Here is a 144179-nt window from a genome sequence, read left to right on the forward strand (position 1 = left end):
GACAAACAAATTGCACAAAATAAGCTGTGTGGTACAAGGGTGAATGGTGAGACTTGGGGCGGATGCACTCCATGGAAACATAGGCTCCCCTCACTGGTGTGCTCTTCCTCTTCCTCGTCCTCCTCCTCTCCCTCACCATGGCCCTCTTCCTCTCCATAATCCTCTCCCGCCACGCTCCACTCTCTCCTCTTCACTCTCTTCTTCTCTCTCCACTCTCCTCTCGCTCCACTCCTCCCTCCTCTTCCTCCTCGCTCCACATCTCTATCCCTCCAATCATCTCTAACTCCTCTTCCTCCCTGCCTTCTGCTGCTGAGCCCTGTCACTCCAGAGATGTTAGATCAGGTTCGTCCGGGCTCTGGCCGGGCCACTCAACAACATTCAGGGATTTGTCCCGAAGCACCTGCACTGTCTTGGCTGTGTGCTTAGGGTCGCTGTCCTGTTGGAAGGTGAACCTTCGCCCCAGCCCCACCTCCCTGACCAAGGCCCTTCTCCCCCGATTGCTGGAGTGATGAAGGCTGGAATGATGGAGGCTACTGTGTTATTGGGGACCTTCAGTGCTGCAGACATTTGTTGGTACCCTTCCCCAAACCTGTGCCTTGACACAATCCTGTCTCGGAGCTCTACGGACAATTCCTTCGACCTCATGGTTTGGTTTTTGGTCTGACATGCACTGTCAACTGTGGGACCTTATATAGACAGGTGTGTGCCTTTCCAAATCATGTCCAATCAGTTGTAATTTACCACAGGTGGATTCCAATCAAGTTGTAGAAACATCTCGAGGATGATCAATGGAAACAGGACACACCTGAGCCTCAATTTCGAGTCTCATAGCAAAGGGTCTGAATACTTATGTAAATAAGGTATTGCTGTTTTTAACCGTGTCAAAACCCACATTTATTTTCCCTGCCAAGATGTTTCCTTTCAGTTGAACGTTTATTTCTTAGGTCCTTTGTTGTTGTTGTAAGGAATTTGTTACAGTCATTTTGTCTTCATAGTTGAAACAACTCGCATGAAATACACTTTAGGACACTGTCATGAAGAATTATGACCATCCTGTGTCACTTCACTTGGACTAAGAAAATACACTTTGTGATGCTGTCAAAAAGCCTCATGACGGATAGGCCTATTACCGTACAGGCCTTTATGTCAGTCATCACTCATTTACATTACATTTAAGTCATTTAGCAGACGCTCTTATCCAGAGCGACTTACAAATTGGTGCATACACCTTATGACAACCAGTGGAACAGCCACTTGCATCTAAATCTTGTTGGGGGAGAAGGATTATGTTACTTAACCCTATGAGGTATTCCTTGAAGAGGTGGGGTTTCAGGTGTCTCCGGAAGGTGGTGATTGACTCCGCTGTCCTGGCGTTTTGAGGGAGTTTGTTCCACCATTGGGGGCCAGAGCAGCGAACAGTTTTGACTGGGCTGAGCGGGAACTGTACTTCCTCAGTGGTAGGGAGGCGAGCAGGCCAGAGGTGGATGAACGCAGTGCCCTTGTTTGGGTGTAGGGCCTGATCAAAGCCTGGAGGTACTGAGGTGCCGTTCCCCTCACAGCTCCGTAGGCGAGCACCATGGTCTTGAAGCGGATGCGAGCTTCAACTGGAAGCCAGTGGAGAGAGCGGAGGAGCGGGGTGACGTGAGAGAACTTGGGAAGGTTGAACACCAGACGGGCTGCGGCGTTCTGGATGAGTTGTAGGGGTTTAATGGCACAGGCAGGGAGCCCAGCCAACAGCGAGTTGCAGTAATCAAGACGGGAGATGACAAGTGCCTGGATTAGGACCTGCGCCGCTTCCTGTGTGAGGCAGGGTCGTACTCTGCGGATGTTGTAGAGCATGAACCTACAGGAACGGGACACCGCCTTGATGTTAGTTGAGAACGTCAGGGTGTTGTCCAGGATCACGCCAAGGTTCTCACTCAAAAAGAGGGTGTCTTGTCCTGCTCCGGAATTCTGCTCCTGCATTCATCCCAGTCCTCAGAAACAGAGCATTGGTGTAGGTGCATGTCTGACATCAATTTGTGCGCAATTACAACGGTAATTTAAAGGTCAATTTCAGAAAATGTTATATAACATGAACATACTGTTGACAAGTAGGCTATGTTGTAATGGAATGTGTTGCCTTTGTGTGGTAGGTTTTGTGGGTTTTGACACTCTGATGTAGGTGTCATAACCAGCCATAAATAACGTAATATATGTCACAGCAGGTGTAAATATATGTGTCATGACAGCATTATGACTGTATCATGACAGGTTATGACAAGTTATGTCAGCTGTTATGACACGTTATGAAATGGTTATGACCATGCCATAACGTTTTATGACACGGTGTGTCAAGTAAAGCTTTGCCCAAACATATATAGAATATATTGTCTATAACCACCCATACCAGGCATCACCGCCTGGTATGGCAACTGCTCCGGCATCTGACCGTAAGGCGCTACAGAGGGTAGAGCGAACGGCCAGTACTTCACTGGGGCCAAGCTTCCTGCCATCCAGGACATATATAATAGGCGGTGTCAGAGGAAAGCCCATAAAATTGTCAGAGACTCCAGTCACCCAAGTTCTAGACTGTTTTCTCTGCTACCACACGGCGGTACCAGAGCGCCAAGTCTAGGACCAAAAGGCTCCTCAACAGCTTCTATCCCCAAGCCATTAGACCGCTGAACAATTCATAAAAACCACCACCGTACAATTTCCATTGACCCCCCTGTGCACTGCTGCTACTCGCTGTTTGTTTGTTACCTATGCATAGTCTCTTCGCCCCCACCTACGTGTACAGACTACCTCAGCTAGCCTGTACCCCCGCACACTGACTTGGTACCGGTGCCTCCTGTATATAGTCTCAATTTTGTTATTCTTATTGTGCAACTTATAATATTACTTTTTATTGTGGCCTACTTGGTAAATATGTTCTTCTTCTTGAACTGCACTGTTGGTTAAGGGCTTGTAAGCAAGCATTTCACAGTAAGGTCTACACTTGTTGTATTCGGCGCGTGTGGCAAATAAAGTTTGATTTGATCACAAACATCCAGAGGGTCACATCACAGGAAAGCTATCACTGAGAGGACTCCGTCTCTCATACTTCAAACAAGCATGAACACTCCCTGTCTCTCTCTCTCTTTCAATTCAATTCAAAGGACTTTATTGGCATGGGAAACATATGTTTACATTGCCCAAAGCAAGTGAAATTGGTAATAAACAAACGGGAAATAAACAATCAAATAAACAATCAAAAATGAACAGTTAACTTTACACTCACAAAAGTTTCAAAGATAATAGTTTCTCTCTCCCGCTCCCGTCTGTGTAGCTACTTGTGTTTCCTTTTCTGTTTCCCCGGTGTGAAGGTACAAGACCCTTTTCTACACAACATGATGTTTACTCAGGTGTCAAGATGTAAGTTCTTAGTTGCAATTCCCCAGACATAGATCTCTGTCCCTATCTAATTTCCCCCTTTTTGCCCCACTCCCTAGTGCTCTCTCTCTCTCTCTCTCTCTCTCTTTCTCTCTCTCTCTCTCTCTCTCTCTCTCTCTCTCTCTCTCTCTCTCTCTCTCTCTCTCTCTCTCTCTCTCTCTCTCTCTCTCTCTCTCTCTCTCTCTCTCTCTCTCTCTCTCTCTCTGAGGATGCAGTATGCTCTGAGTTACTCAACAGCTCTCCACCTGCATTCCTCCATCCCTTCATCCATCTATCCTACCATATATCTCTCCATCCCCACATCCCTCTCTCTGGGACGTGTCCTCATCAGTACCTCTCTGGAGGGTAACGAGCCTTGACATTTCCCATGAGCGTCTGGGGCTGCCATGGGGCTCAGCTTGACGGAGCTGCACGCGTCACAGGAGGAGGCCCCAGGAGAGACCAATCTTCTATGGAACAATTCACCTCTGCCATCATGAGGACTGTTTGCCTGTGTGCGCATGCATGACACAGAGACAGAGCCTGTTTTAAAAGACAGGTATATTTCACACATTATTAGGGACATTGCATCTTGGCTGCCCACAACATGACCATGGCAGCTGAACATTTTCACACGCAAGTGTAACGGACGTCACGCTGCCTGCTTAGCGAGTACCACTTCCTCCCGATTCGGCTCACACTGCAGGTCGAATTTTGGACCTCTGCCTTGCTAGCACGTGACCGCCCTCCCATAGCGTCTTACCAGTCTCGCCACGCGGAAACCAAGCTGTTTGTTCAGCGGCGCAAGTGGGGACAATTCAGGCTGACGAGTGAGTTTCACTCATCCCCATCTGCTACACACACACACACAATCCATGCAAAAGAGACACACACGAGCCCCCCTCTGTGTCCCTCTGGGCCATGTGGTGCACCTGTGTCTGTGTCTGTGAAGAACCGAGCTGTGCTGTCCCTTCCAGGAACACTGTGCTACAGCCAGAACCTAGGGCCCTCCAGGAGAATAGTAGGTCAAGGGGGAACAGTGTGGGCACATTCTCAGTCAATAAGCACTGCTCCACTCATGGAGGCTCTCGCCCGGCCCAGACCATTGACATTGGAAGACAGGAGCCATGGAGGGGGGATGACTGATAATAACCTGTTGTGTTGGTACCTACTACTAAGTACCTGTATTCAGAGCAGACCTACAGCAGAACAGAGCCTCTCCCAGTATGAGCCCTCAGACTGTGACAGTATGACTTCCCCCGATACGATCATCACACACCAAGAGCTGTTATATAAACCTTTCATGTCAACTCCCTTGCCTTATTAAAGAAAAGGTCTTCTATGTCCTACTAGTTTACTGTCTCAGTCATTACTACGGAGAGCAATTACTTTAAGTGTTACTTGATGCAGTAGTGTGTGGAGGGCCATTTCATGGCAAAAGCATGGTTCCTGTCTGGATTGATTTTTTATTTTAATCATTGTGGAACTATGAAATGGAAATGCCATGGTAATTAAATAACCATACTGTCTCTGAACGCTCTCTGCCCAGGGCCCCTAGATAGACTGCACACAGTGAGTGTGTAGTGGGAGTGTATGGGGGATTGTTTGAGCACTGGAACCTCATTTAAACCTCCACGCTCCAGGCAACAGCACATCCCGTATGTGTTTGTTTGTTTGTTTGTTTGTTTGTTTGTTTGTTTGTTCAGGGGGAAGTGAGTAAGAAGAGGTTTATCACTCCAGTTCCTACGGTGTTGTGTGTCAGAGCAGGACGTATGTGAATGTGTATGTGTGTGTATGTGTACGTGTGAGTGTATGTGTGTGTGTCTGTTTCTCTCTCACTCTGCGCATGCAGACCTAGATGTAAATCACAGGCGACATGTGCGGAGGGCAGCGCGTGTTGTATAATTGACATAGGAGAGCGCACATCACATCGGAAGGGTTGAAACGGCGTGGAGGTAAACGTCTGGATTAACACTCCTCTCCGCTCTCAGGAACCACAGCACTAAGGCCGTACCCCGCAGCGTGGCCTGCCCAGAATGTCACGAGCGGTAACCCTCATTCACTCTCTCTCTAGCTCTGTCTGTACTGATCTCTCTCTCTCTAGCTCTGTCTGTACTGATCTCTCTCTCTCTAGCTCTTTCTGTACTGATCTCTCTCTCTCTCTCTCTAGCTATGTCTGTACTGATCTCTCTAGCTCTGTCTGTACTGATCTCTCTAGCTCTGTCTGTACTGATCTCTCTAACTCTGTCTGTACCTCTACCTCTCTCTGTACCTCTACCTCTCTCTGTACCACTCTCTCTCTCTCTGTACCTCTCTCTCTCTCTCTCTCTGTACCGCTCTCTCTCTCTCTCTGTACCTCTCTCTCTCTCTGTACCTCTCTCTCTCTCTCTGTACTTCTCTCTCTCTCTGTACCTCTCTCTCTGTACCTCTCTCTCTCTCTGTACCTCTCTCTCTCTCTCTGTACCTCTCTCTCTCTCTCTGTACTCTCTCTCTCTCTGTACCTCTCTCTCTCTCTGTACCTCTCTCTCTCTCTGTACCTCTCTCTCTCTGTACCTATCTCTCTCTGTACCTCTCTCTCTCTGTACCTTTCTCTCTGTACCACTCTCTCTCTCTCTTGTGGTCCTTCTGTAGCTCAGTTGGTAGAGCATGGCGCTTGTAACGCCACGGTAGTGGGTTCGACTCCCGGGACCACCCATACGTAGAATGTATGCACACATGACTGTAAGTCGCTTTGGATAAAAGCGTCTGCTAAATGGCATATATGTACCTCTCTGTACCTCTCTCTCTCTCTGTACCTCTCTCTCTCTCTGTACCTCTCTCTCTCAAAAACTAAGGGCTAGATTCAAACACACTGACATCGACATAGCGTGGCGCCGGAGGTGGAACTACGTTTGAGCTGTCAAATCCACAAGCAGCGTTACATAATCGCGGACACCACCATTGGATGCAATGAAACTACACCAAACTATAATCCGACAAATCCCATGCAGCCGCATTAGAAGTTCAAACACTCGAATTAGACTGATAGACATAAATCCCCCTTCCAAATGAAAACATACATTAACCCTACATCAACAGCGGTAATAACGAAGGGAGTGGTTTGTGACACACAAGAGTAACCGCTATGCGGATTTCGGCCAAGGCTGGTTAACGCTGGTTAAACGCTCAGTCATTGAATCCATGCCGAACTCTCCACCTTACTTTTCTTGCTCTCCTCTAAAGAACACAAGAACTGACAAGCAATAAGCCCAATATGGACTATTTATTTTGCTTTTGATGTTTAACTAACGTCGACCTCACAGACTGTCCTTCGAGTGAATTCTTACTCGCAGTAAGCAAAAAAAGCCCAACGCCGGCACTCAGAGTTCTGCAGCCAATAAGACCAGGGGCAAGAAAACAGACCAAATCACGAGTCAGAGCACTCAGAGAAAGCCTGTGAACGACAGGCCATCCAGACAGAGCTGGGACACAGGAGCAAAATACATCAAATGTCAAACATGTTTCTAATAAAATGTCATAAACTTGATATAAATTGCAGTTACACTGTGTATCCAAACAAAACGCTGGCCTCTTGTTAGAATGCACCAGTGAAGAACAGAGCTGTGCTGTGTCTTCCAGGAGAATGGTGCTACAGTCAGAAGTGGGTATAATCTGTCACTCTTATGGAACTCCGGATGGGAACACAGAGATACTGACACGGAAGACTGGTTGTTTTGGGAGGATGACTGATAACCTGTTGTGTTGGTACCTACTACTAAGTATCTGCATTCAGAGCAGACCTACAGCAGAACAAGTCTCTCCCTGTATGAGACCTCAGACCGTGACAGTATGACTTCCCCCGATACGATCATTACACACCAAGAGCTGTTCTGTTAACTTTTCATGTCAACTTCCTTCCTTTGAAGAAAACATTTCCTGACAAAATCCTCACAGAATGGCATTAAAATGTAAAGCCTGTAATAATACACTATATATACACAAGTATGTGGTCACCCCTTCAAATGAGTTAATCTGGCTATTTCAGTCATTCCGACGTTGACAGGTGTATAAAATCGAGCACACAGCCATGTATTCTCCATAGACAAACATTGGCAGTAGAATGGCCCTACTGATTGGCTCAGTGACTATCAATGTGACACCGTCATAGGATGCCACCTTTCCAACAAGTCAGTTCGTCAAATTTCTCCCCTGCTAGAGCTGCCCTGGTCAACTGTAAGTGCTGTTATTGTGAAGTGGAAACGTCTAGGAGAAACAACGGCTCAGCAGTGAAGTGGTCACAAGCTCACAGAACGGGACCTCCGAGTACTGAAGCGCGTACCGCGTAAATATAGTCTGTCCTCGGTTGCAACACCCACTACCGAGTTCCAAACTGCCTCTGGAAGCAACGTCAGCACAAGAACTGTTCGTCGGGAGCGTCATGAAATGGGTTTCCATGGCTGAGCAGCCGCACACAGCTGGAGTGGTATTAAGCTTGTCTTCATTGGACTCTGTAGCAGCAGAGTGTGTTCTCTGGACTAAGTGAATCTTTATATCACAATCAATACATTGTCTCTGGTTAATAATTAATATTCATTCAACCTCTGAGATTTCAGGAGATTTATCATTTTGTTCACAATGTCATCATAATCATTTCAAAATGCTTCAACCTATTAACGACACTTGCTAATTGAAAAGATAACTTGGCAGAAAGATTGAAATGCCTTGATTGAAAAAAGATCGAGTAGGCTAGGGTCGGAATTGCGCAACTAACTAACTAACTAATGAATCATGCTTCACCATCTGGCAGTCCGACAGACGAATTTGAGTTTGGCGGATGCCAGAAGAACACTACCTGCCCGAATGAATAGTGCCAACTTTTTGGTGGAGGAGGATTATGGTCTGGGGCTGTTTTACTTTGTTTGGGCTTGGCCCCTTTAGTTCCAGTGAAGGGAAATCTTAACGCTACAGCATACAATGACATTCTCGACGATTCTGTGCTTTCAACTTTGTGGCAACAGTTTGGGGAAGTTCCTTTCCTGTTTCAGCATGACAATGCCCCCGTTCACAAAGCGAAGTCCATACAGAAATGGTTTGTCGAGATCGGTGTAGTAGAACTTGACTGGCCTGCACAGAGCCCTGACCTCAACCCCATCGAACAGCTTTGGTATGAATTGGAACACCGACTCCGAACCAATCCTGATCACCCAACATCATCAGTGCCCGACCTCACTAACGCTTTTGTGGCTGAATGGAAGCAAGTCCTCGCAGCAATGTTCCAACATCTAGTGGAAAGCCTTCCCAGAAGAGTGGATAGCGGCAAAGGGGGAAGCACCTCGATATTGACCCCCATGATTTAGTAACGAGATGTTCGACGAGCCGATGTCCACATACTTTTGGTCATGTAGTGTATGTTATCACTATTCTTTCGACTCGTTATTGTTATTCTATTGTGTTACTATTTCCTAACAAAAACAAAGTATAACTTTTTGGGGAAAGGGCTCGCAAGCATTTCACGGTAAATTCAAAATCTGTTGCAATAGGCGCAGGTGACAAATAAAATGTTATTTGATGTGATATGTAATACGCCAGAGGAAGCCTGGGAGGTAATACAGTACAGGCTCTTTTATATCCTATTAGTTTACTGTCTTGGTCATTACTATGGAGAACATGAGTCATCTTGAATTACTTTAAGTGTTACTTGATGCATTAGTGTATGGAGGGCCATTTTACGGCAAGAGCATGGTTTCAGTCTGTATCGATTAAAAAAAATGAAATAATTGTGGAGCTATGAAATGGATCATCATAATGAAATAACCATACCGTCTCTGAAAGCTCTCCGCCCAGAACCCCTTGATTGAGTGAGTGTGTATTGGGAGTGTATGCACTGTATGCACTGAAGCCCCATTTACACCTATTAAAACCCCCTCGAAACCCACACTGCAGGAAACAGCACATCTCGTTTGTTTATTATGTTGAGTTAATTATTTCCTTGTTTAGGGGGAAGTGAGTAAGAAGAGAGGTCTCACTGGGCACAAGACGTCAGTTTCAACGTCGACTTTTGATTTACATTTGGTTGTGTTGTCAACTAACGTGAATTTAAAGAAAAAAAGAAGAAAAAAGGTTGAAAGATAGGTTCAAAAAAAAGTTCAATTCCCTTATGTTGCTGACTTTTCAAATCGAATCGTTTTTTTTCACACGTTGATTCAAGGACATCGCATTTAATGTTTTAGTTGAAATTAAATTGAAACGACATTGATTCAAACAAATTTGACCCAGTAGGGTCTTTGTCTTGGCATGACTCCAGTTCCTACGGTGTGGTGTTGTAAGTGGGCATGTGCGCAGGGCCGAGGGAGGCGGCGTGGCCTGCGTGTGTGTTTTGTGCAATTGATATGGACGAGCAATGTACATGCAGGTCACATCCGAAGGGTTGAAACGGAGTGGAGGTAAATGTCTGGATTAACACTCTGCTATGATCTGCTCTCAGGACAGTACCCCCGTGATTGTACCACGCCGCGTAGCCTGCCCCGTCTGCCACTAGCAGTTACCCTCACTCTCTCTCTCTTTCGGAAAAACAAACTCTCTAAATAAAAAAACTCCACATCTGACCAACAAGCGGAGTATGAACAATCTATTTTGCTTTGGACAATGAATTAACGTCGACCTTCCATGCTCTGTCCTTCGAAGGATGAGGAGTGAATTCTTACTTACAATAACAAAAAAGCCCAACGCCGGCACTCAGAGTTCTGCAGCCAATAAGACCAGGGGCAAGAAAACAGACCAAATCATGAGTCAGAGCACTCAGAGAAAGCCTGTGAACGACAGGCCATCCAGACAGAGCTGAGACACAGGAGCAAAATACATCAAATGTCAAACATGTTTCTAATAAAATGTCATAAACTCTATATAAATTGCAGTTACACTGTGTATCCAAACAGGAACACTGGCATTTGTTAGAATCCGAATCACCTTTATTCACAAAACACATGTGGATGTACAGGAATTTGACTCTGTGAAATGTGAAATGGTTCTGCGGCAATAAACAGAATCTACAGAGAGACAGTAACTGGGTATGTGGACCGAATTTACACAATCCACGGACAGTGTACCCTATGAACACTGAGGCTAAAAACAACAGACTACACCATAAACACCATACGATACATTATAACGTAAGCATGTAAAGATATTTGAATAGAAAACTGTTTTACAGAATGATGGTCAATGGGGGAAATATATATGTCAGTTTGTGGCAGAGCACAGTGCAAATAGCAATGTGCAGTTCTAGGATACAAGTGCAGGGTGCAGTCTGTGGATGAATAATGTTGTGCAACACAGAACGGTAAGTCTATAATGTGTGACAACAATGCATGTGCAACCCAAACATCAAAACGTTCTAGAACACAAGAGTGCTATAGCTCCCCCCATCTGCTCTGTGTCTGTCTGTCTGTAGTGCTGCCACTGCAGAGGAGATGTGATGCGCGAGAGAGGCGTTTAATTAGCATGGTTGAGCAGGCAGCGCGCACACACACACACACACACACACACACACACACACACACACACACACACACACACACACACACACACACACACACACACACACACACACACACACACACACACACACACACACACACACACACACACACACACACACACACACACACACACACACTAGGCAACAGAGACAACAAACAGCTGGATGGATGTCTGGCTACAATACACTCCATCTCAGATCTGCACTACACACACACACCTCCCATGTTTATACCTTTGTTATTGTGACTCAAACCGCAAGCTTAGCCTCTCCTGTTTGTGCACAGATATACACATAAACATAAACAGATATATGCCAACATGTGCAAACCAGGCCAGCTCAGTCACAAACTGATTAGAAATCTCACTCAAGCTAACTTTGAAAAGTTCACTTACTTATTCTCTTCCTCACTCTCTCCGTCACTCCATTTCCTCACTCCACTATCTTTCTAAAATATAATTTGTTAATGATCTTTTTTGGCGAGGAGTCTTTGCTCATTAATTAGTGTGACACTGCAGGAGAGGAATCCTGCTAATTTAGCTGTTCTGGCCCAGGGACCCCTGTCCTTCTGTGTGGTAATTAAGCTGGTATTTTTTTGTGTGACTATGGCCTCCGGCATCACCACCTAAAGTCACCTCCAGAAACAACTTGACAGCCCCCCCCCACCCCTCACCCACAAGCCCAGGGACAGGACTGCTCAGTGGAGAACACACCAAGGCTCTGCTCTGGACAACCGAAGGCTAGCATCATTAAATGTTTGCTGTGGATCAATAGAGCAAAGTGATCGGAAAGCTCACTCCAAACTGAGTCTGTGATGAAGCCGCAATCGTCTATCTCTCTTTTCCCGGTTTGGTTTAGGGCTAAAACTAGAGCTATTGTTTTAGATGATTTGGTAAACAATGAGTGTAGCACCCTCTATCATAATATAGAGTTTTATGATCTCAAAGTTGTCACCTAACAGAGTATACACACTGAAGAAGGCACAGTGATGCTGAAACGTTGGGAGTTAATTTGTATAGTTTACAAAACAACGAAAACACATACAGCACAGTGCAGTCTGAAAGTATTCAGTTCCCTTGAATTTTTCCACATTTTGTTATGTTACAGTCTTATTCTCAAACGGATTAAATAAATTGTTTTCCTCATCAATCTACACACAATACCCAATAATGAAAAAGTGAAAACAAGTTTACTTTTTATTTATTTTTTAAACCGAAATGCGTTATTCACTAATTATTCAGACCTTTTGCTATGAGGCTTGAAATTGAGGCTCAGGTGCATCCTGATTCCATTGATTATCCTTGAGATGTTTCTACAACTTGATTGGAGTCCACCTGTGGTAAATGCAATGGATTGGACATGATTTGGAAAGGCACACACCTGTCTATATAATGTCCCACAGTTGACAGTGCATGTCAGAGCAAAAACCAAGCCATGAGGTCGAAGGAATTGTCCGTAGAGCTCCGAGACAGGATTGTTATTTGGAGATACTCCCCAAATGCAGATGTGCCACGCTTGTAGCGTCATACCCAAGAAGACTCGAGGCTGTAATCGCTGCCAAAGGTGCTTCAACAAGGTACTGAGTAAAGGGTCTGAATACTTATGTAAATGTGATATTTGCATAGCTACGGAAAAAAAACATTTGCAAACGTTAGGGTATTGTGGTAAGAAGAGTGGCGGGGGCGTATGCCTTATGGCTAACGAGACATGGTGTGATGAAGGAAACATACAGGAACTCAAATCCTTCTGTTCACCTGATTTAGAATTCCTCACAATCAAATGTAGACCGCATTATCTTCCAAGAGAATTCTCTTCGATTATAATCACAGCCGTATATATCCCCCCCAAAGCAGACACATCGATGGCTCTGAACAAACTTTATTTAACTCTTTGCAAACTGGAAACCATTTATCCGGAGGCTGCATTCATTGTAGCTGGGGATTTTAACAAAGCTAATCTGAAAACAAGACTCCCTAAATTTTATCAGCATATCGATTGCGCAACCAGGGGTGGTAAAACCTTGGATCATTGTTACTCTAACTTCCGCGACGCATATAAGGCCCTGCCCCGCCCCTCTTTCGGAAAAGCTGACCACGACTCCATTTTGCTGATCCCTGCCTACAGGCAGAAACTCAAACAAGAGGCTCCCACGCTGAGGTCTGTCCAACGCTGGTCAGACCAAGCTGACTCCACACTCCAAGACTGCTTCCATCACGTGGACTGGGACATGTTTCGTATTGCGTCAGATAAAATTATTGACGAATACGCTGATTCGGTGTGCGAGTTCATTAGAACGTGCGTCGAAGATGTCGTTCCCATAGCAACGATAAAAACATTCCCTAACCAGAAACCGTGGATTGATGGCAGCATTCGCGTGAAACTGAAAGCGCGAACCACTGCTTTTAATCAGGGCAAGGTGTCTGGCAACATGACCGAATACAAACAGTGCAGCTATTCCCTCCGCAAGGCTATTAAACAAGCTAAGCGTCAGTACAGAGACAAAGTGGAATCTCAATTCAATGGCTCAGACACAAGAGGCATGTGGCAGGGTCTACAGTCAATCACGGACTACAAGAAGAAACCCAGCCCAGTCACGGACCAGGATGTCTTGCTCCCAGGCAGACTAAATAACTTTTTGCCCGCTTTGAGGACAATACAGTGCCACTGACACGGCCTGCAACGAAAACATGCGGTCTCTCCTTCACTGCAGCCGAGGTGAGTAAGACATTTAAACGTGTTAACCCTCGCAAGGCTGCAGGCCCAGACGGCATCCCCAGCCGCGCCCTCAGAGCATGCGCAGACCAGCTGGCCGGTGTGTTTACGGACATATTCAATCAATCCCTATACCAGTCTGCTGTTCCCACATGCTTCAAGAGGGCCACCATTGTTCCTGTTCCCAAGAAAGCTAAGGTAACTGAGCTAAACGACTACCGCCCCGTAGCACTCACTTCCGTCATCATGAAGTGCTTTGAGAGACTAGTCAAGGACCATATCACCTCCACCCTACCTGACACCCTAGACCCACTCCAATTTGCTTACCGCCCAAATAGGTCCACAGACAATGCAATCTCAACCACACTGCACACTGCCCTAACCCACCTGGAGAAGAGGAATAACTATGTGAGAATGCTGTTCATCGACTACAGCTCGGCATTCAACACCATAGTACCCTCCAAGCTCGTCATCAAGCTCGAGACCCTGGGTCTCGACCCCGCCCTGTGCAACTGGGTACTGGACTTCCTGACGGGCCGCCCCCAGGTGGTGAGGGTAGGCAACAACATCTCCTCCCCGCTGATCCTCAACACGGGGGCCCCACAAGGGTGCGTTCTGAGCCCTCTCCTGTACTCCCTGTTCACCCACGACTGCGTGGCCACGCACGCCTCCAACTCAATCATCAAGTTTGCGGACGACACAACAGTGGTAGGCTTGATTACCAACAACGACGAGACGGCCTACAGGGAGGAGGTGAGGGCCCTCGGAGTGTGGTGTCAGGAAAATAACCTCACACTCAACGTCAACAAAACTAAGGAGATGATTGTGGACTTCAGGAAACAGCAGAGGGAACACCCCCCTATCCACATCGATGGAACAGTAGTGGAGAGGGTAGTAAGTTTTAAGTTCCTCGGCATACACATCACAGACAAACTGAATTGGTCCACTCACACTGACAGCGTCGTGAAGAAGGCGCAGCAGCGCCTCTTCAACCTCAGGAGGCTGAAGAAATTTGGCTTGTCACCAAAAGCACTCACAAACTTCTACAGATGCACAATCGAGAGCATCCTGGCGGGCTGTATCACCGCCTGGTACGGCAACTGCTCCGCCCTCAACTGTAAGGCTCTCCAGAGGGTAGTGAGGTCTGCACAACGCATCACCGGGGGCAAACTACCTGCCCTCCGGGACACCTACACCACCCGATGTTACAGGAAGGCCATAAAGATCATCAAGGACATCAACCACCCGAACCACTGCCTGTTCACCCCGCTATCATCCAGAAGGCGAGGTCAGTACAGGTGCATCAAAGCTGGGACCGAGAGACTGAAAAACAGCTTCTATCTCAAGGCCATCAGACTGTTAAACAGCCACCACTAACATTGAGTGGCTGCTGCCAACACACTGTCATTGACACTGACCCAACTCCAGCCACTTTAATAATGGGAATTGATGGGAAATTATGTAAATATATCACTAGCCACTTTAAACAATGCTACCTTATATAATGTTACTTACCCTACATTATTCATCTCATATGCATACGTATATACTGTACTCTACATCATCGACTGCATCCTTATGTAATACATGTATCACTAGCCACTTTAACTATGCCACTTTGTTTACTTTGTCTACATACTCATCTCATACTGTACTCGATACCATCTACTGTATGCTGCTCTGTACCATCACTCATTCATATATCCTTATGTACATATTCTTTATCCCCTTACACTGTGTATAAGACAGTAGTTTTGGAATTGTTAGTTAGATTACTTGTTGGTTATCACTGCATTGTCGGAACTAGAAGCACAAGCATTTCGCTACACTCGCATTAACATCTGCTAACCATGTGTATGTGACAAATAACATTTGATTTGATTTGATTTGTGGGTATTGTGTATAGATTGATGAGGGGAAAAATATATTTCATACATTTGAGAATAAGGCTGTAATGTAACAAAATGTTGAAAAAATCAAGGGGTCTGAATACTTTCCGAATGCTTGGTATGTTAATTCACCACAGGTACAGCTACAGCGTTTGTTGTCAGCGGGACTCAAACTTGAGCGTGAAGACACCAATGGATTTATATGCCATTTAGTCAGAGCAACATACAATCATGCGGGCATACTTATGGGTTGTTCCGGGAATCAAACCCGGACCTTACAAGCGCCATGCTCTAACCACTGAGCTGCAAAGGTATTTTAATCCATTGTTCTGTTTAATGAATCACCTTAATCCACTCAGTCACGACAACCAGATGACGTCATTTAACAAACAGTGCACTGACGCCCACTGAAGGGAAGCAATACCCAAAGGAAGGTGGTCGGTGCTCTGGCCTAGTAAGTGGTGATCTCAAAGGCTTGGCCTAAAACCAACAACACAATGATAACACCTCTGTTTGCTATGAGTTTAATAGGGGGTATAGCTCAGTGGAAGAGCAATTGACTGCAGGTCATTCCGAAGGATGAGTGATGTGTTTATAATATAGTGTTCTATCAGGCCCTGCAGTGTGATATGACAGCAGTAAAGACAGGAAAATCACAGGGTTACACATATTGGGACAATTGCTACTGTCGATGGCCACCAGATTGCCAGTTGATATCTAGTTAAACCGTCAATATGCGCTGAATTCAACCGCACAGTTGATCTCAATAGCATTGTTGTAGTACTCGAGACAGTTCCCAGTCTTGAGTCTGGTCTCGAGTCCACATATTGAGTGTCTTGGTGTCAGACACATTTCTATTTGGTCTTGACTAGGTCTTGGACTGTGGGGACTCTGTAAAGTATATCCACAAACCTTGTCAGAATTTACTTGACTTGCTGGTAGGGAAGAGCGGGAGAAATTGTTGGAAAGTTGCCACTCACTATTAGTAAGTGGAGACAGGGGGACTTTTAAGTATTTAGGTCTATTATAGACATGTTTGCACAGTGGCGAACCTATTGGACCGAGGCCTTCAGTGTGTGACAGGCTCGCGGTGCTGAAAGGACAGCAACCAGTGGTTTAGTGGAGGCTACACTTTGTATATGGATATGGGCATGTGAACGCACACACACAACTCTTAGCATGGTTACTTGCCTACTGCACAGGCCCTATACCCGCTTTGTTTTTCAGTGGGCATTGTCTATACACACTTAATCCCTTCTGTTGCGTATCAAAGTGGAGGTGTATGACTCACTAATTAAGTATAGAGAAATCCCGCACAAAGCAACTGAAACAATCGCAAGGCGTATGAAATAGATTCACACACGAGCAGCACACAAAGCCTAGTTTCAGAGGAGTATCATCTGCAGGCAGCGTGCACTGCTCAACTGGTTGTTCCATGGAGCAGCTCACAGAAGAATGACATCGGTAGCGAGCAGGTAGAAAAGACGTTTGAACTTTTGATATCGGCCAGAAAACTGGCATGAAAACCAGGTATGACAAAAGTTTGACCCTCAGTCTTTGTTAGTAGACGATTTGAAACGTGCAAATCAGTCACCAAAAAACCTTCCCAATTAAATGTTGACTGCAATGAAGGCCAACCTGACAGAATGGTATAATGCTGATTTGCTTCGATAGAGAGGGCATTTGTTTTTTTTTATGTAACTGTGTTACTTATAGGTCATGCAGTAAGTGCTTTTTATTTGGGTAGAGCTGTTAATGGCCATTCTACAACAAGCATTCTGTGGAGCTGTTCTAAACATGGTTTATCTCCTTGCTTCACATTAAAGTTACCTTAAATGGAAGCATATATTTTATGCTGGAAGAATAAGTGCTTCTCTTTAAGGTTAACCTAACTGTGTTTTACCACTAGACTCTGCTCTCGAGATCAAGAAAGCAAACATAAACTGCTTTCATGTGTTGTGTTCTTTGTTTCTATGTAATCACACACAACTTTTTCTCATCAACGATCAGCTGACAATGTGGAAGACGCCTCATCAAGCTCAAGCACCTCAGTCATAAGCTGCCTACTCACATTAGCATGAAGACAAATAGTTATTTCACAATAGGTGTGGAAGGGGCTTGGCCGTGAACTGCACAGCTATCAGTTTGTGTCCCCGAATATTTAAAATGAGCACGTCCCAGGGTAGAAACTCACTTTAATGAGACTCCTTGGAGGACTACCACCTACACGAATGGGCTCCAGACAAGATGGAAGTCATGGAGTTAGCAGGAAGTCGTCTTTACCAGAGCTCTACGACTGTGGCCTTTTCTCTACCAAAACAGTAAGTAGTCCTTACCAGAGATGTCCAACGCTGGCCTTTTCCCTACCGAACCTGTCACAATTGGTACCCTAACAATAGCATTGTTGTCTATATAATGCAGTAAGTGCTACTTGTTGGTGTAGTTTGACGTGACTTATGCAACAAAAAATCACCGGATAGTCAGTGTTATCCTCTTTTGCCAATAGAAAGATTAATTCAAAGAAAAGTATTATTTGAGGCCATAGCTCATAAGTGCTTCTCTTTGGGGTAGTCTTAACTCTGTTACTTATAGGTAATTTCCATAGCTCTCAACTTTCCAGAACATGCTGAATTCTACTTCAACTTGAGCACCTTTCTTTTATCAAGCCACAGAAAGTGCTATTAAGTTGAGGTCTGATTTTGCATTGAATTACAGCAACCACTTTTTAACGAGTCTCTACATCTACCTACATATCACAACAGAAACCCCAACAAAAGCATTGACTGGTTTGGTCTGCAGTAAGTGCTTTTATTGGGGTATCTGTTCATGGCCATTTGAAAACAAGCATTCTGTGGTGCTTTTCGGAACATGGTTTTTCTCCCAGTTTCACATTAAAGTTACCTTAAATGGAAGCATACATTTTTTGCTGGAAGAATAAGTGCTTCTCTTTGGGGTAGCCATAACTGTGTTTTGCCACTAGGCTCTGCTCTTGAGTACCAAGAAAGACCACAAACTTATTTTATGTGTTATGTGCTGTTTCTAGCTAATCATGCACCCTTTTTTCATACAGAATGAATAGATTCTCTTTTGAATTACAGAAACAACTTTTTATTGAGTCTCTTCATGTCACAACAGCAACCCTAACAAAAGCATTGACTGGTTTCGCCTGCAGTAAGTGCTTTTTATTTGGGTAGATGTTAATGGCCATTCTACAACAAGCATTCTGTGGAGCTGTTCTAAACATGGTTTATCTCCTTGCTTCACATTAAAGTTACCTTAAATGGAAGCATATATTTTATGCTGGAAGAATAAGTGCTTCGCTTTAAGGTTAACCTAACTGTGTTTTACCACTAGACTCTGCTCTCGAGTATCAAGAAAGCAAACATAAACTGCTTTCATGTGTTGTGTTCTTTGTTTCTATGTAATCACACACAACTTTTTCTCATCAACGATCAGCTGACAATGTGGAAGACGCCTCATCAAGCTCAAGCACCTCAGTCATAAGCTGCCTACTCACATTAGCATGAAGACAAATAGTTATTTCACAATAGGTGTGGAAGGGGCTTGGCCGTGAACTGCACAGCTATCAGTTTGTGTCCCCGAATATTTAAAATGAGCACGTCCCAGGGTAGAAACTCACTTTAATGAGACTCCTTGGAGGACTACCACCTACACGAATGGGCTCCAGACAAGATGGAAGTCATGGAGTTAGCAGGAAGTCGTCTTTACCAGAGCTCTACGACTGTGGCCTTTTCTCTACCAAAACAGTAAGTAGTCCTTACCAGAGATGTCCAACGCTGGCCTTTTCCCTACCGAACCTGTCACAATTGGTACCCTAACAATAGCATTGACTTGTCTATATAATGCAGTAAGTGCTACTTGTTGGTGTAGTTTGACGTGACTTCAACAAAAAATCACCGGATAGTCAGTGTTATCCTCTTTTGCCAATAGAAAGATTAATTCAAAGAAAAGTATTATTTGAGGCCATAGCTCATAAGTGCTTCTCTTTGGGGTAGTCTTAACTCTGTTACTTATAGGTAATTTCCATAGCTCTCAACTTTCCAGAACATGCTGAATTCTACTTCAACTTGAGCACCTTTCTTTTATCAAGCCACAGAAAGTGCTACTAAGTTGAGGTCTGATTTTGCATTGAATTACAGCAACCACTTTTTAACGAGTCTCTACATCTACCTACATATCACAACAGAAACCCCAACAAAAGCATTGACTGGTTTGGTCTGCAGTAAGTGCTTTTTATTGGGGTATCTGTTCATGGCCATTTGAAAACAAGCATTCTGTGGTGCTTTTCGGAACATGGTTTTTCTCCCAGTTTCACATTAAAGTTACCTTAAATGGAAGCATACATTTTTTGCTGGAAGAATAAGTGCTTCTCTTTGGGGTAGCCATAACTGTGTTTTGCCACTAGGCTCTGCTCTTGAGTACCAAGAAAGACCACAAACTTATTTTATGTGTTATGTGCTGTTTCTAGCTAATCATGCACCCTTTTTTCATACAGAATGAATAGATTCTCTTTTGAATTACAGCAACAACTTTTTATTGAGTCTCTTCATGTCACAACAGCAACCCTAACAAAAGCATTGACTGGTTTCGCCTGCAGTAAGTGCTTTTTATTTGGGTAGATGTTAATGGCCATTCTACAACAAGCATTCTGTGGAGCTGTTCTAAACATGGTTTATCTCCTTGCTTCACATTAAAGTTACCTTAAATGGAAGCATATATTTTATGCTGGAAGAATAAGTGCTTCTCTTTAAGGTTAACCTAACTGTGTTTTACCACTAGACTCTGCTCTCGAGTATCAAGAAAGCAAACATAAACTGCTTTCATGTGTTGTGTTCTTTGTTTCTATGTAATCACACACAACTTTTTCTCATCAACGATCAGCTGACAATGTGGAAGACGCCTCATCAAGCTCAAGCACCTCAGTCATAAGCTGCCTACTCACATTAGCATGAAGACAAATAGTTATTTCACAATAGGTGTGGAAGGGGCTTGGCCGTGAACTGCACAGCTATCAGTTTGTGTCCCCGAATATTTAAAATGAGCACGTCCCAGGGTAGAAACTCACTTTAATGAGACTCCTTGGAGGACTACCACCTACACGAATGGGCTCCAGACAAGATGGAAGTCATGGAGTTAGCAGGAAGTCGTCTTTACCAGAGCTCTACGACTGTGGCCTTTTCTCTACCAAAACAGTAAGTAGTCCTTACCAGAGATGTCCAACGCTGGCCTTTTCCCTACCGAACCTGTCACAATTGGTACCCTAACAATAGCATTGACTTGTCTATATAATGCAGTAAGTGCTACTTGTTGGTGTAGTTTGACGTGACTTATGCAACAAAAAATCACCGGATAGTCAGTGTTATCCTCTTTTGCCAATAGAAAGATTAATTCAAAGAAAAGTATTATTTGAGGCCATAGCTCATAAGTGCTTCTCTTTGGGGTAGTCTTAACTCTGTTACTTATAGGTAATTTCCATAGCTCTCAACTTTCCAGAACATGCTGAATTCTACTTCAACTTGAGCACCTTTCTTTTATCAAGCCACAGAAAGTGCTATTAAGTTGAGGTCTGATTTTGCATTGAATTACAGCAACCACTTTTTAACGAGTCTCTACATCTACCTACATATCACAACAGAAACCCCAACAAAAGCATTGACTGGTTTGGTCTGCAGTAAGTGCTTTTATTGGGGTATCTGTTCATGGCCATTTGAAAACAAGCATTCTGTGGTGCTTTTCGGAACATGGTTTTTCTCCCAGTTTCACATTAAAGTTACCTTAAATGGAAGCATACATTTTTTGCTGGAAGAATAAGTGCTTCTCTTTGGGGTAGCCATAACTGTGTTTTGCCACTAGGCTCTGCTCTTGAGTACCAAGAAAGACCACAAACTTATTTTATGTGTTATGTGCTGTTTCTAGCTAATCATGCACCCTTTTTTCATACAGAATGAATAGATTCTCTTTTGAATTACAGCAACAACTTTTTATTGAGTCTTTACATGTCACAACAGCAACCCTAACAAAAGCATTGACTGGTTTTGCCTGCAGTAAGTGCTTTTTATTTGGGTAGATGTTAATGGCCATTCTACAACAAGCATTCTGTGGAGCTGTTCTAAACATGGTTTATCTCCTTGCTTCACATTAAAGTTACCTTAAATGGAAGCATATATTTTATGCTGGAAGAATAAGTGCTTCTCTTTAAGGTTAACCTAACTGTGTTTTACCACTAGACTCTGCTCTCGAGTATCAAGAAAGCAAACATAAACTGCTTTCATGTGTTGTGTTCTTTGTTTCTATGTAATCACACACAACTTTTTCTCATCAACGATCAGCTGACAATGTGGAAGACGCCTCATCAAGCTCAAGCACCTCAGTCATAAGCTGCCTACTCACATTAGCATGAAGACAAATAGTTATTTCACAATAGGTGTGGAAGGGGCTTGGCCGTGAACTGCACAGCTATCAGTTTGTGTCCCCGAATATTTAAAATGAGCACGTCCCAGGGTAGAAACTCACTTTAATGAGACTCCTTGGAGGACTACCACCTACACGAATGGGCTCCAGACAAGATGGAAGTCATGGAGTTAGCAGGAAGTCGTCTTTACCAGAGCTCTACGACTGTGGCCTTTTCTCTACCAAAACAGTAAGTAGTCCTTACCAGAGATGTCCAACGCTGGCCTTTTCCCTACCGAACCTGTCACAATTGGTACCCTAACAATAGCATTGACTTGTCTATATAATGCAGTAAGTGCTACTTGTTGGTGTAGTTTGACGTGACTTATGCAACAAAAAATCACCGGATAGTCAGTGTTATCCTCTTTTGCCAATAGAAAGATTAATTCAAAGAAAAGTATTATTTGAGGCCATAGCTAGTGTTTCTCTTTGTTTCACATTAAAGTTACCTTTACATTTTTGCTGGAAGAATAAGTGCTTCTCTAGCCATAACTGTGTTTTTAAATACCAAGCATAGCTCTCAACTTTCCAGAACATGCTGAATTCTACTTCAACTTGAGCACTTTCTTTAAATTTTCAAGTCTCTACAGAAAAATTACAATTCATGCACCCTTTTTCAATTGAACCTAACAAAAGTACAATTTGAGGCTACAACAAGCATAGCATTGACTTGTTACCTTAAATCATATATTTTATGCTATAAGTGCTTGCAGTAAGTCTAGACTTGTTGGCAAACATAAACTGTAGTCATCAGTCTATGCACCTCACAAAAATCACACGGATAGTCAGTGTTATCCTCTTTTGCCAATTCAAAGCTCCAAAAGATGGAATTATTTGAGAACAGTAAGTGCCAGAGATGTCCAACTGGCCTTTTTTGTCACAATTGGTACCCTAACAATAGCATTGACTTGTCTATATAATCTACTTGTTGGTGTAGTTTTGACTTATGCAACAAAAAATCACCGGATAGTCAGTGTTATCCTCTTTTGCCAATAGAAAGATTAATTCAAAGAAAAGTATTATTTGAGGCCATAGCTCATAAGTGCTTCTCTTTGGGGTAGTCTTAACTCTGTTACTTATAGGTAATTTCTCAACTTTCCAGAACATGCTGAATTCTACTTCAACTTGAGCACCTTTCTTTTATCAAGCCACAGAAAGTGCTACTAAGTTGAGGTCTGATTTTGCATTGAATTACAGCAACCACTTTTTAACGAGTCTCTACATCTACCTACATATCACAACAGAAACCCCAACAAAAGCATTGACTGGTTTGGTCTGCAGTAAGTGCTTTTTATTGGGGTATCTGTTCATGGCCATTTGAAAACAAGCATTCTGTGGTGCTTTTCGGAACATGGTTTTTCTCCCAGTTTCACATTAAAGTTACCTTAAATGGAAGCATACATTTTTTGCTGGAAGAATAAGTGCTTCTCTTTGGGGTAGCCATAACTGTGTTTTGCCACTAGGCTCTGCTCTTGAGTACCAAGAAAGACCACAAACTTATTTTATGTGTTATGTGCTGTTTCTAGCTAATCATGCACCCTTTTTTCATACAGAATGAATAGATTCTCTTTTGAATTACAGCAACAACTTTTTATTGAGTCTCTTCATGTCACAACAGCAACCCTAACAAAAGCATTGACTGGTTTCGCCTGCAGTAAGTGCTTTTTATTTGGGTAGCTGTTTATGGCCATTCTACAACAAGCATTCTGTGGAGCTGTTCTAAACATGGTTTATCTCCTTGCTTCACATTAAAGTTACCTTAAATGGAAGCATATATTTTATGCTGGAAGAATAAGTGCTTCTCTTTAAGGTTAACCTAACTGTGTTTTACCACTAGACTCTGCTCTCGAGTATCAAGAAAGCAAACATAAACTGCTTTCATGTGTTGTGTTCTTTGTTTCTATGTAATCACACACAACTTTTTCTCATCAACGATCAGCTGACAATGTGGAAGACGCCTCATCAAGCTCAAGCACCTCAGTCATAAGCTGCCTACTCACATTAGCATGAAGACAAATAGTTATTTCACAATAGGTGTGGAAGGGGCTTGGCCGTGAACTGCACAGCTATCAGTTTGTGTCCCCGAATATTTAAAATGAGCACGTCCCAGGGTAGAAACTCACTTTAATGAGACTCCTTGGAGGACTACCACCTACACGAATGGGCTCCAGACAAGATGGAAGTCATGGAGTTAGCAGGAAGTCGTCTTTACCAGAGCTCTACGACTGTGGCCTTTTCTCTACCAAAACAGTAAGTAGTCCTTACCAGAGATGTCCAACGCTGGCCTTTTCCCTACCGAACCTGTCACAATTGGTACCCTAACAATAGCATTGACTTGTCTATATAATGCAGTAAGTGCTACTTGTTGGTGTAGTTTGACGTGACTTATGCAACAAAAAATCACCGGATAGTCAGTGTTATCCTCTTTTGCCAATAGAAAGATTAATTCAAAGAAAAGTATTATTTGAGGCCATAGCTCATAAGTGCTTCTCTTTGGGGTAGTCTTAACTCTGTTACTTATAGGTAATTTCCATAGCTCTCAACTTTCCAGAACATGCTGAATTCTACTTCAACTTGAGCACCTTTCTTTTATCAAGCCACAGAAAGTGCTATTAAGTTGAGGTCTGATTTTGCATTGAATTACAGCAACCACTTTTTAACGAGTCTCTACATCTACCTACATATCACAACAGAAACCCCAACAAAAGCATTGACTGGTTTGGTCTGCAGTAAGTGCTTTATATTGGGGTATCTGTTCATGGCCATTTGAAAACAAGCATTCTGTGGTGCTTTTCGGAACATGGTTTTTCTCCCAGTTTCACATTAAAGCTACCTTAAATGGAAGCATACATTTTTTTGCTGGAAGAATAAGTGCTTCTCTTTGGGGTAGCCATAACTGTGTTTTGCCACTAGGCTCTGCTCTTGAGTACCAAGAAAGACCACAAACTTATTTTATGTGTTATGTGCTGTTTCTAGCTAATCATGCACCCTTTTTCATACAGAATGAATAGATTCTCTTTTGAATTACAGCAACAACTTTTTATTGAGTCTCTTCATGTCACAACAGCAACCCTAACAAAAGCATTGACTGGTTTCGCCTGCAGTAAGTGCTTTTTATTTGGGTAGCTGTTTATGGCCATTCTACAACAAGCATTCTGTGGAGCTGTTCTAAACATGGTTTATCTCCTTGCTTCACATTAAAGTTACCTTAAATGGAAGCATGTATTTTATGCTGGAAGAATAAGTGCTTCGCTTTAAGGTTAACCTAACTGTGTTTTACCACTAGACTCTGCTCTCGAGTATCAAGAAAGCAAACATAAACTGCTTTCATGTGTTGTGTTCTTTGTTTCTATGTAATCACACACAACTTTTTCTCATCAACGATCAGCTGACAATGTGGAAGACGCCTCATCAAGCTCAAGCACCTCAGTCATAAGCTGCCTACTCACATTAGCATGAAGACAAATAGTTATTTCACAATAGGTGTGGAAGGGGCTTGGCCGTGAACTGCACAGCTATCAGTTTGTGTCCCCGAATATTTAAAATGAGCACGTCCCAGGGTAGAAACTCACTTTAATGAGACTCCTTGGAGGACTACCACCTACACGAATGGGCTCCAGACAAGATGGAAGTCATGGAGTTAGCAGGAAGTCGTCTTTACCAGAGCTCTACGACTGTGGCCTTTTCTCTACCAAAACAGTAAGTAGTCCTTACCAGAGATGTCCAACGCTGGCCTTTTCCCTACCGAACCTGTCACAATTGGTACCCTAACAATAGCATTGACTTGTCTATATAATGCAGTAAGTGCTACTTGTTGGTGTAGTTTGACGTGACTTATGCAACAAAAAATCACCGGATAGTCAGTGTTATCCTCTTTTGCCAATAGAAAGATTAATTCAAAGAAAAGTATTATTTGAGGCCATAGCTCATAAGTGCTTCTCTTTGGGGTAGTCTTAACTCTGTTACTTATAGGTAATTTCCATAGCTCTCAACTTTCCAGAACATGCTGAATTTTCAACTTGAGCACTTTTATCAAGCCACAGAAAGTTCAGTTGAGGTCTGATTTTGAGCACCTTTTTTCTTTTATCAAGCCACAGAAAGTGCTATTAAGTTGAGGTCTGATTTTCCCACTAGGCTCTGCTCTTGAGTACCAATGATTGAATTACAGCAACCACTTTTTAACGAGTCTCTACATCTACCTACATATCACAACAGAAACCCCAACAAAAGCATTGACTGGTTTGGTCTGCAGTAAGTGCTTTTATTGGGGTATCTGTTCATGGCCATTTGAAAACAAGCATTCTGTGGTGCTTTTCGGAACATGGTTTTTCTCCCAGTTTCACATTAAAGTTACCTTAAATGGAAGCATACATTTTTTGCTGGAAGAATAAGTGCTTCTCTTTTGGGTAGCCATAACTGTGTTTTGCCACTAGGCTCTGCTCTTGAGTACCAAGAAAGACCACAAACTTATTTTATGTGTTATGTGCTGTTTCTAGCTAATCATGCACCCTTTTTCATACAGAATGAATAGATTCTCTTTTGAATTACAGCAACAACTTTTATTGAGTCTTTACATGTCACAACAGCAACCCTAACAAAAGCATTGACTGGTTTTGCCTGCAGTAAGTGCTTTTTATTTGGGTAGATGTTAATGGCCATTCTACAACAAGCATTCTGTGGAGCTGTTCTAAACATGGTTTATCTCCTTGCTTCACATTAACGTTACCTTAAATGGAAGCATATATTTTATGCTGGAAGAATAAGTGCTTCTCTTTAAGGTTAACCTAACTGTGTTTTACCACTAGACTCTGCTCTCGAGTATCAAGAAAGCAAACATAAACTGCTTTCATGTGTTGTGTTCTTTGTTTCTATGTAATCACACACAACTTTTTCTCATCAACGATCAGCTGACAATGTGGAAGACGCCTCATCAAGCTCAAGCACCTCAGTCATAAGCTGCCTACTCACATTAGCATGAAGACAAATAGTTATTTCACAATAGGTGTGGAAGGGGCTTGGCCGTGAACTGCACAGCTATCAGTTTGTGTCCCCGAATATTTAAAATGAGCACGTCCCAGGGTAGAAACTCACTTTAATGAGACTCCTTGGAGGACTACCACCTACACGAATGGGCTCCAGACAAGATGGAAGTCATGGAGTTAGCAGGAAGTCGTCTTTACCAGAGCTCTACGACTGTGGCCTTTTCTCTACCAAAACAGTAAGTAGTCCTTACCAGAGATGTCCAACGCTGGCCTTTTCCCTACCGAACCTGTCACAATTGGTACCCTAACAATAGCATTGACTTGTCTATATAATGCAGTAAGTGCTACTTGTTGGTGTAGTTTGACGTGACTTATGCAAAAAAATCACCGGATAGTCAGTGTTATCCTTTTGCCAATAGAAAGATTAATTCAAAGAAAAGTATTATTTGAGGCCATAGCTCAGTGTTTCTCTTTGGGGTAGTCTTAACTCTGTTACTTATAGGTAATTTTAGCTCTCAACTTTCCAGAACATGCTGTTTGAGCACCTTTCTTTTATCAAGCCACAGAAAGTGCTATTAAGTTGAGGTCTGATTTTGCATTGAATTACAGCAACCACTTTTTAACAGTCTCTACATCTTTGAAACCCCAAGAAAAAGCATTGACTGGTTTGGTCTGCAGTAAGTGCTTTTATTGGGGTATCTGTTCATGGCCATTTGAAAACAAGCATTCTGTGGTGCTTTTGAACATGGTTTTTCTCCCAGTTTCACATTAAAGTTACCTTAAATGGAAGCATACATTTTTTTGCTGGAAGAATAAGTGCTTCTCTTTGGGGTAGCCATAACTGTGTTTTGCCACTAGGCTCTGCTCTTGAGTACCAAGAAGACCACAAACTTATTTTATGTGTTATGTGCTGTTTCTAGCTAATCATGCACCCTTTTTTCATACAGAATGAATAGATTCTCTTTTGAATTACAGCAACAACTTTTTATTGAGTCTCTTCATGTCACAACAGCAACCCTAACAAAAGCATTGACTGGTTTCGCCTGCAGTAAGTGCTTTTTATTTGGGTAGCTGTTTATGGCCATTCTACAACAAGCATTCTGTGGAGCTGTTCTAAACATGGTTTATCTCCTTGCTTCACATTAAAGTTACCTTAAATGGAAGCATATATTTTATGCTGGAAGAATAAGTGCTTCTCTTTAAGGTTAACCTAACTGTGTTTTACCACTAGACTCTGCTCTCGAGTATCAAGAAAGCAAACATAAACTGCTTTCATGTGTTGTGTTCTTTGTTTCTATGTAATCACACACAACTTTTTCTCATCAACGATCAGCTGACAATGTGGAAGACGCCTCATCAAGCTCAAGCACCTCAGTCATAAGCTGCCTACTCACATTAGCATGAAGACAAATAGTTATTTCACAATAGGTGTGGAAGGGGCTTGGCCGTGAACTGCACAGCTATCAGTTTGTGTCCCCGAATATTTAAAATGAGCACGTCCCAGGGTAGAAACTCACTTTAATGAGACTCCTTGGAGGACTACCACCTACACGAATGGGCTCCAGACAAGATGGAAGTCATGGAGTTAGCAGGAAGTCGTCTTTACCAGAGCTCTACGACTGTGGCCTTTTCTCTACCAAAACAGTAAGTAGTCCTTACCAGAGATGTCCAACGCTGGCCTTTTCCCTACCGAACCTGTCACAATTGGTACCCTAACAATAGCATTGACTTGTCTATATAATGCAGTAAGTGCTACTTGTTGGTGTAGTTTGACGTGACTTATGCAACAAAAAATCACCGGATAGTCAGTGTTATCCTCTTTTGCCAATAGAAAGATTAATTCAAAGAAAAGTATTATTTGAGGCCATAGCTCATAAGTGCTTCTCTTTGGGGTAGTCTTAACTCTGTTACTTATAGGTAATTTCCATAGCTCTCAACTTTCCAGAACATGCTGAATTCTACTTCAACTTGAGCACCTTTCTTTTATCAAGCCACAGAAAGTGCTATTAAGTTGAGGTCTGATTTTGCATTGAATTACAGCAACCACTTTTTAACGAGTCTCTACATCTACCTACATATCACAACAGAAACCCCAACAAAAGCATTGACTGGTTTGGTCTGCAGTAAGTGCTTTTTATTGGGGTATCTGTTCATGGCCATTTGAAAACAAGCATTCTGTGGTGCTTTTCGGAACATGGTTTTTCTCCCAGTTTCACATTAAAGTTACCTTAAATGGAAGCATACATTTTTTGCTGGAAGAATAAGTGCTTCTCTTTGGGGTAGCCATAACTGTGTTTTGCCACTAGGCTCTGATCTTGAGTACCAAGAAAGACCACAAACTTATTTTATGTGTTATGTGCTGTTTCTAGCTAATCATGCACCCTTTTTTCATACAGAATAAATAGATTCTCTTTTGAATTACAGCAACAACTTTTTATTGAGTCTTTACATGTCACAACAGCAACCCTAACAAAAGCATTGACTGGTTTTGCCTGCAGTAAGTGCTTTTTATTTGGGTAGATGTTAATGGCCATTCTACAACAAGCATTCTGTGGAGCTGTTCTAAACATGGTTTATCTCCTTGCTTCACATTAAAGTTACCTTAAATGGAAGCATATATTTTATGCTGGAAGAATAAGTGCTTCTCTTTAAGGTTAACCTAACTGTGTTTTACCACTAGACTCTGCTCTCGAGTATCAAGAAAGCAAACATAAACTGCTTTCATGTGTTGTGTTCTTTGTTTCTATGTAATCACACACAACTTTTTCTCATCAACGATCAGCTGACAATGTGGAAGACGCCTCATCAAGCTCAAGCACCTCAGTCATAAGCTGCCTACTCACATTAGCATGAAGACAAATAGTTATTTCACAATAGGTGTGGAAGGGGCTTGGCCGTGAACTGCACAGCTATCAGTTTGTGTCCCCGAATATTTAAAATGAGCACGTCCCAGGGTAGAAACTCACTTTAATGAGACTCCTTGGAGGACTACCACCTACACGAATGGGCTCCAGACAAGATGGAAGTCATGGAGTTAGCAGGAAGTCGTCTTTACCAGAGCTCTACGACTGTGGCCTTTTCTCTACCAAAACAGTAAGTAGTCCTTACCAGAGATGTCCAACGCTGGCCTTTTCCCTACCGAACCTGTCACAATTGGTACCCTAACAATAGCATTGACTTGTCTATATAATGCAGTAAGTGCTACTTGTTGGTGTAGTTTGACGTGACTTATGCAACAAAAAATCACCGGATAGTCAGTGTTATCCTCTTTTGCCAATAGAAAGATTAATTCAAAGAAAAGTATTATTTGAGGCCATAGCTCATAAGTGCTTCTCTTTGGGGTAGTCTTAACTCTGTTACTTATAGGTAATTTCCATAGCTCTCAACTTTCCAGAACATGCTGAATTCTACTTCAACTTGAGCACCTTTCTTTTATCAAGCCACAGAAAGTGCTATTAAGTTGAGGTCTGATTTTGCATTGAATTACAGCAACCACTTTTTAACGAGTCTCTACATCTACCTACATATCACAACAGAAACCCCAACAAAAGCATTGACTGGTTTGGTCTGCAGTAAGTGCTTTTTATTGGGGCATCTGTTCATGGCCATTTGAAAACAAGCATTCTGTGGTGCTTTTCGGAACATGGTTTTTCTCCCAGTTTCACATTAAAGTTACCTTAAATGGAAGCATACATTTTTTTGCTGGAAGAATAAGTGCTTCTCTTTGGGGTAGCCATAACTGTGTTTTGCCACTAGGCTCTGCTCTTGAGTACCAAGAAAGACCACAAACTTATTTTATGTGTTATGTGCTGTTTCTAGCTAATCATGCACCCTTTTTTATACAGAATGAATAGATTCTCTTTTGAATTACAGCAACAACTTTTATTGAGTCTTTACATGTCACAACAGCAACCCTAACAAAAGCATTGACTGGTTTTGCCTGCAGTAAGTGCTTTTTATTTCGGTAGATGTTAATGGCCATTCTACAACAAGCATTCTGTGGAGCTGTTCTAAACATGGTTTATCTCCTTGCTTCACATTAAAGTTACCTTAAATGGAAGCATATATTTTATGCTGGAAGAATAAGTGCTTCTCTTTAAGGTTAACCTAACTGTGTTTTACCACTAGACTCTGCTCTCGAGTATCAAGAAAGCAAACATAAACTGCTTTCATGTGTTGTGTTCTTTGTTTCTATGTAATCACACACAACTTTTTCTCATCAACGATCAGCTGACAATGTGGAAGACGCCTCATCAAGCTCAAGCACCTCAGTCATAAGCTGCCTACTCACATTAGCATGAAGACAAATAGTTATTTCACAATAGGTGTGGAAGGGGCTTGGCCGTGAACTGCACAGCTATCAGTTTGTGTCCCCGAATATTTAAAATGAGCACGTCCCAGGGTAGAAACTCACTTTAATGAGACTCCTTGGAGGACTACCACCTACACGAATGGGCTCCAGACAAGATGGAAGTCATGGAGTTAGCAGGAAGTCGTCTTTACCAGAGCTCTACGACTGTGGCCTTTTCTCTACCAAAACAGTAAGTAGTCCTTACCAGAGATGTCCAACGCTGGCCTTTTCCCTACCGAACCTGTCACAATTGGTACCCTAACAATAGCATTGACTTGTCTATATAATGCAGTAAGTGCTACTTGTTGGTGTAGTTTGACGTGACTTATGCAACAAAAATCACCGGATAGTCAGTGTTATCCTCTTTTGCCAATAGAAAGATTAATTCAAAGAAAAGTATTATTTGAGGCCATAGCTCATAAGTGCTTCTCTTTGGGGTAGTCTTAACTCTGTTACTTATAGGTAATTTCCATAGCTCTCAACTTTCCAGAACATGCTGAATTTACTTCAACTTGAGCACCTTTCTTTTATCAAGCCACAGAAAGTGCTATTAAGTTGAGGTCTGATTTTGCATTGAATTACAGCAACCACTTTTTAACGAGTCTCTACATCTACCTACATATCACAACAGAAACCCCAACAAAAGCATTGACTGGTTTGGTCTGCAGTAAGTGCTTTTATTGGGGTATCTGTTCATGGCCATTTGAAAACAAGCATTCTGTGGTGCTTTTCGGAACATGGTTTTTCTCCCAGTTTCACATTAAAGTTACCTTAAATGGAAGCATACATTTTTTTGCTGGAAGAATAAGTGCTTCTCTTTGGGGTAGCCATAACTGTGTTTTGCCACTAGGCTCTGCTCTTGAGTACCAAGAAAGACCACAAACTTATTTTATGTGTTATGTGCGTTTCTAGCTAATCATGCACCTTTTTTCATACAGAATGAATAGATTCTCTTTTGAATTACAGCAACAACTTTTTATTGAGTCTTTCATGTCACAACAGCAACCCTAACAAAAGCATTGACTGGTTTTGCCTGCAGTAAGTGCTTTTTATTTGGGTTGTTAATGGCCATTCTACAACAAGCATTCTGTGGAGCTGTTCTAAACATGGTTTATCTCCTTGCTTCACATTAAAGTTACCTTAAATGGAAGCATATATTTTATGCTGGAAGAATAAGTGCTTCGCTTTAAGGTTAACCTAACTGTGTTTTACCACTAGACTCTGCTCTCGAGTATCAAGAAAGCAAACATAAACTGCTTTCATGTGTTGTGTTCTTTGTTTCTATGTAATCACACACAACTTTTTCTCATCAACGATCAGCTGACAATGTGGAAGACGCCTCATCAAGCTCAAGCACCTCAGTCATAAGCTGCCTACTCACATTAGCATGAAGACAAATAGTTATTTCACAATAGGTGTGGAAGGGGCTTGGCCGTGAACTGCACAGCTATCAGTTTGTGTCCCCGAATATTTAAAATGAGCACGTCCCAGGGTAGAAACTCACTTTAATGAGACTCCTTGGAGGACTACCACCTACACGAATGGGCTCCAGACAAGATGGAAGTCATGGAGTTAGCAGGAAGTCGTCTTTACCAGAGCTCTACGACTGTGGCCTTTTCTCTACCAAAACAGTAAGTAGTCCTTACCAGAGATGTCCAACGCTGGCCTTTTCCCTACCGAACCTGTCACAATTGGTACCCTAACAATAGCATTGACTTGTCTATATAATGCAGTAAGTGCTACTTGTTGGTGTAGTTTGACGTGACTTATGCAACAAAAAATCACCGGATAGTCAGTGTTATCCTCTTTTGCCAATAGAAAGATTAATTCAAAGAAAAGTATTATTTGAGGCCATAGCTCATAAGTGCTTCTCTTTGGGGTAGTCTTAACTCTGTTACTTATAGGTAATTTCCATAGCTCTCAACTTTCCAGAACATGCTGAATTCTACTTCAACTTGAGCACCTTTCTTTTATCAAGCCACAGAAAGTGCTATTAAGTTGAGGTCTGATTTTGCATTGAATTACAGCAACCACTTTTTAACGAGTCTCTACATCTACCTACATATCACAACAGAAACCCCAACAAAAGCATTGACTGGTTTGGTCTGCAGTAAGTGCTTTTTATTGGGGTATCTGTTCATGGCCATTTGAAAACAAGCATTCTGTGGTGCTTTTCGGAACATGGTTTTTCTCCCAGTTTCACATTAAAGTTACCTTAAATGGAAGCATACATTTTTTGCTGGAAGAATAAGTGCTTCTCTTTGGGGTAGCCATAACTGTGTTTTGCCACTAGGCTCTGCTCTTGAGTACCAAGAAAGACCACAAACTTATTTTATGTGTTATGTGCTGTTTCTAGCTAATCATGCACCCTTTTTTCATACAGAATGAATAGATTCTCTTTTGAATTACAGCAACAACTTTTTATTGAGTCTCTTCATGTCACAACAGCAACCCTAACAAAAGCATTGACTGGTTTCGCCTGCAGTAAGTGCTTTTTATTTGGGTAGATGTTAATGGCCATTCTACAACAAGCATTCTGTGGAGCTGTTCTAAACATGGTTTATCTCCTTGCTTCACATTAAAGTTACCTTAAATGGAAGCATATATTTTATGCTGGAAGAATAAGTGCTTCTCTTTAAGGTTAACCTAACTGTGTTTTACCACTAGACTCTGCTCTCGAGTATCAAGAAAGCAAACATAAACTGCTTTCATGTGTTGTGTTCTTTGTTTCTATGTAATCACACACAACTTTTTCTCATCAACGATCAGCTGACAATGTGGAAGACGCCTCATCAAGCTCAAGCACCTCAGTCATAAGCTGCCTACTCACATTAGCATGAAGACAAATAGTTATTTCACAATAGGTGTGGAAGGGGCTTGGCCGTGAACTGCACAGCTATCAGTTTGTGTCCCCGAATATTTAAAATGAGCACGTCCCAGGGTAGAAACTCACTTTAATGAGACTCCTTGGAGGACTACCACCTACACGAATGGGCTCCAGACAAGATGGAAGTCATGGAGTTAGCAGGAAGTCGTCTTTACCAGAGCTCTACGACTGTGGCCTTTTCTCTACCAAAACAGTAAGTAGTCCTTACCAGAGATGTCCAACGCTGGCCTTTTCCCTACCGAACCTGTCACAATTGGTACCCTAACAATAGCATTGACTTGTCTATATAATGCAGTAAGTGCTACTTGTTGGTGTAGTTTGACGTGACTTATGCAACAAAAAATCACCGGATAGTCAGTGTTATCCTCTTTTGCCAATAGAAAGATTAATTCAAAGAAAAGTATTATTTGAGGCCATAGCTCATAAGTGCTTCTCTTTGGGGTAGTCTTAACTCTGTTACTTATAGGTAATTTCCATAGCTCTCAACTTTCCAGAACATGCTGAATTCTACTTCAACTTGAGCACCTTTCTTTTATCAAGCCACAGAAAGTGCTATTAAGTTGAGGTCTGATTTTGCATTGAATTACAGCAACCACTTTTTAACGAGTCTCTACATCTACCTACATATCACAACAGAAACCCCAACAAAAGCATTGACTGGTTTGGTCTGCAGTAAGTGCTTTTATTGGGGTATCTGTTCATGGCCATTTGAAAACAAGCATTCTGTGGTGCTTTTCGGAACATGGTTTTTCTCCCAGTTTCACATTAAAGTTACCTTAAATGGAAGCATACATTTTTTGCTGGAAGAATAAGTGCTTCTCTTTGGGGTAGCCATAACTGTGTTTTGCCACTAGGCTCTGCTCTTGAGTACCAAGAAAGACCACAAACTTATTTTATGTGTTATGTGCTGTTTCTAGCTAATCATGCACCCTTTTTTCATACAGAATGAATAGATTCTCTTTTGAATTACAGCAACCACTTTTTATTGAGTCTCTACATATCACAACAGAAACCCCAACAAAAGCATTGACTGGTTTGGTCTGCAGTAAGTGCTTTTTATTTGGGTAGATGTTAATGGCCATTCTACAACAAGCATTCTGTGGAGCTGTTCTAAACATGGTTTATCTCCTTGCTTCACATTAAAGTTACCTTAAATGGAAGCATATATTTAATGCTGGAAGAATAAGTGCTTCTCTTTAAGGTTAACCTAACTGTGTTTTACCACTAGACTCTGCTCTCGAGTATCAAGAAAGCAAACATAAACTGCTTTCATGTGTTGTGTTCTTTGTTTCTATGTAATCACACACAACTTTTTCTCATCAACGATCAGCTGACAATGTGGAAGACGCCTCATCAAGCTCAAGCACCTCAGTCATAAGCTGCCTACTCACATTAGCATGAAGACAAATAGTTATTTCACAATAGGTGTGGAAGGGGCTTGGCCGTGAACTGCACAGCTATCAGTTTGTGTCCCCGAATATTTAAAATGAGCACGTCCCAGGGTAGAAACTCACTTTAATGAGACTCCTTGGAGGACTACCACCTACACGAATGGGCTCCAGACAAGATGGAAGTCATGGAGTTAGCAGGAAGTCGTCTTTACCAGAGCTCTACGACTGTGGCCTTTTCTCTACCAAAACAGTAAGTAGTCCTTACCAGAGATGTCCAACGCTGGCCTTTTCCCTACCGAACCTGTCACAATTGGTACCCTAACAATAGCATTGACTTGTCTATATAATGCAGTAAGTGCTACTTGTTGGTGTAGTTTGACGTGACTTATGCAACAAAAAATCACCGGATAGTCAGTGTTATCCTCTTTTGCCAATAGAAAGATTAATTCAAAGAAAAGTATTATTTGAGGCCATAGCTCATAAGTGCTTCTCTTTGGGGTAGTCTTAACTCTGTTACTTATAGGTAATTTCCATAGCTCTCAACTTTCCAGAACATGCTGAATTCTACTTCAACTTGAGCACCTTTCTTTTATCAAGCCACAGAAAGTGCTATTAAGTTGAGGTCTGATTTTGCATTGAATTACAGCAACCACTTTTTAACGAGTCTCTACATCTACCTACATATCACAACAGAAACCCCAACAAAAGCATTGACTGGTTTGGTCTGCAGTAAGTGCTTTTTATTGGGGTATCTGTTCATGGCCATTTGAAAACAAGCATTCTGTGGTGCTTTTCGGAACATGGTTTTTCTCCCAGTTTCACATTAAAGTTACCTTAAATGGAAGCATACATTTTTTGCTGGAAGAATAAGTGCTTCTCTTTGGGGTAGCCATAACTGTGTTTTGCCACTAGGCTCTGCTCTTGAGTACCAAGAAAGACCACAAACTTATTTTATGTGTTATGTGCTGTTTCTAGCTAATCATGCACCCTTTTTTCATACAGAATGAATAGATTCTCTTTTGAATTACAGCAACAACTTTTTATTGAGTCTTTCATGTCACAACAGCAACCCTAACAAAAGCATTGACTGGTTTTGCCTGCAGTAAGTGCTTTTTATTTGGGTAGATGTTAATGGCCATTCTACAACAAGCATTCTGTGGAGCTGTTCTAAACATGGTTTATCTCCTTGCTTCACATTAAAGTTACCTTAAATGGAAGCATATATTTTATGCTGGAAGAATAAGTGCTTCTCTTTAAGGTTAACCTAACTGTGTTTTACCACTAGACTCTGCTCTCGAGTATCAAGAAAGCAAACATAAACTGCTTTCATGTGTTGTGTTCTTTGTTTCTATGTAATCACACACAACTTTTTCTCATCAACGATCAGCTGACAATGTGGAAGACGCCTCATCAAGCTCAAGCACCTCAGTCATAAGCTGCCTACTCACATTAGCATGAAGACAAATAGTTATTTCACAATAGGTGTGGAAGGGGCTTGGCCGTGAACTGCACAGCTATCAGTTTGTGTCCCCGAATATTTAAAATGAGCACGTCCCAGGGTAGAAACTCACTTTAATGAGACTCCTTGGAGGACTACCACCTACACGAATGGGCTCCAGACAAGATGGAAGTCATGGAGTTAGCAGGAAGTCGTCTTTACCAGAGCTCTACGACTGTGGCCTTTTCTCTACCAAAACAGTAAGTAGTCCTTACCAGAGATGTCCAACGCTGGCCTTTTCCCTACCGAACCTGTCACAATTGGTACCCTAACAATAGCATTGACTTGTCTATATAATGCAGTAAGTGCTACTTGTTGGTGTAGTTTGACGTGACTTATGCAACAAAAAATCACCGGATAGTCAGTGTTATCCTCTTTTGCCAATAGAAAGATTAATTCAAAGAAAAGTATTATTTGAGGCCATAGCTCATAAGTGCTTCTCTTTGGGGTAGTCTTAACTCTGTTACTTATAGGTAATTTCCATAGCTCTCAACTTTCCAGAACATGCTGAATTCTACTTCAACTTGAGCACCTTTCTTTTATCAAGCCACAGAAAGTGCTATTAAGTTGAGGTCTGATTTTGCATTGAATTACAGCAACCACTTTTTAACGAGTCTCTACATCTACCTACATATCACAACAGAAACCCCAACAAAAGCATTGACTGGTTTGGTCTGCAGTAAGTGCTTTTTATTGGGGTATCTGTTCATGGCCATTTGAAAACAAGCATTCTGTGGTGCTTTTCGGAACATGGTTTTTCTCCCAGTTTCACATTAAAGTTACCTTAAATGGAAGCATACATTTTTTGCTGGAAGAATAAGTGCTTCTCTTTGGGGTAGCCATAACTGTGTTTTGCCACTAGGCTCTGCTCTTGAGTACCAAGAAAGACCACAAACTTATTTTATGTGTTATGTGCTGTTTCTAGCTAATCATGCACCCTTTTTTCATACAGAATGAATAGATTCTCTTTTGAATTACAGCAACAACTTTTTATTGAGTCTTTCATGTCACAACAGCAACCCTAACAAAAGCATTGACTGGTTTTGCCTGCAGTAAGTGCTTTTTATTTGGGTAGATGTTAATGGCCATTCTACAACAAGCATTCTGTGGAGCTGTTCTAAACATGGTTTATCTCCTTGCTTCACATTAAAGTTACCTTAAATGGAAGCATATATTTTATGCTGGAAGAATAAGTGCTTCTCTTTAAGGTTAACCTAACTGTGTTTTACCACTAGACTCTGCTCTCGAGTATCAAGAAAGCAAACATAAACTGCTTTCATGTGTTGTGTTCTTTGTTTCTATGTAATCACACACAACTTTTTCTCATCAACGATCAGCTGACAATGTGGAAGACGCCTCATCAAGCTCAAGCACCTCAGTCATAAGCTGCCTACTCACATTAGCATGAAGACAAATAGTTATTTCACAATAGGTGTGGAAGGGGCTTGGCCGTGAACTGCACAGCTATCAGTTTGTGTCCCCGAATATTTAAAATGAGCACGTCCCAGGGTAGAAACTCACTTTAATGAGACTCCTTGGAGGACTACCACCTACACGAATGGGCTCCAGACAAGATGGAAGTCATGGAGTTAGCAGGAAGTCGTCTTTACCAGAGCTCTACGACTGTGGCCTTTTCTCTACCAAAACAGTAAGTAGTCCTTACCAGAGATGTCCAACGCTGGCCTTTTCCCTACCGAACCTGTCACAATTGGTACCCTAACAATAGCATTGACTTGTCTATATAATGCAGTAAGTGCTACTTGTTGGTGTAGTTTGACGTGACTTATGCAACAAAAAATCACCGGATAGTCAGTGTTATCCTCTTTTGCCAATAGAAAGATTAATTCAAAGAAAAGTATTATTTGAGGCCATAGCTCATAAGTGCTTCTCTTTGGGGTAGTCTTAACTCTGTTACTTATAGGTAATTTCCATAGCTCTCAACTTTCCAGAACATGCTGAATTCTACTTCAACTTGAGCACCTTTCTTTTATCAAGCCACAGAAAGTGCTATTAAGTTGAGGTCTGATTTTGCATTGAATTACAGCAACCACTTTTTAACGAGTCTCTACATCTACCTACATATCACAACAGAAACCCCAACAAAAGCATTGACTGGTTTGGTCTGCAGTAAGTGCTTTTTATTGGGGTATCTGTTCATGGCCATTTGAAAACAAGCATTCTGTGGTGCTTTTCGGAACATGGTTTTTCTCCCAGTTTCACATTAAAGTTACCTTAAATGGAAGCATACATTTTTTGCTGGAAGAATAAGTGCTTCTCTTTGGGGTAGCCATAACTGTGTTTTGCCACTAGGCTCTGCTCTTGAGTACCAAGAAAGACCACAAACTTATTTTATGTGTTATGTGCTGTTTCTAGCTAATCATGCACCCTTTTTTCATACAGAATGAATAGATTCTCTTTTGAATTACAGCAACAACTTTTATTGAGTCTTTACATGTCACAACAGCAACCCTAACAAAAGCATTGACTGGTTTTGCCTGCAGTAAGTGCTTTTTATTTGGGTAGATGTTAATGGCCATTCTACAACAAGCATTCTGTGGAGCTGTTCTAAACATGGTTTATCTCCTTGCTTCACATTAAAGTTACCTTAAATGGAAGCATATATTTTATGCTGGAAGAATAAGTGCTTCTCTTTAAGGTTAACCTAACTGTGTTTTACCACTAGACTCTGCTCTCGAGTATCAAGAAAGCAAACATAAACTGCTTTCATGTGTTGTGTTCTTTGTTTCTATGTAATCACACACAACTTTTTCTCATCAACGATCAGCTGACAATGTGGAAGACGCCTCATCAAGCTCAAGCACCTCAGTCATAAGCTGCCTACTCACATTAGCATGAAGACAAATAGTTATTTCACAATAGGTGTGGAAGGGGCTTGGCCGTGAACTGCACAGCTATCAGTTTGTGTCCCCGAATATTTAAAATGAGCACGTCCCAGGGTAGAAACTCACTTTAATGAGACTCCTTGGAGGACTACCACCTACACGAATGGGCTCCAGACAAGATGGAAGTCATGGAGTTAGCAGGAAGTCGTCTTTACCAGAGCTCTACGACTGTGGCCTTTTCTCTACCAAAACAGTAAGTAGTCCTTACCAGAGATGTCCAACGCTGGCCTTTTCCCTACCGAACCTGTCACAATTGGTACCCTAACAATAGCATTGACTTGTCTATATAATGCAGTAAGTGCTACTTGTTGGTGTAGTTTGACGTGACTTATGCAACAAAAAATCACCGGATAGTCAGTGTTATCCTCTTTTGCCAATAGAAAGATTAATTCAAAGAAAAGTATTATTTGAGGCCATAGCTCATAAGTGCTTCTCTTTGGGGTAGTCTTAACTCTGTTACTTATAGGTAATTTCCATAGCTCTCAACTTTCCAGAACATGCTGAATTCTACTTCAACTTGAGCACCTTTCTTTTATCAAGCCACAGAAAGTGCTATTAAGTTGAGGTCTGATTTTGCATTGAATTACAGCAACCACTTTTTAACGAGTCTCTACATCTACCTACATATCACAACAGAAACCCCAACAAAAGCATTGACTGGTTTGGTCTGCAGTAAGTGCTTTTTATTGGGGTATCTGTTCATGGCCATTTGAAAACAAGCATTCTGTGGTGCTTTTCGGAACATGGTTTTTCTCCCAGTTTCACATTAAAGTTACCTTAAATGGAAGCATACATTTTTTTGCTGGAAGAATAAGTGCTTCTCTTTGGGGTAGCCATAACTGTGTTTTGCCACTAGGCTCTGCTCTTGAGTACCAAGAAAGACCACAAACTTATTTTATGTGTTATGTGCTGTTTCTAGCTAATCATGCACCCTTTTTTCATACAGAATGAATAGATTCTCTTTTGAATTACAGCAACAACTTTTTATTGAGTCTCTTCATGTCACAACAGCAACCCTAACAAAAGCATTGACTGGTTTCGCCTGCAGTAAGTGCTTTTTATTTGGGTAGCTGTTTATGGCCATTCTACAACAAGCATTCTGTGGAGCTGTTCTAAACATGGTTTATCTCCTTGCTTCACATTAAAGTTACCTTAAATGGAAGCATATATTTTATGCTGGAAGAATAAGTGCTTAGCTTTAAGGTTAACCTAACTGTGTTTTACCACTAGACTCTGCTCTCGAGTATCAAGAAAGCAAACATAAACTGCTTTCATGTGTTGTGTTCTTTGTTTCTATGTAATCACACACAACTTTTTCTCATCAACGATCAGCTGACAATGTGGAAGACGCCTCATCAAGCTCAAGCACCTCAGTCATAAGCTGCCTACTCACATTAGCATGAAGACAAATAGTTATTTCACAATAGGTGTGGAAGGGGCTTGGCCGTGAACTGCACAGCTATCAGTTTGTGTCCCCGAATATTTAAAATGAGCACGTCCCAGGGTAGAAACTCACTTTAATGAGACTCCTTGGAGGACTACCACCTACACGAATGGGCTCCAGACAAGATGGAAGTCATGGAGTTAGCAGGAAGTCGTCTTTACCAGAGCTCTACGACTGTGGCCTTTTCTCTACCAAAACAGTAAGTAGTCCTTACCAGAGATGTCCAACGCTGGCCTTTTCCCTACCGACCTGTCACAATTGGTACCCTAACAATAGCATTGACTTGTCTATATAATGCAGTAAGTGCTACTTGTTGGTGTAGTTTGACGTGACTTATGCAACAAAAAATCACCGGATAGTCAGTGTTATCCTCTTTTGCCAATAGAAAGATTAATTCAAAGAAAAGTATTATTTGAGGCCATAGCTCATAAGTGCTTCTCTTTGGGGTAGTCTTAACTCTGTTACTTATAGGTAATTTCCATAGCTCTCAACTTTCCAGAACATGCTGAATTCTACTTCAACTTGAGCACCTTTCTTTTATCAAGCCACAGAAAGTGCTATTAAGTTGAGGTCTGATTTTGCATTGAATTACAGCAACCACTTTTTAACGAGTCTCTACATCTACCTACATATCACAACAGAAACCCCAACAAAAGCATTGACTGGTTTGGTCTGCAGTAAGTGCTTTTTATTGGGGTATCTGTTCATGGCCATTTGAAAACAAGCATTCTGTGGTGCTTTTCGGAACATGGTTTTTCTCCCAGTTTCACATTAAAGCTACCTTAAATGGAAGCATACATTTTTTGCTGGAAGAATAAGTGCTTCTCTTTGGGGTAGCCATAACTGTGTTTTGCCACTAGGCTCTGCTCTTGAGTACCAAGAAAGACCACAAACTTATTTTATGTGTTATGTGCTGTTTCTAGCTAATCATGCACCCTTTTTCATACAGAATGAATAGATTCTCTTTTGAATTACAGCAACAACTTTTATTGAGTCTTTACATGTCACAACAGCAACCCTAACAAAAGCATTGACTGGTTTTGCCTGCAGTAAGTGCTTTTTATTTGGGTAGATGTTAATGGCCATTCTACAACAAGCATTCTGTGGAGCTGTTCTAAACATGGTTTATCTCCTTGCTTCACATTAAAGTTACCTTAAATGGAAGCATATATTTTATGCTGGAAGAATAAGTGCTTCGCTTTAAGGTTAACCTAACTGTGTTTTACCACTAGACTCTGCTCTCGAGTATCAAGAAAGCAAACATAAACTGCTTTCATGTGTTGTGTTCTTTGTTTCTATGTAATCACACACAACTTTTTCTCATCAACGATCAGCTGACAATGTGGAAGACGCCTCATCAAGCTCAAGCACCTCAGTCATAAGCTGCCTACTCACATTAGCATGAAGACAAATAGTTATTTCACAATAGGTGTGGAAGGGGCTTGGCCGTGAACTGCACAGCTATCAGTTTGTGTCCCCGAATATTTAAAATGAGCACGTCCCAGGGTAGAAACTCACTTTAATGAGACTCCTTGGAGGACTACCACCTACACGAATGGGCTCCAGACAAGATGGAAGTCATGGAGTTAGCAGGAAGTCGTCTTTACCAGAGCTCTACGACTGTGGCCTTTTCTCTACCAAAACAGTAAGTAGTCCTTACCAGAGATGTCCAACGCTGGCCTTTTCCCTACCGAACCTGTCACAATTGGTACCCTAACAATAGCATTGACTTGTCTATATAATGCAGTAAGTGCTACTTGTTGGTGTAGTTTGACGTGACTTATGCAACAAAAAATCACCGGATAGTCAGTGTTATCCTCTTTTGCCAATAGAAAGATTAATTCAAAGAAAAGTATTATTTGAGGCCATAGCTCATAAGTGCTTCTCTTTGGGGTAGTCTTAACTCTGTTACTTATAGGTAATTTCCATAGCTCTCAACTTTCCAGAACATGCTGAATTCTACTTCAACTTGAGCACCTTTCTTTTATCAAGCCACAGAAAGTGCTACTAAGTTGAGGTCTGATTTTGCATTGAATTACAGCAACCACTTTTTAACGAGTCTCTACATCTACCTACATATCACAACAGAAACCCCAACAAAAGCATTGACTGGTTTGGTCTGCAGTAAGTGCTTTTTATTGGGGTATCTGTTCATGGCCATTTGAAAACAAGCATTCTGTGGTGCTTTTCGGAACATGGTTTTTCTCCCAGTTTCACATTAAAGTTACCTTAAATGGAAGCATACATTTTGCTGGAAGAATAAGTGCTTCTCTTTGGGGTAGCCATAACTGTGTTTTGCCACTAGGCTCTGCTCTTGAGTACCAAGAAAGACCACAAACTTATTTTATGTGTTATGTGCTGTTTCTAGCTAATCATGCACCCTTTTTTCATACAGAATGAATAGATTCTCTTTTGAATTACAGCAACAACTTTTTATTGAGTCTCTTCATGTCACAACAGCAACCCTAACAAAAGCATTGACTGGTTTCGCCTGCAGTAAGTGCTTTTTATTTGGGTAGCTGTTTATGGCCATTCTACAACAAGCATTCTGTGGAGCTGTTCTAAACATGGTTTATCTCCTTGCTTCACATTAAAGTTACCTTAAATGGAAGCATATATTTTATGCTGGAAGAATAAGTGCTTCTCTTTAAGGTTAACCTAACTGTGTTTTACCACTAGACTCTGCTCTCGAGTATCAAGAAAGCAAACATAAACTGCTTTCATGTGTTGTGTTCTTTGTTTCTATGTAATCACACACAACTTTTTCTCATCAACGATCAGCTGACAATGTGGAAGACGCCTCATCAAGCTCAAGCACCTCAGTCATAAGCTGCCTACTCACATTAGCATGAAGACAAATAGTTATTTCACAATAGGTGTGGAAGGGGCTTGGCCGTGAACTGCACAGCTATCAGTTTGTGTCCCCGAATATTTAAAATGAGCACGTCCCAGGGTAGAAACTCACTTTAATGAGACTCCTTGGAGGACTACCACCTACACGAATGGGCTCCAGACAAGATGGAAGTCATGGAGTTAGCAGGAAGTCGTCTTTACCAGAGCTCTACGACTGTGGCCTTTTCTCTACCAAAACAGTAAGTAGTCCTTACCAGAGATGTCCAACGCTGGCCTTTTCCCTACCGAACCTGTCACAATTGGTACCCTAACAATAGCATTGACTTGTCTATATAATGCAGTAAGTGCTACTTGTTGGTGTAGTTTGACGTGACTTATGCAACAAAAAATCACCGGATAGTCAGTGTTATCCTCTTTTGCCAATAGAAAGATTAATTCAAAGAAAAGTATTATTTGAGGCCATAGCTCATAAGTGCTTCTCTTTGGGGTAGTCTTAACTCTGTTACTTATAGGTAATTTCCATAGCTCTCAACTTTCCAGAACATGCTGAATTCTACTTCAACTTGAGCACCTTTCTTTTATCAAGCCACAGAAAGTGCTATTAAGTTGAGGTCTGATTTTGCATTGAATTACAGCAACCACTTTTTAACGAGTCTCTACATCTACCTACATATCACAACAGAAACCCCAACAAAAGCATTGACTGGTTTGGTCTGCAGTAAGTGCTTTTATTGGGGTATCTGTTCATGGCCATTTGAAAACAAGCATTCTGTGGTGCTTTTCGGAACATGGTTTTTCTCCCAGTTTCACATTAAAGTTACCTTAAATGGAAGCATACATTTTTTGCTGGAAGAATAAGTGCTTCTCTTTGGGGTAGCCATAACTGTGTTTTGCCACTAGGCTCTGCTCTTGAGTACCAAGAAAGACCACAAACTTATTTTATGTGTTATGTGCTGTTTCTAGCTAATCATGCACCCTTTTTTCATACAGAATGAATAGATTCTCTTTTGAATTACAGCAACAACTTTTTATTGAGTCTTTCATGTCACAACAGCAACCCTAACAAAAGCATTGACTGGTTTTGCCTGCAGTAAGTGCTTTTTATTTGGGTAGATGTTAATGGCCATTCTACAACAAGCATTCTGTGGAGCTGTTCTAAACATGGTTTATCTCCTTGCTTCACATTAAAGTTACCTTAAATGGAAGCATATATTTTATGCTGGAAGAATAAGTGCTTCTCTTTAAGGTTAACCTAACTGTGTTTTACCACTAGACTCTGCTCTCGAGTATCAAGAAAGCAAACATAAACTGCTTTCATGTGTTGTGTTCTTTGTTTCTATGTAATCACACACAACTTTTTCTCATCAACGATCAGCTGACAATGTGGAAGACGCCTCATCAAGCTCAAGCACCTCAGTCATAAGCTGCCTACTCACATTAGCATGAAGACAAATAGTTATTTCACAATAGGTGTGGAAGGGGCTTGGCCGTGAACTGCACAGCTATCAGTTTGTGTCCCCGAATATTTAAAATGAGCACGTCCCAGGGTAGAAACTCACTTTAATGAGACTCCTTGGAGGACTACCACCTACACGAATGGGCTCCAGACAAGATGGAAGTCATGGAGTTAGCAGGAAGTCGTCTTTACCAGAGCTCTACGACTGTGGCCTTTTCTCTACCAAAACAGTAAGTAGTCCTTACCAGAGATGTCCAACGCTGGCCTTTTCCCTACCGAACCTGTCACAATTGGTACCCTAACAATAGCATTGACTTGTCTATATAATGCAGTAAGTGCTACTTGTTGGTGTAGTTTGACGTGACTTATGCAACAAAAAATCACCGGATAGTCAGTGTTATCCTCTTTTGCCAATAGAAAGATTAATTCAAAGAAAAGTATTATTTGAGGCCATAGCTCATAAGTGCTTCTCTTTGGGGTAGTCTTAACTCTGTTACTTATAGGTAATTTCCATAGCTCTCAACTTTCCAGAACATGCTGAATTCTACTTCAACTTGAGCACCTTTCTTTTATCAAGCCACAGAAAGTGCTATTAAGTTGAGGTCTGATTTTGCATTGAATTACAGCAACCACTTTTTAACGAGTCTCTACATCTACCTACATATCACAACAGAAACCCCAACAAAAGCATTGACTGGTTTGGTCTGCAGTAAGTGCTTTTATTGGGGTATCTGTTCATGGCCATTTGAAAACAAGCATTCTGTGGTGCTTTTCGGAACATGGTTTTTCTCCCAGTTTCACATTAAAGTTACCTTAAATGGAAGCATACATTTTTTTGCTGGAAGAATAAGTGCTTCTCTTTTGGGTAGCCATAACTGTGTTTTGCCACTAGGCTCTGCTCTTGAGTACCAAGAAAGACCACAAACTTATTTTATGTGTTATGTGCTGTTTCTAGCTAATCATGCACCTTTTTTCATACAGAATGAATAGATTCTCTTTTGAATTACAGAAACAACTTTTTATTGAGTCTCTTCATGTCACAACAGCAACCCTAACAAAAGCATTGACTGGTTTCGCCTGCAGTAAGTGCTTTTTATTTGGGTAGCTGTTTATGGCCATTCTACAACAAGCATTCTGTGGAGCTGTTCTAAACATGGTTTATCTCCTTGCTTCACATTAAAGTTACCTTAAATGGAAGCATATATTTTATGCTGGAAGAATAAGTGCTTCTCTTTAAGGTTAACCTAACTGTGTTTTACCACTAGACTCTGCTCTCGAGTATCAAGAAAGCAAACATAAACTGCTTTCATGTGTTGTGTTCTTTGTTTCTATGTAATCACACACAACTTTTTCTCATCAACGATCAGCTGACAATGTGGAAGACGCCTCATCAAGCTCAAGCACCTCAGTCATAAGCTGCCTACTCACATTAGCATGAAGACAAATAGTTATTTCACAATAGGTGTGGAAGGGGCTTGGCCGTGAACTGCACAGCTATCAGTTTGTGTCCCCGAATATTTAAAATGAGCACGTCCCAGGGTAGAAACTCACTTTAATGAGACTCCTTGGAGGACTACCACCTACACGAATGGGCTCCAGACAAGATGGAAGTCATGGAGTTAGCAGGAAGTCGTCTTTACCAGAGCTCTACGACTGTGGCCTTTTCTCTACCAAAACAGTAAGTAGTCCTTACCAGAGATGTCCAACGCTGGCCTTTTCCCTACCGAACCTGTCACAATTGGTACCCTAACAATAGCATTGACTTGTCTATATAATGCAGTAAGTGCTACTTGTTGGTGTAGTTTGACGTGACTTATGCAACAAAAAATCACCGGATAGTCAGTGTTATCCTCTTTTGCCAATAGAAAGATTAATTCAAAGAAAAGTATTATTTGAGGCCATAGCTCATAAGTGCTTCTCTTTGGGGTAGTCTTAACTCTGTTACTTATAGGTAATTTCCATAGCTCTCAACTTTCCAGAACATGCTGAATTCTACTTCAACTTGAGCACCTTTCTTTTATCAAGCCACAGAAAGTGCTATTAAGTTGAGGTCTGATTTTGCATTGAATTACAGCAACCACTTTTTAACGAGTCTCTACATCTACCTACATATCACAACAGAAACCCCAACAAAAGCATTGACTGGTTTGGTCTGCAGTAAGTGCTTTATATTGGGGTATCTGTTCATGGCCATTTGAAAACAAGCATTCTGTGGTGCTTTTCGGAACATGGTTTTTCTCCCAGTTTCACATTAAAGTTACCTTAAATGGAAGCATACATTTTTTTGCTGGAAGAATAAGTGCTTCTCTTTTGGGTAGCCATAACTGTGTTTTGCCACTAGGCTCTGCTCTTGAGTACCAAGAAAGACCACAAACTTATTTTATGTGTTATGTGCTGTTTCTAGCTAATCATGCACCCTTTTTTCATACAGAATGAATAGATTCTCTTTTGAATTACAGCAACAACTTTTTATTGAGTCTCTTCATGTCACAACAGCAACCCTAACAAAAGCATTGACTGGTTTCGCCTGCAGTAAGTGCTTTTTATTTGGGTAGCTGTTTATGGCCATTCTACAACAAGCATTCTGTGGAGCTGTTCTAAACATGGTTTATCTCCTTGCTTCACATTAAAGTTACCTTAAATGGAAGCATATATTTTATGCTGGAAGAATAAGTGCTTCGCTTTAAGGTTAACCTAACTGTGTTTTACCACTAGACTCTGCTCTCGAGTATCAAGAAAGCAAACATAAACTGCTTTCATGTGTTGTGTTCTTTGTTTCTATGTAATCACACACAACTTTTTCTCATCAACGATCAGCTGACAATGTGGAAGACGCCTCATCAAGCTCAATAGTCAACTTGCAGGCTTGTTTTCGAATTGCTGTGCGTTTTGTTGCCAACCTATTTTGCTACCTGACAACTTTACGGGTTTCACTTTTTAATTACCGTTCATATATTTATTTTTTCCTCAACTTTTCACTCCGGACGCTTTATCTGGACACGATTCGTCAGGACCTCCAACAGCCGAAGCTAAGTAGTTAACATTAACATGATGCCTTCTAATTGCAGCCGCTGTGCTCGCCTTACGGGCGAGGATAGCTGTACTGCAAGCCCAGCTTCAGACGCAATCGTTAGGCAAGGGTAATTTCAGTGTAGGAAAAGGATGAAACAGCGTCTGTGCCACCAGTAAGTACAGATAGTAGTATAAATCCCCTGGCACAGTCCCCGCAGCCGGACAACTTTCTCACGGTTTCTGGAAGGAAATGCTGTAGGAAAGCTCAACCGGTGTCGCTCATTCAGCCGACAGAAACTTTCAACCGGTTTTCCCCATTAAGCAGCGGGTCGGTGTCAGAGGCCGAGTCTTCTCTGGTCTCTACTCCTCCCCGTTACGGGGTCTGAGACGCCGAAGCTTCCCACCATTAGCTCTGACAAATTGAAAACTCTAGTCATTGGGCGACTCCATTACCCGAGTATTAGACTTAAAGCGAATCATCCAGCGATCATACACTGTTTACCGGGGGCAGGGCTACCGACGTTAAGGCTAATCTGAAGATGGTGCTGGCTAAAGCTAAAACTGGCGAGTGTAGAGAGTATAGAGATATTGTTATCCACGTCGGCACCAACGATGTTAGGATGAAACAGTCAGAGATCACCAAGCGCAACATAGCTTCTGCGTGCATATCAGCTAGAAAGATGTGTCGGCATCGAGTAATTGTCTCTGGCCCCCTCCCAGTTAGGGGAGTGATGAGCTCTACAGCAGAGTCTCACAACTCAATCGCTGGTTGAAAACTGTTTTCTGCCCCTCCCAAAAGATAGAATTTGTAGATAATTGGCCCTCTTTCTGGGACTCACCCACAAACAGGACCAAGCCTGACCTGCTGAGGAGTGACGGACTCCATCCTAGCTGGAGGGGTGCTCTCATCTTATCTGCCAACATAGACAGGGCTCTAACTCCTCTAGCTCCACAATGAAATAGGGTGCAGGCCAGGCAGCAGGCTATTAGCCAGCCTGCCAGCATAGTGGAGTCTGCCACTGCCACTAGCATAGTCAGTGTAGTCAGCTCAGCTATCACCATTGAGACCGTGTCTGTGCCTCGACCTGGGTTGGGCAAAACTAAACATGGCGGTGTTCGCCTTAGCAATCTCACTAGGATAAAGACCACCTCCATTCCTGTCATTACTGAAAGAGATCATGATACCTCACATCTCAAAATAGGGCTACTTAATGTTAGATCCCTTACTTCAAAGGCAATTATAGTCAATGAACTAATCACTGATCATAATCTTGATGTGATTGGCCTGACTGAAACATGGCTTAAGCCTGATGAATTTACTGTGTTAAATGAGGCCTCACCTCCTGGCTACACTAGTGACCATATCCCCCGTGCATCCCGCAAAGGCGGAGGTGTTGCTAACATTTACGATAGCAAATTTCAATTTACAAAAAAAATGACGTTTTCGTCTTTTGAGCTTCTAGTCATGAAATCTATGCAGCCTACTCAATCACTTTTTATAGCTACTGTTTACAGGCCTCCTGGGCCATATACAGCGTTTCTCACTGAGTTCCCTGAATTCCTATCAGACCTTGTAGTCATTGCAGATAATATTCTAATCTTTGGTGACTTTAATATTCACATGGAAAAGTCCACAGACCCACTCCAAAAAGGCTTTTGGAGCCATCATCGACTCAGTGGGTTTTGTCCAACATGTCTCTGGACCCACTCACTGTCACAGTCATACGCTGGACCTAGTTTTGTCCCATGGAATAAATGTTGTGGATCTTAATGTTTTTCCTCATAATCCTGGACTATCGGACCACCATTTTATTACGTTTGCAATTGCAACAAATAATCTGCTCAGACCCCAACCAAGGAACATCAAAAGTCGTGCTATAAATTCACAGACAACACAAAGATTCCTTGATGCCCTTCCAGACTCCCTCTGCCTACCCAAGGACGCCAGAGGACAAAAATCCGTTAACCACCTAACTGAGGATCTCAATTTAACCTTGCGCAATACCCTAGATGCAGTTGCACCCCTAAAAACTAAAAAAAATGTCTCATAAGAAACTAGCTCCCTGGTACACAGAAAATACCTGAGCTCTGAAGCAAGCTTCAGAAAATTGGAACGGAAATGGCGCCACACCAAACTGGAAGTCTTCCGACTAGCTTGGAAGGACGGTACCGTGCAGTACCGAAGAGCCCTTACTGCTGCTCGATCGTCCTATTTTTCTAACTTAATTGAGGAAAATAAGAACAATCCGAAATTCCTTTTGATACTGTGGCAAAGCTAACTAAAAAGCAGCATTCCCCAAGAGAGGATGACTTTCACTTTAGCAGTGATAAATTCATGAACTTCTTTGAGGAAAAGATTATGATTATTAGAAAGCAAATTACGGACTCTTTAAACCTGCGTATTCCTCCAAACCTCAGTTGTCCTGAGTCTGCACAACTCTGCCAGGACCTAGGATCAAGAGAGACGCTCAAGTGTTTTAGTACTATATCTCTTGACACAATGATGAAAATAATCATGGCCTCTAAACCTTCAAGCTGTATACTGCACCCTATTCCAACTAAACTACTGAAAGAGCTGCTTCCTGTGCTTGGCCCTCCTATGTTGAACATAATAAACGGCTCTCTATCCACTGGATGTGTACCAAACTCACTAAAAGTGGCAGTAATAAAGCCTCTCTTGAAAAAGCCAAACCTTGACCCAGAAAATATAAAAACTATCGGCCTATATCGAATCTTCCATTCCTCTCAAAGATTTTAGAGAAGGCTGTTGCACAGCAACTCACTGCCTTCCTGAAGACAAACAATGTATACGAAATGCTTCAGTCTGGTTTTAGACCCCATCATAGCACTGAGACGGCACTTGTGAAGGTGGTAAATGACATTTAATGGCATCGGACCGAGGCTCTGCATCTGTCCTCGTGCTCCTAGACCTTAGTGCTGCTTTTGATACCATCGATCACCACATTCTTTTGGAGAGATTGGAAACCCAAATTGGTCTACACGGACAAGTTCTGGCCTGGTTTAGATCTTATCTGTCGGAAAGATATCAGTTTGTCTCTGTGAATGGTTTGTCCTCTGACAAATCAACTGTACATTTCGGTGTTCCTCAAGGTTCTGTTTTAGGACCACTATTGTTTTCACTATATATTTTACCTCTTGGGGATGTTATTCGAAAACATAATGTAAACTTTCACTGCTATGCGGATGACACACAGCTGTACATTTCAATGAAACATGGTGAAGCCCCAAAATTGCCCTCGCTAGAAGCATGTGTTTCAGACATAAGGAAGTGGATGGCTGCAAACTTTCTACTATTAAACTCGGACAAAACAGAGATGCTTGTTCTAGGTCCCAAGAAACAAAGAGATCTTCTGTTGAATCTGACAATTAATCTTAATGGTTGTACAGTCGTCTCAAATAAAACTGTGAAGGACCTCGGCGTTACTCTGGACCCTGATCTCTTTTGAAGAACATATCAAGACCATTTCGAGGACAGCTTTTTTCCATCTACGTAACATTGCAAAAATCAGAAACTTTCTGTCCAAAAATGATGCAGAAAAATTCATCCATGCTTTTGTCACTTCTAGGTTAGACTACTGCAATGCTCTATTTTCCGGCTACCCGGATAAAGCACTAAATAAACTTCAGTTAGTGCTAAATACGGCTGCTAGAATCCTGACTAGAACCAAAAAAAAAATTTGATCATATTACTCCAGTGCTAGCCTCTCACTGGCTTCCTGTCAAAGCAAGGGCTGATTTCAAGGTTTTACTGCTAACCTACAAAGCATTACATGGGCTTGCTCCTACCTACCTCTCTGATTTGGTCCTGCCGTACATACCTACACGTACGCTACGGTCACAAGACGCAGGCCTCCTAATTGTCCCTAGAATTTCTAAGCAAACAGCTGGAGGCAGGGCTTTCTCCTATAGAGCTCCATTTTTATGGAACGGTCTGCCTACCCATGTCAGAGACGCAAACTCGGTCTCAACCTTTAAGTCTTTACTGAAGACTCATCTCTTCAGTGGGTCATATGATTGAGTGTAGTCTGGCCCAGGAGTGGGAAGGTGAACGGAAAGGCTCTGGAGCAACGAACTGCCCTTGCTGTCTCTGCCTGGCCGGTTTCCCTCTTTCCACTGGGATTCTCTGCCTCTAACCCTGTTACGGGGCTGAGTCACTGGCTTGCTGGGGCTCTCGTGCCGTCCCTGGGGGTGCGTCACCTGGGTGGGTTGATTCACTGTTGTGGTCGGCCTGTCTGGGTTGCCCCCCGTGGCGGAGATCTTTGTGGGCTATACTCGGCCTTGTCTCAGGATGGTAAGTTGGTGGTTGAAGATATCCCTCTAGTGGTGTGGGGGATGTGCTTTGGCAAAGTGGGTGGGGTTATATCCTTCCTGTTTGGCCCTGTCCGGGGTGTCCTCGGATGGGGCCACAGTGTCTCCTGACCCCTCCTGTCTCAGCCTCCAGTATTTATGCTGCAGTAGTTTATGTGTCGGGGGCTAGGGTCAGTTTGTTATATCTGGAGTACTTCTCCTGTCCTATTCGGTGTCCTGTGTGAATCTAAGTGTGCGTTCTCTAATTCTCTCCTTCTCTCTTTCTTTCTCTCTCTCTCTCGGAGGACCTGAGCCCTAGGACCATGTCCCAGGACTACCTGACATGAGGACTCCTTGCTGTCCCCAGTCCACCTGGCCATGCTCCTACTCCAGTTTCAACTGACCTGAGCCCTAGGACCGTGCCCCAGGACTACCTGACATGAAGGCTCCTTGCTGTCCCCAGTCCACCTGACTGTGCTGCTGCTCCAGTTTCAACTGTTCTGCCTTATTATTATTTGACCATGCTGGTCATTTATGAACATTTGAACATCTTGGTCATGTTCTGTTATAATCTCTACCCGGCACAGCCAGAAGAGGACTGGCCACCCCACATAGCCCGGTTCCTCTAGGTTTCTTCCTAGGTTTTGGCCTTTCTAGGGAGTTTTTCCTAGCCACCGTGCTTTTACACCTGCATTGTTTGCTGTTTGGGGTTTTAGGCTGGGTTTCTGTACAGCACTTTGAGATATCAGCTGATGTACGAAGGGCTATATAAATACATTTGATTTGATTTGATAGTTATTTCACAATAGGTGTGGAAGGGGCTTGGCCGTGAACTGCACAGCTATCAGTTTGTGTCCCCGAATATTTAAAATGAGCACGTCCCAGGGTAGAAACTCACTTTAATGAGACTCCTTGGAGGACTACCACCTACACGAATGGGCTCCAGACAAGATGGAAGTCATGGAGTTAGCAGGAAGTCGTCTTTACCAGAGCTCTACGACTGTGGCCTTTTCTCTACCAAAACAGTAAGTAGTCCTTACCAGAGATGTCCAACACTGGCCTTTTCCCTACCGAACCTGTCACAATTGGTACCCTAACAATAGCATTGACTTGTCTATATAATGCAGTAAGTGCTACTTGTTGGTGTAGTTTGACGTGACTTATGCAACAAAAAATCACCGGATAGTCAGTGTTATCCTCTTTTGCCAATAGAAAGATTAATTCAAAGAAAAGTATTATTTGAGGCCATAGCTCATAAGTGCTTCTCTTTGGGGTAGTCTTAACTCTGTTACTTATAGGTAATTTCCATAGCTCTCAACTTTCCAGAACATGCTGAATTCTACTTCAACTTGAGCACCTTTCTTTTATCAAGCCACAGAAAGTGCTATTAAATTGAGGTCTGATTTTGCATTGAATTACAGCAACCACTTTTTAACAAGTCTCTACAAATCCAGCCAGAGAAATATCCACCATTTTGGAGTCAACAGAAGTTAGAAATAACACTATAAATATTCACTTACCTTTGATGATCTTCATCAGAAGTCACTCCCAGGAATCCCAGTTCAACAATAAATGACTGATTTGTTCCATAAAGTTCCATGAAGTCCATCATTTATGTCCAAATAGCCACTTGTTGTTAGGGTGTTCAGCCCAGTAATCCATCTTCATGAAGCGCGAGCACTTCGTCCAGACAAAAACTCGATAGGTTCCGTTACAAGTCAAACGATGTATGGAATCAATCTTTAGGATGTTTTTAACATAAAACAACTCTGCGTCACGAGCCTGAGACGCTCTGCCAGACCACTGACTCAAACAGGTCTCATGAGCCCCTCCTTTATAGCAAAAACCTGAAACAAATTTCTAAAGACGGTTGGCATCTAGTGGAAGCTGTAGGAAGTGCAACTTGACTCCATAGACACTGTGTATTCGGTACGCCAAGCTTTGAAAAACTACAAACCTCAGATTTCTCACTTCCTGGTTGGATATTTCTCAGGTTTTCACCTGCCACATGAGTTCTGTTATACTCACAGACATCATTCAAACAGTTTTAGAAACCTCAGAGTGTTTTCTATCCAATAACAAGAGATGAGTGAAGTGACATGCCTCAAACATGAAGCACTTAAGAGTGTAGTGCGCATAGATATAGTTCCATGTATATGGTAGTGCGTTCCAATGCCGCCTCAGCATTAGTTACATTTCAAACTAAGCCGTATGCAGATCCCTGACACATGAGGACCCAGATGGTGAGGGAGAGCAGTCATTTGTCAAACATCTCAGGTCTCACAGATGATGTTCATTGACTTACTGAAATCGCAGCATCATCTCATCTAATAAGTGATTAGAAACAGAGAAAACATCAAATTGCATGAGGGAAGCAATTATAGTGTGGCGTTTGACTTCTAAAGAAATGAGAGAGAGAAAATGAGGGGGCACCCGGATTTGAACCAGGGACCTATTGATCTGCAGTCAATTGCTCTACCACTGAGCTATACCCCCTGTTACGTAAGAGTGGTTTTATGATTGTCTTGTTGGTTTTAGGCCAGGGCCATGTGATTACTGCTACCAGACTGGGGAACCGCCCATCTTTCTCTCCTTCAGTATTGGGCCTTTTCCCTGTGTGTGTGTGTGTGTGTGTGTGTGTGTGTGTGTGTGTGTGTGTGTGTGTGGTGTGTGGTGTGTGGTGTGTGTGTGTGTGTGTGTGTGTGTGTGTGTGTGTGTGTGTGTGTGTGTGTGTGTGAACAGTGCCACGTAGCATGGGGCCAAAGCACTGCTCTGCTGAGCAAACAAAGGAAGCGGGGTGGTCACATACAAAATGGCACTCTGATACAGTCACACAAAACACATCTTTCCATCAGGCATTCTGAATACAAACCATTGAATCCTAACAATAACAGACACACACACAGAGACCCTGCATTGTGCCCACTGAAAACTCAATGATAAGAGTCAGCGTCAGGGCACTGTTTGAATTCTGATCCGTCTTCCTAAAGCAAGGTTCAAGAACCTCATTAACCGTGACTTATTCTTCTCATCAGCTAGGTAATCATCATCATCATCATCATCATCATCATCATCATCATCATCATCATCATCATTCCTGCTCTTCACAAGTCCTTTCACTCACAGCACCACACAGTCATATTACCTTACATCAAGACAAGATTCCCTCTTCTGTCCATTGCCATGTCAATGGACCAACAGATTCCAATGGGTGGCATTCTCATGGACCATGAGGTGCTTGTTATGGCTCAGATGGCTTTGTCATGGTATCTATGTTTTCTCAGACAAGAAAGTACCAATAGAAAGGCAGGGAAGACAAAACCACTCAACAGTTTAGTATGGGAAACCCTATCAAGGCACAGGTATGGGTGGACATATTTTATCATTATAAAAATACCTCATTTGATGGCAATATGCAGAACACACACACACAAGATGAGCATGTTTCACAGATACCAATAACACTGATCCACCATGGTGAGGCAATGATATCAATATTTTATTGATGGCTCCATCCTTCAATCTCTCATTTAACTGCTTGGCGTATTAAAACGCATAACAGATCCTCTCTGAAGGAGAGGGATGACACCATAGAACTTTCAAAATCTATAAATGAGATACGCTCTTCTGCACATACACATTTAGCAACAGTTCAATCACAACCCTAGAATATGTTTGAGAACTGCAATTGATTCATTATTATCAGCCACCCCCTATTCAATCAGCATTGACCCGACGCCTTTGAACGTTATATCGGTATCAGCCGATAACTCCACCGATAACCGATATTCAATAAATAGGATGAAAAACGGGAATCTCATGCTGATCTGAACACTTGAGGGCATTCTCATGGGTCATTATTGTCACCAATGTATGAAATCAACATTTGAAGCAATAGTTATTGGACAACTTATCTTTTGGATGACAATTTATGAAAATTCAGTGTGGTAAAATGACACTTTAATTTCCCTTCTGTAAAACAGTACATTAGCAGATATATCGGTATTGGTAAGTTTTGCCCCCAAAAAATATTGTCATTGGTATCGGACCCCAAAAAACATATCTGTCAGACTAGTTTCAAAAAACTGGAGGAAGTCTAACTCAACGAGACTTAGCATAAATGTGACTAATCAATATCAAAATGTCTAAATAGTGTGTGATGGAGGCAAACCACGGTGAGGCAATCTAACAAACAGCGCCCAGCATCCATTTCACACTGAGCCTAGTCCTGTCCCCTGATGTGGGTCTGGATTGTGTGACGCAGAGAGAGAGGAGATCTTGGTCAAAAGTAGTGCACTAGTTGGTTGAGCATCCCGAGTGGTGCAGCGGTCTAAGGCACTGCATTGCAGTACTTGAGGCATCACTACAGACCCAGGTTTGATCCCAGGCTGAGTCACAGCTGGCCATGACCGGGAGACCCATGAGGTGGTGCACAATTGGGTCCGGGTTAGGGGAGGGGTTGCAGGCCTGGAAGGTGACTTAGGTCGCCAGCTGGACCGTGTTTCCTTTGACGCATTGGTGTGGCTGGCTTCTGGGTTAATCGAGCAGTGCGGCTTGGCAAGGTCATGTTTCGGAAGACGCATGGCTCTTGACCTTCTCCTCTCCTGAGTCCATAGGGGAGACTGTAACTACCAATTGGGGAGAAAAAAAGCTATACCCTGTCCTGCAGCTGCCCTATGGGTTGGCATATGATTTCTACTGCATCCTCTAGTCTCCAACAGAGCTAGCTACCACAGAGAGATAAATTGCACTACTCTCAACTTCCTCCATGGTCACACTCCTTCACCCTCAGCCTGACATTAGCTAGATATGGAGCTCTAAGTCACACACACATACATGTAAACTCAGTTTTTGACAATTCCTGACATTTAAGCCTAGTAAACATTCCATGTCTTAGGCCGCTTTATTTTAAGAATGTGAAATGTCAGAATGATAGTAGAGAGAATGATTTATTTCAGCTTTTATTTCTTATATCACATTCCCAGTGGGTAGAAGTTTACATACACTCGATTAGTATTTGGTAGCATTGCCTTTAAATTGTTTAACTTGGGTCAAACGTTTCAGGTAGCCTTCCACAAGCTTCCCACAATAAGTTGGGTGAATTTTGGCCCATTCCTCCTGACAGAGCTGGTGTAACTGAGTCAGGTTTGCAGGCCTCCTTGCTCGCACATGCATTTTCAGTTCTGCCCACATATTTTCTATAGGATTGAGGTCAGGGCTTTGTGATGGCCACTCCAATACCTTGACTTTGTTTTCCTTAACCTCTTGGTCCTACCTGGCACGCAGGCGTCCCATCTAGAGCTCTGGAAATCCAAATGCGCTACGCTAAATGCTAATAGTATTAGTTAAAACTCAAAAGTTCATTAAAATACACATGCAGGGTATTGAATTAAAGCTACACTCGTCTTGAATCCAGGCAACAAGTCAGATTTTAAAATGCTTTTCGGCGAAAGCATGAGAAGCTATTATCTGATAGCATGTAACACCCCAAAAGACCCGCAGGGGACGTAAACAAAATAATTAGCATATTCGGCGCTACACAAACCGCACAATAAAATATAAAACATTCATTACCTTTGACCATCTTCTTTGTTGGCACTCCTAGATGTCCCAATCACTATTGGGTCTTTTTTTCGATTAAATCGGTCCATATATAGCCTAGATATCGATCTATGAAGACTGTGTGATAAACGGCGTTTCATAACGTAACGTCATTTTTTTAAATTCAAAAAGTCGACGATAAACTTTCACAAAACACTTCGAAATACTTTTGTAATGCAACTTTAGGTATTAGTACACGTTAATAAGCGATAACCTTCATCAGGAGGCGATGTCAATTCTATAGGTGTCTGTTTCTAAAAAATGTCTTGGAGAGAGCTCGACCAAAACATCCGGTCGGAGACCGGAGGGAATCGATTCCCTTGATTCGGTTAGACCAAGAATCAATTGCGAATCAAATGACAAGACTCTAGACAACGTGTGGAAGCTGTAGGCACTGCAACCTCGGCCTCATTTAATTCGATTCACTTTGAACAATTCCTTGAAGTCGCGGATGGATATTTTTTTCCATTTTCAGTGATCAGATTATTGTGTTATAGTCACAGCCGTGATTTAACCAGTTTTATAAACGTCTGAGTGTTTTCTATCCACACATACTAATCATATGCATGTACTATATTCCTGGCCTGAGTAGCAGGGCGCTGAAATGTTGCGCGATTTTTAACAGAATGTTCGAAAAAGTAGGGGGTAGACTTAACAGGTTAAGCCATTTTGCCACAACTTTGGAAGTATGCTTGGGGTCATTGTCCATTTGGAAGACATATTTGCGACCAAGCGTTAACTTCCTGACTGAGACATTGCTTCAATATATACACATAATTTTCCCACCTCATGGTGCCAACTATTTTGTGAAGTGCACCAGTCCCTCCTGCAGCAAAGCACCCGCACAACACGATGCTGCCACCCCCGTGCTTCACGGTTGGGATGGTGTGCTTCGGCTTGCAAGCCTCCTCCTCTTCATCCAAACATAACGATGGTCATTATGGCCAAACAGTTCTATTTTTGTTTCATCAAACCAGAGGACAATTGTCCAAAAAGTACGATCTTTGTCTCCATGTGCAGTTGCAAACCGTGGTCTGTCTTTTTTATGGCGGTTTTGGAGCAGTGGCTTTTTCCTTGCTGAGCCTTTCAGGTTATGTCAATATAGGACTTGTTTTACTGTGGATATAGATACTTTTTTACCTGTTTCCTCCAGCGTCTTCACAAGGTCCTTTGCTGTTGTTCTGGGATTGATTTGCACTTTTTGCACCAAAGTATGTACATCTCTAGGAGAGAGAACGTGTCTCCTTCCTGAGCGGTATGACGGCTGCGTGGTCCCATGATGTTTATACTTGCATACTATTGTTTGTACAGATGAAAGTGGTACCTTCAGGCGTTTGGAAATTGCTCCCAAGGATGAACTAGACTTTTTCTTTTAGGTCTTGGCTGATTTATTTTATTTTCCCATGATGTCAAGCAAAGAGGCACTGAGTTTGAAGGTATGCCTTAAAATACATCCACAGGTACACCATCAATTGACTCAAATGAGGTCAATTAGCCTATCAGAAGCTTCTAAAGCCATGACACCATTTTCTGAAATTTTCCAAGCTGTTTAAAAGGTACAGTCAACTTAGTGTATGTAAACTTCTGACCCACTGGAATTGTGATACAGTGAATTATAAGTGAAATAATCTGTCTGTAAACAACTGTTGGAAAGATTACTTGTGTCATGCACACAGCAGATATCCTAACCAACTTACCAAAACTATTGTTTGTTAACAAGAAATGTGTAGAGTGGTTGAAAAACCACTTTTAATGACTCCAACCTAAGTGTATGTAAACATCTGACTTCAACTGTATGTTTACATCTCCAAAGCAAGTGAAATGGATAAGAAACAAAAGTGAAATAAACAATAACAAATCAACAGTAAACATTACATTCACAAAAGTTCCAAAAGAATAGACATTTCAAATGTCATATGATGTCTATTTACAGTGTTGAAATGATATTTTTCTCTCTCTCAATTTCAATTCAATTATCTCCTGCTCTCTCTCCCTCTCTTCTTCTCCCGCCTCCCCCCTCATTTTCCTTCTCTCCCTCTCTGACTGTTATCAGGAGATTGGATCTGCTGTTATGTTCACACAGCAGATGCTGACTGACTACTTCTGCTATAATCACGACTACTGCTGCACAGCTCTCTGGCTGAGGATGCTATTAACACTACAGACTCTGAGGTGAGAGTTGGTCAATCTCAAAGCCTGCTCAGAGAAATACTGAACATGGGGTGATAAAGGGGAAACTTACTCTCTGGTTAGCAGAACTGTACAGGGAGGGTACATCTGTATGTAGTCTCTCGTGACTCTCATTTTGAAATCGAGTAGCTGGCCAACAGCACAGGAGTTCTGGGTGCCGAGATGAACCTGTATGTTACTGTTTGAGTGTACAGTGCAGATATGCGGAGATGACTGAATGTATATGGTGAGGTAATGGGCTGTGTCCTGAGATGGATGTGTGTATTGTGGAGTGAATCATAAGATTTATATTCCCTACTACCAACTACACCCGGACATCATTCTGCTGGGCGATTCCACACCAGCGGAAAATATCCTGGGTATCTCAGATTGTTTTGGTAATTCTCACATAGGAACACAAACCATGTTTTAGAAAATCATGATGGAAGTGGCCATTTTAGGCCCTTTTTAGACCTACACATGCCTCCTGTAAGACTCTATGATCCGTGAACTGTACATATAGACATCTTGGTGTCATTATACTCCAGATAGTGTGCTGTAAAATATGGAGTATGTCTAGATTCAAAAATATGTAATAATATGTAATAATAATATTAATGTTCACAATTCAACATGCAAAATATTAATACAAATATCTAAAAACAGTGCCTTTTTATTTTGCTTATTTTTTTTTTACATATTGTTTGGAACAATAATACTCTTCAAACACATCAAATTTCAAGTGTGAGCTCTCTGGTACTTTTAATCCCAATACATACTCAAACCCCAAGATATGACCCATTACATACATTTTATACAAAAATACAAATTTTATATACATTTACATTATAAGTCCTTAACCAATCACAGCCCTCCTTTAGGATTGCACATTCAGCAGACAGAAGCAGAGAGAGTTCCCTTTAAATCCATGTTCCCATCCCCTGTGTTAGTGGTGTTCATAAAATGTATCATAACTTCAGAATTAGCATAGAGCCCACTCTGGAAATGTGATGTACTGTCTTAAAATCAACAAAAATCAAAAAGGATAGGTTTTATATATTTCTATTAATATGTTTAATGTTGAATAATTGAATGTGAACCTTTGTATTTTATAATCTTGATGTACTCCATATATGACAGCACACAACCAGAGTATAATGACACCAAGATATTGTCTGTATCATGTACAGTTCACTAATCACAGGATTTTACAATTAGATCTATTAAGAGCCTAAAATGGCCACTTTCATCATGATTTCTCTGAAATATTGTGATACGAATGTAAAAAGCATTTCAAAACATCGTTTCTCTCAATTAAGTTTTTATGTGATAATTGGCAGAACAATCTGAGATACCCTAAATATATTCCGCTCCTGCTGGCAGGGAATCGCCCTGTTCATGTTACAGATGTGAAGCCTAACACACAACAGTTACATTACTGCTGAAAATACACGGTTATTCCACTGAACTACTACCAAAACATCCTTTTGTGCCAGGGTTATTCAAACTCAAACTACATACGATATGCTGGAATTGTAGTGTTCCCTTGCCTGCACACTCCTACACTCGCTGCCACTCCACCAGAACACATTATTCTGATAGGAACAGTGGAGTAAACACTCTAACCAACCACAGTGTCTCTGCAAAGAGCACCTTACTTTATTGCACATACATAACCGTGTAGCCTATTATTATCTCCATCACTGCTACCTGGTGTACTGGATACTGTCATTACACACTCGAGCAGGAGTAACACAGCAGCATTAGCAGAGAGACAACCAACAAAAGCAACCCATAGAGATCGATCACAAGGGGGCTATGTGTCTCCAATCCTCGGTGCCTATTCTGTGACATCAAGGGGCCAGACCCTTTCAGTGGGGTCGTAGCAGGGTTATAATATATACATATATGCCAGGCGGCTTTATCCAAAGCAAGTTACAGTCATGTGTGCATACTGTACATTTCACATAAGGGTGGTCCCGGGAATCGAATCTACTACCCTGGCATTGCAAGTACCATACTCTAACACAGGGTTCCCCAACTGGCAGCCCCGCAGGCAAGTGATTATATTTGGCCTCTCCTTTTTTGTATTGTTTTATTGTTTGGACAAAAAAAAAAACAGTAAATCAGATTCCCACGTATTCCCACGCATTATAGAGAGATATGTGTGATCGTATACAAACGTAAGAAAGGTTTAAAATGATTATATTTGAGTCAAATATTATATATGGAGTCTTGCGGTCAGTTTGCAGTCTACAAGTTATTTGTGTTCTGGCCCCCTGACCATCCGCTCAAGAAAAAATCTGGCTAAATCTAGTTGATGATCCCTATTCATTACAAGTTCTTTCTTGTCTCAATGGACTTTGGGTCTAGCCACGGGAAGTCATTTGGATCTGGGGGTGCTGTACATTTTTCCTCCAACGAGGCGGGGATTCATCTTTTTGCCCTCGCTGGTGCTGCAGACGATATATCGTCCACTAATAAAGGACTATTAAAGGCCCAGTGCACTACTAAATAAAACTATTAATATCATTTTTTAATAACGATTTTTCAGGAGCTTCTTACAAAAAGCTTACCTTCATCCAAAAGATGTAGGCCTCCGAGATCTGTTGGACGGGCACGCCAGCTAGTGGGTTTTGAAGATCTGCTAAATGTTGAATTTTAAATCAATAACCGATATCGGAAATGGTTAAAAAAAAAAAAACACAAAAAACTTATGCATTCTAAAAATGTAACCAAATAAAGGAATGCTATGATAATAATACTAGACCTATCGACTGCTAATAGAGTGCATAGCGTATTAATTGGTGTTACAAGTGAGGGCTCGTCCTGAAGGCCTTTTGGTCAGAGCTACGTCATAACGTCAAAAAGTTAGTAGGCTAATAATAAACTATAACCCTAATTATTTATCACCTCTGAAGGGCCCGTGGGTTCGATGGGAGTCTGGTTACAACGGTGTTCCTTTCTATAGTTTAATCAGAATCCAAGTGAAGTTAGCCTGGCTGACGCAACTCACGTGAGTCTCCACTAAATACATCTGGGAAGGGTAGACTGTGGTCAGAATAAACGTCTCTAATTTCAGGTATCAAGTAGATGACTTGCCGCCTAAAGGTTAAATACATAAAATAAAAGATGTCACATAATAAAGTCTCAGATATAAACTACATATATATGTGATTATAAACTTTTTGTTCTTATTACAAAACCGTGGCTACAGGAAGATTTACAGGTGAAATATTGTGTATGTCTATAAGCCCTGTATAAATAAACTAGGTCTATTTTTCATAGCCGGTTACAAACAAAGTATTTCAGCAAGCAGACCATAAATTCTTGTGCGCGCGTACCCGTAATCCTTTGAGTTCACTCCTGCAAAGTTATGGCGAACTTCCATCGCTGCTCACTCGCTGGCCGCATGCTCAGTGCTGAGCCGTTCGCGTATGTCCTGTGCGCGTTCCCGGTTTGGAGAGGTCCGTGCCATGTCCACCCGCCTCGGGGAAAAGGTGCTTTGTTTCTCAAAGCTATAATTCAAGAAAACTGACTAAATGTATCGGTGAGTATATTATTCTCTAACACATGTATGACAGGTGTGTTTCGTTTTCTTTCCAGTATTCAGAATCGGATGACTCAAGTGTGAATTATATTAGGTTGGGGGGGAATTCATTGAATTCATTGTATCACTCTATGGAATGTGTACTGTTCCTCGAGGAAAAATAATGATTTGGGGGGTTTGGAGTTCGCTGACTTAACAATTCTGCAAATATTGAAAATGCAGTTCTGATACGACAACACAACTGAGAAACTGTAACTTTGACTAGTGAACAGAAATATTTATTTATTTATCGTTATTTATTTACTCATTTCAAACGTATTATTTCAAAGATTGGAGATGAGATGGGTCCCTGTTGCTTTTTTTTGCAGAACATTGTTCCATCTGTTGTTGGAAATTCAACTTGATTCAGTTAAATCTTTGTTTTTAAAGAGCTTGGTCTCTCATTGCTGATATTCCTCAAATGACTGGATGCACCTCTGTATCACTATTCCATCATAAACATTGTTGGTGTAGTGAATTTGGAGGTGTGGGAACTGCAATCTGGGACAGAATGTGGCCCTTTGTGAGGGGGAACAGAGATGTTTACATTAAGCCTACAGAATGTCTCCAGGCTCTAGTATACTGTGTCTCACTACAAAAGAATCAAAGATGGTGACCACAATACTGATGGAGATGCATTAGGATCAAGTTGAGAAATGCCAGAGCACACCCCCTGTGATCTAACTAAAGGGGTAAATTTACTAAATCAGTTTGATGATCAGTCTGAGGTTCTAGTGCAGGGATCATCAACTAGATATTCAACCATGCCGATTCTTTCTTGAGTGGATGGTCAGGGGACCGGGACATACTTACAAATTATTTGAAGCCTGCAAATTAGCTATTTGACTCAATCTCTGTACAATAATTTGCAAATAAATTCCTTAAAAATCCTACAGTGTGATTTTACAGGCCCCTCTCATCTTTTTAAGTGGGAGAACTTGCACAATTGGTGGCTGACTAAATACTTTTTTGCCCCACTGTATATTCCTCTATTATGCGTGGGAATACTTTGGAACAAATTTCCAAAATCAAAATCACTTGGATTTGATTTTTTTTTACAATATTTTATGTCCAACAATAAAGAATTCTAAAAATATAAAGTACCAGGGCGGGCATACCTACTCATCCAAGGGTTTTCCTTTATTTTTTACTATTTCTACATTGTAGAATAATAGTGATGACATCAAAACTATGAAATATCACATATGGATTCATGTAGTAAGCAAACAAGTGTTAAACAAATAAAAATATATGTTATATTTGAGATTCTTCAAAGTAGCATTTCTTTGTCTTCATTACAGCTTTGCACACTCTTGGCATTCTCTCAACTATCTTTGAGGTGCATTTCAATTAACAGGTGTGCCTTGTTAAAACTGCATTTGTGGAATTTCTTTCCTTCTTAATGCGTTTGAGCCAATCAGCTGTGTTGTGACAAAATAGGGGTGGTATAGCGAAGATAGCCCTATTTGGTAAAATACCAAGTCCATATCATGTCAAGAACAGCTCAAATAAGCAAAGACATGAAGCTCAGCCAATCATTCAAATTTCAAGATCTCTGAAAGTTTCTTCAAGTGCAATTGCAAAAACCATCAAGCGCTATGATGAAACTGGCTCTCATGAGAACCGCCACAGGAATGGAAGACCCAGAGTTACCTCTGCTGCAGAGGATAAGTTCATTAAAGTTAACTGCACCTCAGATTGCAGCCCATATAAATGCTTCACAGAGTTCAAGTAACAGACACATCTCAACATCAACTGTTCAGAGGAGACTGCGTGAATCAGGCCTTCATGGCTGAATTGCTGCAAAGAAACCACTACTAAAGGATACCAATAATAAGATGAGACTTGCTTGAGCCAAGAAACACGAGCAATGGACATTATACCAGTGGATATCTGTCCTTAGGTCTGATTAGTCCAAATTTGCGATTTTTGGTTCCAACCGCTGTCTTTGTAAGACGCAGAGTAGGTGAACAAATGATCTCCGCATGTGTGGTTCCCACCATGAAGCATGGAGGAGGAGGTATGATGTGTGGGGATGCTTTGTGATTTATTTTAGAATTTAAGGCACACTTAACCAGCATGGTCACCACAGCATTCTGTAGCGATACGCCATCCCATCTGATTTGCACTTAGTAGGACTTTTGTTCATTTGTTTTTCAACAGGAAAATGACCCAACACACCTCCAAGCTGTTTTAGTGTTATTTGACCAATAAGGAGAGTGATGGCATGCTGCTTCAGATGACCTGGCCTACACAATCACCCGACCTCAACCCAATTGAGATGGTTTGGGATGAGTTGGACCGCAGAGGGAAGGAAAAACAGCCAACAAGTGCTCAGCATATGTGGGAACTCCTTCAAGACTGTTGGAAAAACATTCCAGGTGAAGCTGGTTGAGAGAATGCCAAGTGTGTGTAAAGCTGTCATCAAGGCAAAGGGTGGCTACTTTGAAGAATCTAAAATATGTTTTGATTTGTTTAACACTTTTTTGGTTCCTACATGATTCTTCCATATGTGTTATTTTATCATTTTGATGTCTTCACTATTATTTTACAATGTACAAAATAGTAAAAGTTAAAGAAAAACCTTGAAGAGTAGGTGTATCCAAACTTTTGACTAGTACTGTATATATATTCTTTGGTTCAGAAAACTTGGGGGGGGGGGGCAAATAAAATCACTGGGCCACCCGTTGGAGAACCCTGTTCTAGTGGTTGTGGTTCCTTTATTTTTGGGGATGCGTGACAGTTCAGGGGATCCACGTGTTTGAGGGTGTGAGTTGGAAGCAGACGTTACAGTTTGGCCCAATGGATCTGCCCACAAATACAGAATAAAACAGTCATCTGTCTATCAAATCATCTTTTTGCAATGGAAATGTGTGGAGAAACCAATCAAAACTCCACCCTGAGTGAGTGCCTCTGAAACCAACAGGCTGTAAAGAGACCGTTGGCCACTGAGGAGAAAAGAAGTCAGAAACGCTTGATTGAAAGAGGGGTGAAAGAACTGTATGATTCGGCCAGTGTGTCTCAAATTAATCTGCTTAAAGAATTACAACATTCCAAATCAGAATCTCATATAATCATCTGGATCAAAATGTTGGTTGGGAATGTTGTAATTCGGTAATTCCGTTGCCCATAGTGACTGCATAAAAGCTGTGTTTCCATGGTGTCTCTCCACTGTATGAGTAAAAACTAATTCCAAAGCTATTATGCTATACCAGAAGGAATTTTGTCTTTCTGCTCATGGCCTCTTATAGTAGTAGTGAGACTCACACACACACACACTGGGCTTTCAGGTAGGGCAAGGTCAATGAGTTACTACACTAGGCAGAGGACAGGTACTGTATGTTGTGTGGTCTTGTTTTACACATCCTGTGTGAAATCTACTCACTGTGGTAAGACCATCAGAAGTACATTACAGATTCGCACAACTAGGACCCGAGAACCCCAAAAGGGTAAGAGGGTAGACAACGGGTACAGTTTTATTTTGAAAGGATATTGTTTATTTTGCTGTGTGTATATTTGGATCCTGAACAGCTGGCCATAAAGTATGTCAGATACCAAAAACACAACACTCACATAACTCTGATTAAAAGCTGTTATAAAGCATTCACATCATTTATCATGGGTTTCTTGTTGGATGTGGTTACACCAGGTCAAAAAAGTGTGAAACATGCAAATAACATGTTAATCTCTTCCTATTTTGTATGATTATATCATTTTGGGTTGAGATTCAGATGTTATGATCAACTAACTGTGTTGTATTAATGGACAGTATGTACTCTGCTACAGTAAACGAGAACCAACACAACGGGCTTGCCCACTGATTGCTTCCTCTATGAGTTCAGATAAAGATCAGAGTTCTGTGTGGTTTGGAGGGCATGTTCTCTGTGGTTTGTGACGCACAGTAGGCTATGTCTAACTACGTGGTTGCCCATCTTCAGACAGCTCCTCAGCTAACACTTCTTTCAGGATGTAACCGCATGTCTATCAATCAACTGTCTGTAACCACAACACTACAAACCACTAATGACCAACTCCTCCACAGATAAGCGATCAGCCATAAAGGCCAAGCCCAGACAACCAGAACCCTGGTCTGATCAGAACCCCTTTCTCTCCCCCTGTTGCCGACTGCCGACGCCCTGGGACCCGTCGTCGCCATGGAGACGGTGGTGATCGTGGCCATTGGGGTGCTGGCCACCATCTTCCTGGCCTCCTTCATTGCCCTGGTGGTGGTGTGTCGACACCGCTACTGCCACCCCCACCACCTGCTGCACCACTTCAACTCCAAGTCAGTGTCTAGTATAACTACTAGCTACATACAATGCATCTGGGAGGGGGAGGGAGGGGACGGTGGCATCTTGGGTCGCCTAGTATACCTAGCTAGCTTCATCTGGGAGGGGGAGGGAGGGAACAGTGGCATCTTGGTCGCCTAGTATACCTAGCTAGCTTCATCTGGGAGGGAAGGGACAGTGGCATCTTGGGTCGCCTAGTATACCTAGCTAGCTTCATTTGGGAGGGAAGGGACAGTGGCATCTTGGGTCGCCTAGTATACCTAGCTAGCTTCATCTGGGAGGGGGAGGGAGGGAACAGTGGCATCTTGGGTCGCCTAGTATACCTAGCTAGCTTCATCTGGGAGGGGGAGGGAGGGAACAGTGGCATCTTGGTCGCCTAGTATACCTAGCTAGCTTCATCTGGGAGGGGGGGGGGACAGTGGCATTTTGGATGGTTATGGGTAGGGCCCTGAGTTTGTCCAGACCAGGAAAACTCTTGGCCCTAGTGATGGGGTATGTGGCCTAGGCCCTATAAGGCATTAGATGGTGGTAAGGGGTCCTGGATATAGCTGATTCAACTGTATTCCACTCTTACCCAGGTCCAATGGACTGACCTGCTGGTTTGAAGCTATAAATCTATGGATTGAACAGAGCGACTTCACAGCACTAAGGTCAAAACGATACATGGGATTAATACTAAGTCAACATACAGGGGCAAAGTTCTCGAGCCAGTAATGTCTCTGTCTCTTTCTCTTGTTCTCTCACTCTCCTTCGTGTTCCCCCTCTAATACACACACGCTTCTATTCAGAATACATTCCCTCCCTCTCACACACCTATTCAATACACATTCCCTCCCTTTCTCTCTCACACACTCTCTCTTCCCTTCACCAGAACCTCTCTGCTTCCCCACAGACCCAATGTTGACCTGATCGGTGCCATGGAAACCCAGAGTGAGCCGTCTGAGCTGGAGCTGGACGACGTGGTCATCACCAACCCTCACATCGAGGCCATCCTGGAGAACGAGGACTGGATCGAGGACGCCTCGTACGTCTGCCATGTGACACTGACATATGCCAGGAGTAGATCAGGCTAGCTGTTGTAGCTATTCGTATATATATATATATATATATATATATATATATCCTTCCATGATCATAACATCATCAAGTTCAAATAGGTGATACATCTCTGACATGATCATACAATAATGAACCCTTATTTAAAGCTATTCTCTCTTTCTTTAACAGTGGCTTGGTTTCGCATTGTATATCCATCTTAAAGGTAATGTCTACGTGCTGTACACCCTGCATGAATACATTGTTTTCATTAGGATCTAACTCAATGATATTTACACGCTCTCTCCTTTGGCAGATCTGCCACACCCTGACTGAAAAGCTGGTTGCCATGACAATGGGCTCAGGCGCTAAGGTGAAAGCCCCAGCCAGCCTCAGTGACATCATCACGGTGGCTAAACGCATCAGTCCGAGGTAACTGTCAGGTTATACAGCACCATCACACAACCCTTACAATTGTCTGACCGTCCTACGTCCTTCATGACCTCCCATCGTCCTGTGCGTGTCTGTAGGGTGGATGACGTTGTGCGATCTATGTACCCTCCACTGGACCCCATACTCCTGGATGCCAGGTAGCTAATGAAGTTTTCTTTTGTTAGATAACATCATTTATCATATTTTGAGGGGACAAAGATAGCCCGGGCAAATAGACAATATAGATCATAGCTCTGCTGATAGAACTCATATGATGGTCTGACCTGACCAACAAAGGGACTACAGGTGGGGATGGTACAATATAAGCCATGGTAATCAGACGGACTTGTGCGTCAATGTTTCCCTGTCCAGTCTTGATGGAGAAATTCTACATGCTCTTTGTCTATTTTGTCCCCTCAGGGCCACCGCCCTCCTTCTGTCAGTCAGTCACCTGGTGCTGGTGACCCGCAACGCCTGTCACATGTCTGGCAGCATGGACTGGATCGACCAATCACTGCACGCCGCTGAGGATCACATGGTGGTGCTGCGGGAGGCGGCGCTAGCGTCCGAACCGGAACGGAGTCTACCTGGAATAGACGTGCAGAGAGAGCAGGCCATCTAGAACACACAGACACGTACATACACACACACATACACTCCTTCTCTATACATTATACACATCTCGGGCACATTCTCACACGTACACAATGCTTGATAAACACACAATAAGAAAACTCAACACATTCCCACTTTCCCGCTGCCATTCTGTGCTGATTTACATACAGATGGGTTGCCAGATAATAGAATAGAGCTGGTTTTAGAAACCGACAGGTGCCAGATCCTTGTGCTATTTTCCTCTTGATCCTTTCACTTTTATCATGTTTCTGGTTTTGTATATAGTTATGTATAACCATAATGCATGTTATGATTAGGATCTATATAGGTTTTATGTTACACTCTCAGATTCATATTGTCTTGTAAGTAAAGTGCAGAGCTCACTGAGATAGGCTTGTGTGTAGTTGTTGCCATGGACGACTGGCCCCTTGATATTCATTCCTGAGTGTCTTCCATCTCCCAGTGGTGAGCTGTAATCTGCCCCGTTAGGAGTGCACAGTCACATGGAAGCTTAAATTTAGTCAACTAATCCATGTGGGGGGAAAACCCTGGACACCCAATAGGACCAAAGGCAGGGGAAATACATGCACACCTACTCAGAGCAATACACTCTTACTCAGAACAATACACTCTTACTTAGAGCAATACACTCTTACTCAGAGCAATTCACTCTTACTCAGAACAATACACTCTTAGAGCAATACACTCTTACTCAGAACAATACACTCTTACTTAGAGCAATACACTCTTACTCAGAACAATACACTCTTACTCAGAGCAATACACTCTTACTCAGAGCAATTCACTCTTACTCAGAACAATACACTCTTACTCAGAGCAATACACTCTTACTCAGAGCAATTCACTCTTACTCAGAACAATACACTCTTACTTAGAGCAATACACTCTTACTTAGAGCAATACACGCTTACTCAGAGCAATACACTCTTAGTCAGAACAATTCAAGCTTACTCAGAGCAATACATGCTTACTCAGAGCAATACACGCTTACTCAGAGCAATACACGCTTACTCAGAGCAATACTCTTACTTAGAGAAATACACACCTACTCAGAGCAATACACACTTACTCAGAGCAATACACTTACTTAGAGAAATACACACCTACTCAGAGCAATACAGTTACTTAGAGAAATACACACCTACTCAGAGCAATACAGTTACTTAGAGAAATACACAACTACTCAGAGCAATACACGCTTACTCAGAGCAATACACTCTTACTCAGAACAATACACTCTTACTTAGAGAAATACAGTCTTACTCAGAACAAAACGCTGCTACTTTTTATTTTTTAGAACCAGAATCTTTGTGAGCCGTGTCAAATGAGGTGGAGGTGAATTTGCGTGCCTTGTGCTGGCCGGTGGTGCGATGTTATTGGAGCATGGCTAGCTGCCTCTCCATGCATGCCTAATACCGTAGCTAGAACTGAAACCCAAGAGCAGTAATCACAGCATAACCCAGCTTTACACACACACACACTGTCCAGCCCTAACACAGCTCACAGAGCTGCAAACACTGCGCCACACACTCAAGCTTACGGAGCAACTGTAACAAGAGCTCACACTCTGCTAACCTAAGGAGCAACTGTACACAGTGATACACACACTTACGCAAAGAGACAGCGTCGGTACTGTAAATGCACACATAAGACTTTATGGGCAAAAGCTTAAGAGACAAATCAGGCGTTTTTTTTCCCACATGGTCTTTCTGAGAAGACATGCCTTTTGTGCCTTGTTCCTTCTTATAATTCAAGCTCTGAAATTCAGCCTACGAAAAGACTGCCAGTATAACGGCAGCTTACATCAGATAAGCAGAGCTCTGTGATGGAACGATATTGATTAAGATGAAACATGAAGAAAGTGGCCACTCCTTTATTTTCCTGGTTTCCGTCGTTTATTACAATAGATTTTTGTTGTTGTTGTATGTAAGCATGTTTCGTGCTGTTTCCTTACCCCTCCTCTTTTTCAACTTTCTCTTTATATCCTCCATTGATTTGTACAGGTAAATTAAAGTTTCATAGGAAAATGTGTAACGCTCTTTCTTCATCTTTTTAGTTTGACATTTCTGAGGGGAATCCATAGTCGGTAAGAGAAGCACACACTCGTGTAAGCTCTAGGAATAAGAAAATGGATCCAGTTGATTGATTGGGGATAAGGATAGTTCTGTCCTTCTGTTTGACGGTATAGGCAGTCTTGTCTCTCGGCAAGCGAGAGCGATTGGCTGAGAACGAATAAGGCCCTAAAGCACCATACTTAAAGAAGACACACAGATACAACTTAGAAACAGCTACTAAGAAAACACTGTACGCAATTGTCATCACCTGACAATAAAATATAATTATCTTGAAAATTGAAAATACAACAACAAAAAATATCTCAGGATATGTTGACATTTTTGTGTTTGTTCAGGTTTTCAATAGTCCTTTGCTTTTTTTCAGGCTGATTTGTTTCCAGTTTGGGAGGAAGTCATACTCATCTCTCTTCATCTCCAAAATAGTCTGAAACATATAAACAAGCAAACCTTACATCAGATAACTGTAGCATACTGGAAAAAACAAGCATCCAAAAGCAAGCATCCACTGGTCTTAGGGATGAACGTTTTTGTGAAATATTTACACAGAAATCCTACATAAGTCACATTTTCTCTTAAACCAGCTGTTTTTAATCATCTCGAGACTACCACAGGAAGACATTTCAATTGGCCATATCAGACCACAGCCGTCATTAAGACGTTAGTGGTGCGCCCTAGTGGCTGTCAGGTGTAGCTGCACCCTGTTTTATATAACGTCATAATACTGTACATAACATTCAGCAGACAAACGTATCCAAAGTGTGCATACATAGTCCGTGCATACACTTTCATATGAGTGGCCCCAGTGAGAATCAAACCCACTATCCTGACGGGGGTCATGCTCTACCAACTGAGCCGCACAGGACTAGCGTGTTTTGTGTGTCAACCTGGAAGTCGTGGTCGGAGAGGTATATCTCCAGGCGCTGGGGGTCCACTCCCTCTGGCAGAGGGGTCTGCAGCAGCTCCTCTAGGGGGTACTGGGTCTTACTGAGCTGGGCCAGGGCGTCCTGCACCAAGGTCAGCTTGACCCGCCCGGCCTCCCCCTGGACAACATCGTTCACAAGTCAGCATATCTAAATCCAAAACATACCTGGCTTTGAAAGACAAAGACCGTGGTGTTGCTATGACACAGCAGTCTTTACCCAACCAGATCATACTGAACTGGGTTTACTGCTGTTGTGAAGTTATTACCGATGATGCTACTGATGCGTACGGATGCTATTATTGATAATGATAGTGATTGTGAGGAGGAGGACGAATAGTCCTCTTTTCCTGTACCTGCGTGGTGGGTGTGGGTCTCTTCTCCCAGCGAGGGAAAACGTTGGTGAAGGTGAGGGGTTCTGCTCCGTCCTGGATGAGGTAGGCCTGAAGGGGGCGCCTTGGGTTCCTCTCTAAAACAACACACCGCAAACCATCAGAACCACAGAACAACTTAGCCCCTAACTACAGCATATCCCCAACACACTCCTGATAACGACCAACAACCATCTAAACACCTCAGATTAAAAGATGGACCTCGAAGCCACTTCCTCTACTTATTCCTCCCCTCTAATCAAGGACTGATTTGGACCTAGGACACCAGGTGGGTGCAATTACCAGCAGTACTCTGGAAGTCGTGGGGTAAGATGTATATACCCCTGATTTAAACCATCAACTATTATATTAGCTGCCTTGCTTTGTCTACTGGCTCTCACCTTTGCAGTACTGGAGCACTGTCTGCATGGCACACCTCCTCTCGTTAGCCCAGCGGATACAGGCTGAGCCAGCGGTCTCACTGTCCTCAGGCTCACCTGCCTGCCACAGATACAGCTCCATACAGTTATCCAGAAGGAACAGGGCTGGGGAGGGATTAGAGAAAGAGAGAGAAAGAGAGTTAGAGATAACTGGTCCTGAGTTCACAAACCTGTTCTACTAACACACTGAAGCCTCAGTCAGGACCGGAACATCCGATCAATCAGAATAAAACAAATTACAACATAGTCAAAACAAAACTGGCCCTAAATCGACAATACACCGTGGCTAACTATTTGACCATGGTTACTGATCAAAACCTTAGAAAAACCTTGACAGAGTACAGGCTCAGTGAGCACAGCCTTGTCATTGTAAAAGGTAGACACAGGAAACCTGGCTCCCTGTAGAGGAAAGGCTATGCAACCACTGCACCACAGCAGAACCTGAGACGGAGCTGCATTTCCTGACAAAATGTTTAGAAAAAATGTAAAACAATTAGAGTGTAATTGCCCCAAATTTAAAACCCTTATTCAAGGTTTCAAAGACCTCTCTGATGAGAATAGGCTACCTGTCCTGTTGGGCGAGGACGCGGAGAGCTGTGGGTTGGCAGCGCACTACATTGCTGCCTGCAATAAGATGAGGGACCGTGTCTGACAGACCAATCAATGTCCTCAACATGTCCTCAACTGTATGCTTATTTTTATTGTTGAATGTATGGTTATTTTGACCGTTGGTTATTGTTGTTCCGTTGACAACTTTGATTCTTCTTATTTTAATATTGTAAATATCCTAAATACATTTTGGCAATATGTACATTGTTACGTCATGCCAATAAAGCAAATTGAGAGAGAGGAGAGGGAGCGTTAGAGAGAGAGAGAGTGAGGGAGGGAGGGGCCAGAGAGAGAGAGAGAGAGAGAGAGAGAGAGAGAGAGAGAGAGAGAGAGAGAGAGAGAGGAGAGAGAGAGAGAGACAGAGAGAGGGAGGGAGGGGCCAGAGAGAGAGTTAGAGAGAGAGGGAGAGAGGGAGAGAGGGAGAGAGAGAGAGGGGCAGAGAAACAGTGAGAAAGGGAAAGAAAAGGAGGGATACTAGGTGAGTGTTTTGTACTTCAAGTCCCTGTGATAAAAATGGAAGTTTTGTTTATGAGTGCCTGAGTGCATACATGTGTGTTTGGGCATTGAGCAGACACTCACCTGGCTGTGGCACAAAGTACAGGCTCTCCTGGACAAAGGGCATCGCCATGACAACCCCTGGCAACCGGGCAGGGCTCTGCAGCTCCTCCCCCTGGAAGGTTCCGGAATGGGTGCTCAGATGGAAGAGGCGTGGCGTGAAGTTATACTTCCCTGGATCTGAGCGATAACAACCCACAGAATCTCATCACATCAACCTCTCAAACTTTCAGCACTTAGAGAAGTTCAGCTACTTTATACCTTCTGTATTAGTCATTTGTGTGTTCATTGTCCAAACAGAAATGACAAGATTATGTTATAATTCTGTAATTGCATCAAAGGGTTGTTTAATGCAACAGAATAAGGGGTTGTTAGAACTCTCATCTGTGTGTGTTGTACTGAGGATGGGCCTCTGGAAGATTTACGATGTCTTTGGGTGATACCGCATTCCAGAGCATGAGTTAATGTTTCTGTTCTATAAGGTACCAGGGGGAGATGACCCCAGGGACAGACCCTGGTCTCTACAGAATGAGATATTGTCTGCTGTGAATTCTAAGTATATTTCATACTAGTCTTAACCTTGTGACCCATTCCATACATCTGTTGTTTGTCATGTAGCCTGAAGGGGGTGTATCTTGGCTATAAAAAGACCTTTGTACTTTTGTCTCGAGGCTCTCAACGAATCATCTGAGGGTGATTCGTCGACCAGTCATCATTATCGTAGAGCACTCAATCAATTCACTTTATATGTGTGTGTTGTATTGACCTGCTCTCTTACTAATAGGTGAATTAAGACTTAGTTTAAGTACAACTCTTACTTGTGTGATAAGTTTGTCTCTCCTCATTTGATAGCAAAGAAATTAACTACCACATCATTTAAAAAGAAGACATTTGGGCTTTGATATCTGTTCAGGTTATTCTGAACTTTCAGGTATTCCGTTAAATACAGTGCCGTGAAAAGGTATTTGCCCCATCGGTCATTTTCTCTACTTTTGCATATTATATTATTGAATGTAATCAGATCTTCTACCAAAACCCAATATTAGATAAAGGGAACCTGAGTTTTCAAATAACAAAAAAATGGTATACTTATTGTATATATTTAATGAACGAAGTTATGCAACACCCAATTCCTTTCTGTGAATAAGTAATTGCCCCCTTACACTCAATAACTGGCTGTGCCACCTTTAGCTGCGATGACTTCAACCAAATACTTCCTGTAGTTGTTAATCAGTCTTTCACATCGCTGTGGAGGAATTTTGGCCCACTCTTCCATGCAGACCTTCTTTAACTCAGCAAAATTTGTGGGTTTTTAAGCATGAACTGCTCGTTTCAAGTCCTGCCACAACATCTCAACTGGGATTAGGTCTGGACTTTGACTAAGGCCATTTCAAAACTTCAAATGTGTTGCTTTTTAGCCATTTTCAGGTAGACTTGATTGTGTGCTTTGGATCATTGTCTTGCTGCATGACCCATCTGCACTTCAGCTACAGCTCACCGATGGATGGCCTGAATGACTGCATGGGAACTCTATTCCACATCTGATGCACGCAGTAGAATAAGATTTGAAAAGCGGGTAAAAACACACCTTATGGAACAACGGGGACTGTGAAGAGACACACACAAAAAGGTACAGACCCATGCATACGCACACATTGTGACATTGTTGTATGGTGGTACTGAACATTTTGTGTTGTGGATATGTGGTGGTGTAGGGATGTTATATGATGTCGTGTTTTATCTTTAACTCACTCAGTACAAACATAGTTCACTGTTTTATCTTCTGTTTTATATATGTCATGTGGGTGCTTTGGTGTGTTTGGTCTGCCTTGGCAGCAGCTAATGGGGTTCCCGAATAAAATACAAATGTCGTCCACAAAGTTGACTACATTTTGCCAAAAAGCACCTGGATGATCAGCAAGACTCTCGGAAGAATGTTCTATGGACAGATGACTCAAAAGTATAACTTTTTGGATGACGTGGGTGCCGTTATGCCTGGCGAAAACCAAACACTGCATTCCACAGTAGGAACCTCATACCAACGGTCAAGCATGGTGGCGGTAGTGTGATGGTTTGGGGATGCTTTGCTGACTCAGGTTTCTGGACGTCTTGCCTTTAATAGTCTCTGAGCTGAAGCTGAAGTGCAGCTGGGTCATGCAGCAAGACAATGATCCAAAACACACAATCAAGTCTACATGAGTTCAAGGCAACTGGGAAATTGGGAATAAACAAGTTCCGACTGGGAAAATAAGTCCTTCTGTAGCTCAGTTGGTAGAGCATGGCGCTTGTAACGCCAGGGTAGTGGGTTCGATTCCCGGGACCACCCATACGTAGAATGTATGCACACATGACTGTAAGTCGCTTTGGATAAAAGCGTCTGCTAAATGGCATATATATTATGAAAATGGCTAAAAAGCAACAAATTTGACATTTTGGAATGGCCTAGTCCAGACCTAATCCCAATTGAGATGTTGTGGCAGGATTTGAAATGAGCAGTTCGTGCTTGAAAACCCACAAATGTTGCCGAGTTACCGCATAGAAGAGCGGGCCAAAGCTCCTCCACAGCGATGTGAGAGACTGTTCCACAACTACAGGAAGCGTTTGGTTGGAGTCATTGTAGCTAAATGTGGCAAAACCAGTTATTGAGTGTAAAGGGTCATAACTTTTTAATACATGGGCATTGGGTGTTGCAAAACTTTGTTCATGAAATAAATGAAGTAAGTGTGTCATTGTTGTGCTATTTATTCACTCAGGTTCCCTTTATCTAATATTAGTTTTTGGTTGAAGATCTGATGACATTCAGTATAAAAAAATATGCAAAAGTAGAGACAATTAGAAAAAGGGAAAATACTTTTTCACGGCACTGTCTGTCAAGGTGTGTTTTCTTCAGGTACGAACAGGAGCTGAGAGGTGTGTACCTTGTCGCATGCAGTCATAGGCCTTCCTGTCCTGCTGCCCAATAGCGTTCCCAAACTCCACAGGCTCCGCCCCTTCCTCCACTTCCTGCACCCTCAAAGGGCTTTCACTGCTGAGGCCCAGTTCAGGAGGGCACCTAAACACACAGACAGCAGAAAGCACACATACCCACGTATTAATACTGTTTGCATTCCAACAAATGAATACACACAGAAGCACAGGAACACATCCATGAAGTGAGACTTACATCTGAGTGAGTCGCTCCACAGCCCTCTTGCCTGCCTCCCGGGAGCTGGCGTGGACCTTACAGCCATGCCACAGGTAGAGCGCCCCCTGTTGACTGTTGAGCAGTATGAGAGAACCTCGGGAGCGCAGGCTGCCACAGCGGCAGTCCACCTCCAACAGACTGGCCTCCTCAGGCAGCTCCCCACGCACACAGAACAGACGCCAGACTCCTACAGGACATAGTGAGATTGCAGTTAGGAACACAGGTCTACACAGAACACATAGACACACAACCAGACACACACCCCACCTAAATTAGAGGAGGTAAAGCCAAGGTAATATCCCACCTGTGTTGTTGGTGGTGTCCGCTCGGCAGCCTTTGTGGATGACCAGACCTCCCTGGAAAAGCTGAAGAAAACATGGAGGCTCCTGCCCCTGAGGCACCATCACCTTCAACAGGACAACAACAACAACACAGGTAGAAACATCAGTCAACGAGCCTACTGTACTCAACAACCAAAGGCATCCTTCTCAGCAATAACACTGGTTTAAACGCAGGCCTCTGAAATGCTAGGCAGGTTTAACGATAGACATCCTATAATTTGCATGTCCTATATGTGATTCTATGGTTTTAACTGAGGCTATGGGTGGTTTAAGAGGGTAGATGGAAGAACCACCCACCTGTGTTCCCTCATGACTCCTGAGGGCAGACGCGCCTCGCCCATTGATACTGGAGTGCCGGCCCTGCCAGATGAAGACAGCAGAGCACTCCCTCCCAGGCTCCCCGCTTTGATCCGCTGGGCTGAGAGTATAGGTCCAGCGGACCAGGTATGTGTCTCCTTCATGTAGCTGGCCTGGGCTCTCCAGCTGGGCCTCGCTGTCCTCAAACTCCTGAATGTGCCAGGTATCCACGGCAACAGTGCTCAGCTCCACCTGCCGCCCGTCCTCCAGGGGTACGATACCATGCCCCCTCTGAACATCCACCCCCCCCAGGACTGTAGGGACCGCCCCGTCCCCTGGCACCGCCACCCCCTGCCCTGCCACCAGCGCCTTGGCATCACACGCACACAGAGACACACACTCTAACTGCTGCTGGGGCTGCTGGGGCAGGGGACTCTGCTGGGGCCACACTGGCGTGGCAGTCTGCACAGAGAGACACAGTAGAGAGAGAGGAAGGGAGAGGAGAAATACGGTCAAAGAAGATCAGGCATCTTTCTCACAGTCACTCTGAATCTGTACAGGATGGGTCCTATTTGGCTTTGAGTCATGTGTTTCGCACATTGACTCGGGACCGGTACCCCCTGTACATAGCCTCGTTATTAGTATTTTATTGTTACTTTTGTTTATTTAGTCAATATTTTCTTAACCTTTTTTTCTTACAAGGTCATGTTGGTTAAAGGGCTGATAAGTAAGCATTTCACGGTAAGGTCTACAGCTGTTGTATTCAGCGCATGTGACAAATACAATTACGTTTTGAATTGATCTTTCTCTCACTAACCTGTGCCTCCTCCACCACCATTGCAGCGGTCTCCTCCTTATCTCCAGACCAGTCCAGAAACTTCTCCCTGAAGAGGGCTGTCTCCTTGTGCTCAGAGACACAGCCAAACAGAGCCCAGCCGGGCCGTCTTTCACCTTGCCTGTACACAAATCACACACATAATGTATCAATGAATACAACAGTATGTATTTAAATGAGGTATTTTACTATGTGTAGTGTGTACCTACGGCTGTATGCTGGGGTTGCAGTGTGTGGGGTCCAGTGGGTTGACCCTACAGTTGCTGTAGTCGTAGGGACCAGCCCACACCTGCTGGGCCAGCTGTACAGTCACACTCCTGTCGCCAGGGACAACATCCTTCCCATGCCACAGGTAAACCTCGCTGCCAAAGTCAAACACCAGGGCCTGGTAGAGAGACAGGGTAACAAACAGAGGCAGAGAGAGAGGCAGAGACAAAGAGAGACAGAGGCAGAGAGAGAGAACTATTCAGAGATCAGATACTATCTGTAGTGTTGAAAATCACACAAAAGTTGATAGATGGCATTCCAGTTTATAATCTTCGTATTGAGTTAAAAACCCATTGATTTATATGTAGCACCAAGGCAGCAATGGATGAGAAGCCACAGAAACACACAGGGGGATCCAAGGAGGGACTGACCTCAGTGGGTCCCAGTAGGGAGACAGTGGGGATGGCTGCCCAGGCCTGCTCATGGGGTACGAGTCTGTTCTCCACCAGCCTGTACAAACAGTTAGACTCCACCACCCCACTCTCATACAGCTCATCCTCTTCTGGGGCTCCCGCTCCTACAGGGAACACACACATATACAATCACACATACAGTACACAAAGACAGACGCAAATGGTCACTTACTGGTTTCTTGCATACTTACTTTCTTGGTTTCTTACTTGCTGACTGATTGACCGACTTAGTTTACTGACTGACTGACTGACTCAATTTACTGACTGACTGATTTAGTTTACTGACTTACTGACTGACTTAGTTTACTGACTTACTGACTGACTTAGTTTACTGACTGACTGACTGACTTAATTTACTGACTGACTGATTTAGTTTACTGACTTACTGACTGACTTAGTTTACTGACTTACTGACTGACTTAGTTTACTTACTGACTGACTGACTTTATTAGTTAGTTTACTGACTGAATGGCTGACTTAATTACTTATGTTTACTGACTGACTTAGTTTACTGACTTACTTAGGTTACTTACTTACTTACTGAGTCACTTAGTTTACTTACTGACTGACTGACTTTATTAGTTAGTTTACTGACTGAATGACTGACTTAATTACTTAGTTAACTGACTAACTTAATTTACTGACTGAGTGACTTAGTTTACTGACTGACTGACTTACTTGATTACTTAGTTTACTGACTTACTGACTGACTTAGTTTACTAACTTACTGACTTACTTGGTTAACTTACTGACTGATTTAGTTTACTGACTTACAGTCTTAGTTTACTAACTGTCTTAGTTTACTGACTTAGTTTACTGACTGACTTAGTTTACTTACTGACTGACTTAGTTTACTTACTGACTGACTGACTTACTGAGTGACTTAGTTTACTTACTGACTGACTGACTGACTTAGTTTACTTACTTACTGACTTACTTACCTAAAAGGCTGTTCTGGTTGTTTTAATAGGATTTTCACATAGTTTGTACAGTTCTTATGGTTTAGTCTACTGAGTGACAGAGTGGTTGGTGACTAGTTCTAGTCCGACCTCCGTATTGTGTCTTTCCTCCCAGAAGGTTCCAGAAGTCAGAGGCCAGGCTGTTGTCAGTATTGACCCCCTCCTCTAGGTGGATGACCCCACAGGCCCGGCAGCCCAGATCCCCCTGGGTCTGGATCAACGATGCCAGCTCTGACGCCTGGACAGAGACAGCAGAAGACAGGGAAACATCATCACCAGTTATAACTGGCAACAATCAGTGGCTTCACATTGTGTTTAAATGTAAAATGTACTTCAATGGTATTATTCAAAAACCATATATGGTTTGAATTACAGACGAATAAGACGCCCAACGGGAATCCCTCATGAACAATACAAGCCAGGGATCTAGTTAGCCAAGGAATAGAGAGTAGACAGTCAGCATGTGATACAATGTGTGTGTCGCGTCGAAGTCGTACCTTGGCTTTCTCTGCTGTGTTGGCGAACTCTCCGCTCCAGAGGATGCAGTGAGTGGGTGTGACCAGCAGGAAGCAGTCTCCACTGTTCAGAGACCTGGCTGTGGGCTCCACTAGACGCACTTGCACATGATGCCAACCTGGCACCGTAGGAAACACACGCACATGTTGATTAGAGAGTTTGTATCCACACACATATCCACATATGCACATTCATAAACGTAATCATATGCACATGCACGCACACACACAATCTGTACCGACCTTTGATGTGAATGAGCATGAGGTTGCTGATGGGCAGGTTGTTGTTGTACATCATTGACTCTGTGGAAGTGACAACACGCAGATCGACATTACTGAAGTCCTCTGTACTGGCCAGACCTGCTAGAGTTGAGTCAGCCATGTTGGAATTCTTGGCCACTGAGGGGTAGGACAGACATGGGACAGAGAAATTAGAGATGGGAAAGTCAGAAACAGTATATAAGCAGATTGAAAAAGAAAAGAGAGAGAGAGAGCGAGAGAGAGAGAGAGAGAGAGAGAGAGAGAGAGAGAGAGAATGAAATATAGAGATAGAGAGAGAGAGAGAGAGAGAGTGAAAAATATAGAGAAAGAGAGATATCTCTCTGGTATATGTTAACGTCACTCACTCTTCTCCACTTGTGTCCTGTTAGTGTTCATGGTAGCCATGGTGACTCTCTCTCCCATGAAGTCCTGTCTGATGTCATCGCGGGCCGCCAGAGCACGCAGAGGGTTCCGAGAGCCCTGGGTCCTACGGGATGGACGCACCGACCGCCTGTGCTGCGCTACTTCTGATGTCAGCCTGCGTGCGCGCGCACACACACACACACACACACACACACACACACACACACACACACACACACACACACACACACACACACACACACACCACAAAGAGGCATTAAGACACAAACACCCACAATGAAGACAATCATACAACTAGATAGAAGTGTACATGTAAACACAAACACACAGCCACACACACACACCCTCCTCCCACACACACACACACACACACACACAAACAAACTCACATGGGTGTGTTGGTCTGGCAGAGGGCACTGAGGTCCTGTTCCAGGTCAGTTCCATTGGCAGCACCAGCACCAGCAGCGAGGGCAGAGGGTGAGGGGGGCAACACCTCCCTGTAGAAACCACCACATGTCTCCCGGTCATCAGGGGTCATGACCTCCTTCACCCTCCCTGAGGTCACCTCCAGGGGCGTGTCCTGGGGAGTGGCTGGGGGAGGAGAGGAGTAAAACATGAGAGTTACAGGTTTTCCACTTCATTAGGATGCTCAAAGCATCACTGAGAAAAACACAGGAAGTAAGACAATAAATAGACACGAGCGGTTAGACAACTCTTAATCTGAGGTTTGGACAAATCATCGTACTATTCAGCCTGTCCACAATGGAATCCAGTTTGTCCAGCTTTGCGTCCTCTTCCACATCCATCCCAGGGTGACTGGAGATCTCTGTTGAGAGGAGAACCAGAGGTCAGGGAGGAGGATCTACAATCACAAACCAGACACAAACATCTTTTCTCTTTTGTGGATGGGTTATTTTTACCTTCACATGGGCATGCTGTTGCTGTGGCTCCAGTTGCTGTGGCTCCTGTGGAGGGTCTCTTAGTGTGAGATGGATGGGTCTCGTGTATGTCCGATACAGGGGACACCAAACCTGCAATGGGACAATCCCACACAGGTCTGAGTGAGGGAAAGAAAGAGAGAACGAGAGAGAGAGAAAGAAAAAAAGGAGTAAGAGAAAGAGGGAAACCTTTACCTCTCTTTGCCATGCGTCCGGCCACAGTGTACTGGGCTGAGCCGTTGGCGGCCCCTCTCCCTCTGGCCTTCCACTGCTCCTCACTCTCCTGTAGGGTTCTCATGCGCTCAGCCACAGACGCCTGTGGCAGCTCCTCCTCTTCTACTGGTCTAGCGTGCTGCATGGGCAGAGACAGGGATCAGCGACCGTACAGTGACACCTACCAGTATGTGTGTGTGTGGCTTTGCGCGTGTGTGTGTGTGTGTGTGTGGGTCACCTTCTGTCTCCATTGGGGCTGAGAGAGGGTCTGGGTAGGAGAGGAGACCTCCTGGGCCTCATAGGAAGAGCTGGTCTGAGGAGGGAGAACAAAAAACGGACATGTGAAGGGGAACTACGTCAACATGTTTCACTGCAGTCTCAACACAACGCAAATCACAGCACTCCAGCAAGTACATTTAAATGGACTATTGAGGGGCAATGGCGTGCAATGGACACACTTCACACTCACGCACCTGAACAGGTGCTTGCACACACACTCACCTGATTGTAACACATGACATATTGAGGTGTACTGTTCGAATAGACAGAGGAAAAGACAGCACCCTGGGGGGAGGGGGGGAGGAGGGGAGGAGGATAAAGGAATAAGCCCAGGATTGGGTAGAACAGAATAGAATAGATTTGATATGACTTGGACGAGCAACATAAGTCAACAAACCAGGGTAATAAGTTTGGTTGAAATAACCAAACACAGAGGTTTTGTAGGCAAGAGGGTGCACTATGTAGGGAAATAGGCTGCCACAGAGCCAGCACTCCGCTTACCCAGCACTGAGGGTTGAGAGCTGATGCATCGTGGGAGATCTCACCGTCTTCCTAAAGGGGGCAGCATTGGAGCAGAGAGGGGGTGTGGTCGGCAAAGCCAAGAAAGAAAATATGGTGAGAGGGAGAGAGCATAGCATAAAAAAGAGATGGCAAATAGGAGAACGAGCGGGTGAAGAGCAATGAGAAACATCCACAAAAGGTATGAAGGTCTCTCTCTCACACACATACACACAACACAGAGAAGTGTCAACACTGTCCAGCTAAGGGGGCCGAATGGGGTCAAGAGGGTGTTCATGGAAGCCTCTCTATCTGTTAAGTCTAACTGTTAACATGTCATTCAGAGCCATTCAGCCCATTCCTGGACATTAGCACCAGCAGGAGCTGCATCCATATCTAAGTAACGCATGTTAGCCCTCAGGGATTGAATGCATAGTCAGGTATAGGGCTGGTGTAGGGCAGCTATGACATTCAAACACATACCATAGTAAGATATGGGGCTGGTGTAGAGCTGCTATGATGTTACGATGCTCCTTTGGTTCCAGTGGACTGGCAAAACTACCACAAACTCTCGTGTTAAGCACTCGGCTTCCTGAACCAGCCCACACAACATGTCCGTTCAACCTTCAAGAACAGATAGGAACAGCTAACTAATTCCTCCTTCCTGGCCACGCACGACGGCACCTTTTGAACTTTTTCACCTTTCTCTAAATAAATATACTATTTCGATATCATTTCTGGGCAGCGTGCGGACAGCATCCCCTCTTATCTCCCCTGTGATCGGTCCCCTGGTGACCCTCATCCTCCCCTCTTTCCCTGACTGACAGGTTACACTAAACCCGACTGGTTGCAGAGAGCCACGCCGAGGATTAGAGACTACAAGTGGAAGACAGGGCCTTTTCTCTGGGCTGGGCTGGGCTGGTGTGGAGTGTTACAGTGGGGCCAAGCCATAGTATTACAGACCCTGGGGACTAGGGATTGTCTGGGAGCCTCCTGTGGTGGATCTATCTATCTATCTATCTATCTATCTATCTATCTATCTATCTATCTGACTGAGAAGGATGTGTCCACAGCTGTCCGCTGCTCTGCTTTTCCAGGCTAAGACTGGATTTGCCCCATTGGGATTCTGAGCCTAAATATTCAAGATGCTAAACACAAGTGCAGACCCAAATCAACTATAAACAGCCAACCAACTGGCTCCGAAACACATGAGCTCAGTCCGTGTGAGATTTCCAATGCAAATCAGTGATGTCAGCGTCTGTCTCTCCTCACCCTGCTCCCCCTCTCCTCCTCTTCCTCCTCCCTGGAAGCATCTGACAACCTGCACAGAGACAGAGGGGAGGTCTAAGGAAAAAGCAATGCAAATCTCTCTCTTGTGCTCGTGCTCACTCACTCACTCACTCACTCGCTCGCTCGCTCGCTCGCTCGCTCGCTCGCTCGCGTACGCGCACACCTGAAAAGACGAGGACAAACCTTCCATGACACTTTTTTTTATTTTTAATTTTACCTTTATTTAACCAGGCAAGTCAGTTAAGAACATATTCTTATTTTCAATGACGGCCTGGGAACAGTGGGTTAACTGCCTGTTCAGGGGCAGAACGACAGATTTGTACCTTGTCAGCTCTGGGGCTTGAACTCGCAACCTTCCGGTTACTAGTCCAACGCTCTAACCACTAGGCCCCACTAAGCAATGTGTGTGCTCCCTCCTGCAGCACACACATTTCAATACACGCTCAGGGTTACAACATTCCAGCAGCGTTCACGCACAGACACGTCATTTAAAAGGCCTGTGTGTTAGCTCTTGTGTTAATCGTGTACCTGTCTCTCCCAGTGGTGTTCCCCGGGGGGTGCATCCGCCTCTCCTCCTGGGTGTGACCCTGCTCTGAGGAGGGCCTGGCTGGGCTACACACGGCCACCGTCTCCCTCCGGTTCCTGTTCCTCTGTCTCCAGGGGGCCGAGGAGGCTGGTCTCTCTCTACGAGGCACTGGTACGTTATCATGTCTCTCTGCCCTCCTCTCCTCCACCCCATTCCCCCTCCCCCCTCCTCCATTCTGGTCCTGCTGTCTGCCCTCCCTCATAGTGTCTCCGTCTCGGTCCCATTCTGGTCCTCCAGAGGGGCTCTTCCTCGGGATGCCTTTGATCTCTCCTGGCTCAGAGTCCCTGTGCTGCTGGGACGGGTCAGGTCCTGTGTTAGGCTCCACGTCGGCCCCGGGTCGAGGCTGGGCCTGGTGCACCTCACTGGGCCTCAGGTTGACGGACTGCTCCCGCTGCCGGTCGGCGAGGGTGGGGGACAGGCGCAGTGGGGGCAGCTGGATGGGGCCTTTCTGGAGCTGAGGGAGGACAAAGCGAGGAGAATACTGTCAGAGACATGGAGATGATAGATTCTACTCATCACAATAGTGTAAATTGGTATGAAAGCTAAGAGGTTACTACATATTTCTGAGTCATCATTTTGGACCTGTCTAGTTTAAGTGTGATTGAATTGGGCACTAGTGTAGTGTTATCCTCTGGACAGTGATATGGTCGACATTGGTTTGATACTGATCAAATAAATATATTGATCATTCCAGTGCTCAGAACAGTTAGAGGCTCCGTGTGACATTCAATTTGGGGTACATACACCTACTCATGCTCACATCAACATCCAGTACACACACACACACACACACACACACACACACACACACACACACACACACACACACACACACACACACACACACACACACACACACACACACACACACACACACACACACACACACACACACACACACAATCCGCATTTCTCAGTTAAAGAAAGACACACAATTGCTAATGTCATCTCAAATATTCCCTCTTCCACTCCTCTAAGGCTGTCTTTCTTGGTCCCACACCCACTCACCAGGCTGACCTCCTCCACGGTGATGGGCTGTGTGCGGTAGCGTGCCCCCTTCTGCCTGCGTCTCTCTGGGGGGGCATGGGGAGTGGCATCCCCCTGGTTCCCTGGCAGGGACAGCTTGTTGAACAGAGCCAGCTTCTCGCTCATAGTCAGCTTACTGTTCTCATCGTCCTCCACCGCCTCCGCCTCGGCCTGCACAGCCTGGGCCTCGCCTGACTCTGCTGGCTGGGGGGTGCTGCTGGGGTAGATAGGTAGGAGAAGAAGGATGGTGAATGGAAGCCATGGAAGAATAGTTCAAATAGAGAAACAGCCCTGTTAATTCAAATGCGGACTGACAGGAACTGTGGAACACAATGTGAGATATTTGCAACCTTTATCCTGTTAAATGTAATGGCAAAATGTAGATTTCTGCCTGAATAGACATACTCAAAATTGTATTTTATCATAAGAAGGTCATAAACAATACCTAGTAATGTTTAGACTGCGAGAAAGATTCAAATCTCACCTTACTGGTAAAGATAGGTATAGATTCCTGAGGAGCAGTCACTTTTGAGGACACAAACCCAAGTACACAGTAAAAAACATGAAATATTGTATATGATGTATTATCTATTCGACAAATCTGTATGAATAGGGCTTGAAAATATTATATGCTTTCTGAATATAGTACAATCAAATTGCAAAATGACTAACTGTAAGATTTCACCTTCCTTGTATCTGTAAAACACATATTTGTATGTTTGACATATTTTCTTAAGGTTTCTCTTGATTAAATAATCTGCCTCCACCTTTCTGGACATCACACAGGGTTCTAGCTTGGCTTCCTGAACTCGTTATGAAATCGCCTTTCATCTCATATTAATATTGTCCATCTATGACAAACAGAAAGTGTTTTTTGTTTCAAATCTATGAATTATTTTCGATTACTTTGATAAAAATTGGCTATAAATCGACATCTGAATGTGCTAGAGCGACGAACCCACGCTCTCCTGCTGCGCTAGGATCTAAAGGATTGCAGGCATATGCTTTGTCAGTGGCTGTGATGTGTTCAGCCAGGAGTTGATGGACCGTCGTAAGAGCGAATTAAATGGTAGGCGGGACATCCCAGCTTCAAGTGATGTCACAGCCTGAGACACAGAAGAGGACTAGGGCTACTGCTGAATGCAAGCCATTTCGATCTACGGTGTCCACACATCGATTTATAAGCAACTATGTTGGTCGGAACTGGTACCAAAAGCACGCTAGTCCCCTCTTTAGGGGAGTTTACATCTAAGAGGTATCATACCAAAAGGTCTTATAAACCGTATACCATAAACCGTATCACAAGTTTAATCAGTTATGATCTCATAACCTGCCTTCCATGTGGATTCCACAAGCCTCTGGGGCAAGGAATTTTGATATCTGAGAGGCCAATGTTTTTTTGCATACGGTCTCACATACACCTCACTGCCAACCGATACAATATATCCTTGTCCATTAACCACCGAGGTGTGACCCTTGACCCTGCTCACCTGGTGGCCACCACCACCTCCTCACAGGTAATTGGCTGAGTGAGTGAGCGGTGCTCGTTGCCGCGGCGTCCTCTGCGTTCATACGTGGCGCTGCCAGAGCGAGGCTTCAGAAAGGAGGAGGCCTCAGGGGCTGCTGTCTTCTCTAGCTCCTGCCACAGAGAGAAATAGGGAGAAGAGAGAGAAAAAGCCATTCATAACATTTATGTTGATAATTGATATGTAATATCTGACCATGACATGTTGCACAATAATGCCTTTGCCGCAGGTGTATAATCAACACTTAGATCAAACAGAGCATATAATGGTTGAAATGACTGAGAAATGACAAAAAATGTCCTCTCCTTTTTTCCATCTCTTTCATTGAAAGTCTCTCCCTTTCCTGGCATGTGAATGGCGGTGCAGTACTGTAGGCAGCGGTCGGATAGCTGGTGAATAAACCAGGGATCTGTAAGGTGCTGTGGGTGGCCTATGTAAGAAGGTAGAGGAGAGGGATAGAATGCGAGGCCTGCAGGTCACAGTGTAACCAGAGCTCCCTCAGCAGTGTACTGTTACCTCCCTGGCCCTCCCCTCAGTCCCCTCCCTCCTGGCCCTCCCTCCCCCTCCACCAGACAGCCTGACAGGAGCTAGGGGGCTAATTATTACCACCTGTTAATCCCTGTTCATGGCTTGATAGTCCCTGGCTACTTTTCACCTAGGTTTCGACAGGCTGCCAACGGCTACATAAACAATAAAACATTGACCAATGGGAGTAAACTAAGAACAGAAGGGTTCTCTGTGGTCTGGCTTCCTGATATATTAGTACAGTACTATTATACAAGGCCCTGTCTGAATCCGAGAGCAGCACCTGTTTGGCCATTCATACTCCTCAACATTAGCTCAGTGTTTTCAGTTCTGCATGCTCAGCTCAGCCTGCTGGCTCATCATGCGTTGGTCCGTGACTGGTGAGCAGCCGCCAGGACTGGTACATGAGATCTCTCTCTCTCTCACTCTCTCTCTGTCTCTCTCTCTCTTGCTCAACATGGGCTCTGTTGTGTCTGTTGATGTGCTGTTTGAGACATAAGCCCTGTGTAGCCCCCCTGGTCTCCATGGTGATGACCTTTTGTGATCAGGCATGGAGACGGACAACATGGTACAAGGGAACAGGAGGGGGGTCCTGGGAGAGGGTCCTGTTTCACAGCAAAGGCTGAGCTAGATGGGCGTGCTTACTTTAAACAAAGACATCTTGTCCGCCACACTCATCTTGGCTCTGTCGTCTGTCTTCACATCAGCTGGAGGGGGGAATACATGACATTAAATATATCCATCCAGTCAGGCAAACAGAGGTAAAATACAGTAAGAGAGTTAAGTACATGCGCACTCAAAGACACACCATGTTAAAATGTTAAGTCTCTGTCAGCCTGTCTGTGTCATCAGCAGGGATATCATTTTGCCATCACTCAACCTGCCAAACACATTAACCCCCTGAATAAAAAATAGGCAAACCAAAGAATTTAACAGCACCCAACACACCTTATAGCAAACTCACAGTCCCTGTCATACAGCAAAAATAGTTCTCCTGCTCATAGACTGATCCCCCTTCGTGTGAGGCCATCGCCCTGCACCTGGCCCTTACTACACTGTCACATGGCACCACCACCACTCTCTCTCAGCTGGCACCGCTAGCTGCCTACTTCTCCTCTCACCTGGCTTGAACTTAACGACCACACAGCTCATCCTTTTGACCAGGCAGTTGGACGGCAAACGCTGATCGTGTGAGTGTCAACTGTCTCTCTTGTGTCTAACACTGCTCTCAATGACCATTCAGTCATTGTATTTTTAGGTGGACAGCCAAATGAATGCGTGAGAGAGAAGTTATTGGACAGCTACTGTGGGGACTATTTTTTTTATAGTGGCTGTGTGGTGCTCAGGCATTCATTTATGGCTCATAAATCCATCCCCACCGAGGAACTTCAACATTCTACCGTCACCCTGTTCCCATCTGGGTCAGGTGGAGTGTTTAAAAATAAAATCCCTTGATTTATTTGATGTTCTGTTTATTATAGACGTTCTATAAAGGCAGCTCTGGAGCTGGGGTTGAGTGTAAGTAGAGGTCAGAGTATATATTCATCAGGTTTACTGTTATGAACGTACTGTTATACAGTAACTGTGAGTTGATATAGGTTTGTGTGTTTATATTATCGCTTGTTTTTGAGTGAAAATAGAAAAACAAAAACAGTTATCCCTTCTGACCCCGTGTTGTCCACCCCTGTCTGTCTGTCTCTCTCTCTCTCAGCTACAGTGTGATGACAAATGCCTATTACAGTAGCCTGCTGAGCCATTTTATCACACGCTACTTGTAGAGACAAGTGCTGATCAGAGCGCTTTGCCACCTCCTATCTCCCATGTCGGCATGTCTGTGATCGAGAGAGAGAGAGAGAGTGGAGAGAGAAAGAGAGGAGAGAGAGAGAAAGAAAGAAAGAGAGGGGGGACAGAGAGAGAGTGGGAGAGAAAGAGCGAGAGAAAGAGAGGGGGGAGAGAGAGAGAGAGAGAGAGAGAGAGAGAGAGCACCTGCTCTTCTTTGTCACTGTGTTCCAACATTACCTCTGGCAAGCCACACAGCACTATGCCTGTTTTTCTCTCCCTCTCCTCTCTCTCTCTCTCTCTCTCTCTCTCTCTCTCTCTCTCTCTCTCTCTCTCTCTCTCTCTCTCTCTCTCTCTCTCTCTCTCTCTCTCTCTCTCTCTCTCTCTCTCGCTCTCTCGCTCTCTCTCTTTCTCTCCCTCTCTCTCTCTCCCCCGCTCTTTCTCTCTCTCTCTCTCTCTCTCTCTCTCTCTCTCTCTCTCTCTCTCTCTCTCTCCCACTCTCTCTCTATTTTTCTATTTCTCTGTCCCCCTCTGTTTCTCTCTGTTTCTCTCTCAGTCCCTCTCTCCCCCCACTCAGTTAACACAGAGGCAGTACAGAGGCTGTGCAAAAGGCAATGGATCAGCCGTTTGTGTGGCAAAATAAAACAGGCCATGTGAGAGCCAGGTGGGCAGGGGTTCGTTACCTTTTGCGTTCGCCTCTTCCTCTAGCAGCCTGTGGGGCACAGAGAGAGAGAGAGAGAGAGAGAGAGAATCAACACGAGGTCATTTGCTGAAACATGCACGCAAGGCAAAAGATGAGAGGAGTTTGACCATGCTCATTCCTGCCTGGTGTAATTCTCTCTTTTCACTCTCTCTCTGATGTCTGTGCGGGTTACTGTATCTCCCACACAGACCCAGGCTCCTGGGTCATATCTGCACGCTCAACAAAGCAACACAGTTCATGTCAAGGTTGCTATTAAGCTCCATGAACGGATGCAAACATACATGCAAATCATGCCGCTTGCCAGTGTACAAAGGCCAAACTAGTTCAATACATAACCACAAGGACCACCAAAAGAGATGCTCCTCTATGAGGGGACAGTAAATATCTGGAAAGCATTTACATGCATACAAACCATTATCACACACTATCAAAACAATCAGAAAAGAAGAAACAGAACACAGCAACGGCACAAAACACTGCAAACCTCTCCACCTGAAGAGTAACCAAACTAGGCCAGAGTCTTCCAGATGAGCCCCAGGCTTGACCTGCATGCTGTGTGTGATATGACCTGGTTGATATGGCTGGCCGCAGCACACAGTCCCTACCCGCCGCTCTCCTGCACCTCGCAGGCTGTGATCGGCTGTGTCCTGAAGCGCTCGTTGGTTTTGCGGCCCCCGCCTGACACCCCGGGGAGGTAGCGACGGGTGCGCTGCCGCCCCCCCTCCGAGCCCGGCTTTACAGCCAGGTCAAGGGAAGAGGCCGCGCGGCCACTGTCGGGACTACTATCCCCAACCACGGAGGAACAGGGTGAGCATCGGGAGAGAAGGGGAGAGAGAGATAGTGAGAAACTGGAAGCAGTGGGACTGACGCCCACACATATTCAGAATAACAACACACACACAGGCCGTAACATGCAGGAGACCCTACACTTTCTCAGGCTGTGTTCCAGTCCCGGTCTGCTGCAGCAGGGCACTCCTCAACTGGCCCACCGACACCCGCGTTTGCAGCTGGGCAGCGTCGGGTCCAGGGGGGCCTGGGGGAGCTAGGGGCTCCCCTGCACTCAACATGCCGGCAGAGCCAGAAGAACACTGCCTGGGGGCGGGGGAGGAGGGAGGTGGGAGAGAGGTGGCATAAGGAAAGTGGCAAACTACCACAACGACGACCAATTCCTAAAGAGCACTCCTGACAAAGTATTGTACCTCTTACAGGAAAGGGAGTCCAAGCCATCAGGATATAAAACACGCATGGAGGAATCAATGTGATCTCTGCTGTACTAGTACTGCAAGACGCTGGGAGTCGGGTTTAGCTCGCTCCGTTTGAATTAGCAACAAAGGCCATAAAGCACAGGTGAACTCTGACGACTGTTTTACGAGGCTGAAAGGTCACAGGAAAGAATTTTCACTGGAGAAGGAGCTTGGTGACTGGTGGGGGGTTGTTTTAAGAGGTGGTTACACATAATATGGTTGTTTCTATTCATCGATCTGTTGTTAGGGAACCGGGAAAAGGCCAGTCTGTTGGGGCTGTTACTCTATGTGTACATGGCCTGATACTGTATAAGACAGCAATTCACTGATGTCCAGCAGGCATTACCTGCATACTTTCAGCATAACTAGGTTCAGTGGTCTGAGTCAGCATGTGGGGTGACATCACAGTCAGTGTATGCAATCTGTCTGCCGCATCACCCTTTTGTCTTCTTGCTTGGGGTCAAGAAGGATCTCCACTACTGATTGGCTAATGGCTACACATGGAAGGGACTCACCTTCGGAGGTATGTTGGGTCTGCAGCAGTGTCTGCCTCAAAGCCGTTGGAGACTCTCCTCGGTTCTGACTCCAGAGGGGTGTTGCTCTTCCTCCTGCCCCCCTCCGGCCCCCCCGCTCTGCCGTTCACCCCCCCAGAGAGGATCCTGTCTGTGGAGGGAGGTGCGCCGTCTGAGTTCATGAGAGTCCCATCCCTCCTCACCCACTTGGATGGGAGCTCCTCCATGTTGCCATAGCGTTCTTGTAGCTCCCGTCTCCTTTCGGCCTTGTAGCGGGCGATCCGCTCCGATCTGGGCTCCAAGGCGGGGTTCTCTATAGTGTCCATGCTGCCTGTTCCTCTCCCTGTCTGTCTCAGTAGGTCTCCTTTAACAATGACCTGGGCATTGATGACTCAAACCTCGAGAGATTCCCTCCTATGTCACTTCTCAGCTATCAGACACCAAAGGATAAATAGTCAAAAAGGTCCAAAGTTGGCAGGCAGAACCAATCAGCACCTCCGTTGTTGGCATTGGGAATGTCTTCTTCCAATCAGCATGGTGTCAGACAGACAAATCATTCCTTTGAGCTCATTGCTCTGCTGAGACAGAGGGAGCAATAGAAACGTCAGATAACTGCGATATCTCACTTTCTCAATCAGTTAGCCACTCATTCATTCACAACCAGTTGAATAATTCATTCATTGTTTGTTTCACATCCGTACGTTCTTGGTTAAGCCAATCACTACGACATAAACATACCACCAGCCTACAAGTGCACTATTACGTCAAATGACATGACGCTATGACGTAACAAAAAACCTAAAGAATTTACAGTGGCCCGATTTTACACACATCTTTCTGACACCCACATAGCACTGAACCAAAACAAACCATACCTAGTTGAAATGTTCCTTTATAAAATCAGCGTCTTGCTTCATCTCATTTTAAAGCAGCATGCCATCTGTAGGCAACCGGCTACATTGCGATTGCCCACTCTTTTTCTCTCCTTCCTTCCTATGTCGCCCGTCTCTCTCTCGCTCTTCGCTCTTTCTCCCTCCTCTTTCCTGCTGAAGCCCTGTAAGATAACCTGCTCTGAAAAGCAGGAATCTCCCCTTGCACTGAAACCCTATACCACTGCCAGCCAGTCAGCCAGTCAGCCAGCCAGCCAGTCAGCCAGCCAGTCAGCTCCACTTCAGTCCCTACAGTACATGGCTGACTGTCTGCAGGTTTCCCAGTAGAATTCCACTGGTTTCCATTAAGGTTGGACGAGATCAGTGGCTCTTGCTGTCAACGTTAGTTAGTTAGTGCCTTCCTATGTCAGCGAGCGGAACATGTGGAGACGCTGTCCGGAAAGTGATAAGTTCACTAACAAAACAAAAGATTACATTTATAAAGTAAATGACATTGTAAATAGGCCTACCCAGAGTTGGTATAGTTCGCTGGCTTTTCAAACCCAGTCATAGTTTACGTAGGCTACCGCATTCATTCGGATCCTCTACCAATAACATGGTACTAAACATGTCATTGGGAATGTATGTCCCTAGTAATGTCCCTGAGCAGGACTGTCCATACTCACTCATCTGACAGTCTAATGTCTCTCTCAACAAGCACACACATGCAAAGCCTACACCCTGTCTACTAGCTTACCTGGCTGTTTGAACACAAACAAGGATCTGAACCACTGATCAAATACAAATAATGACATCACCACATTTGTATTCTCAATCAGTAGGGACTTGAGCCATTTGATAGGCCGCCCAAAATTTGGCGTGTGAGTGGTGTTCTGAAATGGCTAAACGTTAGCGTCGGCATTCCTGTCCCTTCCCCACCACAGCTGAAACACAATGGGGCCTATGGAACAATGAGCAGAGAGAGCTATGGGACTCATAGGACTTAGCACAGCAGAGCTACTGCAGGCTTAAGGGCACTGTACTCTGTGGTGGTCTGTAAGAGTCATGGTGTCACCATAAACGGATAAACACAGACATGGCTTACACTGTAGACACACCGCTTGCTCTGGGTGTATTTGGGAATGGTGTGAGACAAGAGTGTCTTCCAGATTGCAAGCTTATATACGGAAGACATAATTTGACCTTTAAATAGATTTTGCATTCCCTCCTCACTCTTTGACTGCAGCTCTCAGACAGCGTGAGCAAGCGACTAACATAGAGCCAGGTGAATCTGCAAATCTGACGTTGCCGCAGACGACAGCAAAGGGCCAGGCACAGAAAGCTGAGCTGTCAGACGCAGTGATCCCCATGGGACATCAAGATTCAGAAGGGCAGCTGTGTTAGTGTGCTCGCGTGTGTATGTTTGTGTATGTGAGGTCAAGTTCAACACAACCACAAAATTGACTACCACAAGAATAGAGACAGCTTGGTTCGTATAGCCCTACCGTCTCAAGAGTAAGAGAGGGCAAGATGAGAAACGTCCCAATACCGTGTAATTGAGTGTAAGACAATGAAGACGGGAGACAGAGAGTGTCCATCTTTTGGGCAGACCGGTGCAGAGGTCATGTGACGGGCTAGGCAAGGCTGGGTTGGGCGAGAGAGGTTGGTTGCCATTGGAGCTCAGCATGGATCATCAGCCCCTAATCCAGTAACACTAGCTGACAAGCTTGGTCTAAAGCACCCGGATGAAGAGACTAGTTAGTACTCGCTAGGAATACACAGAGAAATGAGACTGTATACACTATTTGCCAAGATAAAGTTGAATCAACATGCACATGGAAGTTCATAGAGAGGTTTTAATGAGGCAAAACGGAAGGTGGGTATCGTATCTCCCCGCATGTCATTGTAAACAGAGCTGAGGTGAGGTAGTCACGGACACTATGTTTTATGTCTCTCTTTCACCCTGGTCCCACGCTGACCCTGAGGACACACGGGGCATTGAGGAACTGCTATGAACAGCATTAATGTACACTCTATATACAAAGGTATGTGGACACCCATTCAATGAGTGGATTCGGCTATTTCAGCCACACACGTTGCTGACAGGTGTATAAAATCGAGCGCACTGCCGTGCAATCTCCATAGACAAACACTGGCAGTAGAATGGCCTTACTGAAGAGCTCGGTGGCTTTCAACCTCATAGGATTCCACCTTTCCAAGTCACTTCATCAAATTTCTGCCCTGCTAGAGCTATTGTGAAGTGGAAACGTAGCGGAGCAACAACGGCTCAGCCGCGAGGTGGTAGGCCACACAAGCTCACAGAACGGGACCGCCGAGTGCTGAAACGTGTAGCGCGTAATAATTGTCTGTCGTCAGTTGCAACACTCACTACCAACTTCCAAACTTCCTTTGGAAGCAAGTCAGCACAAAAACTGTTCATCGGGAACTTCATGAAATGGGTTTCCATGGCCGAGCAACCGCACAAAAGCCTAAGATCACAATGTGCAAAGCCACCATTGGACTCTGGAGCAGTGGAAACGCGTTCTCTGGAGTGATGAATTAAGCTTCACCACCTGGCAGTCTGATGGACGAATCTGGGTTTGGCGGATGCCAGGAGAACGCTACCTGCCCGAATGCATAGTGCCAACTGTAAAGTTTGGTGGAGGAAGAATAATGGTCTGGGGCTGTTTTTCATGGTTTGGGCTAGGCCCCTTTGTTCCAGTGAAGGGAAATCTTAACACTACACCCTACAAAGACATTATAGATGATTCTGTGTTTTCAACTTTGTGGCAACATTTGGGGAAGGCCCTTTCCTGTTTCGGCATAACAATGTCCACGTGCACAAAGCGAGGTCCATACAGAAATGGTCTGTCGAGATCGGTGTGGAATGAATTGACTGGCCTGCACAGAGCCCTGACCTCAACCCCATCGAAAAACCTTTAGGATGAATTGAAACGCCGACTGCGAGCCAGGCCTAATCGCCCAACATCAGTCCCCGACTTCACTAATGCTCTTGTGGCTGAATGGAAGCAAGTCCCCGCAGAAATCTTCCAACATTTAGCGGAAAGGCTTCCCTGAAGAGTGGAGGCTGTTTTAGCAGCAAAGGGGAACCAACCCCATATTAATGGCCATGATTTTGGAATGAGATGTTCGATGAGCAGGTGTCCACATACATTTGGTCATGTAGTGCAGGACAGTGGCGGCTCCTGAAGGGAGGATGGCTCATAATAATGGCTGGAACGGAGCAAATGGAATTGCATCAAACACCTAGAAACCATGTGTTTGATACCATTCCACTTCTACAGCTCCAGCCATTACAACAAGCCCGTCCTCCCCAATTAAGTTGCCACCAACCTTCTGTGATGTAGGAGGAATTACCTCTCTGATTCAGAAGGTGAACATTTATACATACAAGCCAAAATCGGCAGCCGAAGTCTACGCCCCCTGCTTCGGTGATTGGTCAAATAGTAAGGAATCGTCAATTAAGTGTTTGTCATTCAATGAGAGTCTAATCGTTTTCATGCACATTTTTTTTTAACTCGAGAAATACTGCACACAAACATCTTAGTTAGATGTAAAAAGATCTCCCCGGCAGAAAATGTCAAAATGAATGACAGATTTCTTGAGTTATCTTAGATTAATTCTGACTATTTTGAGGAAGTGTACGCTGGCTTCGGCATCTCAAAATGGACAACCAGTACTATTGCCACTTTTTTCTCACTTTTCAAGCAAAGGTCTATTGAGGGAGAATGCAAGCGGTGAACCGAAGCATGCAGAAGGCTTAAGGGGTGTTACCTCTCTGTACCCATGTTCTGGATAATCACTGGACACAATGGACATGTGATGCAGGTGAATTAGGGATAGATTTAACCAGAGCCTTCTATTTCAAATAAAATGCTCTGGGTTTAAATAGCTCAGAATGCTGCTATCACTGGGGCCATGACAGAGTTTTGCCTATACAAATACACTTTAATTGAGTTCAGAAATGATAACAACTGCAGCTTCTAGGACTTGTGTACACTATGGAACAGAATGCCTCTAGAGCAGCTGTTGCTCTCCTCCTCCACCCCTCATACTGTAACCCACACCTCCGCCCCTGGAATGATGTGACACATTAACAGCTGTTTACTGTACGATGTCCACGTGTGAACAATTGGGAATATTTTTGCTTCACCAATGCCGGATGGCATCCAAAAGATCTAGCCTAAATCACATGAATTACATGCGAGTGTGAATGATGACATGACATCACTGTCCCTTCCTGTACATATAGTTCAGTCCTAGTTGATATGCCAGCCCACTCTAACTTCCACCCTCGACATCAGCCACAATGCATTCAGTACCACTTCAAGAAAGCGCAATGGCAACAAACATCATCACCGCCCAATATTTATCCAAAAATAAGATCTCACAGTATAGTATGAAAGAACTCGGATGAAAAAAAATGACGACAAAACAAGACATGAGCCATGGCACGAATGAGAGCAATTTTCCTATTCAAACAAGTCTCAAGTCAAATGTTTGGTAAGATAAAGACATGAGGCCGACCAAGTCGCTCTGCAGTTTGATATTACAAATCTATTAACAGAGTATAATCACTATTTGATACCACATGTCAATTTTTTTTTTTTTAAACTGGGGGAAGACCTTGCATTCGGGACACAATTCCTTGTCAGTAACTGAAGCGTAATGGACACAATTCGAGGGTCTATTTTCCATGCCACTCGGGCTTTTCTAACTAACTGTGGAGCTATACGATTAATAAATCAAATTGGACTTTAAATGCAAATTAAACTAACCATGTCCTGTGTCAGTTTATTTGAGCCGAATCAATCTAGTTGTGCCGAAAGCGCACTAATACTCACGGTGTCATTTACAATGAGCGAAAAGCTAAACAATGGCCATTGTAAATTGGCTTTCAACATGTTTTGTTTTAGAAGGCTACATAAAGGAATTTTGCTAGGGTACTTACATGTACTCGAATCGTAGGGGACCGGCTATGGTCACTAACAACAGCAGGGACTGGGCATTTGTGCGCGGCTGCAACAGAGAGCGTGGAAGCCCATTTACGGCGAGCGCAGCCTGTCCCTGTTACAAATATAACCCCCTCCCTTCGCCCAGGCGCTGCTGCATGCCACGTGCAGGGGCCAAGGCTGAGCGGGCTATAGACAGCAATTGACAGAACCAGTCAAATGTCAGCACACTGTCAATAGCGCAGATAAAGTTAGCAGCAATGTCTTCTCTATTTCTTAAGCTATGATTGGACTTGTTTTATTTCTTTGCTACAGCATATGCTACATACATCTACAATGTCAAGTCTGGCCATTTCATGGATCAAGATACGCTTGAATAAAGATAACTTGAACCCTAAAGACACTTGTATTTATCCAAATAGGACCCAGGAATAAAATTCAACTGTTTGAAAGTTATCACTAAACACCGTAAGGCAAACAAATTGGAGAAGTACCCTACCACCTCTCAGTATAGAACACTGCCTCGAGTGCCCAAACAGGCACTTTGCCATTTCACTTAAAGGTAGTCACCGAAATGACTTTGCACAAACAGCAACGCAAACACTGCAATGAGTGAGATGCAAGATAAGCCCGATGCAAAACTTTGCTCTCAAATAGTATCTGCGCTTGCGCACAGGTTCGCATCACACTCTTACAACGTGGTAGTCACGGGACCAAAACAGTGGAGAAGTTTAGCATTGGGCTCCAATGCTCTTAGTTCTTGCGTAAATTAACCCACTATGCTGTTTACTTTATGCATGTACGAGATATCGCTGACTCCGCCTTTAAATTAACTGGGTACAAGGACCAGAATACATTGAAAGGGGGATCAGAACAGAGAGCTAGGACAGAGGCCTTTGCACAAATTAGGCAACAAGTGAAGGATGCAGCACTGGCAGTCCCACGCCTGAAGAGACCAAAGAACTTCTAAAATAACACCAAGTCACAGTACGCCAGAGGAAGTCTGAAGTTTGATTCATACTCTAGCTTGGGCCACTTCAGGTCTTGAACAGTAAGAATATATCTGACCTTATAAACATGATTGCACTTGACCCTGTGTGGCCATCGTGGAGGTGGGATAAACCTATAGCCATGTCTCTTATACAAAATAGTACAACAGACATTTGGAAACATGACGAAAGATGAGGGTCGAATATCAAACCAGATCCAATAACAGTTAACAGGTGCTGCTCAATAGAATGAATGAAATGAAAACAGTAACATTATCTAAAGTACTCACAATGAAATGAATTTACATTTGCTCAATTAAAACGAGATCGCAGAATGTTCTCCGCCCTGAAAAAAATGCAACCTAACATTAAAATGGCACCTCAAAACTTAAAAAGAAAACCTATGTACATGTATGAGCTTTCCAAGTATCTAAACAGAGAATATATATATATGAAATAAAAGAAAGGGCCATAAAGATCCAAATGTGCATTTGGAACAATAAAAAAATAATAATGCATTCACTTATATGCTCATACAGTAGTGTCATTCCCTTGCAGCAACTTGAGATTAATAATAGCACTTGTAACAGCAGCAATATCCCTCAGTAATAAATGAAAGCGCACACATTCTGAATTATTAAGATTTTGTTCTCCTGCAAAATGTTCTAGCAGCTCGTTTCTGCATTCTAACCGTCTGGTATCAAATACAGAGTGGAAAACTAATAAATCAACAACGCATTTTTTTTAAATTGAAACAATAACTAAGTGGGCACCCATGCCTCTGTTTTGGTTAAGAGTTGAAGGATGGGTATGGGGAAAATGTAACCACTCTCAAATTCAAAGGTGGATGCAAAAACTGACCATCTCTGATATAAAAATTATAGTTTACCCATGTCAAGAGGTTATACGGTGTTTACATTTACATCGTTCACAAACATTGGAGTAAAACAAGCTTATATTTTGGTTTCTGATGGGGTACTTACAGCTGAACTAAGCTCATGAGGCATTTATAAGTTATATTCTTCAAAAATGAATGGTTATATATTATTCTTTTATAAGTAAAAAATGTTTTTTTTTAATGGATGTAGCAACTAAGGATTCTAGCTATAAACTTTGTTATAACATTTGTTGTAGTAAAGCAATATATTTGTTGTAATTTAAATCACTGTCAACTTTCCTTTTCCTTCCACTTTGGGTTTTCATGCCATAAGAACCGCAGTTTCTACATCGTTTGATATAAATGTGTTTTTTCAAAACACGAAACTAGTCTTCAGAAATGCATTTCAGATAAAACCTATCAAGATTTGGAAATTCATGTTGAACAAATGACCTTTAAAGGGGTAATGCTACATAAATGTTTTGACTTTTAAATTGATGATATATACCCATTGATTGTTGAAGAATATAACTTAGAAATACCTAATTAGCTTAGTTCAACTGTCGTACCCCATCAGAGCCCAACTAAATAAGCCTGTTTTACTCCATTGTTTGTAAAGAATGTAATTGTAAACAAACACTATATAGCTTTAAAACATGGTTAAATCTATAATTTTGATATCACGCATGGTCAGTCTTTGCATCCTTAGCTCTGTCTATGAATTTGTCTATGAATTTGAGATTCAATTTTTCCACCCCTCAACTTTTTTTTTACCAAAACAGTGGCAGGGTGCCCACTTTATTGCTTAACCTGCAGATTTACCTTTTAAATATTTTCACTTACTTATTATTTCCATTCCAAAATTCTACATTTTGATATAGGTACATCACATCTTGCGGCACGGGAAGCCTCAGTGTTCTCTATAGGCTAGGAATGAACCTCTGTCCCAGCTCTCCCCTCTTCTCTCCACATCGTGCCAGGTTGTGAGTACTCAGGCGCACACCAGTAAAGGGTGGGAGAGGGCTCTGGAAGCTCTGAGATGCGATTGGCCGGGCTGAACTCTAGACATTGTGCTTTAAAAGAACAATAGAATTTCAAAGATTCATTAACTCTGAAAATGCCTTGTAACAGAAACATGACTTAAAATGTGTATATTGGACATACAAGGAGCAGGTTGTTCTCCTCCTGGCCCAGGTTGGATAAGAGATGGGTGCAGGGGGTCTCTGGGGCACCAACTACAGGTGTAGGAGATGGGGCTCTCCCTGGGCCAGTCCTCCTCGCTGGGCAAGCCAATCACCCTGTGGGACATGGGAAAGAGCACAGACACAACCCCAACACAAGGCACTGGTAAAACACAACTCATACATTATTCAAATGCTTTTATCATAAACGACCAATCAAAAGTAGGGCACGGTAGAAGAAAAAAAACTCCCTCAAAGATTCCCTGGAGCAGCTGAGCCTAAGCGTCTCCACAGAACAATGGTATCCAAAGGAATAGTTTGGTAAAAATGCAGCCGGCGTTCCACATGTCCACGGAGGACATATAACCAGAGTGGAGCAGCACCTCAGGGGCCCCTGTACCACAGTGTCACCACCTGAAGAGAGAGAGAGAGAAGAGAGGAAGGGAGAGGATTGAGACAGGACATAGAAAGATACTTTTTACTTTTATGCATAGTTCCTTTACCTTAGTTAGGCTGGGGGACAATGGCACTGACAATCGAACAGATTGTGCATTGAAAGGAGGATGTTCTAATCTGTAGACTTACACAGGGTGTAAGGGGCGATGTGATAGGTGTAGATGCACGCCAGCCCAATGCCAGCAATCTTCACCTCTCCACGGCTACTTACCAGTACATTCTCCGGCTTCAGATCGCAGTGCACCAGCATGTTGGTGTGCAGGAAGTCCAGCCCCTGCAGCAGCTGCACCACCACATCCTGTACAGACAGGAGGCAGCATGACAGCAATGTTCAACCACTTTCTCTGACTGTGGCTTATTCTGACAAGATATGAGGACATCTGGCATGAAAAGTTTTAAAAGAGAGTAGAGTAAAATGTTATACTAATTCTTAATGGAGTGCTTTGGAGTCGTTGAGGTTTTTTTCAGATGCAGGTATGTATAACGGGGCTAATTCACACCTTAATTTTGTCAAGACTCGGTCCTGGTCTCTGTACTCAAACACCAGCGTCAGGTCCAAACAAAGCAATTAAGGTCAATCATTGTGAACCATTTCTGCTAATGAAATGGCATGACACCATGGTATACAATTATAAAACACCATAACAGTGATTTTAACCCCAAAGATCATTATGTGTTATTCCAAGGCCACCTCCCGGATCATGAAAGCAGGAATCCCACTCTCCGTGTCTCCAGGTATGTTCAACTTCTTCACCGCTACAAGTCGCTGTTGATTGCAGACCTCTCTGGTCCTGTACACGTCGCCATATGCGCCTTCACCTCTGCAAGTATTTCCTAATTCATGACCGGACGATTTCGAATTTGGATGCAACTAGGATGGAATAGACCGTGCGTAATGCCTGTAAACAAGCGGTCAAGTAATAAACTGGACAGTGATGTGAACTACTTCCACACGCCTTTTACTGGTAGCCACTGTTCATATGTGTGTTTGCGTGTGGGGGGGTCAAGACGTTCACGAGACTTATTTAGCTAGCTAGCTAAATGAAGTACTTATGCAAGAGTGAACTTAATTAAAGAGTTTAGTAAGCTTTACACAAGATACCGATTTTATGCATTGCCGCTGGCAAGCTAACTAAGTAGCCAGCAATCTTCCTCCAGCCCCATCTAGCAGCCACTTGCTAGCTCACCAAAATGGAATCTCAAAGCAGCTTTGTGCAATGTGTGGTTAGATATACTTAGCTAATATTTAATGAATTTGTGATTCATTTACCTTCTCACACCAAACTGCAGAGATATATACATTTTCAAGACGCTCATAAATTGTGGGACAACATTATATATTGATGAAAGAATGGTAAATGCATTTTGTGTTTTTTAATAAATCAAACAATGTTCCAGGCCAGCCATGATACCAGTATCAATAGAATTCTAAAAGGGATGATAAATGACTAAAAGGTTAGGAAACAAATCTATTCTCTCTCTTTGATTAATCCTTCACTATCACAGTTTGCATTATTGTTACAAAGTCCCCCCCCCCATACATTTACAGAGTGGAATCATTGATTTTTACAATGATCTGCATGAAGATATTTTTGTATTCAATGTTTAATAACTTAATGCATGTTCATTCAAAACAATCCAGTCTTTACATCCGTGTTCAAATGGAGGCATTAGACATTTACAGTGGTTATGGTTACAGCATAGAGCTTTTAAACCTGGTTCACAAATTTTGTTGTGTCATGGCTTTTTTATTGCAACAGGTGGGAGTTACAGTTTCACCCTACATTATTGCATAGGTGAATTTAGCATAGCTGGTTGGAAGGCCGTCTGAGTACTCAGACAGAAGCTACTGTTATCCATCCACAGTATATTGAGTACTGATAAATTATTAACATGTTTGCAGTAGTTATTGGTACTGGTATCAAAGTATTGGTAACGTAATCTACTCCACCCAACACTTGTTCTCAATATATTAAGAGTCAAAATATTTAGTATTAAATCACATCCATCTGCACACTTGATTTATGAAAAAAGCTATCTATCCCTGGGCTATCATTTTCAAAGGTCGATTGGTTGTAAACTTAATTTCCCAGATCTGATGCAGATAGCATCCACAGAAAGATTCCTAGACTTTCAAATGTGTTTTCCCTCAACAGTGAGAGAGAGCAGAGTTCTCTTCACTCATTGATTAGAATAGTCACACAGTAACCGTCTTGAGGGATCTTTTCACCGCGTTGACTGTAGGACCAGAGATCGAAGCCTGTCCCCTTGTGTTATTAAAGCTTTCAGTGAGCTGGGTGAAGTTGCCCCTAGATGGTGATCTTGGGTCAGTTTAGCCATTAATGCGGATTGGGGGAGGGGGAGTTTATCCCAGATCTGTACCTAAGGGAAACTTCACTCGAAGCCACAACGGGTTGAGGGAGGTGGTCAGTCTTGTGTTACTCCAACTTCTTAGTGTCGACACGTTTGGTCTTCTTGGCCAGAGCAACGGCATCCAGGTGCAGGTTACGGTTGAGGATGACAGAACCACAGGTGAGAGCCCCAGCCAGCGCACCAGCAAAGCCACACACAAACACATCCTGACCTGCACACATAACACAAACATCAGCACGCAGTAAAAAACCAGAGCCGATATAAACCTTTAGTAATACTGAAGTCAAACTTATGACATGTTTTAGACATATAGCTTCTCTCTGATATATCCATGGACCCAATCAGCCGTATAAGATACTGACCTGTGAGGTAGAGGTTCTTCAGGGGTGTCTGGGGCCTCACGGTGGCACTGCACTCAGCGCTGAAACGAGCTGTGCCATGGTCTGCTCCGTAGATCTCCCCTTTAGGGGCTCCAATGTAGTGCGTGTTTGTTATGGGTGTTCCAGCCTCGATGAACTCAACCTAAAGACGGACACAGAGAGAGAAATGGGAGATGTCTGCATTGTGAACAGGGCATCGACTACTTTCCATCGAGGTATCAGGTTACATCAAAAAAAAGAAACTCGTCTAGGTTACAGCTTACTAGCGCATCCACCATAGTAAGTTTCCCGGACAAGGCTGTCTACCAGAGTTTAGTACGAACGGGCCAAATGCTCTACCTTGTCCCTGGTAATCTTGGGGAAGACACTCATCACCACCTCCAGAATCGAGTCACAGAAGATCTGCTTCAGCTCCTTGTAATCAGTCCCTCTGTTGGTCACCTTGTCATCCTTCCACTCCTCAAACCACTCATAGTTAGCAAAGCTCACCAGACTCAGGGTGGACTTGCCTGTGAAGAATGGGGAAACGGAAAGGGGTTGAGACACGTCTGTTCAGCCTTCGTTCTGATGGCGTCGGATATTGTTAGTTGTGTGCATTTCCAATAAGTCTTAAGTTACAAGATGTTTTGGTATGGTGTAGATCAAGAGACCGAGCAGGTTGTTTCCAAGGAACACGTTGCAACACTAATGCATCAACATTGGACAGTCAATAGAATGGAACAAATCAAATTAACGGACTTTGAAAGGGCATTATGCAACCATCTGGTACCTGATAGGACAACATACTACAGGATTCTGTAGTTTTCTAACTGTTGTCTTGTCTGTGTTACCATGAAGTAGATACAATAAAAATAACAAAAACAAAATAACAAAAACAAAATCACAAAACAGTCTCACATCAGGAATAAAACTAGAACGAGGCCTAACACCCAACACTGCAAACCTCAGTAAAAGAAAGGATTGACCCAGAAACACCTGGAGGAGAGATGCCCAGGCCAATATGGCAAGAGCAGCCTCAACCGGTACAACTTGCCTCGAACCGAGTAATATGTAGGACATGAGCCAATGGATTGTGCTCCTTATACGAGCCACATGTTTAAATAAGTAAAGTCAGTGGATGATGCATTTCCAAGGATCGAAATAATGAAATCATTTAGTATGGTGAAAAATCAGTGCCAGCACTAGTCTTGTTTCTGTACCTGGTGATCGTTCCTCCCAGGTGGGATCTTTGGCTGATGGAGAGGCCACAAAGAGGAGGGGCACACTTCTCGCTGACTCCTCCCGGTTTCCCTTCAGATAGGTGACAACCCTATAACATCCAGATAATGGGAGTAATAAAATACTGTAGGCTCTTTAACACTTTACCCTTCTCGGATTCTGGCACAGACACATATACAGTGCATTTGGAAAGTATTCAGACCCCTTCACGTTGTTACGTTACAGCAGTACTCTAAAAAGGATTCAATTGTCCCCCCTCCCTAATCAACACACAATACCCTGTGATGACAAAGCAAAATGTTATCTTTTTTTAGGTTGGCAAATGTACATATACATTTAAAAAAAACTGAAATATCACATTTACGTAAGTATTTAGACCCTTTACTCAGTACTTTGTGGAAGCACCTTTGGCAGCTATTACAGCCTTGAGTCTTCTTGGGTATGACGCTACAAGCTTGGCACACCTGTATTTGGGGTGTTTCTCCCACTCTTCTCTGCAGATCCTCTCAAGCTCTGTCAGGTTGGATGTGGAGCTTCACTGCACAGCTATTTTCTGGTCTCTGCAGAGATGTTAGATTGGGTTCAAGTCCGGGCTCTGGCTGGGCCACTCAAGGATATTCAGGGACTTGTTCCGAAGCCACTTCTGCATTGTCTTGGCTGTGCGCTTAGGGTCGTTGTCCTGGAAGGGGAACCTTCGCCCCAGTATGAGGTCCTGAGCAGGTTTTCATCAAGGATCTCTGTACTTAGCTCCATTCATATTTCCCCTATCCTGACTAGTCTTCCAGTCCCCATAGCATGATGCTGCCACCACACTTCACCGTAGGGATGGTATTGGCCAGGTGATGAGCGGTGCCTGGTTTGCTCCAGACGTGAAGCTTCACATTCAGGCCAAAGAGTTCTTCCATGTAAGAATGATGGAGGTCTCCGTGTTCTTGGGGACCTTCAATACTGCAGACATTTTTTGGTAACCTTCCCCAGATCTGTGCCGACACAATCCTGTCGTCTCGGAGCTCTACGGACTATTCCTTCGACATCATGGCTTGGTTTTCGCTCTGACATGCAGTGTCAACTATGGCACCTTATATAGGACAGGCGTGTGCCTTTCCAAATCATGTCCAATCAATTGAATTTACCACAGGTGGACTCCAATCAAGTTGTAGAAACAACTTAAGGATGATCAACGGAAAGAGGATGCCCCCGAGCTCAATTTTGAGTCTCATAGCAAAGGGTCTGATAAATTACATAAATACGTTTTTTTTTGTTTTTTTGCAAAAAGAAAATATAAAAAACAGTTTTTTGCTTTGTCATTATGGGGTACTGTGTGTAGATTTATGAGGGAAGAATGCAATTTAATACGTTTTAGAATAAGGCTGTAACGTAACAAAATGTGAAATGGTCTGAATACTTTCCAAATGCACTGTAGACCATGCTTGTTAAACAGTGCGAATATCTATTGAGGTTCCAAACATGTTGTGAAATAAGTGCAGTGATGAGTGTGTACTGATACTGTCTGTTTTGACGACACTGCATTTTAGTTGTTACCAAACAGATTACTGTTAACAGCACAATCTTTGATGCACACAGTGAAAGGGAGTGAAATACAGAATACATGACTAGACGCACTATCATGTACCGTAGGTTATGTAATGTCGCAGAAACTCACTTCTCTCTCAAAGTCCACACCACAAGACCTTACACAATGTCCGTCTTTGCAACACATCAGGGATACAGTTGAAGTCAGAGGTTTACACAGTCAATTAGTATTTGGTAGCATTGCCTTTAAATTGTTTAACTTGGGTCAAATGTTTTGGGTAGCCTTCCACGAGCTTCCGACAAGAAGTTGCGTGAATTTTGACCCATTCCTCTTGACAGAGCTGGTGTAAACAGAGTCAGGTTTGTAGGCCTCCTTGCTCGCACACGCTTTTTCAGTTCTGCCCACACATTTTCTATAGGATTGAGGGCAGGGCTTTGCGATGGCCACTCCAATACCTTGACTTTGTTTTCCTTAAGCCATTTTGCCACAACTTTGGAAGTATGCTTGGGGTCATTGTCCATTTGGAAGACCCATTTGTGAACAAGCTTTAACTTCTTGACTGATGTCTTGAGATGTTGCTTCAATAATTGCACATAATTTTCTATCTTCATGATGCCATCTATTTTGTTAAGTGCACCAGTCCCTCCTGCAGCAAAGCACCCCCACAACATGATGCTGCCACCCCCGTGCTTCATGGTTGGGATGCTGCTCTTCGGCTTGCAAGCCTCCCCATTTTCCTCCCAAACATAATGGTCATTACAGCCAAACAGTTCCATTTTTGTTTAATCAGACCAGGGGACATTTCTCCAAAAAGTACAATCTTTTTCCCCATGTGCAGTTGCAAATCTTAGTCTGGCTTTTTTAATGGCGGTTTTGGAGCAGTGACTTCTTTCTTGCTGAGTGGCCTTTCAGGTTATGTCGATATAGGACTCGTTTTACTGTGGATATATATACTTTGTACCCGTTTCCTCCAGCATCTTCACAAGGTCCTTTGCTGTTGTTCTGGGATTGATTTGCACTTTTCGCACCAAAGTACATTCATCTCTAGGAGACAGAACGCGTATGACGGCTGTGTGGTCCCATGGTGTTTATACTTGTGTACCATTGTTTGGACAGGTGAACGTGGTACCTTCAGGCTTTTGGAAAATTCTCCCAAGGATGATCCAGACTTGTGGAGGTCTACAATTTCTCTTCTGATGTCTTGGTTGATTTCTTTTGATTTTCCCATAATGTTTGAAGGTAGGCCTTGAAATACATTCACAGGTACACCTCCAATTGACCCAAAGGACGTCCATTAGCCTATCAGAAGCTTCTAAAGCCATGACATTTTCTGGAATTTTCCAAGCTGTTTAAAGGCACAGTCAACTTAGTGTATGGTAACTTCTGACCCACTGGAATTGTGATAGTGAATTATAAGTGAAATTATCTGTCTGTAAACAATTGTTGGAAAAACTACTTGTGTCATGTAAAGTAGATGTCCTAACCAACTTGCCAAAACTATAGTTTGTTAACAAGAAATGTGTGGAGTGTATGTAAACTTCTGACTTCAACTGTACGTTAATAAGGACAAATAAGGTGTGAATTAAAATAAATATACAAGTCATTAGACAGTGGGGCCAATGGGGACATGCCAAACATCTAGGCTTAAAAAAAGAGAGAGGAAGGACCTACAGTTCATCCAGGTTGTGCTCTGTGAAGATCCAGTAGTTGTCTGCTTTGAGGCCCAGGTCCTCCTTGGTTCCAGTCAGGCCCAGGAAGATGCTCAGACCTCCTTCCCCATTTTTCATCATACCAAGCTGCTTCTGGATGGCTGCAGGGCATCACAAAATCATACAACAGTCATGATTAGTAGGGATGTGCATCTTTCCCTTTACAGAGGATTCTATAAGTTTCTAGATAAAATGGGCTCCGATACGCTAAGCTTGAAACGATTCAGTTTGATTAGAGGAACAAATCGATGTAATGCACTAACATTTGTTGCATAAACACATTCATTTCAAATTAAATTCTGCAGCTGTGATAAGGGATGAATAGGTCTATGGTGTATGATCAGGAACAAGCTTACCCCTCATTGGTCAGCGCGCAAAGCTGCGGACAGCGTGCAGTTTAACTAGGCTACTGCCAGGGGTTGTTAGGCATGCAAAACTACTTGTAGAGCAATGACTGTAGACATAATTCCATACGTAGTTCCGACAATGAATGAGAGGAAGCAAGTGTCTCAAAAGATTGTAATTTTACCCCCCCCCCAATTGTGTTTTAGCAATTCGTAACATTTTAATCGATTTTCTGACCGATGCATGCTACATTTGGATCGGTTTGGGGTCTCGATGCACTCATATTTTAAACATTTGAACCGGGGAACAATGCCCATTGGTGAACTGTTACAGCGTTAATGATTAGGCATCACAAGGTCATAGAAACATTATGATTAGGAAACAACATCTAGACAACGGCATCGATACAAGTGTCAACTAACAATGATGATTTTTTTACGCAGATATCTTGAACATACACCCACACCATAATACCCTCACCCACCTGGCATGGCCTGGAGTTCCTTGGGCAGCAGCTTCTGGTAGGTGTTGAAGATGCCAGCGTTGGAGATGACCTTTGGAGCATGCACATGGATCTCCTCCTGACCCTTCATCACGCTCACACCTGAAACCAATGGAACCAGATGTGGTCAAATCTGACCATCTGTGTGATCAACCAATTCACCTTTCAACCAATCAACCAGCCCTATTCACCAATAGCCTCGTTGTTGTCGTTGAACAGGATGCGGTTGACTGGGGCGCGGACGAGCACGGCCCCCCCGGCTTTCTCAATGATAGGGATCATGTGGTAGGCGATCTCACTGGCTCCTCCTATTGGGTACCAGGCGCCAGTCAGGTAATGGCAGACCAGCAGGCTGTGCATGGAGAAGCTGCCATCCTTGGGCATGTTACCTGCAGTTACACACAACAAAATTGAGTCTTATAAAACCAAACACACAACGAAAAGAGATGCAATTCATTTGGTCCATGTGGAAATTGTGTCCCCCAAATGAGTGAACTACATAGGGAACAGGGACGCAGTCTTTCATTGGAGATGGCTGTGGTTATGCTCTCCACTATCAGGAACTACAGCAGCCTACCGTAAGTGCCAAAGACGTAGCTGAAGACGGCCCTGAGGTCATTGTTCTCAGTCAGTTCGTTGACCACCTCGGTCACGCTGCGAGACGCCATGCGGAAGAAGAACGACAGACGATTGGCGAGGCCTGTGTACACCAGGAACTTGGCCAGGGGGACAGGAACGAGCTTCAGCAGACACAGGAACCAAACGCTGCGTCCTGCTTTCTGTTGATGGAATTCAGACATATACACTACCGTTCAAAAGTTTGAGGGTCACTTAGAAATGTCCTTGTTGTTGAAAGAAAAGCACTTTCTTGGTCCATTAAAATAACATCAAATTGACCAGAAATACAGTGTAGACATTGTTAATGTTGTAAATGACTATTATAGCTGGAAACGGTAGATTTTTTTAATGAAATATCTACATAGACGTACAGAGGCCCATTATCAGCAACCATCCCTCCTGTGTTCCAATGACACGTTGTGTTAGCTAATCCAAGTTTATCATTTAAAAAAAAGACTAATTGAGCATTAGAAAACCCTTTTGCAATTATGCTAGCACAGCTGAAAACTGTTTTCCTAATTAAAGAAGCAATAAAACTGGCCTCCATTAGACTAGTTGAGTATCTGGAGCATCGGCATTTGTGGGTTCGATTACAAGCTCAAAGTGGCCAGAAACAAAGAACTTTCGTCTGAAACTTGTCAGTCTATTCTTGTTCTGAAAAATGATGGCTATTCCATGCGAGAAATTGGCAAGAAACTGAAGATCTCATACAACGCTGTGTACTACTCCCTTCACAGAACAGCACAAACTGTCTCTAATTAGAATAGAAGGAGTGGGAGGCCCCGGTGCACAACTGAGCAAGAGGACAAGTACATTAGTGTCTAGTTTGAGAAACAGATGCCTCACAAGTCCTCAACTGGCAGCTTCATTAAATTCTACCCGCAAAACACCATTCTCAACGTCAACAGTGAAGAGGAGACTCCAGGATGCTGGCCTTCTAGGCAGAGTTGCAAAGAAAGAAAATAAAAACCATGAGGTTATTGATGACATCACGTAACAGCACCATACCTTGACCAGCCTCATGTACTCATCGATGGCCGCCTCCTCACCAGGGAAGAACTTCTTCAGCTCGTCAGGGAAACGGTTCCTGCCGCTGTAGATGGGGTAGGTGCGCCTGTTCTCAGGAGGGCCCAGCACCACCTGGTCAAATGGGTTGTCCAGCGGCTCCCACTGCAGCTGACCATTGGTCAGCTGGTCAAGCATACAGCGGAAGGGCTTATGCTCCAACAGGTCCCCAATGTAGTGGATACCTGAGGTGGAGGCATGATTGATTGATTGTATTGTTAGAATGTTTTGTATCTAGGATGTCTAGCTCAAATCACATGGGCTTATAAGACACAGTATTATTGATTAATAGTTTGCATTTACAGTGTTACACTTAAACTCACTTTTTTTTTTTTACAAAATCAGGCTTGGGCTAGCCCAGGACATGCGGTCAGGACATGCGGTCAGTTTTTTTAGGAACTAATTTGGTGTCTCAACTTACTGTTGAGAGTTGCAACAGTAGAATGCATTACGTACAATTTCTCTACATCCCATGGCAAAATGTTATTTTTTTAGTGTCAATAGGAGGGCAGGCTCTAAAATGTTTTGCAAAATTTCACTTAGGGCCCCCAAAAGGCTAGGGCCGGCTCTGTCTGCATGTGTGGTTATCTGATGTGGGTATATGCAAAACCCCAAGCCACCATGTAGAACCCCACCACCATCAAAGTTGCCCATCCTTGATTTAGGTCAACAATAGAAATAGACCAGGTTCATAGCCACTACCATCTCTGAGTAGAGGAAGGTACCTACCACCTTGAGTAAGGAAAGGTAAACTGATAGCTGCCTTCTAGGTAAGGAAAGGTCAACTGATAAGAGCCTTCTCACCCACGTCAAACTCAAAGCCTTTCTCCGTAAAGGTGTGGCAGCAGCCTCCGGCCCGATCATGCTGCTCCAGAACCAGGACCCGCTTTCCAACCTTAGCCAGCAGCACTGCCAGCCCAAGACCACCAATTCCACTGCCAATGACAATGGCATCTAGTTTCTCAGGTACTTTACTGGCCAAGAAACCTGGTTGGGAAGAGTAAAAAAAATATATGAAACAATTTAAACATACAATTAACAGAGATATTGACAGTTAAATATTCGTACATGAAACAAATAACGATGTGTTCCAGCAATATTATCCCCTGGGACTGTGCAAAGACAGCCTATAACCACGTTTCCATCTAAACCATTTCATGGGGATGAATTTTCCTGAACCATGGAGAAAAAAAAAAGTCACGACCGCATTTTCATGGAAACATTCAAATGCAGTACAATTATGTAGGCCTAAATGCAAACAGAATTTGTTCGTTCAACATGGTGGGATCTTTGTGTCGGTAAAATGAACTTTGTGCACTACGTAATAACGCACAGCCTTTTTCTTTTCTCCGCAAAAAGTCAGTTTGATGGAAACACATGTCGTGGTTTTATGCAGATGTTTTAATATTCGCATGAAAATCTGTACCAAATTGGATGAAAACGTAGTTAGTGGAACTGAAACAAGTGTGTGTAGCAGCTATAAACGTGATATAATGCGGGTGGATTGCGTTTCAACAATGAGTTTAGTCACTAGTGCAGTACAGCAGCAATGTTCAGCTTGTGACGCAGTACTGTAGTTAACAGTGTAGCCATAGAACCGCTGACAACGATTTCCTAACAAACGAAATAGTTGTCTGACCTGCTTTCAACTCCAAATGAATGCTCTTGAGATACATGTGAACGACACAGCAATTGAATTATGCAACAAGATATAGCTTTCGAAACACACACACTGGACAAGGGTGACGGCCAAAAAATGAATTACAAAACGTAAATCTGTTTGCGAACATATTCCTAGGAAACTATATTTCGTGCATACATCAGTGATCGTCAAAACTTGTGTCTACGAGACTCACCCTGCTTCAGAACTTTGTTTTTCTCCTTCTTTTGGGTGACCAGTGGTTTAAGCGGCTCACGAGTGTCGATATCAAAAGGATTTGGTCCGGACGTACGGAACACATAGTTGTATACGAATGCAGCTAGAGCAGCACAAATGATTGCTACAATGATCCACATTTTACCAATTTTAAATCAGCGCACCTTCTCAATTTAAGTGGATACACACTTCCGCTTGCGAACAAGGTCTGCAATGGTTCCAGACCACTTGGAACCCTCCCACGCATGACAGATAGCACAGTTGTTTAATGGTATTTGTGGTCGTATCTCCGTCGTTTTCAGCCAAAGAACATCGGGATTATTATAGTGTAAAAATAACCCTTTTCCTAACCTCAAACTAATCACCATAGCCTGCTACGTGAATGATCCTAACCTGCTGCGAAAAGTCAAATCTAACGTTATTCGACTAAAACTGAGTTTTACGTGCAGCCGGCTCATACGCCTACCCGGGCCAGTTTAATAGAATCCTCTCGTTATAAAATCTGGGAGAATGAGCAGTTTTTTTTAATCAACTATGGGCGTTGTTATTATTAAATAGTGTAAAAATAACAACGCCCATAGTTGATTTTAAAAAACGAGAGGATTCTATTAAACTGGCCCGGGTAGGCGTATGAGCCGGCTGCACGTAAAACTCAGTTTTAGTCGAATAACGTTAGATTTGACTTTTCGCAGCAGGTTAGGATCATTCACGTAGCAGGCTATGGTGATTAGGTTGAGGTTAGGAAAAGGGTTCACTTATAAGCAAAAAAATATACTGAACAAAAATATAAACGCAACAATTTCAAATATTTTACTGGGCTACAGTTCATATAGGGAAATTAGTCAATTGAAATAATTTAAATTGGGCCCTAATCTATGGATTTCCCATGACTGGGCAGTGGCCCACCCATTTGGGAGCCAGGCCCAGCCAAACATAATTAGTTTTCCCCCACAAAAGGGCTTTATTACACCCAGACAGCTTCATCAGCTGTCTGGGTGGCTGGTATCAAATGATCCCACAAGTGAAGAAGCCGGATGTTCACTTTCAGGGATGCAACAAGATGGCGCCGACAGAGACGGTCGCCTCGCTTCAGGTCCTTAGAAAACTATGCAGTTATTTGTTTTATGTATTTTATCTTACATTGTTAGCCCAGATAATCTGAAGTGTTTTTACATACAGCCGGGAAGAACTATTGGATATAAAAGCTGACCGGAAACACGACCGCAAGGTGACCGGAAACACGACCAAACACAAACAGTGCAGCTATTCCCTCCACAAGGCAATCAAACAAGCAAAGGTTCAGTATAGAGAGTCGCAATTCAACGACTCAAACACGAGACTACAGTCAATCATGGATTACAAAAAGAACCAGCCCTGTCGCAGATACCGACGTCTTGCTCCCAGACAAATTAAACAACTTCTTTGCTTGTTTTGAGGACAATACAGTGCCACTGACACAGCCCTCGACCAAAGCCTGTGGGCTCTCCTTCTACGTGGCCAACGTGAGTAAAACATTTAAACGTGTTAACCCTCGCAAGGCTGCTAGCCCAGACGACATCCTCAGCCGCGTCCTCAGAGCATGCGCAGACCAGCTGGCAGGTGTGTTTGACATGTTCAACAAATCCCTATCCCAGTCTGTTGTCCCCACTTGCTTCAGGATGGCTGATTTGATTTGATTTGATTGTCCCTGTTCCCAAGAAAGCTAAGGTAACTGAGCTAAACAACTATCGCCCTGTAGCACTCACTTCCGTCATCATGAAGTGCTTTGAGGGACTAGTCAAGGAACATATCACCTCCACCCTACCTGATAACCTAGACTCACTCCAATTTGCTTACCGCCCCAACAGGTCCACTGACGATGCAATCGCCATCACACTGCCCTATCCCATCTGGACAAGAGAAATACCTATGTACGAATGCTGTTCATTGACTACATATCAGCATTTAACACCATTAGTACCCTTCCAAACTCATCATTAGGGTCTCGACCCCGCCCTGTGCAACTGGGTCCTGGACTTTGACGGGCCACTCCCAGGTGGTGAAGATCGAAAACAACATCTCCACCCCACTGATCCTCAACACTGGGGCCCCACGAGGGTGAGTTCCCAGCCCTCTCCTGTACTCCCTGTTCACCCATGACTTTGTGGCCATGCACGCTTCCAACTCAATCATCAAGTTTGCAGATAACACTACAGTGGTAGGCCTGATTACCAACAATGACGAGACAGCCTACAGGGAGGAGATGAGGGCCCTCGGAGTGTGGTGTCAGGAAAATAACCTCTCACTCAACGTCAACAAAACAAAGGAGATGGTCGTGTACTTCAGGAAACAGTAGAGTAGAGGGAGTTAAGTTCCTCGGCATACACATCACGGACAAACTGAAATGGTCCACCCACACAGACAGCGTGGTGAAGAAGGCCCAACAGCGCCTCTTCAACCTCAGGAGGCTGAAGAAATTTCCCTTGTCATCTAAAACACTCAAACTTTTACAGATGCACAATCAAGAGCATCCTGTCGGGCTGTATCACCGCCTGGTACGGCACTTGCACCGCCCTCAACCGCAAGGCTCTCCAGAGGGTAGTGCGGTCTGCACAACGCATCACCGGGGGCAAACTACCCTCCAGGACACCTACAGCACACGATGTCACAGGAAGGCCAAAAAGATCAAGGACAACCACCCGAGCCACTGCCTGTTCCCCCCGCAATCATCCAGAAGGCGAGGTCAGTGCAGGTGCATCAAAGGTATCACTAGTCACTTTAAATAACGCCACTTTAATAATGTTTACATATCCTACATTACTCACTGCATATGTATATACTTTATTCTACACTGCATCTTGCCTACACGCCATCCCTCATCCATATATGTATATGTACATATTCTTATTAATACCTTTACATTTGTGTGTATAAGGTAGCTGTTGGGAATTTGTTAGATTACTTGTTACATTTTACTGCATAGTCGGAACTAGTAGCACAAGCATTTCTCTACACTCGCGTTAACTGCTAACCATGTGTATGTGACCAATAAAATTTGATTTGAGGGATGTAAACAAATGTGTGCACAAAATTTGAGATCAGCTTTTTGTGCACATGGTAAATTCTGGGATATTTTAATTTCAGCCCATGAAACCTACATGTTGCATTTTATTTTTGTATAGTATAAATCGGCTCAAAACAAAAGTGACTTAAGTTAGCATGAGGAGTAATGAGTAGGATTCTGTTTTCACTTGCAAAAGTGATTGCTTTGAAAACTCATTTGAAAATGCATTTTTTTTGACCACGTAAGGGAGTGGCGCAGATTCTTGTTCGATTTGAGCTTGCCGCTCCTCCTCCCTCACTGGCCTCGCCTGGTGAAGTGATGGCCCATAGGCAAGTTCAAACCGGGCCATTTTATCCGACTGCTGCCACCGATTGAACATAGACTCTAAAGAACATATCACTTGGTCATGCATTACATAAATGTGTTGACAAGACAGAAAATTATGCCATTACATGCCTCACCCATATTTCACATTAAAATAGTGGACAGTGAAAACATTCATATTTTTTTATTTTAAAAAACAACAGTATCATGAGGAAGTTAAATACTAAATCAATTGTGCAAAAACTGAAAAGGTATCCCAAAGTACAAAATACGGTATTGTTTCCCCACAGAAAATTCATACAAGATGTTAGTTTTATGCAAGTATTTTCATTGCATTGAATATACAGCACCAGTTAAAAGTTAAGACACACCTACACACTCAAGGATTTGACTTTCTTTTTACTATTTTCCTTCAAAGAATCCTCCATTTGCAGCAATTACAGTCTTGCAGACCTCTGGCATTCTAGCTGTCAATTTGTTGAGGTAATCTGAAGAGATTTCACCCCATGCTCCCTGAAGCACCTCCCACAAGTTGGATTGGCATGATGGGCACTTCTTACGTACCGTACGGTCAAGCTGCTCCCACAACAGCTCAATAGGGTTGAGATCCAGTGACTGTGCTGGACACTCCATTATAGACATAATACCAGCTGACTGCTTCCCTAAATAGTTCTTGCATAGTTTGGAGCTGTGCTTTGGGTCATTGTCCTGTCATAGGAAGAAATTTGCTCCAATTGAGTGCCGTCCACAGGGTATGGCATGGCGTTGCAAAATGGAGTGATAGCCTTTCTTCTTCAAGATCCCTTTTACCCTTTAGAAATCTCCCACTTCACAACCACCAAAGCACCCCAGACAATCACATTACCTCCACCATGCTTGACAGATGGCGTCAAGCACTCCTCCAGCATCTTTTCTGCATCTCACGTTCTTCTTTGTGATCTGAACACTTCAAACTTAGATTTGTCCTTCCATAACACTTTTTTCCAATCTTCCTGTCCAGTATGTGTTTTTTTGCCCATCTTTTCTTATTATCGGCCAAGAGATATGGCTTTTTCTTTGCAACTCTGCCTAGAAGGCAAGCATCCTGGAGTTGCCTCTTCACTGTTGATGTTGACTGGTGTTTTTCACGTACTATTTAATGAAGCTGCCAGTTGAGGTGTCTGTTTCTCAAACTAGACACTAATTTACTTGTCCTCTTGCTCAGTTGTGCACCGGGGCATCTCATTTACAACATTAACAATGTCTACACTGTATTTCTGATCAATTTGATGTTATTTTAAAAATGGACCAAAAAAAAAAGTTTTTCTTTAAAAAACAAGGACATTTCTAAGTGACCCTCGAACTTTTGAACGGTAGTGTAAGTAAGGAAGTGAAACGTCCTTTCCTGTGGCGGTCCTCATGAGAGCCAGTTTCATCATAGAACTTGGTTTTTGCGAATGCACTTGAAGAAGCTTTCAGTTTTTGAAACTTTCCAGATTGACTGACCTTCATGTCTTAAAGTAATGATGGACGGTCATTTCTCTTTGCTTATTTGAGCAATTCTTGCAATAATATTAACTTGGTCTTTTACAAAATAGGGCTACCTTCTGTATACCACCCCTACCTTGTCACAACACAATTGATTGGCTCAAACGCATTAAGGAAATAAATTCCTTAAATTAACAGGGCACACATGTTAATTGAAATGCATTCCAGGTGACAACCTCATGAAGCTGGTTGAGAGAATGCCAAGTGTGTGCAAAGCTGTCAAGGCAAAGGGTGGCTACTTTGAAGAATCTCATATTTTGATTTGTTTGACACTTTTTTGGTTACTACACGATTCCATATTTTATTTCATAGTTTATCTTCACTATTATTCTACAATGTAGAAAATAGTAAAAATAACAAAAAACCCTTGAATAAGTAGGTGTCCGAACTTTTGACTGGTACTGGTACACACCAGTGTTCCATCAGCATTGTTTAGTTCATTCTGACATACTTTTTATTTGGGGGAAAATTCAGAACATAGTAAAGGACGTGTTCTGTAAAGGATGGCTATGATAAAATTGCAATACAAAAAAATACAAAGGAAAAGTTAAGTCTGTGGGGCGAATTCAATTCATGTGTAGACCTACGCCTTCTGTCAGGAGGGCATGTGGAGCCGTGATAAAAGTTCAAGCACTTTTGATCCCTTGCCACTGGGGGAGTCATGGTTATCTCGTGGGGTCATCTCCAGCCCATAGAGGTGCTCAAGGAAACTATACAGGGAGGCTAGCTGATCTGGGTACCCCTGTTGAAACACACGCAGAAGCTTGAAAAGCTTGTCCAGTGCATTGCTCAGGCCCTCCTGAGGCAGGGGGATTGCCATCCTATCAACGGGGAACACGATGCAAAGCTGCCGGCCAGGGGCCTCCAGGGGCCCCACGCTCACTATGTAGGGCTGAGCGTGGGAGGCAGACTCTGGGCCCTCCAAGGAGGTAGGGTCACAGAATAAGGAGGACACCTCGGTGTCCATCTGTAGAGGAACAAAGGAGGAAAGGTCTTTCAAGGGGATTCTTCAATTACATTCCTTCGAAAAGTAATTGTTACCCTTCTAAAGTTGCCAACAATTTCCTTCTAAAACTCCGCTAGTTCACAAACGGTTACTCTATATGGCAATGAAGAAATGTCTGAGTTTATTACTCTGATCAGGATGTATAGAAAAAAAAATGTAAACTGTTGCTCACCGGTACAATGTCCACCAGATACCGAATGGCCTGCCTGACACTGCTCCTGGAGGGTAAGGAGGCTCTACTGGTGTTTGTTGGTGGTAGTACATAGATCAGGACCTTCAGCATAGTCAGGGTGTAGGAGTCTGCAGAGGAATCAGAGGGGAACAAATATGTGAAACTTGGCATAAAACAACTCAAAACAAAACACAGCAATGTACTCTGACCCCTGAGTAAATCATACAGATCATTTACAGTCAGTCTGTCAATGGTTTATTAGGAGGTTGACTGTAAAGTGTCTATTGCATGTATACTGAACAAAAAAATAAACACAACATGCAACAATTTCAACATTTTTACTGAGAAATAAACATTTTGTGCATATGGACAATTTCTGAGATTGTATATTTCATGAAACATGGGACCAACACTTTACATGTTGCGTTTATATTTTTGTTCATTGTAGTTAACCTCTGACCTCCTTGCTGTGTGGTAGCCAGTTGGAGAAGTGCTGAGATGTCTGGGTGTTTTTCGCACTCTGCGATCTGGTACAACCTGGGCAACACGAAAGACGACCACTGGGCCAGGAAAGAGTGGCCTTTACCTGGGAACATCCTCTCAAACTCCAGGTCAATCTGAACAAAGAAACACCTTTCAGATCCCAATAAAACACGTAGTCACCAATGGGTTGTTCCACTTCAAAAAGCACAAGAGGATTTTTTTTTACACCCACCGACTCAAATTGTTCTGAAATCGTTTGGAAACTGGTACAACAATCAATTCCACAAATATTCTAGTTTAAAAATAGAGATTTTATCGTCTGAGAAATTAAGCTAATTGATTGCATCCAAATAGGCCATTTTAATTTATAGAACTCATATCATAATCAATAAATAGACATGAGGAATCCAAAGGAATACTCAAGTGGACAGCTTTTGACCACTTCTTTGATTCCTCATACAGTATCTTACCTCATTGTTAGTAAAAAAGTTTGGTTCAAATTGGATGTTAGGTATTATAATATTTCAGAAATATATGAATCCTATCAATGAAAAACGGGCCATTTTGGGCGAAATCAATTAGCTTAATTTCTCAGAGATTGAATTATATATCATTAAAATAATGTTGCGGGAATGCTAACCTTATCAGTCTCTAACTTCAGAAACAAATTCATAACAATTTGAGATGGTGGGTGTCATACCTGGCTGAAATGACATGGGATAAACCTAATTACAAGTCTATCTGTGGCCTTTCTAGTCTAGTGAGCATCAGTGGCTTTCTCCATGAAGACTGGACTCACCGTGGCGGGTACATCAAGAAAACGTGGGTACTCGGCCAACACAGCCCTCATACTAGGCCGTGTGTTGCTGATCCACCTCCTGCGTGCGTTGAATGTGAGGTCCATAGCACCGTGTATGGCAGGCAGATTCCTGGTCAGGGGCCTGGTTTTCTTCATCAGCTCCACCCACCTCTGCGTCTCCTCACTGGACTGGCTCTCCAGGAGCCCAGGTCCCGATCGAGGTCCAGCGGGGTCCAACAGACCTGGCTCTGGCCGACGCCTCTTCAGCACATACTTCTTCTTGTGGTCTTCAAGGGTGCGTCGAGAGTTGCGCAGGCGCGTCTCAATGTAACCCGTACGGGACAAAGGGTCGTACAAGTGTTCCTACACAGAGAGAGAGAAAATTAAAAGACATAATTGTCTGTTCAGTAAGTGAGAATTATGTGAATCCTACACTACTAATCAATTGAACTCACGATGCCATTGATGCCAGCAGAGGGTGCACAGAGTCTGAGTCCTGGGAAGAGTTCCACTATGTGCTCTGCCAGCATGGTCTTCTGAGCAGAGGTAGGGTAGCTGCAGGGGACAGGAGATTAAATGTCAGAAACACTTACAAAACATTAAGTCTAAATAGAAGAGAAAAATCTCAGATTTCTCAGTCCCTTCCCTTCTCATCCCAAACACACATACAATCAGCTCCTCACAATCCAAACTCCTCCACGATGAAGGACACGGAGAACTTTATGAGCTTTCTGCGGGACAGCTCACACAGACAGCCCTCCCTCTCGTACTCCCGCACCACCTCAGGACACAGCTGCTCCAGCCACAGGCGCAGGCGACCTACAAAGTCCTGTGGACCAGCCTCCACCTGCTCCTGCCCAAACTCACCGGCCTCCACACCACTCTGAGAATGACAGTTTTAGATAAGTTAAGGACTGAGGATCACATTATGTCAATTAACATTTAGCGCCTAATATGTTTTATGAGATTGTGAGGTCGGCGATCGAGGACTGAGTACATGTGCTTTACTCACATTGGCAGGATGAGGCAGAGGCAGAGCAAGGGCCTCCTCAGCCATGCAGCATCTCTCCATATCAGGCCGCTCTGTTTTGATGTTGGCTGGGCTGAAGCAGGGGTGCAATGCATCCTGGGGCTTGGCAGCCATCTCTCCCTCCAGGGACACAGCCACAGTCCTCAGGTCTCCTTCATGCAGCCTGTGGTCATCTGCAACTGAACATTAGCAGAGAGGAGACAATGAGGAAGAGCATGAGAGGTAGCCTAGCAAGCCGCCTGATTTCGAAACTGACATGAATGGTTCGCACGGATATACCATTCATGTAAGCTTGCGATATCAGGCAGCTTGCGAGGCTACATTCAGTACACTGCAAGTCACGATATCAAGAGAGGCTCTCTCACTTAGGCATTCTTTCACTACATTGAGTCAGGACTTACAGTGAGTGGCACCCCCGTCAATAAGGGCCATGTCTTCATTGTGCTCCGTCTTGTACACTCTGTTCATCAGCTCCCACTCCTCTGGGATCCCCATGCCTTGACCCTCTTCAAAGTCCACCATCACTGGCCCAGCCGACACAAGGTCAAATGGGTCAGGCAGTCCAGCACAGTCCTCCACCACCTCCTGGGGATGGGGCTCCACGGTGGTCCTTTGTGATGCTTGGGAGGTTGAGCAAGTGGTTTGACCCATTGGATTCTTAATGTTGCCACGCCCACCACCCCCCCTCGGTCCTGTGTTACAGAATGCCTCTGAAGACCCAGCCTGCACCCTCCAGTCACCCCCACTGGGGGCCTCTAACCTCTGCTTCAGTCCCAGGGTGTCCTGGTCCCTCTGGGTCAATGAGGAGAGGCCCTGCTGCTGGTCCCCTTGAGCCCGGTTAACAGACGCACAGTCTCACACAGCACAGACTCCACTGCTGTACGCACTGCCTCCTCAATAGCCCCACCCAGTCTGTCCCTCAGGAAGCTGATGGACAACTGGACATCCATCTTGGCACAGCTCTACCTGGCTGTCTCTGTGACTTTAGACACCAACTTCAGGTTTCAGATGAGATGATATGTAGCTAGTCTATTCAAAAGTCACCAAACCTGGGTATTGCCAAAGATTCTCTAGTATAAGTTATTGCTTAAGTTCTTCCTCTCTGATAATTGATATGACCACATCTCTAAGCCTCTCTCACTTGGAGCGTCAACTAGAGATACACACTGAGTAATATGAATTTTACTAAGAACAATCATATTAGCTCTTCACCCTAAAACTACAGATATCTTGGCAACCCAAAAACCAATGTCAACATAGCTAGCTAAGCTAGTAACATTACTACCATATTATGCGTTAGACTGGTGAATACATTCAGTTTTGCAACTGACTAGGTATCCCCTTTTCCTGTTGTTGTCCCCATTATTATAGCTCGCAACAAAACAGGCTCTAGCTAGCTAATCATTTCCTACAAGCTATCGCTGTAAAATTAAAAGATTCATTCAACTAGTTAACGTCACCAACATTTCACTGCAAATTATCGAAAAAATACTTGAAGTCTACGCGGGATTGGGACTTTAAACCAAAGTAAAACATTAATATATAAATGTTTGAAGCGTTCTATCTAGCTAGCTATCGATTCTAGCTAGCTATCGTCCCCTAAATAAAACGTCATCGGCAAGAGGCAGCAAGCGTCAGAAGAGAACGGTGTGAAGCCATACAGAGATTTCAGCCATGGTATTCTCATTTTTCTTATGTTGTTTACCTAACAAGCATCAGGTGACTATTTTTCAGGAATACTCAGGTACTTCAATTTATTAGTTTGTTCTTGTATGACCGGAAGTCCTATTTTCCTTACAAACTTACGAAGAAGATTGAAATCTGTATTTATTTTTTATGTATGCAATAACTAAGATACTGTTTTAAAGGGCATACAGGTCTGCTCTGACTTTACACGGTTATTGTTCTATTTAGTTATTAATACTAATTTCCAAAAAAAGGTCTTGGGAACATGTATATGTAAAACATTTTTTATTAATTTTTTCATGTTCAGTTTTCATATGCACTTAAAAGTAGGTACCCTTTTATTTAAATTATTAATTTGTACTTTATTTCTCAGAATAGTTCCTGATTACACTAAAGAGGGTTTTTAGTCTCTCTTACTACAAGAACCCTTGGTTTGGTGTCACTACAATGGAAAATACCTTTGGTGGTAATATTCTACACTGAATGTGACCCTTGGTCACTTTTTATTTGTCTTGTGATCAGTTACAATGACATTACGCTCATTACTGTAAAATTCTACGGGTACAACACCAAACATGAGAATGAGGAGTTACTTGAATCTATAGAGAAACATATACTTCATTGGTTATCTAAATTTCCCAATTCGTGATTATTGATAGGAGGGGACTTTAACATGACTATAGATAATTAAACTGATAGATGACCCCAGGTAGACCAACCAATCAGAATGTGGGTTTAATACTTTTTATGGAAAAGTTTGATCTTACTGATATATGGAGCGAGAGGTTTCCGGCCGACAGATCATTCACTTGGAGTAACAAAACAGGTTCAAGACAATCCAGAATAGATTTTTGGCTTGTATTCAAATGTGTTGATAGTGAGTGTTACTACAAATATTTGTACTACTCCCTCACAGACCATAGGGCCATTTACATTGATATCAAAATATTTACCCCTGATATGAACCTTGGTAGAGCATCCTACTGGAAGCTAAATATTTCATTATTAAATAATGATATAGTTCAATTTGAGGTTAAAAATCTGCTCTCACACTTTTGGGAAAGGGCTTGTGAAGAAAAATCTTGTTGCAAGAACTGGGAGCTCTTTAAATTTGAGGTGTCCAAATACCTTAAATATGGTAGTAATCTTGCTAAGACCAGAAGAGCTGAGGAGGAAAAGGTGATCATTAAGATAACTTCCCTTTCTCATAGGTCCCCAGCCAGCCTTTCGGGGGAGGAGAAGATGGAACTCATTGAGTTACAAAATAAACTGGATAATATATATAAATTAAAAGCAGAAGGAGCCTTTATTAGATCTAGGAAAAAATGGATTGAGGGAGAACAGAATTCATCCTATTTCTTTAGACTTGAGAAATGTTACTCTAAAAATAACACTATCCATAAGTTAAACATTGGTGTTATTACTGATGACCAAACATTAATCGCTAAATACTGTAGCAATTTTTACAGAAAATTGTATAGCTCTACGTACCGTCAGGAATCCACAGATATGTGTTTTAACTCACTGAATAATGTTCACTCTATCAGTGATATAGAATCTAAACAGGCTGATGAACCCATCAAAGTTGAAGAGATTACAGTATCAAACATCTAAAGAACAATAAATCACCAAGTGTTGATGGAATTACATCAGAATTTTACAAATTATTTTCTGAGCAAGTAGCTCCCTTCCTATTTGAAGTCTTTTTTAGAGAGTATTAAAAACAATGTTCTCCCTCCTACAATTAGTCAGGGGTTAAGCCTAAGCCTAAAAAAAATAAGTGCTGCTCATCAATAACTTGTGTCCAATTTGTCTTCTTAATAATGACTATAAGATATTAGCCTTACTACTTGCAAAAAGTAGTAAAGAAGTCCTGGATGCAATCATTGATGAAACACAGTCTGGCTTCATGAGGAACAGACATATTTCTAACAATGTCAGACTAGTATTAGACATACTTGACTACTCAGGCCTAATAACTGAGGATAGCTTCATATTTTTTAGATCTTTATAAAGCATTTGACACAGTAGAGCATCAGTTTCTCTTCCACTCCCTTGAGAGACTTGGCTTTGGGGATTTTTTCTGTACGACACTCTATGCAAATGGTAACAGCTCTATCAAATTGACATATGGCACCTCACCTAGATTTGAGTTAAAGAGGGGAATTAGGCAAGGTTGTCCTCTCTCCGTACCGGTTTTATTAATCACCCAACTTCTTGCAAATTCTTTAAATAATAGTCCTGTACAAGGTATGTCAATAGCTGGTAAAGAAATTATTATAAGCCAGCTGGCTGATACTAAACTTTTTATTTAAGAAGCTAAACAAATTCCCATATCGATCAATGTGATACAATCCTTTTCCAAAGCGTCTGGTCTATATCTTAACATTAATAAATGTGAACTCATAGCTGTCAAAGATTGTGTGACACCTTCATATTATGGTATTCCAGTAAAAGAAGAACTTACATATTTAGGCATAACCATTACAAAGGATCAGAAGTCTAGAGGCTTACTACATTTTAACCCTCTTATTAAAAATACCCAGAAGAAGCTAAATCAATGGCTACAGAGGGACTTATCTTTAAAAGGTAGAGTCCTAATAACCAAGGCCGAAGTTAACTCTAGACTAACATATGGCGCTTTATCTTTATATCTTGACAGTAAAATAAGCAAGGAGATAGACCAGATGCTTTTCAACTTTATTTGGAGAAACCGTACCCATTACATTAGGAAAATTGTTGTAATGAACATTTATGAGAACGGTGGACTGAATTTTCTGGACTTTACTACTTTAAATAATACTTTTAAGATTAATTGGATAAAACAATTCCTAAGAAGACCCACTTCTATCTGGAATTTTATTCCTCATCATGTCTTCTCTACTTTTGGTGGCCTTAACTTGTTTTGCAATTATAATATTGACAAAATTCCAGTGAAACTTTCTGCTTTTCAACGGCAGGTTCTCTTGTCATGTCCATTAATTTATAAACACAATTTTTCTCCACACAGATATATGGAATAATCGGGATATAGTGTATAAAAATACTTCTTTGTTTTTAGAATATTGGTTCCAAAATAATATCATATTGGTGAGCCAACTGGTAAATGCAGAGGGTCTTTTACTCAGTTATAAGGAATTATTTTCACTTTACAAGGTCCCTGTAACACCTAAAGATTTTGCAATTGTTTTAGACGCCATTCCCTCAGGTGTTGCTCTGTTATTCAGGAACGTGTCAAGACTTGACCCTCAGAGCCTACCTTCTATTGACTCATCAGTAGCTAAATGGCATATATATATATATATATATAGTAGGAAACATTTGTTTATCTTTTGGTCCATTCAACAACAGAGCGATACGATCCTTGTTTCAGCAGGATGTTGTATCTATCTATACCTTATGTCATGCCTTATTGGAATGGATTTATTAAAATATCTGTTGGAAAAAAGTTTGAATGTTGCCACACACATACCTACTTGTTAACAAAATTAAGAAAGTTTCCTTTAAAATTATTCATAAATATTATCCTGCCAACCACTATATGAAGAAGTTGAAGGAAAACAACTCAAATGGCTCCTTTTGTAATGACCACCCAGAAACAGTGTTGCATCTTTTTTGGCATTGTTTTCATGTAAGAAAACTGTGGCAAGACATCCGTGGATTTATAACACATTGATGAAGATTTTACACTATTGTGGAGAGATGTACTGCTTGGATTCTTTACATACGATAGAAATAAGCTGAAATATTTTTGTAATTCATTTCATTATTCTTTTGGCCAAATTTCATATACACAAATGTAAATTTACAAACAAAAAACATTTTCTTACCCTACAAAAAGAAATTGAACTGTATTTTAAGACCGTTAAATACTCTACTAACAAAAAAGCTGTTAGAATTGTAAGTATGTTCCTTAAGGTCCTTGTGTAATTGTAATGTGATATTGTTCCCCCTAGCTGGATTGTCCATTGTTTATAATCTATATTATACTTGTGTTCCCTCGTGTACTTTGTATTGATTTGTCGTTAATAAAAATAAAATAAACTACAAAAAAAAGTGTACCGAGATTTGACTATAATTATTCAGCAGTAATGTTGCCAATGATCAAGCCAAATTAATTGTTCATATTGAAATAGTTGTCATAAATTTCACAGAACATTTGCCTGGACACTGCAGAGATGAAATGTAATTTAGATAATTGTTTCCCCAGACTTGATCCCTTTGCTTTTAATGGATGAATATAAAAAGAACCTCTGACAGGGTTGAAAGAGTTGACAAAATACACTAAACAAAATATAAAAACACAACATGTAAAGTGTTGAGCCCCAAAATAATTTCTATATGCACGAAATTCTTATTTCTCTCAAATGTTGTGCTCAAATTTGTTTACATCTCTGTTGGTGAGTAATTTCATTTGCCTAAGATAATCCATCCACCTTACAGGTCGGGCATATCAAGAAGCTGGAGCACCTTGTGCTGGGGACAATAAAAGGCAGTTGTGTCACACAACACAATGCCATAGATGTTTCAAGTTGAGGGAATGTGCAATTGGCATGCTGAATGCAGGAACAGCCACCAGATCTGTTGCCAGAGGATTGAACGTTAATTTCTCTACCATAAGCTGCCTCCAACGTCATTTTAGAGAACTTGGCAGTACGGCCAACTCGCCTCACAACCACAAGCATGTTGTTGTGTGGGCAAGCGGTTTACTGATTTTAACATTATATGAACTGTAACTCAGTCAAATCTGATATAAACGCCACATGCAACAATATTTTTGTTCAGTATGTTTAATGCTTTCATTCATTGGATGTTACAGTACTTTGTGCCAATCATAAATGTAGAATCTCAATCTAGATCTGTGGTGCCATTGTACTTTAATCTATCTCTGACATGAGCATTGGCAAATCATTATTCTTGAAGTGTGTACAATTTGCTCATTTCCAAATGAACAGAATACTAATTTAGAAAATGTGCTTGTTATACAAAGGTTTAGACTCCCATAACAATATTTAGTGAAAACATGGCATTTTGCATATGCTCTTTTCAGCATCAGGGCAGGACAAATCTGTGAAGTGAACAGCCACCGATGCTGCCAACCCTCTCTGCAAGAAAGTCCTTGAAAACAATAGTATGCTCAAGAGCTGAAGATGTTAAAAGACAAAAACAATTCTTTCATTACCCCAGGACACAACGGGTGACTATCCCAGAAAAATAAAGAGGAGTAAGAGGAGACCTTTGATTTAAGATGATCCATATTAGACTGTACCTGCTCCTTCTTGCCGTTGATGATGACCAGGTCTCCTTTAGAGCCTGACAGTGCCCCCTGTTGGCTTTCCAAGTTGTGCTCTACTCAGAGAAGGTGTAGAACTCTCAAACTGGACTCTGGACCTCGAAGCCAGTTCCAAGGAATTTGTTAATTGTCTAATCGGGGACTGATTTTGACCTAGGACACCAGGTGGGTGCACATAATTATCAGGTACAACAGAAAACCGAACCTCGTAGGGTAAGAGTTGAATTAGCCCTGGTGTTTAAAAAAAAATGTAACTAGGGCAAGTCAGTTAAGAACAAATTCTTATTTTCAATGACTGCCTAGGAACAGTGGGTTAACTGCCGTGTTCAGAGGCAGAACGACAGATTTTTACCTTGTCAGCTCGGGGATTCGATCTTGCAACCTTTCGGTTACTAGTCCAACACTCTAACCACTAGGCTACCTGGTGTAGAAGCTGCCGAGGGCCTTCACCTCCCTGTTGGTCCTCAAAGGATTGGAGTAACCCTGGATTGTAAACTGTCATGGTCAAAACATATTGATACAACAGTAACTAAGATGGGGAGAGGTCTGTCCATAATAAAGAATTGCTCTGCCTTCTTAACAGCACTATCAACGAGGCAGGTCATACAGGCCCTAGTTTTGTCGCACCTGGACTACTGTTCAGTCGTGTGGTCAGGTGCAAGAAAGAGGGACTATGGCAAATAGCTCGGAACAGGGCAGCACAGCTGGCCCTTGGATGCACACAGAGGACTAACAATAATATGCATGTCAATCTGTCCTGGCACAAAGTGGAGGAGAGATTGACTTCATCACTACTTGTATTTGTGAGCGGTATTAACTTGAATGCACCAAGCTGTCTGTTTGAACTACTGGCACACAGCTCAGACACCCATTCATACCCCAAAAGACATGCCACCAGAAGTCTCTCCACAGTCCCCAAGTCCAGAACAGAATATGACAGACGCACAGTACTACATAGAGCCATGACTACATGGAACTCTATTCCTCATCAAGTAACTCATGCAAGCAGTAAAATTAGATTTAAAAAACATAAAAAAATACACCTTATGAAACAGCGGGGACTGTGAAGCAACACAAACACACACGATAACATATGCACTATACACACACACACACACACACACACACACACACACACACACACACCTAAGTTTTGCTGGACCAGAGGAAGAGTAGGATCCATAATTTAAAAAAAACGTAAAATAGTAAGAAAAAGGGGAGGGGGCCTATTTCTCAGAGCAAAAGAACAATACTATGGATGATGTGCAGATTATAACGTTAATTTTCCACAACCCTGCTCTTGTTGCTGAATGCATCGCCTTTGTTTAAAATGTATAAAAATAGCTGTTTGTTTAGGTACCCAAATGAACACTAAGAAATAAATGAAATAATCTTCCAGGACACAAGGGAGGGAGAAAACAAATAGACTTACCTTTGTCTGAGCAATTACTAACTGGTTTTAAATCACACTCCACTGGCAGACTGCCAGGCATAGATTACTTCTCTGAACTGTCAAATTCAATTGTCCTTAAAATGATGTTCATTAAAGTGACAAGACCATAGTTGAGAGACATGGAGAGGAAACCAGTGATTGATAAGGCCTTCACACTAGTCGGCAAAACATTACAACCCCTTTTTGAAATTCATCCAATATATTCCATCTAAAACGTGTGACATTGTTTCTTCACGCAATGATATATTGGTGGAGAATACTCACAGTAATAGGCAAGTATACAGTTGGTCAACAGAAATAAGGCGTAGAGAATGGAGACAGCAACAGCATGTCTTCTTTGCTATCTGTACAATGCAAACAAAATATTGGGGTATAAATAAGTAGAAATAACAAACGTGTATGACACGTGTAGGCACATACTGTACATCTTATACATGAATCCACCCAAGAGTCAAAGGCAGGATGCTGGTTGCACTTCCCTCTACGTAGGCCCCTGGTCTCTCTCTCGGGCCTGTTAATATCCATCTCCAGATTGTTACGCTATATGCTGAAGTCCACATCCATCCTTTTCATGATACTGATACAAGGACAACGGTTGGTTGGTGAGGAAGGTAGGATGCATAACTGAGAGGGAGGAAGGGGGGATGTTTTTACCACACCACAATTAGGTCATCATTGATATATTTCACCATGTCCTTATTAGGAATGATTCTCATGTTGTAGTAATGTGTTCTAACCATCTAATTTATTTTAAAAACCTAAAGATATTGTAAAGACAATTTAAAGGGAACCTGATGATTTTTAGTTCTGTAGATCGTGATAACAAACAATGAGGGAATGCATTTATATTTTCAACTTAGTTATCCATATTTTTTAAATAAATGTATATCTGGTCAACTCTTACACAGTTGATATTTGTTCAGTTTCAACAGATCATGTGAAACAGCCAAAGAGAGAAAAAGATCCAAGTTGAAAAGCCCACAACATAACATACCTGCATAGTAATATATCGTCTCAAAAGGTCCTCTTTCTTCTTTATGCAGGTTATCTTGATCTAATCGGAATGTCAAGTTGCCAAACCAGTCTTATCCGAGAGTTGCAGGTTCAGTTTAATCTCAAGCCTAAACCAATAATCTTCAGAAAGATAGTGGTATAGTTGTCTGGGAACCATTCTCAGTAAGAACCTAAAACAGAGGTCACGGTGGGTAAGGTAGTGATGAAAATAACATGTGGCATAACAAGGAGGTTAATAATATACAAAAGTTAAAGTATACACAAGTTGGCCTCACAAATAATTAATAATATACAAAAGTTAAAGACTCTGTGGTTTTAGTGATTGGCTTCGGTGTATGCTGCAGTATGACCACATAGCAAAAGACCGACATTTACTAAATAAAGTAAGATAGATGGCAAAGTCTTTAAAATCAGAGGAAATGATGCACATAGTGGTGGAATTGGAGTGTGTAGTGCCTTACAAATTGTATATCTCCATGAGAGGTCAATTAGATCACGTTTGTGCATGACACTAGGGACACAATACTGTTTTGTTGATCAAATATGCACTAAACAAAAATAAACCCAACATGTAAAGTGTCCTGTTTCATGACTTGAAATAAAATATCCCAGAAATGTTCCATAAGCACAAAAAAATGACTTCTCTCAAATGTGTTTACATTCCTGTTAGGGGGCATTTCTCCTTTGCCAAGGTAATCCATCCAGCTAATAGGTGTGGCATATCAAGAAGCCAATTAAACAACATGATCATTACACAGGTGCACCTTGTGCTGGGGACAAAAGGCCGCTAAAATGTGCAGTATTGTCACACAATGCCACAGATGTCTCATTGGCATGCTGACTGCAGGAATATCCACCAGAACTGTTGCCAGAGAATTGTATGTTTATTTCTCTACCTTAAGCCGCCAATGTCGTTTTAGAGAATTTGGCAGTACGTCCAACCGGCCTCACAACTGCAGGCCACGTGTATGGTATCGTGTGGGTGAGCGGTTTGGTGATGTCAGAGTGCCCCATGGTGGGGGAGGGTTATGGTATGGGCAGGCATAAGCTACTGACAAAGAACACAAATGCATTTTATCGATGGCAATTTGAATGAACAAAAATACCATAAGATCCTGAGGCCCATTGTGAGGCCCATTTGTTTTTAAGGTATCAACAGATGCATATCTGCATTCCCAGTCATGTGAAATCAATAGATTAGGGCCTACTGAATTTATTTCAATTGACTGATTTCCTTATATGAACTGTAACTCAGTAATATCAATGAAATTGTTGCATGTTGCATTCATACTTTTGTTCAGTATACATCCATTTTGGAAACTGGTGCAGTGACTATAAAGATGATTGTAGTCTGCAACCATTTGAGCCAACTCAAAAACATCTCTTAAATTTAGTAAAGGGAGATGTTTAAACCCACTTCCCACATTATGTTAAATTCCTTTGAATGTTATAACCTTTATGTCTGCACTAAAATAACAAACTCAAAAGGTTCATGGGAAATTATTTACAGAACAAATACAAGTATAACAAGAATCCAAATTAATTGTTTTGACTGATTTTGGAGTCACACCTCTTAAGGACCCCACAAAGGGGTGATGGGTAAGGCAGAAGTAACCCAGTGAATATCCTCATGATAAACTAAAGAATAGAAATCACCTGAGAGCAACCATTACAAAACCTCACAGCAACTTCTATATTTTATTTTGCACAAAAAATCCCCCGCATCTTCACATTTGTTTTCCTGCATCATAAAACCACGAGACCCGTTTTTCATTTCGGTTTGCATACCATCCAACACTCTACATAAAAACAAAACGTTTACTTGGGGTGTTACCCAGCCCCCTCCCTGGCCCAGGTCCCCAAAATCCTTGACAGTTTTGATTCTCAATTACAGAGGTGTTATACCCACAAACAGTATCCAGTCCCTTCCGTGCCCCCTCTCAGCAGCCCCCACCCAACCATTCCTCTACTCCAGATATCTGCTCTCCCCGGCCGCAACGAGAAAAAAAAAAAAATGTCCAAACTACTCCAAATTGTTAAGTTCTTGTTGACAGCTATTCCATTTAACGGTCATCGTTGTATTTTCTTCTGAACAGGGCTTTTCTGAATGGGTCACAGCAGTTAGTACAGATGGGACCAAAAAATATATTAATAAAAAAATAAAAAATAAAAATATGAAGGACAAAACCCCTCAGCCAGCTGTGTACAGAGTCAACTCTAGAACGCATACAGTGAAGAAAATTGAGGGGTTGATAGTAAATCTGCAGGTTCAAGCCTCAATAGCGAGAGAAGAAAAAAAACTAACAGAAGCCCTTGTCTTGTGTCCACTTTGGATATTAATTACCTTATTATTTTTTTGTTTAGTTGTTCTTCCTTTTGAAATGTTTTTGATTTTTAGGGAGAGAAATCTAAACACTTTACTTTGGGGATGATGAGATGTGTTTCGAAAAAGCTCATCACACATGAAGGAAAAGAAAAATGTTAGCATCAAGTGAGTATGTGTTAGTATAATTTTCCTGTCATGTTTGTCTTACTGTAGATGTATGTTGTGTAGTTACGCGTGTGTGTGTTATATAGCGCAGTGTGTGTATAAGATATCTGGTACAATCATGACAGACTTCAGTTGGGATGGTAACTAAAATGGCTTAAGGTCCATGTGACGGGAGGGAGAGAGAGCGTGGAGTGTGGAGAAGGACCAACTCCCCCGACTCCCTGCTGGGCAGCGGTAGTGCAGGTCAAAGTTCAAAGGTCAAGAAATAAAAATGGGCGGTGGGTTCTCTTTCCAGGAAGTCCATCGGTCCATCTGTCAGGTGGTCAGTGCGGTCTCCTGGCCTAACTGTGACGCCCAGGGGAAGGGGGTGAAGAGGGATGTCACTGTAGTACTAAGCCAACCTGTGAACCATAGAAAAAGGAAGCTTATGAGTTGCACCAGAAGTTAAAATGAGAACCCACATGATGACATCTGTGAGTCCTGTATACTTCTCTGCCTGCGATAGCAAGATAATTCCCTCCTTCATAACACTCCTTTTGTACCAGAAAAAACAACTACAGCCTAGGTATCACAAAACACTGTTTCAGTATCATCGTATAACCATGAATAATTTATATCGATGTGAAAGAGAGTCATCACTCCAGGAACTGACTGAACTATCAGTAAATATGAACTATGGGCAGCATCATGACGCACCTTCTCTGATCCCATGCTAGGACACTTCCAATTGTACAGATAATACTGTAGATTCCCGTCTCCGATGCCAAACTTGAGCTTCTCCAGGAAAGTCTTATTCTCCATCAGGTCCAGTGCATTGAAAACGTCAAACCCTTTCTGGATATTGACAATAGATATGGATGAGCGAGGGGGATATGGAGAGAGATGGGGGAAAGGGATTGAGTTAAAGATGAATTATTCACTGAGTATACAAAACACTTCTATGACAGAACGACCAGATGAATGCTATGATCCCTTATTGATTGTCCCTTGTTAAATCCACTTCAAATCGGTGTAGATGAAGGGGAGGAGACAGAGGATTTAAAGTTGAGACAACTAAGATATGGATTGTGTATGTGTGCCATTCAGATGGTGAATGAGCAAGACAAAATATTTAAGTGCCTTTGAACGGGGTATGGTAGTAGGTAACATGCGCACCAGTTTGTGTCAAGAACTGCAATACAGCTGCATTTTTCACACTCAACAGTTTCCCGTGTGTATCGAGCATGGTCCACCACCCAAATGACTTCCAACCAACTTGACACAACTGTGGGAAGTATTGGAGTCAACATGGGCCAGCATCCCTGTGGAACACATTCGACACCTTGTAGAGTCGATGGCCCGACAAATTGAGGCTGTTCTGAGAGCAAAAAAAGTGGGGGTGCAACTCAATATTAGGAAAGTGTTCCTAATGTTTGGTTTACTCAGTGTAAACAGTCCATATTTGACCTGGTACCCAAATCCAACTCCCATTTGACCTCCGACCCCCAGCCGCCTGAACCAAGAGAACCAACTCACCGATTTGGCCAGAATGAGTGCGTCAGACATCAGGTCCAGCAGGGTGGTGGTGGTGTGCACGTTGTAGAAGGAGTAGGCTGCCTTGAGGCTGCGGTGCACTGGATGGTTCATGATAGTAGAGGGGAGCGTGTAGAAGCTCAGGAAGTCTGTCACCTTGCCCCCAGAGGTCTGGCACAGGGAGGGAAGACACATCCTCCAACTTTACATTCACTCCCATTTTAGGTATGTGTGAAATTCATTTCCAGAGCTCTGAAGGTGACATAAGGTGAACAATGTTGTCTAGAGGTAGAAGAGAGTACAAAGTGTACCTGGATAGGTGTCCATATATGGTCATGTGTAACGGTCTACGAAGTGTATACCATTTACTAGGTGTGTAAGGGTGTTGCAATGTGTAATGTTATGGGTGTCTACGGTAGTGTACATTTTAACAGTGGTACTGACCACAACCAGGTAGGTGTCGATGATGTTCTCCTGGGGCAGCAGCCAGTGCTCCACCTCTTCGGGGCTCATGACTGGGGCCAGGTTGAACTGGCTCAGGTACTCCAGGAGCAGGCGATGCACCGCCGGAACATCCTTCCTGGTCATTGGTCGCAAGCCAGACGTTTTTGGTGCCTGGAGAGAAGGAGACGGAAGGTCACGGTAACCCCTTTCAATGGAGAGTTTCACGTCAACACAATAGACAATTCAGATAGAGGCATCGGGTGGCGGCTGGCCGGTCGGGTGTTGTGCAGAGGATAGCCTCTAGATGGCGCTTTGCTCACTGACTCACCTCATTCAGGCGGTACAGCTTCATGGTGCGTTGCATAGTCATGTTCCGGCTCAGGTGAGAGAACTTCACCTCGATCAGCTTGCGTGGGTTCAGGGAGCGATGCCAGTACCTATACAGACGATAACACTTTTCGGTTACTTTGTTTTTGTGTTTACGAGCATATGAATTTGGTTGGATGGGCATCTGTCTGGTGTGCATGTAGTGTGGTTGGTGTGTCTCTCAGTGACCCGTCTCTCAGTGACCCACCTGCAGGTGCCCACGGGTTTGGGCAGTACCACGCCAGCAGTGTAGACAGCCTGGAAAATACCCTTCAGGTTGACCCGTCTGGTGATCTCTCGGATCAGGACTGGCGCTACCCGCTTGGAGCGCAGCTTCTTGTGGACGCACAGGAAGTTGATCTCCACCATCTTCTTGTCTCTAAATGACAAAAGCAGTCTAAAGTGAGTAAGGCCTCCTCTTTAATGTCCAACTTCTTACAGCAAATTAAAACAGGAAATGATAAAATATTACATCCCTATTGTTAGCTATATTAAAATACTACAGAGTTTGGGAGTAATAAAAGTGTGTGAACAAGAGCATGATGCATATTAACTGACTGGTCATAGATGCGAATGTTGGCAGGGATGGCACTGATGAAGCCCACCAGCTTCTGGTTGGAGTTCACCCTCACCCCACAATGCCACTGGGGCAGCCAGCCTGGGGGACGCAGAGCCCTGAGGGAGAGAGACGTTACAATTACAGGTCAGTTCCCAACTACGATAGAAAACACAAAGTTTTGCTGGTCAGAAAACAACTCCTGCCTTTAACACATCTAACATGAGAGAGAGATCTATTGAAAGAGATGTGTTACATAAATGAGACACGCTGAGTAACAAAGGTGACGTAGCTAAGTAATAAAGAGTTACCAGAGCAGGAACTCTGGGGAGTAGTCGAAGCGGAACATGTTGTCATCATCCTCCACGTAGTTCTCATTGAGCAGAGTGTACAGCTCCTTCAGCTAAGAGGAGGAAGAGGAAGAGACTGAGCCACGACTGGAAGGTCTAGGGTTAAATTAAGTAGGGTAAAGTGGGGTCATCTGATGGAATAACCACAACCAAAAGTGAAGTATTTTGATTGCTATCGCTCTATTGTTTTTGGGACACTCAGTCTGGGATGGAGGGGTTGCAGAGGAGCCTCCTCACCACAGCGGCGTCGCCCAGGTCCAAGGCGTCCCACGTGAAGCCTGGAGGAAGGCTGTAGGGCTCCTCCCGGATGTTGTCTTTGTCAGGCTCGATGGAACCATGCGATGTCACCATCTCCCCTAAGGTAAACAACAAAACGCAATGTAGGAGGATATTAGCAATCTGCATATTCAACGCAAATATACAAAGCATTATACATTTTATTTAACTAGGCAAGTCAGTTAAGAACAAAGTTTTTATTTTACAATGGCGGCCTACCCCGGCCAAACCCTCCCCTAATCCGGACGACGCTGGCCAATTGTGTGCAGCCCTGTGACTACCGATGACGGTCAGTTGTGATACAGCCCAGGATCGAACCAGGGTCTGTAGTGATGCCTCTAGCACCGAGATGCAGTGCCTTGGAGCGCAGCGCCACTTGGGAGCCATCATAGTAGGTTTAATCCAAAAACAAAGAGGCCAATTGGACTATTCATATCAAATCTCCTCAAAATCACTACTACTTTTGAGAAGAAAAAAAGAAAATCATGCCTATTTTAACAATTCATTTATGTGACATTGCTACACAGAGCGAGTAATTATTTAAGAAACAAATCTTAGGTGAATTTTAACAATGAAAAGCCTGTCTAAATGCAATTAATCTACACTGAACATAAATATAAACAAAATATGCAAAGTGTTGGTCCCATGTTTCATGAGCCGAAATAAAAGATCCCAGAAACGTTTCATATGCACAAAAAGCTTCTCGCTCTCTCAAATGTGCAAATGCTCTTTCAAATGTGCAGAAATGTGTTTACATCCCCGTTATTGAGCATTTCCCTTTTGCCAAGATAATCCATCCACCTGACAGGTGTGGCATATCAATAAACTGATAATCAGCATGATCATTACACAGATGCACCTTGTGCTGGGGACAATAAAAGGCCACTAAAATGTGCAGTTTTGTTACACAACACAATGCCACAAATGTCTCAAGCCGAGGGAGCGTGCAATTGGCATGCTGACTGCAGGAATGTCCACCAGAGTGGTTGCCAGAATAATCCATGTTAATTTCTCTATCATAAGTTAAACGCAATGGTAGAAACCGATGCTATAGTTAAAGAATTTGGCAGTTCATTCAATCGGCCTCACAACCGCAGACCACGTGTAACCACGTCAGCCTAGGACATCCAGATCTGGCCTCTTCACCTGCAGAATCAACCCGAGACCCCCACCCAAGACAGCTGATGAAACTGGGTTTGAACAAATAATTTCTGCAAACTGTCAAACAGTCTCAGGGAAGCTCATCTGCGCGTTCGTCCTCCTCACCAGTGTCTTCACCTGACTACAGTTCGGCATCGTAACTGACTTCAGTGGGGAAATGCTCAACTTCGATGGCCACTGGCAAGCTGGAGAAGGGTGCTCTTCACGGATGAATCCCGGTTTCAACTAAACCAAGCAGATGAGGTGTATGGCGTCATGTCGGCGAGCGATTTGCGGATGTCAATGTTGTGAACAGTGCCCCATGGTGGCAGTGGGATTATGGTATGAGCAGGCATAAAGCTACAGACAATGAACAATTGCATTTTAGTGATGGCAATTTGAATGCACAGAGATACCGTGACCCTGAGGCCCATTGTCATGCCATTCAGCCACCATCGCATCATGTTGAAGCATGATAATGCACAGCCCATGTTGCAAGGATTTGTACACAATTCCTGGAAGCTGAAAAATGTCCCAATTCTTCCATGGCCTGCATACTCACCAGACATGTCACCCATTAAGCATGTTTGGGATGCTCTGGATCAACGTGTACCACAGTGTATTCCAGTTCCCGTCAAAATGCATCAACTTCGCAAAGCTATTGAAGAGGAGCGGGACACCATTCGATATGCCAATCAACAGCCTGATCTCTATGCGAAGGAGATGTGGCACGGTACATGAGGCAAATTGTGGTCACACCAGATACTGACAGGTTCTGGTCCACACCAACTTTTTTTTTTTTTTTTTAAGGTATCTGTGACCAACAGAGGCATATCTGTATTCCCAGTCATGTGAAATCCGTAGATTAGGGCCTAATACACATTTATTTCAATTGACTGATTTCCTTATATGAACTGTAACTCAGTAAACATTTAGAAATTGTTGCATGTTGCATATATATACTTTTTTTCAGTGTATGTAACATTGCTACACAAGGATACACCATGACATTTTAAATTCTTAATTCAATAAAAACAACACTTTCAATGTCTTTTTTATGACGTGCGACCCATAAAATGACAACGTAGCCAACACGGGTTTCACACTTCTGTTATTGTCAGCCAATCAACGTGGCACTAGCTTCATGTGTAGCAAGCAACATGGAAGATCTGAGACCAATGCGAAATGGAATTCAAATTACGAAAATAAGTTAACTAAATGAGAAGAAGGCAACACCGAGCAATCATCAGGTAGGTTGTTGTTGTTGTTGTTGTTTATTCTGAATGGAGTTGTTGTAAACAAGGACACGAAGTGCAGCAAAACAGACTCAATTAGCTTAGGTACAACGCATTAGGAAAGTATTCAGCCCCCTTGACTTTTTCCACATTTTGTTAAGTTACAGCTTTATTCTAAAATGGATTAAATGGTTTTGTTTTTTTCATTAATCTACACATAATACCCCATAATGACAAAGTGAAAACAGGTTGAGAAAATTAGATTTTTTTAATCCATTATTATTCAGACCCTTTGCTATGCGACTCGAAATTGAGCTCTGGTGCATCCTGTTTCCATTGAGCATCCTTGAGATGTTTCTACAACTTGGAGTCCACCTGTGGTAAATTGAATTGATTGGACATGATTTGGAAAGGAACACACCTGTCTATATAAGGTCCCACAGGTGACAGTGCATGTCAGAAGAAAAAAAACAAGCCATGAAGGAATTGTCCGTAGAGCTCCAAAATAGGATTGTGTCGAGGCACGGGTACCAAAAACTGTCTGCAGCAGTGAAGCTCCCCAAGAGCACAGTGGTTAAATGCAAGAAATTTGGAACCACCAAGACTCTTCCTAGAGCTGGCCGCCCGGCCAAACTGAGCAATCAAGGGAGAAGGGCCTTGGTCATGGAGGTGACGTGACCAAGAACCCGATGGTTCTTGGTCACGGACAGAGCTACAGAGTTCCTCTGTGGAGATGGGAGAACCTTCCAGATGGACAACCATCTTTGCAGCACTCCACCAATCAGGCCTTTATGGTGGAGTGGCCAGACTGAAATCATAGCCCATTTGGAGTTTGCTATCAGACCATGAGAAATAACATTCTCTGGTCTGATGAAACCAAGTTTGAATTATTTGGCCTGAATGCCAAGTCTGGAGGAAACCTGGCACCATCCCTACAGGTGGTAGCAGCATCATGCTGTGGGGATGTTTTTCAGCTGCAGGGACTGGGAGACTAGTCAGGTTTGAGGGAAAGATGAATGGCGAAAAGTACAAAGAGATCCTTGATGAAAAACTGCTCCAGAGCGCTCAGGACCTGACTGATGCGAAGGTCCACCTTCCCAAAGGACAACACAGGAGTGGTTTCGGGACAAGTCTCTGAATGTCCTTGAGTGGCCCAGCCAGAGCCCGGACTTGAACCCGATCTAACATTTCTGGAGAGACCTGAAAATAGCTGTGCCGCAACGCTCCCCACTAAACCTGACAGAGCTTGGGAGGATCTGCAGAGAAGAATGGGAGAAACTCCCCAAATCAATGTGTGCCAAGATTGCAGTGTCATACCCAAGAAACTTTGAGGCTGTAATCGCTGCCAAAGGTGCTTCAACAAAGTACTATGTAAAGGTTCTGAATACTTATGTAAATGTTTTTTCAATTTCTAAAAACCTGGTTTCGCGTCATCGTTATGATGAGGGAGAAAAAGTATTTAATACATTTTCGAATAAGGCGGGAACATAACAAAATCTGAAAAAAGTCAAGGTCTGAATACTTTCCGAATGCACTGCAGCTAGCTAAGAGTTAGCTGGCTAACATAGCTAGCCTCTTCACATTGAATTGATGCAGTCAAGACAGGCACTACCAGATGGAAAGATAGATAACCTATGACATCTACAAGTTTGTGTAACTAGGGCAAGTGTGTATGGGTACTGTCTCTCTCCTGTGTCAAACACGCCGACCCCTGACTATCCGTCGCACTGCTGCATGCAAGAGGAGCGGCACCTCTCTCCCAAGTCATGCAGGCTGCGAAGCAAGCCAGGTCCCAACTTCAAACATTTATACAGTGGGGCAAAAAAGTATTTAGTCAGCCACCAATTGTGCAAGTTCTCCCACTTGAAAAGATGAGGCCTGTAATTTTCATCATAGGTACACTTCAACTATGACAGACAAAATGAGAAAAGAAATCCAGAAAATCACATTGTAGGATTTTTAGTGAATTTATTTGCAAATTATGGTGGAAAATAAGTAGTTGGTCAATAACATAAGTTTCTCAATACTTTGTTATATATCCTTTGTTGGCAATGACAGAGGTTAAACGTTTTCTGTAAGTCTTCACAAGGTTTTCACACACTGTTGCTGGTATTTTGGCCCATTCCTCCTCCATGCATATCTCCTCTAGAGCAGTGATGTTTTGGGGCTGTTGCTGGGCAACACGGACTTTCAACTCCCTCCAAAGATTTTCTATGGGGTTCAGATCTGGAGACTGGCTAGGCCACTCCAGGACCTTGAAATGCTTCTTACGAAGCCACTCCTTCGTTGCCCGGGCGGTGTGTTTGGGATCATTGTCATGCTGAAAGACCCAGCCACGTTTCATCTTCAATCCCCTTGCTGATGGAAGGAGGTTTTCACTCAAAATCTCACGATATATGGCCCCATTCATTCTTTCCTTTACACGGATCAGTCATCCTGGTCGCTTTGCAGAAAAACAGCCCCAAAGCATGATGTTTCTACCCCCATACTTCACAGTAGGTATGGTGTTCTTTGGATGAAACTCAGCATTCTTTGTCCTCCAAACACGACGAGTTGAGTTTTTACTAAAAAGTTATATTTTGGTTTCATCTGACCATATGGCATTCTCCCAATCTTCTTCTGGATCATCCAAATGCTCTCTAGCAAACTTCAG

General features: G+C 42.9%; 5 protein-coding genes and 1 non-coding gene across 20 annotated transcripts in view; 1 reads left to right on the plus strand and 5 right to left on the minus strand.

The window, feature by feature from the left end:
* Positions 1-55490: 55490 nt before the first annotated feature.
* Positions 55491-55562, minus strand: trnac-gca (transfer RNA cysteine (anticodon GCA)). Its single transcript has one exon. It is a non-coding gene; the product is annotated as a tRNA-Cys (tRNA).
* An 8707-nt stretch (positions 55563-64269) lies between these two features.
* Positions 64270-72846, plus strand: LOC118365230 (transmembrane protein 98-like). Of its 3 annotated transcripts, XM_052490835.1 has the most exons (9): positions 64294-64386; positions 66589-66806; positions 68468-68710; positions 69293-69364; positions 69607-69738; positions 69942-69975; positions 70066-70181; positions 70280-70339; positions 70602-72846. In XM_052490835.1, the coding sequence occupies exons 3-9, from the start codon at positions 68580-68582 to the stop codon at positions 70801-70803; spliced, it is 747 nt and encodes a 248-aa protein (XP_052346795.1). In that variant the 5' UTR covers positions 64294-64386; positions 66589-66806; positions 68468-68579; the 3' UTR covers positions 70804-72846. The 3 variants fall into 3 exon arrangements, with proteins under 3 accessions (XP_035603166.1, XP_035603167.1, XP_052346795.1); XM_035747273.2 differs by lacking the exon at positions 66589-66806 and having other exon boundaries at positions 64270-64386; XM_035747274.2 differs by lacking the exons at positions 66589-66806; positions 69293-69364 and having other exon boundaries at positions 64270-64386.
* Positions 72787-104258, minus strand: LOC118365229 (supervillin-like). 12 transcript variants are annotated; one of them, XM_035747263.2, is made up of 36 exons: positions 104207-104258; positions 103918-104004; positions 103234-103664; positions 102913-103142; positions 94365-94936; positions 93533-93697; positions 93211-93387; positions 92586-92614; positions 90769-90830; positions 89563-89711; positions 88055-88289; positions 86989-87500; positions 86443-86491; positions 85174-85224; positions 84895-84957; positions 84632-84706; positions 84376-84532; positions 84163-84273; positions 83988-84068; positions 83632-83833; positions 83224-83396; positions 82841-82996; positions 82580-82716; positions 82173-82320; positions 81082-81227; positions 80653-80828; positions 80426-80564; positions 79609-80070; positions 79275-79377; positions 78950-79157; positions 78705-78838; positions 75811-75966; positions 74584-74727; positions 74168-74280; positions 73777-73932; positions 72787-73316 (listed from the first exon to the last, which is right to left on the minus strand). In XM_035747263.2, the coding sequence occupies exons 5-36, from the start codon at positions 94685-94687 to the stop codon at positions 73224-73226; spliced, it is 5085 nt and encodes a 1694-aa protein (XP_035603156.1). In that variant the 5' UTR covers positions 94688-94936; positions 102913-103142; positions 103234-103664; positions 103918-104004; positions 104207-104258; the 3' UTR covers positions 72787-73223. The 12 variants fall into 12 exon arrangements, with proteins under 12 accessions (XP_035603156.1, XP_052346779.1, XP_052346780.1 ...); XM_052490819.1 differs by having other exon boundaries at positions 93211-93384; positions 94365-94939; XM_052490820.1 differs by having other exon boundaries at positions 88055-88286; positions 94365-94939.
* Positions 104259-105065: 807 nt separating this feature from the next.
* LOC118365231 (all-trans-retinol 13,14-reductase-like) lies at positions 105066-115778 on the minus strand. Its single transcript, XM_035747275.2, has 11 exons — positions 115307-115778; positions 114255-114437; positions 113394-113635; positions 112345-112546; positions 111959-112156; positions 111750-111869; positions 110883-111021; positions 107659-107768; positions 106799-106968; positions 106442-106601; positions 105066-106290 (listed from the first exon to the last, which is right to left on the minus strand). The coding sequence occupies exons 1-11, from the start codon at positions 115464-115466 to the stop codon at positions 106145-106147; spliced, it is 1830 nt and encodes a 609-aa protein (XP_035603168.1). The 5' UTR covers positions 115467-115778; the 3' UTR covers positions 105066-106144.
* Positions 115779-118862: 3084 nt separating this feature from the next.
* Positions 118863-124660, minus strand: LOC118365232 (uncharacterized). The gene is made up of 9 exons (XM_052490175.1): positions 124570-124660; positions 124112-124537; positions 123693-123889; positions 123364-123563; positions 123136-123235; positions 122681-123043; positions 121859-122015; positions 121399-121526; positions 118863-121187 (listed from the first exon to the last, which is right to left on the minus strand). The coding sequence occupies exons 1-9, from the start codon at positions 124658-124660 to the stop codon at positions 120816-120818; spliced, it is 2034 nt and encodes a 677-aa protein (XP_052346135.1). The 3' UTR covers positions 118863-120815.
* A 10175-nt stretch (positions 124661-134835) lies between these two features.
* LOC118365233 (glycylpeptide N-tetradecanoyltransferase 1-like) overlaps positions 134836-144179 on the minus strand; it is an 18197-nt gene continuing 8853 nt past the window's right edge. For both annotated transcript variants that reach the window (XM_035747281.2, XM_035747278.2), the window contains exons 4-12: positions 139113-139231; positions 138837-138928; positions 138528-138644; positions 138178-138348; positions 137932-138040; positions 137604-137774; positions 137163-137330; positions 136344-136481; positions 134836-136048 (exon numbers count right to left, since the gene is read on the minus strand). In XM_035747281.2, coding sequence (XP_035603174.1) covers positions 136028-136048; positions 136344-136481; positions 137163-137330; positions 137604-137774; positions 137932-138040; positions 138178-138348; positions 138528-138644; positions 138837-138928; positions 139113-139231 — 1106 coding nt within the window. In that variant the 3' untranslated portion in view covers positions 134836-136027. The remainder of the gene's footprint in view (positions 136049-136343; positions 136482-137162; positions 137331-137603; positions 137775-137931; positions 138041-138177; positions 138349-138527; positions 138645-138836; positions 138929-139112; positions 139232-144179) is intronic.

Source organism: Oncorhynchus keta, chromosome 32, assembly GCF_023373465.1.
Source record: "Oncorhynchus keta strain PuntledgeMale-10-30-2019 chromosome 32, Oket_V2, whole genome shotgun sequence".
Lineage (NCBI taxonomy): Eukaryota > Metazoa > Chordata > Actinopteri > Salmoniformes > Salmonidae > Oncorhynchus > Oncorhynchus keta.

Excerpts from the sequence above, each read along its gene's own strand:
- LOC118365232 (XM_052490175.1), bottom strand. The coding sequence starts at position 124,660 with ATGGATGTCCAGTTGTCCATCAGCTTCCTGAGGGACAGACTGGGTGGG. Across the intron at positions 124,538-124,569 it reads AGCAGTGGAGTCTGTGCTGT|GGGACCAGCAGCAGGGCCTC; the intron begins GTGAGACTGTGC and ends ACCGGGCTCAAG. Across the intron at positions 122,016-122,680 it reads TTCTTGATGTACCCGCCACG|ATTGACCTGGAGTTTGAGAG; the intron begins GTGAGTCCAGTC and ends TTCTTTGTTCAG.
- LOC118365229 (XM_035747263.2), bottom strand. The coding sequence starts at position 94,687 with ATGGACACTATAGAGAACCCCGCCTTGGAGCCCAGATCGGAGCGGATC. Across the intron at positions 89,712-90,768 it reads ACAAGATGTCTTTGTTTAAA|GAGCTAGAGAAGACAGCAGC; the intron begins GTAAGCACGCCC and ends TCTCTGTGGCAG. Across the intron at positions 84,707-84,894 it reads ATGTCATGTGTTACAATCAG|ACCAGCTCTTCCTATGAGGC; the intron begins GTGAGTGTGTGT and ends CTCCCTCCTCAG.
- LOC118365230 (XM_035747273.2), top strand. The coding sequence starts at position 68,580 with ATGGAGACGGTGGTGATCGTGGCCATTGGGGTGCTGGCCACCATCTTC. Across the intron at positions 69,739-69,941 it reads GACTGGATCGAGGACGCCTC|TGGCTTGGTTTCGCATTGTA; the intron begins GTACGTCTGCCA and ends TTTCTTTAACAG. Across the intron at positions 69,976-70,065 it reads ATTGTATATCCATCTTAAAG|ATCTGCCACACCCTGACTGA; the intron begins GTAATGTCTACG and ends CTCCTTTGGCAG.
- LOC118365231 (XM_035747275.2), bottom strand. The coding sequence starts at position 115,466 with ATGTGGATCATTGTAGCAATCATTTGTGCTGCTCTAGCTGCATTCGTA. Across the intron at positions 106,969-107,658 it reads CTGGGAGGAACGATCACCAG|GCAAGTCCACCCTGAGTCTG; the intron begins GTACAGAAACAA and ends CATTCTTCACAG. Across the intron at positions 106,602-106,798 it reads CCAAGATTACCAGGGACAAG|GTTGAGTTCATCGAGGCTGG; the intron begins GTAGAGCATTTG and ends GTCCGTCTTTAG.